This window comes from Cherax quadricarinatus, chromosome 16 (assembly GCF_038502225.1).
Source record: "Cherax quadricarinatus isolate ZL_2023a chromosome 16, ASM3850222v1, whole genome shotgun sequence".
In the NCBI taxonomy this organism is placed as follows: domain Eukaryota; kingdom Metazoa; phylum Arthropoda; class Malacostraca; order Decapoda; family Parastacidae; genus Cherax; species Cherax quadricarinatus.
In genome coordinates, this window is record NC_091307.1 from 49,493,070 (window position 1) to 49,637,248 (window position 144,179).

Sequence of the window (144,179 nt, forward strand, 5' to 3'; positions counted from 1 at the left end):
GCTTGTGGAAGTTACCAGAGACTTGGGTTGTGGTGGTTGGTGGGATTACAAGAGTGAACGACGTGCTCCTTCACCACACCTTCCGCAACACCATCCATGCTCTCTACTTTGTCCACACTAGCACTCTACATAGATACAGTTTTCAAGCACTACCTCGACACCGCTACTCAAGCATGGACAAAAAATTCACTCCGAAAGGTAAGAGTCTACCTTGATCATTATAACTATGTGGGTTTAGTGACCTCTATGAGATAATGGTCACCTGCTGCCAAAGAAGGAAAACGCTAAAAAAAATTCCTGAACAGGTCACATTTACTGGTCATTATTAATCTTCTCAGTAACTAGGATGTGAAACCCTTAAAGGACTTTTTGGTGCAGTAACTAAGGTAACAGGTTAGGATTCTCTGACTTTCACTGTCCAAACTTTTTGCTACTCTCATCAAGTTAATATTTTTATTTGTTCTCTTTTATTTCCATCTCCTCCAGTTACTTTTGCAAAACCACTTCCGATTCAGCCAAAGCAATGTACCGTCAACAAGTAGCAGCAATGAGAACTTCTTCACATCAAACACAATATCTTCTAAGCCCGACCCTCTTCTTCTCAACGTTCCAGTGTTCACTTCTACATCCTCATTGAAAATATATAAAAAAATAACTTTACTCACTCTACACAACCATGTCTAAATCCTAATTTCATTGGAACATTGCTCTCTCCTCTAATTACTTTAATATTCTATTTAATATCCTCCTGCTTTACCCGCTTTCCGTCTATCAACTTCCTGACGCAATTTCTCCACGCTCTCTTCGATCTTTTGTCCTTCAGAATTCTACCGTCTCCTGCAAAGTGTGAAAATGCCGTCTCCTATTTTTGTTGAATTAGCATTTAGCAATTAGAAATAGTCACCCTCCTCTTGCTAGTAACTCCACTTTCCTACACATCATCTTCCCTTTTCGTTCTTAAGTTCTTAGTCCAACTCATTAATCTCTTCCTTAAATTCTGTTATACTTTTGTTTCCTCTTTTGCTCTCCCTACCATATTTAATCTTTCCTTTTCTCTATACAATCTGCCTCCCGTATATCATTTTTACGTAGTAAAATCCTCCTTACTTACCACCCTCTTCACCATATCATTCCTCTAGTCATTCCTCTTCCCAACCACACCTGCCTTCTTATATCTACAAAAGATTAAAGAACGCTCTAGCACAGAATAGTTAAATTTACCCTAATCATTTCTGACGACGTCTTCGTTATCTTTTCGTTTTCATTAGTTGATTATACATGTTACTTATCATCAATATTTCGTTAAATTTATATTTCTCATGCCAAGTGATGTTATTTTCTATGGAATCCTTTTGCATGTTATTCATACTGCAGGTACCACTAAAACATGATCTAACAATTCAAAGGATTCTCCTAAAAACCTGTTCCTCTGGAAATTAATCTATGAATATTTAATCTCCCAATTCACTGTCTAAGAATCAGTTGTTATTGTGCCTATAGTCACACCTTCTTTACTTACCTTTCTTCACTTTTAATAAAGGCTACCTGTTTCAAAACCTCTTCGTATCTGTAATTCAACTTAAGACCATTAATCATTTGTTCATGACTCTCCAAAGGTACTTACAATTACCTCTCCTGCTTTCACACACACACACACACACACACACACACACACACACACACACACACACACACACACACACACACACACACACACACACACACAAACACACACACACACACACACAAACACACACACACACACACACACACACACACACACGTGGCGAGATGTCAGAGTGGGCACCTGTGACCAGCGGGGTCCCACAGGGGTCAGTCCCAGGACCAGTGCTGTTTCTGGTATTTGTGAACGACATGACGGAAGGAATAGACTCTGAGGTGTCCCTGTTTGCAGATGACGTGAAGTTGATGAGAAGAATTCACTCGATCGAAGACCAGGCAGAACTACAAAGGGATCTGGACAGGCTGCAGACCTGGTCCAGCAATTGGCTCCTGGAGTTCAATCCCACCAAGTGCAAAGTCATGAAGATTGGGGAAGGGCAAAGAAGATCGCAGACGGAGTACAGTCTAGGGGGCCAGAGACTACAAACCTCACTCAAGGAAAAAGATCTTGGGGTGAGTATAACACCAGGCACATCTCCTGAAGCGCACATCAACCAAATAACTGCTGCAGCATATGGGCGCCTAGCAAACCTCAGAACAGCATTCCGACATCTTAATGAGGAATCGTTCAGGACCCTGTACACCGTGTACGTTAGGCCCATATTGGAGTATGCGGCACCAGTTTGGAAACCACACCTAGCCAAGCACGTAAAGAAACTAGAGAAAGTGCAAAGGTTTGCAACAAGACTAGTCCCAGAGCTAAGAGGTATGTCCTACGAGGAGAGGTTAAGGGAAATCAACCTGACGACACTGGAGGACAGGAGAGATAGGGGGGAAATGATAACGACATACAAAATACTGAGAGGAATTGACAAGGTGGACAAAGACAAGATGTTCCAGAGATTGGACACAGTAACAAGGGGACACAGTTGGAAGTTGAAGACACAGATGAATCACAGGGGTGTTAGGAAGTATTTCTTCAGCCACAGAGTAGTCAGTAAGTGGAATAGTTTGGGAAGCGATGTAGTGGAGGCAGGATCCATACATAGCTTTAAGCAGAGGTATGATAAAGCTCACGGTTCAGGGAGAGTGACCTTGTAGCGATCAGTGAAGAGGCGGGGCCAGGAGCTCGGACTCGACCCCAGCAACCTCAACTAGGTGAGAACTAGGTGAGTACACACACACACACACACACACACACACACACACACACACACACACACACACACACACACACGCACACAAATTTGTGTACAGCGAAAGTATCCATTAGACTTGAAAGTTCACAGAATCAAAAAACCCAGGAGCATTCAAATTAAAAAATAGTTTGTTTAATCCATTTGTATAGATAATAGTCATACAAACTGAAAAGTATGTATTATACGAGATAAAGCAACTTTAAAAATAAAACACAAAATTAACAAAATAATGAAATGAAAAAAACTGCTAAAATATAAAAAATAGTAACAGACAAATTTAATAAAAAATCTCATTAATAAACTAAAGAATTCCACTGAAAACATTTCACTTCAGGTTTTGGAGAAATGACATTCTTTCATTTTTGATACATCATCAAAATTTGGGCTTTTTGATGTCAGAGAAATTTGGATACTGTCTTCGGGGTTCAGCTGATTTCTGGACTTTGTTTTCAAGTTAATGAGAGTGGAAAATCCATGTTCGCAAAGATAGGTAGTTGCAAATGGCAACAGTATTTTTATTACTTCGTGTACAATATTACATTGTACACTCCTAATTGCGATGAAAAATCACAAAACACTACCATTCTTGGTCATTGAAAGTCTTAAACCTACTAACATAAACAATGAACTTCTATCGTCTGCAAGCAGAGACAGTTATTGACAGCGAGATAGGACACTAGGCCAAAAGTTAGGTGATGGTGTGTCAACAATGGGAGGTGCGGCTGTCGTGCCGGATCCCGAGTCACTGCTGACTCTCGCGGTGTTGCCACCCGCTGCAGTCCTTACCCATTTTACATCGTTGCCAACTTAAGAACTGGTCCCTGCAAATTAGACTTAATTTTATTAAGAAACTAAATATCATTTGTTTGAAAAATATGACTTTCATAATTTGCATCGTTTATTAAATAATATTTTCTTTTTAAATACAATATAAATGTTTACTGGGCCTTCATTAACCCTCAGATTTTCATTTTTACCAACATTTTGGGTAATTTACCCCAGTTTCCCGTCTCGACTACCCAGGCCTCTAACAGAAAAAATTGGAGGGTAATACTGTATTACATTCAGTCATAGGCACCGACTGTATTCCGACTGCACTCCTTTGCACGGTCCAGGAACTTTGCCCCTAGATCTATTCTTACCCTCCCCCCACCAATAATCAATATCACATTGTCTATAAACTCAAATAATAAACAACAGTCACTGTCGGACTCGAAATTTACGAGCCGCTCTTGTGCCCCGTGTCCACCTTTCTGTTTATCCATTGATAGTTTTTTATATAACTTAATTTGAATTCATACACGAAGTGGCATTAAGGGGGGTTAGAAATGAACCATTGTTAAATCTCCTGGGCCAAGGAAAGTTCAGTTGATACCTCTGACGGAATGTAAAATTTGGTAATGCTGGAGCAGTGGTAAGACTGAATCGGAGTGTGTTGTTAGTAGGAGGTGAAGATGATATTCTTGGCGTGAAATTTGATTCCAAACTAGCTATGAAGAACCACGTTGTAAATCATGCAAACAAAGCGGCCAGGAAAGCTTATTCATATCTCATATCTGCTACATTAGAGGTTGCAAGATTCTGGACGAGGCACAAGTATGCTCACTCCTTGAACATGCTCCACTTTCTTGGACTGCCTACCTTCCATCTCATCTGCGACATCTTGCCAGAATATAGGACAGAGCAAGACGGCTCACTCTCTCCTGGATTCAGACTGGTTAGATCTGTCATTTTAGCAGAGCCTTCAACTCAGGAAGGATATTTGGTGGCCTTACTGTTATGGACGAGGCCAATATTGTCAAAGTACCACACTTGGCTCCAGTGCAAGGACAGTGAGAAGTGAGCTTCTATACAGTAAGATGGACAGGAAGCAGCGGCTACACACTGTACTCTTCCCCAGAGCATCACTTCGTCTGAGATCATTTATTTATAGGATAACTGGAGTCTGGAACATGTTCGTACAACAAAACGATATCAACTAAATAAAGTTGGTTGACCAAATGAAATTGCTAGTCTACAGATGGCTCCAACTTCATCATTTTTTTTTTTTTGGATGCCACTCAAAATAGGGAGTTTTAAAATCAGCTGATATGAGAGACATCTCTTATCCTGTAAATAGATTTAGGAATACCATATCAACCTAACTATTAAAAAAAAATGGTACAGGTGGGCTTAGAACTCACAGCAAATGAATCATGAAACTCCAGGACACAGTGTATGTACAGGCATGGAGTTTCACGACTAACCTTGAAAACCCTGTGGAAAAACAGTGGGAGAGAGAGAGAGCGAAAGAGAGAGAGAGAGAGAGAGAGAGAGAGAGAGAGAGAGAGAGAGAGAGAGAGAGAGAGAGAGAGAGAGAGAGAGAGAGAGAGAGAGAGAAAGAGAGATTAGATTTACAGACAAATATGTAATTATTCCTTTGAAAGCACCAGAGAGTGGTGGCGTCCTGACTTATCGACGGTGTCTTTTCTGCAACAATGGAGAAGCTGGGGTCCAGCGTGTGCCCAATGGAAGCTGCATCACATTTCCCCATTGTGAGGACATCCTATTGACTGGTGAGACACAATTTCATTTTTCTTGGGATATGCATTTAAAAAACGTTTTCACTCTGAACATTATTAATAAATGAATAAATGACAATTATTCTTAGTGTGTACGGAAGTAATATTACAATATGTTCAACTCTGGACTCATAATAATAATTAAATTTTCTAGACATTGCCTTATATAACTCAAATTATTATATATTGTCATTTCCGATATTTTACAAGTCTTTGTAATTTATTTCCTGATATCTCTATTAACTTTTAAAATTACTTTTACAGACGAGTTTCACAACTTCATGGGACACAAGATACAGTTTGCTATCCTACAATATTTCCCATACTCTGATTACATGGTGCAAACTGACCAGGCAGGAAGCCACATCATATTCAGAGACAGTATTGACACCAGAATGATCTTGGTTCTTTCCGCTGCGCTTAATTGTAGGTAGGAATTTTATATATATATATATATATATATATATATATATATATATATATATATATATATATATATATATATATATATATATATATATATATATATATATATATATATATATATATATATATATATATATATATAATATACATATATATAAAGTAAATATCGCAAACCAAGGGATAAAGGATGCAAAACAACCAGGATGGGAAGTAGAATGATAGCTCTAGGCCTTTCATGTTGTAATAATCCAGCTAATTAGCGTGAAGCACGTGTCATCTTCCCTTGTTCCTCTTGGCTTGAAAGGAATATTATAGAACCGGCAATTATTAAGCATGATATGCAGTCATAATACAATATCAGTGATGGGCTGTTCAAACTGGATGCATTTTTAGTTGAGGAAATAGTACACAGTTTAAAATTGGGCTTTTATACGAATGCATCAGACTGTCTTAAATGTGTCACACCGAGGAATTAGGGCCTAAAAAAATTATTATGGGTGGCTCTGTGGCCTGGTGGCTAAAGCTCCCGCTTCACACACGGAGGTCCCGGGTTCGATTCCCGACGGGTGGAAACATTCGACACGTTACCTATTGTCCTGTTCACCTAGCAGCAAATAGGTACCTGGGTGATAGTCGACTGGTGTGGGTCGCATCCTGGGGGACAAGATTAAGGACCACAATGGAAATAAGTTAGACAGTCCTCGATGACGCACTGACTTTCTTGGGTTATCCTGGGTGGCTAACCCTCCGGGGATAAAAATTCCAACGAAATCTTATCTTCTGTAATTTCTGAAGGTTGAACCAGAGTTTGCCTCAGAATTATGTGCGATATCTTTGGTCGGCTTTCCTGTTATCACAGATGTCTCCCCCGTTTAGTGAGTTCATTTTAATGAGCCCCGTTTCCTTTACATAACTTTTTAGAAGTCTTCCCTGTATATGGTAACGTTTTCCTTCTCTTGTAATTTAAAGGGACACGATGTCGAATGCGGGGAGGACGTAAGTGCCAGTGAATTCTATATCACTGACAACATATTTATATATTTATAGTCATAGATGTCATGACCCATGCCACGTTAATTTAGTTTCGTTTAGGCTATTACAATATCAATGCTTGGGGGATTTTTTCTAATACTATAATATTCATCTCTCTGGTACTGCTGGTGCCTGGTCACTCCCGGTACCCTCTCCTTTCTCCCTTCCTCACTCCGGTAAAGACGGTCCTCGGGGAACGTTATTTGCTGGACACCCTCCTCTTTTCTACAATTTTGCAAGCTCCTGATGATGTGTTGATTGCAGCACGAAAGGCCTAGAGCTATCATTCTACTCCCCCCTGTGGTTGTTTTGCATAAATGGAACAATAAGTGTATAACAATTAGCAAAAGTCAGTCAGTGATGTGGGTCTTGAGCGAACACACAGGGCCACTCCCGCCCCCCCCCATCCATGATCCCCTCCCCTCATCCCAGCCTAGGCCTACTGACTTCCTGACCAAGGGTGTTGCCGTTTAGTGCCCCACCAATTACAAGTTCCTCCGCTTGCTACTCCCCAGCCCTCATCCCCCATGCATCCATGCTGTCCTTCACCCACCACCCCACAGCTGGCGCCCTCCCACCCCAACGATATCAGCAATGTCACAAGTAGTCGCGGGTTCCCAGGAATATTCACGACAGAGCCAAAGCTGTCGTTCACGAGGCATCTGCTGGATGTGCTACAGGGAATGTGCACTCAATCCCATATCTGGCAACATCCGTGCACACAATGGATGTCTAGGCTCCAGGAGAGCTCAAAATGAGAACAACCAACGGCCTCCCCCAGCAGACAGGGCTGACAGCTACCGTGACTTCACCTCTACAGAGGGCCTCAAATCTGCAATCAAATTAACATCCACCAGGACACTGACACACATCCCCAAAGCAGCTCGCCCTCAAGCTGCTAGCAAATTCACTGACCTTCTGAAGGAAGTCAACGACGCTCATTCAAACAACAGATCCTGGCACAACTTGCTGCTTTTCGGCAATGCCTGTTTGGCTGTCCCACCAAGGAGGAACAAGTCACCAGCAACACATGTTATTAGGGCAATAAATGCATTCCCAAGGGATGACAACCTCGTCCGTCTCCCCCCTAGGGCGACAAACACCCGCCGGGCAAATGCCAACAACAGGACACCCGACGCCTCAAAAATCAGAGCCCAAATTAGCAAAAAAAAATAGAAGAGGATAATACTATTGGAGCTCTGAGGCTTATAACCAGTGAGGATACCATCGCTCCAAAGGACGTCAGCACAGCGCAAGCTCTGAAGGACAAACATCCACCCAGGGCTCCAAGTACCAACATTGACCTTCCTGACATTGCAGCAGGCGAAGAACATCTAACCTTACAGGATGCTGATGTGTATAAAGCTGCTATGTCATTTCCACAGGGCTCAGCAGTAGGTTTCACCGGTTTAAGGCCTCAACGCTTAAAATAAATGCTCACTCCAGCACTTGGTGAGGTTTCAGAGAGCCTGCTGTCTGAACTCACCAAATTTTCCAACCTGTGCCTGGCTGGCAGTGTCCCAGAGGCCATCAGACCCCTTTTCTTTGGTGTCTCATTGTGTGCCCTCCGGAAAAAGGATGGCGGAATCAGGCCCATTGCAGTGGGTAACACCTTTCGGCGACTAGTCGCCAAGGTTGCAGTAAGAAGGGTGAGTCAAGAGGCTGCTGCAATGCTGAAACCAACTCAGCTCGGTTTCGGCGTTCAACAGGGCTGTGAAGCAGCTGCCCACGCAGCACGAGTATACATCAAAAACATGTCTGATGAAAAAGCTCTGATCAAATTGGACTTTGCCAATGCTTTCAATTCAGCCAGAAGGGATGCTGCTCTCCAAGCAGTTTATAGAAACTTCCCTTCCCTTTATCCCTTCGTGTTATAGTGTGACTTCCAAACTATTGTTTGGGGACCATGAAATTGACTCATGTGAGGGCGTGCAACAGGGGGACCCTCTCGCCCCCTTTCTATTCTGTTTGGTTATCAAGGAAGTCACGGAAGCACTCTCCAGCGAGCTAAATATCTGGTTTCTGGACGACGGTACCCTAGCTGGCACAACAGAATCTCTCCTAGAAGACATCAGTAACGTTAAAGACATGGGAGAAAGCCTGGGCCTTTCTTTAAACCCCGCAAAATGTGAAATAGTTTCTACCAGTCAACAGATGATCCAGAATATTAGTGCCGTTTTACCAGGAGCACGAGCCATTGATCCAGCCAATAGCACTCTCCTTGGTGCTCCTCTTGGGTCCAATGCCATCGATCTGATCCTAGAAAAAAAAGTCTCAGACCTCCAGACGATGGAAAGCAGGATGAAAGACATTGACACACACGATGCTGCCTTCTACCTACTCACCAAGGTGCCTGTCAATCCCAAAACTTACCTACTTTCTGAGATGCTCACAAGACTTCAGCAGTCCAAAACTCAAGGAATATGGCTCTCTCCTGAAGACCATGCTAGAGAGTGTATTGAATCTTTCCCTTGACGATGGAAGTGGTTGCAAGCCTCACTTCCGGTCAGGCATGGAGGGCTAGGAGTACGCAGATCCTCCCAGATTGCTCTACCAGCTTTCCTATCCTCTTCCATAGCATCAAACGAGTTGATAAGAAAAATTCTTCCTGATACCCTCAGTGATTCAGCAGGAATAGAAGACCCTAGCTATGCCAGTGCCATCACCGATTGGGAGACTCTTGCTGCTCCAGCACCAAACCCTAGTGCAGCACTGGTTTACAAACAGTCAAGCTGGGATGGCCCGATTGCTGAAAAGGTGCATGCCAACATGCTCAGGGCTGCAACATCAGATAGGGAGATTGCCCGTCTCCAGGCTGAGAGTGCACCTCACTCCGGGGACTTCCTCCAAACAGTTCCCATTTCGGCAATTGGAAAGCGACTCGACCCTAAGACCCTCCGTATTGCAGTGGCTCTGCGCCTTGCTGCCCCAATTCACACAGAATATACGTGTATTTGCAGCGAAGTGCAAGCAGGCCAGTACGGTCTACATGGTCTTAACTGTTCCAAAACCAAGGTCTGGCATGCAAGACACAATGAGGTAAACGACATCATTAAGAGAACCCTTGCTACAGCTGGATGCCCTGCCGAGAGGGAGCCCCGATCACTAGCAGCCAACAATACCCACAACCCAGCAAACCGCCTCGACAGGATCACCAACTATCCTTGGAAGAATGGCAAGCTCTTAGCAAGGGACTATACCTGTGTGTCCACACTGGCTGACACCTATATCCATCACAGTGTGGGGCGACAGGGAGGAGCTGCTGACCACAGGGAGGAGTACAATATCAGCAAGTACAGGGACATTAGCCAACAGTATCAATTTGTCCCAGTGGGATCAGAGACCTTGGGATCATGGGGAAAAAATGCCACACGTTTCCTTGAAGATTTGGATTTCAGACTCATCGGCACCACCAGGGACCCAAGGGCAGCCACTTTCATGTTCCAGCGCCTCAGCATAGCCATCCAGAGGGAAAATGCATGCTGCATATTTGGTTCGCGTCCAGCTTCGGAGGTCCCGGAGGAAATTCATGATCTTTGATACATTGTGCCATTGTATTCATGTTTATGTTTTTTTCTGTAAATGTATTCTGTTTATTAATAAATGTTCACATAGAATATAAAATATATAGGGGTGGTAGGAGAAGAAAATATTCAAACAGCTCCGGGAAGAATCTTGAGTTTTCCCTGAGGTACGTTTATTGTCTTCTCTGAGGATGAGGGTTCCCATTCCAGCTATAGAGGTGGTACTTCCCTATATTATATATATATATATATATATACATATATATATATATATATATATATATATATATATATATATATATATATATATATATATATATATATTTTTTTTTATTTTATTATCACACTGGCCGATTCCCACCAAGGCAGGGTGGCCCGAAAAAGAAAAACTTTCACCATCATTCGCTCCATCACTGTCTTGCCAGAAGGGTGCTCTACACTACAGCTTTTAAACTGCAACATTAACACCCCTCCTATATATAGGGAGGTACTACCTCTAAAACTGGACTGGGGACCCTCATCCTCAGAGAAGACAATAAACGTACCTCAGGAAAAACTCAATGTTCTCGCCGGAGCTGTTTGAATATTTTCTTCTCCTACCACCCCCTATATATTTTATATTCTGTGTGAACATTTATTAATAAACAAAATACATTTACAGAAAAAACATAAACATGAATACAATGACACAATGTATCAAAGATCATGAATTTCCTCCGGGTCCTCCGAAGCTTGACGCGAACCAAATATGCAGCATCCATTTCCCCTTTGGATGGCCACGCTGAGGCGCTGGAACATGAAAGTGGCTGCCCTTGGGTCTCTGGTGGTGTCTATCAGTCTGGAACCCAGTTCTTTAAGGAAACGTGTGGCATGTTTTCCCCATGATTCCAAGGTCTCTGATCCCACTGGGACAAATTGATACTGTTGGATAATGTCCCTGTACTTGCTGATCTTGTACTCCTCCCTGTGGTCAGCAGCTCCTCCCTGTCGCCAGACACTGTGATGGATATAGGTGTCTGCCAGTGTGGACACACAGATATAGTCCCATGCCAAGAGCTTGCCATATTGGTCGGCTTGCGCTTCGCCACAAAATACACGTATATTCCGTGTGAATTGGGGCAGCAAGGCGCAGAGCAACAGCAGAGTCGAGGCGCGTTCTCACTGCCGATGTGGGGACTGTTTGGAGGAAGTCCCCGTAGTGATGTGCGCTCACAGCTTGGAGACGGGCAATCTCCCTGTCTGATGTTGCGGCCCTGAGCATGTTGGCATGCACCTTTTCAGCAATCGGGCCATCCCAGCTTGACTGTTTGTAAGCCAGTGCTGCACTAGGGTTTGGTGCTGGAGCGGCAAGAGTCTCCCATTCATTGATGGCACTGGCATAGTTAGGGTCCTGTATTCCTGATGAGTCGCTGAGGTTGTTAGGAAGAATTTGTCTTATCAACTCGTTTGATGCTATGGAAGAGGATAGGAAAGCTGGTAGGGCAATCTGGGAGGATCTGCGTACTCCCAGCCCCCTAAGCCTGACCGGAAGTGAGGCTTGTAACCACTGTCCATCTTCAAGGGAAAGATTCAATACACTCTCTAGCATGGTCTGAAAGAGAGAATCATATTCGATGGAAATAAATGGTATCAAATACCGACACAGTGGAAATATAAAAACATATGCAGTATAATGTGATCCTTTATTGACAACGTTTCACCCACACAGTGGGCTTTTTCAAGTCACACACAGATCTACCTGGGGTGGAAGGTACGGGAGTATTAATAGTCATGTTCAGAATGTTGAGGTCAGGTGGAGAATGCTGCATCTGATGATCTACCTGGTGGAGTTATAGAGTCTTGGGAAGCTTGGCAGGGGTATTGGACAAGTTGTGAGTAGACCTTCTGCAGTGTTCTATGTTCTTATGTGGGATAGCGATGAAGAAGTTTCTTGGCGAGTGGTTCAGCTATGTTATAGAAGCCGTTGTTCTGGTTGAGATTGTTGGTTATAGAGATAAGCGATGATTCCAGGATTCTTCGGTATTGAGTGTTGTCTTCTGTGGCGATAAGTCTTGAGTTTCTGTAGTTAATTAAATGGTTGTGTGAATTGCGATGTTGTACACAGGCATTCCTTGTATCGTCAGTCCTGCTTGCATATTGGTGTTCTGAAATACGTGTTTGGAGGTCTCTTGATGTTTCGCCCACATATAATTTGTTGCAGTCATTACAAGGGATTATGTATACCCCTGCAGAGGATGGAGGCTTATCCTGTCTACTACTGGTGATGTCCTTGATGGTCGTGGTTGTGGAAGTGGATACTTGGAATGATGTATTGGAAAAGATGTTGGAAACATGTTTGGCAATGGAGTTGGTGGGGAGGGCTATGTATCTCTTCTCGGCAGTGTCTTCTCTGGGTGTGTTGAAGATGTTTAATGCCCGCCGTCTGCAGTCTCTGATGAAGTGACGAGGATAGTGGAGTTTAGAAAACACTTGTTCAATTATAGTGCATTCTTCCTCAAGGAACTCATTGCTGCAGATTCTGAGTGCACGCAGGAAGAAGCCTATAATTACACCACGTTTGGTTTTGGTGTCGTGGTGAGAGTAGAAGTGGAGAAGATTGTTTTGGTTGGTGGGTTTTCGATAGACTTTAAAACGAAGTTCGTGGTCAGCTTTGCAGAGCAGAACATCAAGGAAAGGAAGAGTGTTGTCGACTTCTTCTTCAAGTGTGAACTGGATTGAAGGCTCGACCTGGTTGAGCTTGTCTTGGAGAGCTTGAACGTTGAAGCGTTTAGGAGTTATGAGGAGAATGTCGTCAACATAACGGAGCCAGGTGACAGACGAAGGATAATGGTGGAGAAACGTTCGGCTTCTAGATGTTCAATGTATAGGTTCGCCAGGACCGCACTAAGTGGCGAACCCATGGGTAGTCCAAAAATCTGCTGAAAGAGGTGATTTTCGAAAGAGAAACACGTAAAGCCAACACAAAGTTCAACAAGGTCGATGAAATCGCTGGCTGGAATGGGAAGATCTTCCCATTCACACAACCATTTAATTAACTACAGAAACTCAAGACTATCGCCACAGAAGACAACACTCAATACCGAAGAATCCTGGAATCATCGCTTATCTCTATAACCAACAATTTCAACCAGAACAACGGCTTCTATAACATAGCTGAACCATTCGCCAAGAAACTTCTTCATCGCTATCCCACATAAGAACATAGAACACTGCAGAAGGTCTACTCACAACTTGTCCAATACCCCTGCCAAGCTACCCAAGACTCTATAACTCCACCCGGTAGATCATCAGATGCAGCATTCTCCACCTGACCTCAACATTCTGAACATGACTATAAATACTCCCGTACCTTCCACCCCAGGTAGATCTGTGTTTGACTTGGAAAAGCCCACTGTGTGGGTGAAACGTTGTCAATAAAGGATCACATTATACTGCATATGTTTTTATATTTCGGACTGCTGAATGCTGGGGAGCATCTTAGAAAGTAGGTATGTTTTGGGATTGACAGGCACCTGGTGAGTAGGTAGAAGGCATCATGTATATTAATGTCCTTCATCCTGCCTTCCATTGTCCTGAGGTCTGAGATTTTTTTTTTTAGGATCAGATCAATGGCTGGATCAATGGCTCGTGCTCCTGGTAAAACAGCACTAATATTCTGGATCATCTGTGGACTGGTAGAAACTATTTCACATTTGGTGGGTTTAAAGAAAGGCCAAGGCTTTCTCCCATATCTATAATTTTTCTGATGTCTTCTAGGAGCGATTCTGTTCTGCCAGCTAGGGTACCGTCATCCAAGAACCAGATATTGAGCTCTCTGGAGAGTGCTTCTGTGACTTCCTTGATGACCAAACAGAATAGAAAGGGGGCGAGAGGGTCCCCCTGTTGCACACCCTCACATGAGTCAGTTTCGTGGTCCCCAAACAATAGCTTAGAGGTCACACTATAACACGATTCTATAAAGGTATAGAGGGAAGGGAAGTTTCTAGAAACTGCTTGAAGAGTAGCATCCCTTCTTACTAAGGTGAAAACGTTGGTAAAGTCCAATTTGATCAGAGCTTTTTCATCGGACATGTTGTTGATGTATGCTCGTGCAGCGTGGGCAGCTGCTTCACAGCCTTGTTGAACACCAAAATCGAGCTGAGTTGGTTTCAACATTGCAGCAGCCTCTTGACTCACCCTTCTTACTGCAGACTTGGCGACTAGTCGCCGAAGGGTGTTGCCCACTGCAATGGGCCTGATTCCTCCATCCTTTCTCCGGAGGGCACACAATGAGGCACCTAAGAAAATGGGTCTAATGGCCTCTGGGACACTGCCAGCCAGGCACAGGTTGGAAAATTTGGTGAGTTCAGACAGCAGCCTCTCCGAAGCATCACCAAGTGCTGGATTGAGCATTTGTTTTAAGTGTTGAGGCCTTAAACCTGTGAAACCTCCTGCTGAGCCCTGTGGAAATGACATAGCAGCTTTATACACATCAGCATCCTGTAAGGTTAGATGATCTTCGCCTGCTGCAATGTCAGGGAGGTCAATGTTGGTACTGGCAGCCCTGGGTGGGTGTTTGTCCTTCAGAGCTTGCGCCGTACTGACGTCCATAGGAGCGATGGCATCCTCACTGGTTATAAACCTCAGAGCTCAAATAGTATTACCCTCTTCTATTTTTTTGCTAATTTGGGCTCTGATTTTTGAGGCGTCGGGTGTCCTGTTGTTGGCATTTGCCCGACGGGTGTTTGTCGTCCTAGGAGGGAGAAGGACGAGGTTGTCATCCCTAATAACATGTGTTGCTAGTGACTTGTCCCTCCTTGGTGGGACAGCCAAACAGGCATTGCCAAAAAGCAGCAGGTTGTGCCAGGATCTGATGTTTGAAGGAGCGTCGTTGACTTTCTTCAGGAGGTCAGTGAATTTGCTAGAAACTTGAGGGCGAGCTGCTTTGGGGATGTATGTCAGAGTCCTGGTGGATGTAATTTGATTGCAGATTTGAGGTCCTCTGTGGAGGTGAAGTCACGGTAGTTGTCAGCCCTGTCTGCTGGGAGGAGCTGTTGGTTGTTCCCATTTGGAGCTCTCCTGGAGCCTAGACATCCATTATGTGCACGGATGTTGCCAGTTGTGGGATTAAGTGCACATTCCCTGTGGCACACCTGGCAGATACCTCGTGAACGAGGTATCTGCCTTACTAGAGATTTGAACAATGCAAGGAATTCGCGAGAGCAGGCGAAATATACACAAACACTGATCTCTGGCTGAAGGAGACTCGAGCCTACGAACCTTAGGACAAGGTGCGCAGTGCTTTACCAATCTACCCACACTGGACAATACCTTGGCGTGTAGTTTTCTGCCTTGGATCAAACGTGTAGCGCAAACTACACGCCAAGGTATTGTCCAGTATTGGTAGATTGGTAAAGCACTGCGCACCTTGTCCTAAGGTTCGTAGGTTCGAGTCTCCTTCAGCCAGAGATCAGTGTTTGTGTATATTTCGCCTGCTCTCTGTTCAAATCTCTAGTAAGGCTGATGCATGCAGGGGATGAGATGAAAAAGCTGTAAGCCTTCTCCCTGAAAGCTGGCTGCCTTGGATCAAACGTGTAGCGCAAACTACACGCCAAGGTATTGTCCAGTGTGGGTAGATTGGTAAAGCACTGCGTACCTTGTCCTAAGGTTCGTAGGTTAAGATAAGATAAGATAAGATAAGATTTCGTTCGGATTTTTAACCCCGGAGGGTTAGCCACCCAGGATAACCCAAGAAAGTCAGTGCGTCATCGAGGACTGTCTAACTTATTTCCATTGGGGTCCTTAATCTTGTCCCCCAGGATGCGACCCACACCAGTCGACTAACACCCAGGTACCTATTTGCTGCTAGGTGAACAGGACAACAGGTGTAAGGAAACGTGTCGAAATGTTTCCACCCGCCGGGAATCGAACCCGGGCCCTCCGTGTGTGAAGCGGGAGCTTTAGCCACCAGGCCACCGGGCCACAGGTTCGAGTCTCCTTCAGCCAGAGATCAGTGTTTGTGTATATTTCGCCTGCTCTCGCGAATTCCTTGCATTGTTCAAATCTCTAGTAAGGCTGATGCATGCAGGGGATGAGATGAAAAAGCTGTAAGCCTTCTCCCTGAAAGCTGGCTGCCTTGGATCAAACGTGTAGCGCAAACTACACGCCAAGGTATTGTCCAGTGTGGGTAGATTGGTAAAGCACTGCGTACCTTGTCCTAAGGTTCGTAGGTTCGAGTCTCCTTCAGCCAGAGATCAGTGTTTATATATATATATATATATATATATATATATATATATATATATATATATATATATATATATATATATATATATATATGCATATTTTATTGTGACCACGAGTGAGTGGTACTGAATCAATACCAACATTGCGACTAGCCCCAAATCAATATTCAGAATTAGTTGAACCCAATTGATAACAAAAAGGAGCTTACGAATCAAATTATCCCTATCACTTTTAATATATTTTTGTTTCTCTCATTCGTGAAAGACTAATAATTTGCTCCACCATCTGCCCAGCATCGAGGTTCAGGAAAATCCTGAACGTTCTTGTTGCTCTGCAAACAGTAACAAAATTAATGGAATGCTGGAGAGGTTCGCTGGAGAGGAGATTGACATCGGTGGACCTTTTGGATCAAGAGAAGAAAGACTGAAGACCATTGACTTTGTTGGAATTCACCAGGTTGATGTGATTAGTTTAGTGTCTTTGAAGCCCACGCCTCTGCAACAACACCTCTCAATAATAAAACCATTTACTGGTGAGTTTCATTTAGTTTCTCTTTACACAAGTACCGCACACATAGAAGAGGGGAGCTTACGACGACGTTTCGGTCCAACTTGGACCATTTACAAAGCCACACAGTGTGACTTTGTAAATGGTCCAAGTCGGACCGAAACATCTCCGTAAGCTCCTCTCGTCTATGCGGGTTATTTGTGCATCGTTCCAGTCAAGGTATTGTGTCTTATTTAGTTAGTCAGTTTCTCTTTAATTTGGACTACAGAATAATAGAAACTTCTCGAAATAAATGAAAGAAGCCTGAGACATTTTTTTTTAAATATGTATTTTTATATGGTTGCCTTTGATCTTGACTTAATATAACTATAAAGCATTCCGTAGTGTCGAACACCAGATGCAATAGATTAATATTGAAAGCCTTGTTCCAATAACCAGTACAAATTAAAAAAAAAATGTATTCAGAATTTCATATTTTGTCTTATGTCGATTAGTAATGTGAACGGTCACAGCAAAAAAAAAAATAATAATTAGTTTCAGTAGCTGTGGGATCCAAGAAAAAGTAGCCAGTACAGTGTGCCTCAATGTAGGCAAAAAAAAAGGTGCAGCACGGGTTTTCTAAGGAATTTATGAATCAGTAGTGAAGATTCGAAGGTGATCTGAGAAGGCATTAAGAGGTTATTCAATGAAAACTTATAATCCAAATATCTTAATTAATGGCAAGGTGGCACCAATATAGCCCAAAAGCAACCTGGTCTTTGCAGTAAGATTCACCATCTTTAAAAGTATAAAGTTTAGAGAAGAGGTATTTTTCAGTTGACTCAAAGTAATCAGTATCCCAATATATTTAATATAACTGGCAAATTAGGACTTGTACATCTCAGTAACAATGTAAATCATAAGCGGAACAACATTCACTAGTCCTTGAAATAAGCAGTCGCACAAAAACTCAAATTTTTAATAAAAATGACAAATTGGAAGTGAGACAGCTCAACTGAGTTCCTTTTAGCTTTAATCTGACCACAAGAGGCAGCCTCTGTTTTCTGTACAAAAACTGCATGTTTAATAAAATTAGTAAATTAAAGCCGCTGAAGGACATTATTAATGTAAATCCTCCTCTGAACAAAACCTGACATCACCGCAGCATTTAATCCGATCAGATAAGATATTCCACAGTAATTATATGGAGTCCATCTATTTACAGTTCATTAACTATATTAATAACTAAACATCTAGAAAAGGCATAAAATTGTGTTTTCAACCTCAACAGTAAAATTTATGGAATGTATGTATATTCTTAGGTATTACACCTAAAGCATCAACATATTTGTACCATTTAGCTCTACTGTGAAGGCTTCTGTTAAGCAATCTTTATTCAAAGTATTTCTACATAGAGATTGTTAAGGATAGGTGAGAGAGGATTTCCCATTGCCATACCATACTTTTGTGTGTAAAACTCTCTATTAAACCACAGAGTTGTTATTGGTCAATACCAGTCGTTCGTGGTTACAATAATCAAGAAGATTGTCCCCGAACGCTTGAGAGATGTGGTAGGAGCTCAAGACCCCATGTTTACTGAAGCAGCGATGCGTTGGGGCACCCTTGCAGACTCCTCCCGTAGACCAGCTCCTCCCAAAGAACACAAACAGTCCCACTGGGACAAACCGATCATGGAAAAAATCGCCAACACAATGCTCTCCAATGCTTCAGGAAAGGACAAAGCTCGTCTCCTGGCAGTGAAGGCACCACACTCAGGAGATTTCCTGTTAGCTGTTCCCAATTCCTCCCTGGGCACCCGTCTCGACCCACAGGCCATTCGGATTGGTATCGCTCTTAGCCTAGCTGTCTCCATCCTCACCGAACGTAGGTGTATTTGCGGCAGGGCGACAGCTGATCAATTCGGATTTCATGGTCTCGTGTGTCACACAGCAGAAGGGAAGTATGCCAAACATGAAAAAAGTCAATGACATCATAAAGAGACGCCTCGCCAGAGCCCGTTGCCCAGCTCAACGGGAACCCCAAGTGCAGAGGTCTGACGGAAGTCAAAAGCGTCCTGATGGAGCCACTATGCTACCCTGGAAGGATGGAAAGCAGATTGCCTGGGACTACACCTGTGCCGCCACATTGGCAGACACCTACTTGCCATACTCTGTAGTGGAAGGGGGTGGAGCTGCCAGCCACAGGGAGATACAGAAGATCCGCAGATATGAAGACCTTCCCCCTTGCTGTAACTTCATCCCAATAGGGTAGGAGACCCTTGGAGCATGGGGGAAGTGTGCTCTGAAGTTCCTCAAAGAGCTTGGTGAAAAGCTCATCATAGAAACCAAGGACCACAGGACGACCAGCTTCCTCTTTCAGAGACTCAGTGTTGCGATCCTAGTTTTTGTGTATCTGTTAACGTTTTTAGAGACGGATTCCGAGACTATTTGTGTATGCAATGCTCTTACACAACACTAAACTAAATCTGTAGCTCAGTTACAACATAAACTTTCTGTTGAGCATGAAACAACTGTTCTAAAAGTTTGAAGATGGTTATAAGAGGGATTCTTCATTTATGCCACATAATCTTATATCATCAATTATTATCCAACTAATTTAGCATATTTGCAAATTTACAAATATATGGCCTAAATGCTTCAGCCATTACCTGTTAAAGACGCTCAAATAAGGAATTGCTAACCTATGTTATTAGCGAGTATACCATATACCAAACACATGTATATCATTCAAGTAAATATATATTATAAGCAAGAACCTCATATAATATAAGCAAGCATATAATAAATTACAAATAAATATATTAAGTATTTAAAGCACTTACACTCCAAACACAATATTTTTTTTTGTGGTTAGTATACCTAAGTATTGAAGGAATGAAGGAGATTACCTGGAGTATACCTGGAGAGGGTTTCAGGGGTCAACGCCCCCGCGGCCCGGTCTGTGACTAGAAGAGATTTTCTTAATTAACCCCACGGAAATGAAAACCGGGAATGGTCACCAGCACATATTAATTTTAACATAAATCCTTGCCTTATTATGTGGGATATCCCCCTGTTAAAATTCTGAAGATAAATGCATGAGAGGTTCTCAGGAAATAAATGTTTACTGTAATGGAAGAAACAGAGAGAAATCGGATCAACCGCCTGAATATGTGCCGTCGATGATATCTAAATGAGGAGGAAATGTATGAGACATGTTGAAGGAAGAATTGTTTTAATGGTAGGTGTAAAAAAATATTTTCCCATGACCATAAAGTACATTAACCAATGATAAAACATTTGTCCCATGAACACAGAATAACAATAACAAAAAAAGGCACAATACCGTGACTGGAACAATACACAAATAACCCGCATACAGAAGAGAGGAGCATACGACAACGCTTCGGTCTGGCTTGCACCCTTTACAAAGTCACACTAACAAAAAGGAGAAAAGGAGGGAGTATATATAGGCCAGCAGACATTGACGGGACGAGAGATGTAGTGGGGGAGGAGGTAGTACTAGTAGTGGAGTTAGTCAAACACTAAGAAAGAGGGGCGGGGCAGATGGCAAACCAGAGGCCTAGCTTCTCCCTACGAGCCCCGTGAGGGCGGGGACTGTGGCTAGGCCTGGGGACACTTGGTCCCAAAGATGAGTGGGTACTTGTACCTCCTCCCATGGGAGACTTAGGTCTCGAGATACTCCCAGATAGGGAGCCAAGGCCGGGTCACCACTACTTGGAAAAGACCCGTGCCGGGAGAGTACCGGCGAATAAGAAAAAAAGCTAAGAAAGAGAAGCACTGCAAGGGAGCTAGAGACCCACAGAGGGTAGGAACAAGAACACAGAAGGATGGGGGGAAATAATAAAGGACAAATACCTAAGGCAGCAGAAAGAAACGCAAAAGAGAAAGAGGAGAGAGGAAAGGGAAGAGGGAGAAGGGGAAAAAAGAGTTCTTGAAATTTAGTATGGTCTTATCTGCGTTAGAAAATCTAACTTAATAAAACTGATCATTAGATGATTACTTCAAAAACAAATGACAATCATTTTTCACAATTTCCAGGTAGGCTTTGGTTGGCATTAATGGTGAGCGTTTGGGTAGTGAGTGGGAGCCTGTGGCTGCTGCTCGGTGCGTGGAGGAAGTTGACAGAACTGACAGGGGTAAAGCTGAACACCGTCCTTTTATATAGCTGGGGGACACTCCTCAACCAGTCATCCAGCGACCTCTCATTCAGTGACTCAGGAAGAGTATGTCATCTCTCTACGTACTAAAAAGTCTAGAGATTTTGAATAATTAATTTATATTTATGTTCCAAATTGCATTCACTTAATACTGAAGAGTGCACATGTTTATTTTTCTTATTAGTAAACTCAGGTGGACGTGTGTCATTCATTGTGAGATCCTATACAACCAGACCCTGTATATGTGTATATATAAATAGAGTTCCTTTAAGTCTAACGTTGTTTATGTTTTCATTGTATATATGCATGAATAAATATTTATTCACTGTTAGTCTGAAATATTTCAGGCAACTTAATAAATAAATACTTGTGTGTTACTTATATCCTTCACATTTGTATTTTCAAAATAACCATATTTGATTTTCAATAGAGAAGCAGACTGGACCCGTTTAGAAGTTAGAGGAGATGGAGCAAACATGTCCAGGTTTGTCTACTGTCACAATATTTTATGTATATGATTTACCAAAACCTTTTTTAGATATAAAGAGCTCATACTTTTATATGACATTACTCTATGATGGTTTTGTGTAACTCTTTCTTGGTCTTCAAGGAGAAACTTCCTCTACTAAGCGTCTGAAGCATCTGAAGCGTAAGTGCGTAATCAACAATTTGTACTCATCTGTTTACTGTTGCAGGGGGCGACTCAGCTCCTGGTCCCGCCTTTTCGCTGATCGCTACTACGTCCACTCTCTTCCTGCTGTAAGAGGTTTATCGCACCTCTTTAAGTTATGTTTGTAATCTTGCTCTGCTGCTTCACTCTGCAGATTGTTCCACTGCCTAACAATTCTTTGAATAAATGCTTAATAACATTCTTGTGACTCCTCAGAGTTTTCAACTTCCATGTTGTGACCCCTTGTTGCTGTGTCCCATCTTTGAAACATTCTGTCTATTGATACGGGGTATTTAAAAGTACATGTCTGGTGTTCTGTGTGGTTATGACAACACACTGAGGTTCAGAATTCACTGTTCACAGGTGCTGGTAGGCGTGTGGCTGGTGTTCTGTCTGGTCATAACCACAGGATACAGTTCCTCACTGATAGCTCACTTGACTGTACAGGGAAAGACCAAACCTCCGGAAACATTAGAGGATCTGGTGGATCGGCAAGACTGGAGGTGGGGCATCGAATCATGGATGATGAATGGAGCTCCTCAACAATACTTCACCAACAATACCAATCCTGTGGTGAACCAGATAAAGAAGAAATTAGAAGTGAGCATTACTAGTATATAGAAGAATCGATAAATAATAATATATCTCTAAAATCACTTTAACTCTATGTAACATAAGAGAAATACTTCGACAAATTTAGTCCAGGTTGAGCATGTTCTTTGTAAAAGAACTTGTCAGCTCGTAATTACTTAGCTGGTAAAAAAATTCCTTTTGCTAACATTACAAGGTATACACCAGCTGCAGAGGTAATAATCTATGACCCTAAGTTATATATTATTTCATATTCCCATTATTATTATCATAATTATTGTTATTATTATTATTATTATTATTATTATTATTATTATTATTATTATTATTATTATCATTATTATTATCATAATTATTATTATTATTATTATTATTATTATTATTATTATTATTATTATTATTATAATTATTATTATAATTATTATTATTATTATTATTATTATTATTATTATTATTATTATTATTATTATTATTATTATTATCATAATTATTGTTATTATTATTATTATTATTATTATTATTATTATTATTATTATTATTATTATTATTATTATTATCATAATTATTGTTATTATTATTATTATTATTATTATTATTATTATTATCATAATTATTGTTATTATTATTATTATTGTTATTATTGTTATTATTATTATTATTATTATTATTATTATTATTATTATTATTATTATCATAATTATTGTTATTATTGTTATTATTGTTATTATTATTATTATTATTATTATTATTATTATTATTATTATTATTATTATTATTATTATTATTATTATTATTATTAGGTATCCACGAACTGGTATATTTAAGTAGTTGCTTCTTCTAATTAGCAGTAATTTTTACTTTATTTGGCTACCTTAGATTAAAAGAAGTTTAATGTTCTTTTTATGTTTGTAACATCTGTTTGTTCTCAGATTTATAAAGTTTCGCATGTTATGCACACTGATCTTACATATAATTTATGTAATTTCTCTCTTTCTCAACAGCTGGTAAATTTCACCTAGAGAAATCGTTGCAATAATTTTTGATTGAATTGGTCCCAGCTGGCTTTTCTGGATTAAATTTAAAAAAAAAATAATAACTGTTTTTCTTATGATAATCTCTGAATGCCACATCTGATCGGCTTCAAACTTTCCATGTTCATAACGTTATAATGAAACTTGTGAGCGGTTTCAAGCTTAATGTGCCTCTTTATTTGAGGAAACTGTTCTCTATTTTCTTTTTGAGAAGTTTGAATTAAATTTTGACTGTACATGAACTAATACACATATATGACCCTTGTGGGTTTAACCCCTGGTTATGATTGTATTAATAATGAACTAATATAAAGATCTGGACATCGGATTCCATATAATAACTTATGAATGCCCTTTTTTGATTCCTTTCAAATCTTCAGCACTGCTATTTAACATCGTTATTAATTTTGAACTGTTCTAATAACGTGCATCAAAGTGCTGAAATACAGGGATATCTTCCTTATATTGCCCAACCTAAAGAAACAGGGACTGTAGAGTACAGGGATACCTTCCTCATATTGCCCAACCTAAAGAAACAGGGACACCTTCCTCATATTGCCCAGCCTAAAGGAACAGGGACTGTAGAGTACAGGGATACCTTCCTCATATTGCCCAACCTAAAGGAACAGGGACTGTAGAGTACAGGGATACCTTCCTCATATTGCCCAACCTAAAGAAACAGGGACACCTTCCTCATATTGCCCAGCCTAAAGGAACAGGGACTGTAGAGTACAGGGATACCTTCCTCATATTGCCCAACCTAAAGGAACAGGGACTGTAGAGTTTAGGGATACCTTTCTCATATTGCCCAGCCTAAAGGAACAGGGACTGTAGAGTTTAGGGATACCTTCCTCATATTGCCCAACCTAAAGGAACAGGGACTGTAGAGTTTAGGGATACCTTTCTCATATTGCCCAGCCTAAAGGAACAGGGACTGTAGAGTTCAGGGATACCTTTCTCATACTGCCCAGCCTAAAGGAACAGGGACTGTAGAGTTCAGGGATACCTTTCTCGAATCACGCTGCCACTGAAATTAATCTAGTCATTATGAATGTTTATTAGCAAATTAAATAAGATGTATTGATTTAAGAATATACTCTGTTGAGAATATATAATGTCTTCAGCTAACAGATTCAAAATAGACAATAGAAAAATACTAAAGTATGCGTACATGACACTGCAGATTAATTATAAATTAATTAACACATCGGACGTCTCCCAACAAGATAGGGTGGCCTGAAAAAGAAAAACTTTCACCATCATTCAATCCATCACTGTCTTGCCAGAGGCGCGCTTAGACTACAGTTATAAAACTGTAACATTAACACACCACCTTCAGAGTGCAGGCTCTGTACTTCGCATCTCCAGGACTCGAGTCCGGCCTGCCGGTTTCCCTGAATCCCTTCATATATGTTACCTTGCTCACACTCCAACAGCACGTCAAGTTCTAAAAACCATTTGCCTCCATTAGCTTCTATCTAACACTCTCACGCATGCTTGCGGGAAGTCCAAGCCCCTCTAACACAAAACCTCCTTTACCCCCTCCCTCCAACTTTTCCTAGGCCGACCCATCCCCCGCCTTCCCTCCACTACAGATTTATACCCTCTGGAAGCCATTCTATTTCGCTCCACCCTCTCTACACATCTGAATTACCTCAACACCCCCTCCTCAGCACTCTGGATAATAGTTTTGGTAATCCTGCACCTCCTCTTACTTTCCAAATTATCTAGTCTCTTTACTGTATTCGCACCATACATTGCCCTCAGACATGACATCCCCAATGCCTCAACTTTCTCCTTGATGCAACATTCACCACCCATGCTTCACACCCATTTGAGGGCGTTGGAATAACTATACTCTCATACATTCCCGTCTTTGCTTCCACGGACAAAGTTCATTGTCTCCACAGACTCCTTAGTGCACCACTCATCTTTTTCCCCTCATCAATTTTAAGATTCACCTCATCTTTCATAGACCCATCTACTGACACATCCTTTCCTAAATATCTGAATACATTCACCTCCTCCATACTCTCTCCCTCCAGTCTGATATCCAACCTTTCGTTACCTATTTTTTTTATTATCCTCATCACCTTACTCTTTCCTATATTCACTTTTAATTTTCTTCTTTTTCTTACCCTACAAAACTCACCCATCAACCTCTGCAACTTCTCTTCAGAATCTCCCAAACGCACAGTGTCATCAGCAAAGAGCAACTGTGACAACACCCACTTTGTGTTAAATTCCTTATCCTTTAACCCCACATCTCTTGCCAACACCCGAACATTCACTTCTCTGACAGCCCCATCTATGAATATATTGAACAACCATGGTAATATTACACATACTTGTATGTGGCCTACTATAACTGGGAAATAATCTCCCTCTCTCATACATAGTCTAATCTGAGCCTCACTATCCTTGTAAAAACTCTTCACTGCTTTCAGTAACCTACCTTCTATTCCATACATTTGCAGCATCTGCCACATTGCCCCCCTGTCCACCCTGTCATACACCATATCCATATCCAAAAATGTCACAAAACCCTCTTCCCCTTTATCTAAAAACTCTTCTCCTATATGTGTCTCTGTTTAACACTTGGTCTACACACTCCCTACCTTTCCTAATTCCTCCTTCCTCATCTGTTATCCTATTCTCCGACTTACACTTAATTCTTTCAATAATAACTCTACGTTACACATTACCAGGTATACTCAACAGACTTATTCCCCAATAATTTATGCAATATCTTTTGTCCCATTCTACTTTATACAAATGAACTATACATGCTCTCTGCCAATCCCTAGGCACCTTACCTTCTTCCATACATTTATTAAATAATAGCACCAACCACTCCAAAACTATACCCCCACCTGCTTTTAACATTTCTATCTTTATCCCATCAATCCAAACTGCCTTACCCCCTTTCATTCTACCTACTGCCTCACGAACTTCCCCCACACTCACAACTGGCTCTTCCTCACTCCTACAAGATGTTATTCCTCCTTGCCCTATACACGAAATCAAAGCTTCCCTATCCTCATCAACATTTAACAATTCATCAAAATATTCCCTCCATCTTCCCGATACCATTTAATAACACTTCTCCTGTCTTTAACTATCAAATCCATTCTTTCCCTTGACTTCCTCAACTTATTACTCTCACTGTAAAACTTTTTCTTATTTTCAACAAAATTTGTTGATAAAATCCCACTTTCTCATTCGTTCTCGTTTTACATTCCTTCACCACTCTCTTATCCTATCTTTTTCTTCCATATACTCCTCAATCATGCATCACTTCTCTGTAAAAACCTCTCATATGCTAAAAAAAAAATATGTGATATAACAATATATGATATATTGGGCAGGGACAAAGAATGTTAATATATATCATCTTCATGTAATTATCTCATTCCTTGTACATGCACATCAGATTGTTACTGCACATGATCCACTCTCAATGGTAAAGAAAGGGAGTTACACTCTATTTTCGCCCAAGTTCTACATCAAGGTCGTCATCGACTCCTTTTATACAGACAACTACGGTCAAACACCATACTACATCACCAATGATGGAATTCAAATAGTAGCAGAAATTGGATGGGGATTTAGGCAAGTATATTGTTTTTATTGGAATTTATATAGATGTTCGTTATCTGTTCATGGAAAAACGGTCAATAAGTTGATGTTATCCGTCTTGAGTTTAAGTAATAAAAATTAATGTTTTTGAAAACTTGGAGTCTAATAATAGAACGAATATATTTTTGGTCTTTTAATGTTATTTTTATTCTTCTATTATAGTAGCCAATATTTGTTACATTATATAATTCGCTTAAATATTCACCATAAGAAGATCTGAAGTGCATAAAATTTAACAGCGCTTTAGTCAGTCAGTTGTGAACACTTGTAATATGATTGAATCTTTATAAGACTTGCCTCTTAATATACTTTGGTCAAAATTGTTCTTCAGAATATATATTATATTTTCTCCACTTTAGGAAAGGCTCCCCATTTTATGCTCGTTTTAAGCAGTTGTTGCTCCAGTTAAAAGAATCTGGCATTACGGACCAATGGAGTAGTGAAGTGATAGCCAGACGAGTGAAGGAGAACAGAGGAGGTGCGCAACTTCACCCTCAGGAATCCCCAGGAAATATACACAACGTAAGTATCTTATGATACATGTTTGGGAAAATTATCGACATAAAAAAATCTTAATACATTCATGTTCATGGTTACGCTCATCTGTTTCTTCTATGTTGAACATCGGTTAAAAAGTAAATTTCCTTATATAAGTCGGAAAAAAACGAAGTTATTAAAAGAATGTAGCAAATGATATATGTAAAATATGGTTCCATAATACTAATTATTGTTTTTTTTCAAAAGTTGAGCAGTACAACAAATATTTTTATGTTTTTATGAAAAGCTGCGTATAAAAAAGGTACGAATATTGTGGACATGTTTTCACATGAACAGAATGTGTATCAAACCTGTATAACTTATTCGCCTCTACCTCTTTCAGTGTTTCTTTAACAGATTGATAAATATATTTTTTCATTGAATATTGTGTAAATATTGTATTTTTTTTTTTTTTGAGCTTTTTGGACTTAATTTAAAATGAGTTTTAGGTAAACGGCCAAGTTTACCTATTCGGCACTATATTTATATGCAAATATATATATATATATATATATATATATATATATATATATATATATATATATATATATATATATATATATATATATATATATATATATATATATATATATGTATATAAAGGTGGCATATACGGTACATGTTGTTACGTGTGTATCACTGATTATAGGGCGAAAATCTCATCCAGCTCCTCAGAGCTGGGGCGTGTGCCCAAAATGCAGCAGGCATTACCCCTTTGAACAGCCGCACTTAAGCCGTACTTAGTAAGCTTAACTTGCCGAATAGGAATAACTCCCTTAACAATTAAATTTACAAAATAGCTAATTATATTTTCGTTGACACTGATGTAATTTTTTTTTTTTTCATTTCACAGGTCGGCGAGACAGAGGTGCTGCACCTACATCATCTTCAGGGAGCCTTCTACATATTGTTTCTGGGTTATGGCGTCGCCTTTTTTGTGTTACTTGGAGAAAAACTTTCAAACTGCCTTACAACATATTAGTTTAGATATTAATTTTTTTCCTTGTTCTGCCCTGTTTGGAAGAGAATGTCTTAATTAAGGAAGTAAAAACTGCTCTCTTTTTCTTAAATTGATTACGATTACCTGCTATTGCCCTTGAGTTGTAATTCGTTTTCATTAAAATAACAATTACCTAATTCTCAAAAAAAGTACTTATTGGTGTTAATGAAGATTTCCTTCTGATAAGAATTTCTTCCTCGGGAAATACAATACCATTACTTCGATCGTGAAGTTGGTCCAACAACCACCAGAAACGCAAATCTTCCCAGATTGCATTTGCCCTACCAGCTTTCCTATCCTCTTACATAGCATCAAACGACTTAATAAAACAAATTCTTCCGGACAACCTCAGTGACTAAGTAGGAATACAGGACCCTAGCTACGTCAGTGCTATCACTGAATATGTATGTTGACATTACTGTGTTTGCTTCGTGTGATTCGGTCAGCAAATATTATAACCTACCTGTATCTCTTATTTCATGAGTATATGCTATACACATATATGGGGTTGGACAAAAATAATATGAACACCTGCTGATTGAACTATCGAGTTATCGGATTGAACTATCGAGTTATCGAATGAGTGAACAATCAAATTGTGTTACATGTCTCATTTTGGGCTAACTTCCAAGGCGAAAATGCACCATTTCACACTACTAGAGTTCAGAATTGGCAGGAAGAACTTGAGAGTAAAGTCGAAATTTAAAAAGTTTTTAACTTAGAAAAAAAAATAAATTTCTCATAGTGGTTAGCACTGAATCCGAAACTGAGTTAAAACCTTTTTCTCGAATACAGAGCTTTCCTTACAAAGCAACATATTTTTCCCATTTAATTCAGACTAGGGCTGTTCCCTGGCCACTGGATAACAGTGATTTTGTTATCTTTCAATCATATCTTGATCTATTTTGACTTGTGGCGTAAAACTCTTTAAAGTCTCTAAACTTACACCATCAGTACTTATACTGCTGGAACATTTATAATATTCAGTCCACTCGTTACACTAGTCACGTCTCTGCCTTCTTCTATTAATTTAATGTTGCTAGAATTCTTTAGCAATGTGACAATAAAAAGCATAGTCTGCGCTACCCAACATTAGGTGCAGAGTCGATACATGTACAAAAATGTACGTTAATATATTCTTATACAGAATAATACATGCATCTACTCGTATATACAAAGATACACATACACATTCTAAAGTGTATATACCTGCTTGAATACATACTCACAAACATTCGCCAACACCCATGTACGTGCCCACACACCCACATGCATTCCCACACATCCCAATGCATGCTCACATACCCACATACATGCCAACGCACCCACATACATTCCCACACACCCACATATATGCCCAAACACAAACATACATGCCCACATGCCCATATACATGCCCACACACACACATATATGCCAACACACCCACATACATGCCCACACATCCACATACATGCCCACATGCCCACACATCCACATTCATAACCACACACCCACATCCATGCCCACTCACCCACATACAAACTCACACACCCACATACATGCCCACACACCCACATACATGCCCACACACGTACATACATGCCCACACATCCACATACATGCGCAAACACACCCACGTACATGCCCACAGACCCACATACATGCCCACATGCCCACACACCCATATACATGCCCACATATCCATATACATGCCCACACACCCACGTACATGCTCACACACCCATATACATGCCCACATGCCCACACACTCACATGCCCACATGCCCACACACCCACATACATGTCCACATGCCCACACTCCCACATACATGCCCACATGCCCACACACCCACATACATGCCCACACACCCACGTACATGCCCACACACCCACATACATGCCCACACACCCACGTACATGCCCACACACCCACATACATGCCCACATGCCCACACACCCACATACTTGCCCACACACCCACATACATGCCCACACACACACACACACAGTGTAGTGGGTCACAAGCGCAAGGCTCCGAGAATCTTAGTGCTTTTAGGGCGTGTTTTAGCAGCTAGAAGCAACCAGTGTTAGTGATAACGTCAGTGAACAACCCTACAAGTGATAACCAGTGTATTAGCAAACATAAATAAAGTGAAGGCGAGAGAAAGCCTGAAATTATACAACAAAATTTCAAAGCGCCAGTCGTTGAGGCCTAGTTGGCACCTGTTGCCACATTGTTACACATATACAAAGTACAAATCGAGTGACTAAAGAGAAAAGACCAAATAGAATTAAGAGAGGCATAAAGTGATAACCAGTGTATTAGCAAACATAAATAAAGTGAAGGCGAGAGAAAGCCTGAAATTATACAACAAAATTTCAAAGCGCCAGTCGTTGAGGCCTAGTTGGCACCTGTTGCCACATTGTTACACATATACAAAGTACAAATCGAGTGACTAAAGAGAAAAGACCAAATAGAATTAAGAGAGGTTGGTAACGACAAAATGTGATGTAGCACACAGAGTGAACAAGCTAGCCAGAAAGGGGATATATATATATATACATACATATACATAAATATATATAAGCAGAGGTGGTGGCAGCAGTAGGCCTGAGGGAGTAGCGCCGCCATAACAGGCTGGGTGTCATCACAAATAAGTAGTGTACTTACCCAAAGTGAAGTGTAAATTATAAAAGTAGCAGTATACAAGTGATAAGTGTGGTAAATGAGGACTCAAAAGGGCAACGAGATAAGCATAGCGAAGAAGCCAGCGGCAGAAGGGCGAGGTGCACGAGTCATCGTACAGCAAGCATCGTACAGCGAGCATCGTACATCAGGCATCTGGATGGACGTCCCCTCTGACCAGTAACGTACAAATCACCTGTTTTGTGGTTGGCGGGGAGTCTGAGTGATAGAGCCGGCCCAGCAGTCACTGGTAACTCGATATCTAAACCCTGCTCCAGAGCGATTATCATACACACAACACCTAGCAGTAGTAGGAAGATAAACTTTGTAGGAGTAAGGATTAAGCAGGAGGATTAAGTCGTGGCTAATGGGACTACAGCCCTGACAACAGTTTCGAGAGATAATGGTCTAGGACACAAAGACAGTACAATCTGAGAAGCAAGTACTGGGTACACATGTAGTAACTAGGTGAAAGAATGACTTGTTAACACACGCTAGTATTATAATTATTAGAACTACTTTCAGTGTTAATGGTATCTCATTAGTATTACGGATACACAGAAGTGAATTGTATTTCTGGGACATATAAACAACTGACGTGCTCACACACACACACACGCGCGCACACACATACACACTCGGGGCCAGGAGATGGGTCTCGACCCCTTAAACCACAACTAGGTGAGTACACACAGCTGATCCTTGGAATTTGACCGCCTCCCCCACAGACCTCTTACCTTTCCCCTCCCTCGCGTTTCTCCCTCTCAATACCCTCTTTCCCTCCTTTCTCCCTCTCTCTTTCTCTCCCTCTCCCTCTCTTTCTCCCTCTCTCTACCCTTTCTCTCCCCCTCACATTTCTCTCTCTCCCCCTTGGTCTTATCCCTCACCCCCATACTCTCTCCTCTCTCTCCCTCTTTCTACCCTTTCTCTCTCCTCTCTCTCCCTCTTTCTACCCTTTCTCTCTCCTCTCTCTCCCTCTTTCTACCCTTTCTCTCTCTCCCCCACACCCTCTCCCTCCTCTACACATGTAGTAAAAGGTAGAACATAACTGGGTGAAAGAATGACTTGTTAACACACGCTAGTATTATAATTAGAACTACTCTCAGTGTTAGTGGTATCTCATTAGTATTACGGATACACAGAAGTGAATTGTATTTCTGGGACATACAAACAACTGACGTGCTCACACACACACACACGCACGCACACACATACACACTCGGGGCCAGGAGCTGGGTCTCGACCCCGAAACCACAACTAGGTGAGTACACACAGCTGATCCTTGGAATTTGACTGCCTCCCCCACAGACCTCTTACCTTTTCCCTCCCTCGCGTTTCTCTCTCTCATAGCCTTCTTCCCTCCTTTCTCCCTCTCTCTCTCTTTCTCTCCCTCTCCCTCTCCCTCTCTTTCTCCCTCTCTCTACCCTTTCTCTTCCCCCTCACATTTCTCTCCCTCCCCCTTGGTCTTATCCCTCACCCCCATACTCTCTCCTCTCTCTCCCTCTTTCTACCCTTTCTCTCTCCTCTCTCTCCCCCTTTCTACCCTCTCTCTCTCTCCCCCACACCCTCTCCCTCCTCTAGCCTTCTGTCTGTGGTAAAAAAAAAAAAAAAAAAAAAAAAAAAAAAAAAAAAAATGGTTGGCCTTAGAGGACGGAAACCCAGAGATCTGGTGGACGAACCAGGGAGGAAAGACTGGGAGCTAGAGCTCCAAAAAAGGGAGGAAGAGTGGGGAAGGAAGATAGTAGAGCTTGGTAAGAAAATGGAGGAGCAGATAGCTGAAGAGTGCAGGAAGTGGGAAGTACAGGTCTTAGCAGCAGAAGCTAGGATACAGTGCTTAGAAGAGAAACTGCAAAGCCTGAAACAGATTAGAGAGACAAATGACAATTCAGGTGTGACATCAGGAAATTCAAAGTCAGGCGCAGACAAGGGGATGGTAAGCAACAACGGAGACATGCCGAACATGAAGGCCCTATCAGACCCACGTGGGGCCAGGGAAAAGACGACGAGCACACTAAGATCAAACGACAGGTCCGAAGACAATGAAGGTATGCTATATGCAGAGATTCTAACAGCCAACTGCAGTAGCAAGGGACAGCTGGTCAGGAAAGACAGTCCACTGAGAATAGAAGTTTCAGATATGACAGGGACTGAAGGCAAGAACATGTCAATGGAAGGAAATAAAATGCCTCAGAGGACGCAGATGGAGACTCAGTGGGAGGAGGAAAGGGCGAGGTCAGTTTTTGTGTACGGGCTCCAAGAAGCCAAGGGGGCCAACTTTGAAGAAATAAAACAGGAGGAGAAAAAAATGATTGAAGGCATCATGAAAACAATAGGGGAGGGCAATATGACCCAGGTGACAAATTTTCAGAGAAGTGGGTGGTTTGCGAGTGGAAGGATACGGCCTGTCAGAGTAACTTTCAAGGAAGAATCAGTTCGAACCAGGATTCTGCAAGAGAAAGCAAGACTGAGGGACAAAGAGGGGTACCAGAGAGTATACCTCGACCGCGACAGAACACAAGAAGAAAGGACTACACTGAAAGAGAGGGTACAGAGACGCAAGGAGGAACGAGAAGCAATGAAAATGAGCAGGACCCAGACACAGGAGGAAGGGCAAACACACCCCACAGAATCTCCCACCAAAAGACTCCACCTGCGACATTCCCAACGCAACTGAGCAACCTATACTACAACCCACTCACTGTTCCCTCTGCCACCAATCCCCATATCACAAACCTCACCCCAACAGCTGTCCCTTATGGGCATTCTGACCCCACCCCCATCAACACAAACCCCACCTACACCACAGCCCCATATAGGCCCCCACCAAGGCTCTCGCTCCCCAACCCCAATATTCTTGCATGACCACAATGATAGAAAAGAAACTAAAGGTTTGGTACACAAACGCGGATGGAATAATGAATAAACATGAGGAGTGGAATGAAAGAATCAGTGAAAAATCCCAAGACATCATAGCAGTCACAGAAACAAAACTCGCTGAGACAATAACAGACACAATCTTCCCAACAGGATATCAGATCCTGAGGAAAGATAGAAGGAGTAGAGGGGGAGGAGGGGTTGCACTGCTCATAAAACACCGATGGGGATTTGAGGAAATGGAAGGCATGGACATGATTGGAGAAAGAGACTACATTGTAGGTACAATTCAGTCCGGAGAACATAAAGTAGTCATTGGAGTGATGTATAACCCACCACAGAACTGCAGGAGGCCAAGAGAGGAGTACGAAGAAAACAACAGGGTGATGGTGGACACACTGGCTGAGGTGGCAAGAAGAGCTCACTCGAGCAGAGCAAAGTTACTGGTAATGGGCGATTTCAACCACAGGGAGATCGACTGGGAAAACCTGGAGCCACATGGGGGTCCCGAAACATGGAGAGCCAAGATGATGGATGTGGTACTTGGAAACCTCATGCATCAACATGTCAGGGACACAACCAGAGAGAGAGGGGAGGATGAGCCAGCAAGACTGGATCTTGTGTTCACCCTGAGCAGTTCAGACATTGAGGACATCACTTATGAGAGGCCCCTTGGAGCTAGCGATCATGTGGTTCTGAGTTTTGACACTATAGTAGAGTTACAAATGGAGAAGGTAACAGGAACTGAAGGGGACAGGCCAAACTATAAAAGGGGGGACTACACAGGTATGAGAAACTTCCTGCAGGAGGTTCAGTGGGACAGAGAAATGGTAGGAAAATCAGTAAACGAGATGATGGAATATGTGGCAACAAAGTGCAAGGAGGCAGAGGAAAGTTTTGTTCCCAAGGGAAACGGAAATAATAGGAAGACCAAAACGAGTCCTTGGTTTACCCGAAGGTGTAGGGAGGCAAAAACTAAGTGCAACAGAGAATGGAAAAGGTACAGGAGGCATAGGACCCAGGAAAACAAGGAGATTAGTAGAAGAGCCAGAAACGAGTATGCACAGATAAGGAGGGAGGCCCAGCGACAGTATGAAAACGACATAGCATCGAAAGTCAAATCTGACCCGAAACTGATGTATAGCCACATTAGGAGGAAGACAACAGTCAAGGACCAGGTGATAAGGCTGAGGAAAGAAGGTGGAGAACTCACAAGAAACGATCAAGAGGTATGTGAGGAGCTAAACAAGAGATTTAAGGAAGTATTTACAGTAGAGACAGGAAGGACTCTGGGGGGACAGACCAGACGGGGACACCAGCAAGGAATACACCAACAAGTGTTGGGCGACATACATACAGATGAGGAGGAGGTGAAGAAACTTCTAAGGGACATCGATACCTCAAAGGCAATGGGACCAGACAACATCTCCCCGTGGGTCCTTAGGGAGGGAGCAGATATGTTGTGCGTGCCACTTACCACAATCTTCAACACATCCCTGGAAACTGGGCAACTACCTGAGGTATGGAAGACGGCAAATGTAGTTCCCATTTTTAAAAAAGGAGACAGAAAAGAGGCACTAAACTATAGACCTGTGTCATTGACGTGTATAGTATGCAAAATTATGGAGAAGATTATCAGGAGGAGAGTGGTGGAGCACCTGGAACGGAACAGGAATATAAATGCCAACCAGCACGGATTCACGGAAAGCAAATCCTGTGTCACAAACCTTCTGGAGTTTTATGATAAAATAACAGAAGTAAGACAAGAGAGAGAGGGGTGGGTTGATTGCATCTTCTTGGACTGCAAGAAGGCCTTTGACACAGTTCCTCACAAGAGATTAGTGCAGAAGCTAGAGCATCAGGCGCATATAACAGGAAGGGCACTGCAATGGATCAGAGAATACCTGACAGGGAGGCAACAACGAGTCATGGACCGTAATGATGTATCACAGTGGGCACCTGTGACGAGCGGGGTCCCACAGGGGTCGGTCCTAGGACCAGTGCTATTTTTGGTATATGTGAACGACATGACGGAAGGGTTAGACTCAGAAGTGTCCCTGTTTGCAGATGATGTGAAGTTAATGAGGAGAATTAAATCTGATGAGGACCAGGCAGGACTTCAAAGAGACCTGGACAGACTGGACACCTGGTCCAGCAAATGGCTTCTCGAATTTAATCCTGCCAAATGCAAAGTCATGAAGATGGGGGAGGGGCACAGAAGACCACAGACAGAGTATAGGCTAGGTGGCCAAAGACTGCAAACCTCACTCAAGGAGAAAGATCTTGGGGTGAGTATAACACCGAGCATGTCTCCGGAAGCACACATCAATCAGATAACTGCTGCAGCATATGGGCGCCTGGCAAACCTGAGAACAGCATTCCGATACCTTAGTAAGGAATCATTCAAGACACTGTACACCGTGTATGTCAGGCCCATACTGGAGTATGCAGCACCTGTTTGGAACCCGCACTTGATAAAGCACGTCAAGAAACTAGAGAAAGTACAAAGGTTTGCGACAAGGTTAGTTCCAGAGCTAAGGGGAATGTCCTATGAGGAAAGATTAAGGGAAATCGGCCTGACCACACTGGAGGACAGGAGGGTCAGGGGAGACATGATAACGACATATAAAATACTGCGTGGAATAGACAAGGTGGACAAAGACAGGATGTTCCAGGGAGGGGACACAGAAACAAGAGGCCACAATTGGAAGTTGAAGACACAAATGAGTCAGAGAGATAGTAGGAAGTATTTCTTCAGTCATAGAGTTGTAAGGCAGTGGAATAGCCTAGAAAATGACGTAGTGGAGGCAGGAACCATACACAGTTTTAAGACGAGGTTTGATAAAGCTCATGGAGCGGGGAGAGAGAGGGCCTAGTAGCAACCGGTGAAGAGGCGGGGCCAGGAGCTAGGACTCGACCCCTGCAACCACAAATAGGTGAGTACAAATAGGTGAGTACATGCCCACATACATGTCCACATGCCCACACACCCATATACATACCCAAAATTTTAGGATTTCAGAGAAATAGGATTTTTTTCTGAACATCGAGAGTTGTTCGTGCTGGTGGTGCTGGTGGTGCTGGTGGTGCTGGTGGTGCTGGTGCTGGTGCTGGTGGTGCTGCTGGTGCTGCTGGTGCTGCTGGTGCTGCTGGCGATGGTGCTGGTGCTGGTACTGGTGCTGGTGCTGGTGCTGGTGCTGCTGGTGCTGCTGGCGCTGGTGCTGGTGCTGGTACTGGTGCTGGTGCTGGTGCTGGAGTTGGTGCTGGTGCTGGTACTGGTGCTGCTGGTGCTGGAGTTGGTGCTGGTGCTGGTGCTGTTGCTGGTGCTGCTCGTGCTGGTGATGCTGGTGGTGCTGCTGGCGGTGGTGTTGCTCATGCTGGTGGTGCTGGTGGTGCTGGTGCTGGTGGTGCTGGTGGTGCTGGTGCTGGTGCTGGTGCTGCTCGTGCTGCTTGTGCTGGTGTTGCTGATGCTGGAGTTGGTGCTGCTCGCGCTTCTTGTGCTGGTGGTGCTGCTGGTGCTGGTGTTGCTGGTGCTGGTGGTGCCAGTGCTGCTGGTGCTGCTGGTGCTGGTGCTGCTGGTGCTGCCGGTGCTGGTGTTGCTGGTGCTGGTGTTGCTGGTGCTGGTGTTGCTGGTGCTGCTGGTGCTGGTGTTGCTGGTGTTGCTGGTGTTGGTGCTGCTGGTGCTGCTGGTGCTGGAGTTGGTGCTGCTGGTGCTGTTGGTGCTGGTGTTGCTGGTATTGCTGGTGCTGGAGTTGGTGCTGCGCTGCTAGTGTTGCTGGTGCTGCTGGTGCTGGTGTTGCTTGTGCTAGTGTTGCTGGTGCTGCTGGTGCTGGTGCTGCTCGTGTTGCTGGTGCTGGAGTTGGTGCTGCTGGTGCTGTTGGTGCTGGATTTGGTGCTGGTGCTGCTGGTGCTGCTGGTGCTGCTGGTGCTGGAGTTGGTGCTGGTGCTGGTGCTGGTGCTACTCGTGCTGCTTGTGCTGGTGGTGCTGGTGGTGGTGATGTTGCTGGTGCTGGTGGTGCTGCTGGTGCTGGTGGTACTGGTGGTGCTGATGCTGCTCGTGCTGTTTGTGCTGGTGGTGGTGCTGGTGCTGCTCGTGCTGATTGTGCTGGTGTTGCTGGTGCTGGAGTTGGTGCTGCTCGTGCTGCTTGTGCTGGTGGTGCTGCTGGTGCTGGTGTTGCTGGTGCTAGTGGTGCCGGTGGTGCTGCTGGTGCTGCTGGTGCTGGTGCTGGTGTTGTTGGTGCTGGTGTTGGTGCTGTTCGAGCTGCTGGTTCTGGTGCTGCTGGTGCTGGTGTTAGTGCTGCTGGTGCTGTTGGTGCTTGTGCTGGTGCTGCTAGTACTACTGGTGCTGGTGCTGGTGTTGCTGGTGCTGGCGTTGCTGGTGATGCTGGTGCTGGTGTTGCTGGTGCTGGTGTTGCTGGTGCTGGTGCTGCTGGTGCTGCTGGTGCTGCTGGTGCTGGAGTTGGTGCTGCTGGTGCTGTTGGTGCTGGTGTTGCTGGCGTTGCTTGTGCTGGAGTTGGTGCTGCTGCTGCTGGTGCTACTGGTGCTGCTGGTGCTGGTGTTGCTGGTGCTGGTATTGCTGGTGCTGGTGCTGCTGGTGCTGGAGTTGGTGCTGCTGGTGCTGTTGGTGCTGGTGCTGCTGGTGTTGCTGGTGCTGGAGTTGGTGCTGCTGGTGCTGGTGCTGCTGGTGTTGCTGGTGCTGGTGTTGCTGGTGCTGGTGTTGCTGTTGCTGGTGGTGCCGGTGGTGCTGCTGGTGCTGGCGTTGCTAGTGATGGAGTTATTGCTACTAGTGTTGCTGGTGCTGGTGATGGTGCTGCTGGTGCTTCTGGTGCTGGTGTTACTGGTGCTGGTGCTGGTATTGGTGTTAGTGCTGATGTTGGTGGTCATTCTGCTGTTGCTGCTGATGCTGCTGGTGCTGTTGTTCGTACTTTTGATGTTGCTGGTGCTGCTGCTGCTGGTGCAGTTGTTACTGCTGATGCTGCTGGAGCTGGTGCTGGTGGTGCTGCTGCTGCTGTTGCTGCTGCTGGTGTTGGTGCTGGTGCTGCTGCTGGTGCTTCTGGTGCTGGTATTAGTGCTGGTGCTGGTGCTGCTGGTGCTGGTGTTGGTGCTGGTGCTGTTGCTGGTACTGCTGCTGCTGGTGCTGCTGGTGCTGGTGTTGGTGCTGGTGCTGTTGCTGTACTGCTAGTGCTGAGGATGATGCTGGTGCTGGTGCTGCTGGTGCTGGTGCTGTTGCTGGTACTGCTGCTGCTGCTGCTGCTGCTGCTGCTGCTGCTGCTGCTGCTGCTGCTGCTGCTGCTGCTGCTGGTGTTGGTGCTGGTGCTGTTGCTGGTACTGCTGGTGGTGGTGCTGCTGTTGGTGCTGATGCTGCAGGTGCTGTTGCTGCTAGAGCTGGTGCTGTTGGTGCTGCTGGTGCTGGTGCTGCTGGTGCTGCTGCTGCTGCTGCTGCTTCTGCTGCTGGTGTTGGTGCTGGTGCTGGTGGTGCTGGTGGTGCTGGTGCTACTGGCGAAACTGGTGCTACTGGTGCGAATGATGCTGTTGTTGAAGCTGCAAGTGCTGGTGTTGGTGCTGGTGATGTTGCTTGTGCTGCTGGTGCTGATGTTGGTGCTGGTGCTGCCATTGGTGCTGTTGCTGATGCTGCTTGTGCTGGTGTTCGTGCTAGTGTTGTTGCTGCTGGTGTTGCTGGTGCTGTTGCTGGTGCTTGTGCTGCTGGTGCTGCTTGTGCTGCTGCTACTGGTGTTGGTGCTTCTGGTGTTGGTGCTGCTGCTGCTGCTGCTGCTGATAGTGATGGTGTTAGTGCTGCTGCTGCTGCTGCTGCTGCTGCTGCTGCTGCTGCTGCTGCTGTTGCTGCTGCTGCTGCTGCTGCTGCTGCTGCTGTTGCTGCTGCTGCTGCTGCTGCTGCTGCTGCTGCTGCTGCTGCTGTTGCTGCTGCTGCTGCTGCTGCTGCTGCTGCTGCTGCTGCTTCGGCGTTGGCAGAGGCGGCCAACGCTCCTCGTGTATAAATACATCAGACTGAGAGTAGCGGGGAACACTTGCTTGGAGTCGCTACCACGGGAAGTGAACCACTGTGTGAGGAACCTGCTCAAGGTATTGTGACTCTTATCTCGGAGTTTTCTATCTTTGTCGTGATATGGTAGATATTTTTGAACCTTAATTCATTTTCAATGTTCATTTTCCCCCTGAAAAAAATTTGATTTTCACGAAAGTCTTAACAAAAGTTGATAATTTTAATTTAGTAACGAGTGCTTGATAATTTTAATTTAGTAACGAGTGCTTGATAATTTTAATTTAGTAACGAGTGCTTGATAATTTTAATTTAGTAACGAGTGCTTGATAATTTTAATTTAGTAACGAGTGCTTGATAATTTTAATTTAGTAACGAGTGCTTGATAATTTTAATTTAGTAACGAGTGCTTGATAATTTTAATTTAGTAACGAGTGCTTGATAATTTTAATTTAGTAACGAGTGCTTGATAATTTTAATTTAGTAACGAGTGCTTGATAATTTTAATTTAGTAACGAGTGCTTGATAATTTTAATTTAGTAACGAGTGCTTGATAATTTTAATTTAGTAACGAGTGCTTGATAATTTTAATTTAGTAACGAGTGCTTGATAATTTTAATTTAGTAACGAGTGCTTGATAATTTTAATTTAGTAACGAGTGCTTGATAATTTTAATTTAGTAACGAGTGCTTGATAATTTTAATTTAGTAACGAGTGCTAGAACGTCTATGAAATCTATACAACTTATATGTATTCATATTACATTAGAACAGAAAAGTGAATGTTATTCATTGCCATAATTTCGGACATTATTAGTACTTACTAATGTCTCCTCAAATAATGGCTTTGCTAAATAAATGTCTTAACTCAGAAAATGATAAAGGTTTAAGAAGATGTTGGGTTTTTGCTAGATGAGGTTTAAAACTTAATTTTTATTTTAGGTTTATGTAAACCTTTAAGAATTGTGACCCAGTGATACTGCAGGCAACGGAATGTTTGCCTGGATCAGTAGTGCAATATGAGTAGTTGATGGGGAAGAAATCATGGTGGAAAAAACTGGAGGTAGAAAACTGCGACCTGGAACCAAATGTAATTATCTCTAAATACATGTGGGCTCCAATTAAATAAATAATTGATATTTTCCAACGTATGTCAAAATATGAATACACGTGTTTGTGTTTATGCAATAAACCTGTTAAACTTAATCTGAACTAAAGGAAATATATATATACTGTTGATTTTAAGTAATATTAAATATATTTAAATTAACGAACGTTAGATATGTTTCTAAATTGAGTTTCACCCCATAAATAAAAATATATACATGAATTTCAATGAAAAGTCTAAATCTATAAACCTACGTTTGAATATTCAAAAAAATCCATTGTAATAATATAGGATGGGGTGGTAGGGGAAGTGGAATATGCAAACTGCTTCAGGAAGAAATCCAAATATTCTTCCTTGAAGCCTTTTTATCCACTTCTCCGAGGCTGTGGGTTCCACCCCTCACGGAAGGTTCCTTGATATTGGTGAGGGGCTCTTGATTTAGGGAATTAGATCTGTGCTCCAGTTCCCCGAATTAAGCCTGAATGCCTTAAACATTCCCCCTCCCCCAGGCGCTTTATAATCCTACGGGTTCAGCGGTTCCCCTTGATTATAATAATAATTGAACATTAAAATGGTATAAAATACCGACAGGTTGTTAGGTAAGACACATATGCAACAGTTAGGTATCTTTATTTCGAAACGTTTCGCCTACACAGTAGGCTTCTTCAGTCGAGTACAGAAAAGTTGATAGAAGCAGAAGATACTTGAAGACGATGTAATCAGTCCATCACCCTTAAAGTTTTGAGGTGGTCAGTCCCTCAGTCTGGAGAAGAGCATTGTTCCGTTGTCTGAAACAATATGAAGTTGAAGTGACAGAATGGGGCCTTATATAGGAACAGGAGGTGAGACGTAGGTTGCTTTGGGAGGGCAGGTCCCTCTCAAACCCAGCCGTTCTCACTAGTAGAGGTTGTCAAGTTGATAGTCTGTACCAAGATACCCTTGTGTTGCAGTGTCTGACAGAATGAACATTAAAATGGTATAAAATACCGACAGGTTGTTAGGTAAGACACATATGCAACAGTTAGGTATCTTTATTTCGAAACGTTTCGCCTACACAGTAGGCTTCTTCAGTCGAGTACAGAAAAGTTGATAGAAGCAGAAGATACTTGAAGACGATGTAATCAGTCCATCACCCTTAAAGTTTTGAGGTGGTCAGTCCCTCAGTCTGGAGAAGAGCATTGTTCCGTTGTCTGAAACAATATGAAGTTGAAGTGACAGAATGGGGCCTTATATAGGACCAGGAGGTGAGACGTAGGTTGCTTTGGGAGGGCAGGTCCCTCTCAAACCCAGCCGTTCTCACTAGTAGAGGTTGTCAAGTTGATAGTCTGTACCAAGATACCCTTGTGTTGCAGTGTCTGACAGAATGAACATTAAAATGGTATAAAATACCGACAGGTTGTTAGGTAAGACACATATGCAACAGTTAGGTATCTTTATTTCGAAACGTTTCGCCTACACAGTAGGCTTCTTCAGTCGAGTACAGAAAAGTTGATAGAAGCAGAAGATACTTGAAGACGATGTAATCAGTCCATCACCCTTAAAGTTTTGAGGTGGTCAGTCCCTCAGTCTGGAGAAGAGCATTGTTCCGTTGTCTGAAACAATATGAAGTTGAAGTGACAGAATGGGGCCTTATATAGGACCAGGAGGTGAGACGTAGGTTGCTTTGGGAGGGCAGGTCCCTCTCAAACCCAGCCGTTCTCACTAGTAGAGGTTGTCAAGTTGATAGTCTGTACCAAGATACCCTTGTGTTGCAGTGTCTGACAGAATGAACATTAAAATGGTATAAAATACCGACAGGTTGTTAGGTAAGACACATATGCAACAGTTAGGTATCTTTATTTCGAAACGTTTCGCCTACACAGTAGGCTTCTTCAGTCGAGTACAGAAAAGTTGATAGAAGCAGAAGATACTTGAAGACGATGTAATCAGTCCATCACCCTTAAAGTTTTGAGGTGGTCAGTCCCTCAGTCTGGAGAAGAGCATTGTTCCGTTGTCTGAAACAATATGAAGTTGAAGTGACAGAATGGGGCCTTATATAGGACCAGGAGGTGAGACGTAGGTTGCTTTGGGAGGGCAGGTCCCTCTCAAACCCAGCCGTTCTCACTAGTAGAGGTTGTCAAGTTGATAGTCTGTACCAAGATACCCTTGTGTTGCAGTGTCTGACAGAATGAACATTAAAATGGTATAAAATACCGACAGGTTGTTAGGTAAGACACATATGCAACAGTTAGGTATCTTTATTTCGAAACGTTTCGCCTACACAGTAGGCTTCTTCAGTCGAGTACAGAAAAGTTGATAGAAGCAGAAGATACTTGAAGACGATGTAATCAGTCCATCACCCTTAAAGTTTTGAGGTGGTCAGTCCCTCAGTCTGGAGAAGAGCATTGTTCCGTTGTCTGAAACAATATGAAGTTGAAGTGACAGAATGGGGCCTTATATAGGGCCAGGAGGTGAGACGTAGGTTGCTTTGGGAGGGCAGGTCCCTCTCAAACCCAGCCGTTCTCACTAGTAGAGGTTGTCAAGTTGATAGTCTGTACCAAGATACCCTTGTGTTGCAGTGTCTGACAGAATGAACATTAAAATGGTATAAAATACCGACAGGTTGTTAGGTAAGACACATATGCAACAGTTAGGTATCTTTATTTCGAAACGTTTCGCCTACACAGTAGGCTTCTTCAGTCGAGTACAGAAAAGTTGATAGAAGCAGAAGATACTTGAAGACGATGTAATCAGTCCATCACCCTTAAAGTTTTGAGGTGGTCAGTCCCTCAGTCTGGAGAAGAGCATTGTTCCGTTGTCTGAAACAATATGAAGTTGAAGTGACAGAATGGGGCCTTATATAGGACCAGGAGGTGAGACGTAGGTTGCTTTGGGAGGGCAGGTCCCTCTCAAACCCAGCCGTTCTCACTAGTAGAGGTTGTCAAGTTGATAGTCTGTACCAAGATACCCTTGTGTTGCAGTGTCTGACAGAATGAACATTAAAATGGTATAAAATACCGACAGGTTGTTAGGTAAGACACATATGCAACAGTTAGGTATCTTTATTTCGAAACGTTTCGCCTACACAGTAGGCTTCTTCAGTCGAGTACAGAAAAGTTGATAGAAGCAGAAGATACTTGAAGACGATGTAATCAGTCCATCACCCTTAAAGTTTTGAGGTGGTCAGTCCCTCAGTCTGGAGAAGAGCATTGTTCCGTTGTCTGAAACAATATGAAGTTGAAGTGACAGAATGGGGCCTTATATAGGGCCAGGAGGTGAGACGTAGGTTGCTTTGGGAGGGCAGGTCCCTCTCAAACCCAGCCGTTCTCACTAGTAGAGGTTGTCAAGTTGATAGTCTGTACCAAGATACCCTTGTGTTGCAGTGTCTGACAGAATGAACATTAAAATGGTATAAAATACCGACAGGTTGTTAGGTAAGACACATATGCAACAGTTAGGTATCTTTATTTCGAAACGTTTCGCCTACACAGTAGGCTTCTTCAGTCGAGTACAGAAAAGTTGATAGAAGCAGAAGATACTTGAAGACGATGTAATCAGTCCATCACCCTTAAAGTTTTGAGGTGGTCAGTCCCTCAGTCTGGAGAAGAGCATTGTTCCGTTGTCTGAAACAATATGAAGTTGAAGTGACAGAATGGGGCCTTATATAGGGCCAGGAGGTGAGACGTAGGTTGCTTTGGGAGGGCAGGTCCCTCTCAAACCCAGCCGTTCTCACTAGTAGAGGTTGTCAAGTTGATAGTCTGTACCAAGATACCCTTGTGTTGCAGTGTCTGACAGAATGAACATTAAAATGGTATAAAATACCGACAGGTTGTTAGGTAAGACACATATGCAACAGTTAGGTATCTTTATTTCGAAACGTTTCGCCTACACAGTAGGCTTCTTCAGTCGAGTACAGAAAAGTTGATAGAAGCAGAAGATACTTGAAGACGATGTAATCAGTCCATCACCCTTAAAGTTTTGAGGTGGTCAGTCCCTCAGTCTGGAGAAGAGCATTGTTCCGTTGTCTGAAACAATATGAAGTTGAAGTGACAGAATGGGGCCTTATATAGGGCCAGGAGGTGAGACGTAGGTTGCTTTGGGAGGGCAGGTCCCTCTCAAACCCAGCCGTTCTCACTAGTAGAGGTTGTCAAGTTGATAGTCTGTACCAAGATACCCTTGTGTTGCAGTGTCTGACAGAATGAACATTAAAATGGTATAAAATACCGACAGGTTGTTAGGTAAGACACATATGCAACAGTTAGGTATCTTTATTTCGAAACGTTTCGCCTACACAGTAGGCTTCTTCAGTCGAGTACAGAAAAGTTGATAGAAGCAGAAGATACTTGAAGACGATGTAATCAGTCCATCACCCTTAAAGTTTTGAGGTGGTCAGTCCCTCAGTCTGGAGAAGAGCATTGTTCCGTTGTCTGAAACAATATGAAGTTGAAGTGACAGAATGGGGCCTTATATAGGGCCAGGAGGTGAGACGTAGGTTGCTTTGGGAGGGCAGGTCCCTCTCAAACCCAGCCGTTCTCACTAGTAGAGGTTGTCAAGTTGATAGTCTGTACCAAGATACCCTTGTGTTGCAGTGTCTGACAGAATGAACATTAAAATGGTATAAAATACCGACAGGTTGTTAGGTAAGACACATATGCAACAGTTAGGTATCTTTATTTCGAAACGTTTCGCCTACACAGTAGGCTTCTTCAGTCGAGTACAGAAAAGTACTTACCTAACAACCTGTCGGTATTTTATACCATTTTAATGTTCATTCTGTCAGACACTGCAACACAAGGGTATCTTGGTACAGACTATCAACTTGACAACCTCTACTAGTGAGAACGGCTGGGTTTGAGAGGGACCTGCCCTCCCAAAGCAACCTACGTCTCACCTCCTGGTCCTATATAAGGCCCCATTCTGTCACTTCAACTTCATATTGTTTCAGACAACGGAACAATGCTCTTCTCCAGACTGAGGGACTGACCACCTCAAAACTTTAAGGGTGATGGACTGATTACATCGTCTTCAAGTATCTTCTGCTTCTATCAACTTTTCTGTACTCGACTGAAGAAGCCTACTGTGTAGGCGAAACGTTTCGAAATAAAGATACCTAACTGTTGCATATGTGTCTTACCTAACAACCTGTCGGTATTTTATACCATTTTAATGTTCATTCTGTCAGACACTGCAACACAAGGGTATCTTGGTACAGACTATCAACTTGACAACCTCTACTAGTGAGAACGGCTGGGTTTGAGAGGGACCTGCCCTCCCAAAGCAACCTACGTCTCACCTCCTGGCCCTATATAAGGCCCCATTCTGTCACTTCAACTTCATATTGTTTCAGACAACGGAACAATGCTCTTCTCCAGACTGAGGGACTGACCACCTCAAAACTTTAAGGGTGATGGACTGATTACATCGTCTTCAAGTATCTTCTGCTTCTATCAACTTTTCTGTACTCGACTGAAGAAGCCTACTGTGTAGGCGAAACGTTTCGAAATAAAGATACCTAACTGTTGCATATGTGTCTTACCTAACAACCTGTCGGTATTTTATACCATTTTAATGTTCATTCTGTCAGACACTGCAACACAAGGGTATCTTGGTACAGACTATCAACTTGACAACCTCTACTAGTGAGAACGGCTGGGTTTGAGAGGGACCTGCCCTCCCAAAGCAACCTACGTCTCACCTCCTGGCCCTATATAAGGCCCCATTCTGTCACTTCAACTTCATATTGTTTCAGACAACGGAACAATGCTCTTCTCCAGACTGAGGGACTGACCACCTCAAAACTTTAAGGGTGATGGACTGATTACATCGTCTTCAAGTATCTTCTGCTTCTATCAACTTTTCTGTACTCGACTGAAGAAGCCTACTGTGTAGGCGAAACGTTTCGAAATAAAGATACCTAACTGTTGCATATGTGTCTTACCTAACAACCTGTCGGTATTTTATACCATTTTAATGTTCATTCTGTCAGACACTGCAACACAAGGGTATCTTGGTACAGACTATCAACTTGACAACCTCTACTAGTGAGAACGGCTGGGTTTGAGAGGGACCTGCCCTCCCAAAGCAACCTACGTCTCACCTCCTGGCCCTATATAAGGCCCCATTCTGTCACTTCAACTTCATATTGTTTCAGACAACGGAACAATGCTCTTCTCCAGACTGAGGGACTGACCACCTCAAAACTTTAAGGGTGATGGACTGATTACATCGTCTTCAAGTATCTTCTGCTTCTATCAACTTTTCTGTACTCGACTGAAGAAGCCTACTGTGTAGGCGAAACGTTTCGAAATAAAGATACCTAACTGTTGCATATGTGTCTTACCTAACAACCTGTCGGTATTTTATACCATTTTAATGTTCATTCTGTCAGACACTGCAACACAAGGGTATCTTGGTACAGACTATCAACTTGACAACCTCTACTAGTGAGAACGGCTGGGTTTGAGAGGGACCTGCCCTCCCAAAGCAACCTACGTCTCACCTCCTGGTCCTATATAAGGCCCCATTCTGTCACTTCAACTTCATATTGTTTCAGACAACGGAACAATGCTCTTCTCCAGACTGAGGGACTGACCACCTCAAAACTTTAAGGGTGATGGACTGATTACATCGTCTTCAAGTATCTTCTGCTTCTATCAACTTTTCTGTACTCGACTGAAGAAGCCTACTGTGTAGGCGAAACGTTTCGAAATAAAGATACCTAACTGTTGCATATGTGTCTTACCTAACAACCTGTCGGTATTTTATACCATTTTAATGTTCATTCTGTCAGACACTGCAACACAAGGGTATCTTGGTACAGACTATCAACTTGACAACCTCTACTAGTGAGAACGGCTGGGTTTGAGAGGGACCTGCCCTCCCAAAGCAACCTACGTCTCACCTCCTGGTCCTATATAAGGCCCCATTCTGTCACTTCAACTTCATATTGTTTCAGACAACGGAACAATGCTCTTCTCCAGACTGAGGGACTGACCACCTCAAAACTTTAAGGGTGATGGACTGATTACATCGTCTTCAAGTATCTTCTGCTTCTATCAACTTTTCTGTACTCGACTGAAGAAGCCTACTGTGTAGGCGAAACGTTTCGAAATAAAGATACCTAACTGTTGCATATGTGTCTTACCTAACAAACACACACACACACACACACACACACATACACACACACACACATATACACACACACACACACATACACACATACACACACACACACACACACACTCACACACACACACACACACACACACACACACACACACACACACACACACACACACACACACACACACACACACACACAGCTGTTGTACAGCCACATCGGGAGGAAAACAATAGTCAACGATGAGGTAATCAGACTGAGGAAGGAAGGAGGAGAGGTCACAAGAAACGACCGTGGATTATATTAGGAGCTCAACATGAGATTCAAAGAAGTGTTCACAGAGGAGACAGAAGGGACTCCAGAAAGACGGAGAGGTTGGGTATATCATCAAGTGTTGGACACAATAAATACAACCGAGGAAGAAGTGAAGAGGCTGCTAAGCGAGCTAGATACTTCAAAGACGATGTAGCCGGATAACATCTCTCCATGGGTCCTGAGAGAGGGAGCAGAGGCGCTATGTGTACCACTAACAACAATCTACAACACATCTCTCGAAACATGAAAACTACCTGAGGTGAGGAAGACAGCAAACATAGTCCCAATTTTTAAAAGAGCAGACAGATACGAAGCATTAAAGGTCAGGCCAGTGTCACTGACATGTATAGTATGCAAAGTCAAGGAGATGATTATCAGAAGGAGAGTGGTGGAGCACCTAGAAAGGTACAAGCTCATGAACGACAACAAGCACGGATTCAGGAAAGGCAAATCCTGTGTTACAAACCTACTAAAGTTTTATGACAAGGTAACGGAAGTAAGACACGAGAGAGAGAGGGGTAGGTATATTGCATTTTCTTGGACTGCAAGAAGACCTTCGACACAGTTCCTCACAAAAGACTAGTGCAAAAGCTAGAAGATCAGGCATGTATAACAAGAAGGGCACTGCAATGGTGGATCAGAGTATACCTGACAGAGAGGAAAGAACGAGTCATGGTAGGTGACGAGGTATCAGAGTGGGCGCCTGTGACGAGCGTGGTTCCACAGGGGTTAGACCTAGGACCAGTGCTATTTTTGGTATATGTGAAGTGTCTTTGTTTGCGGATGATGTGAAGTTAATGAGGAGAATTAAATCGGATGAGGATCAGGCAGGACTACAAACAGACCTAGAAAAGCTGGAAGCTTGTCTAGCAACTGGTTCCTAGAATTTAACCCCACCAAATGCAAAGTAATGAAGATTGGGGAAGGGCAAAGAAGATTGCAGACAGAGCACAGGCTAAGTGACCAAAGACTGCAAACCTCACTCAAGGAAAAGAATCTTGGAGTGTGTATAATATCGAGCACATCTCCTGAGGCACACAACAACAGATAACTGATCCATCACATGGACGCCTGGCAAACCTGAGAATAGTGTTCCGATACCTCAGTAAGGAATCGTTCAAGACTCTGTACACTGTGTACGTCAGGCCCATGCTGGAGCATGCAGCACCAAATTGGAACTCACAACTGGTCAAGCACGTCAAGAAATTAGAGAAAATGCTAAGGTTTGAATGAAGGCTAGTTCCAGACCTAAGTGAAATGTCCTACGAAGTTTAAGGGAAATCGGAATGACGATACTGGAGGACAGGAGGGTTGGGGGAGACATGATAAAGACATACAAAATACTGCGAGGAATTGGCAAGGTGGACAGAAACAGGATGTTCCAGAGATGGGACACAGAAACAAGGGGTCACAATATGAGGATGAGGGCTCAGATGAGTCAAAGAGATGTTAGGAAGGATTTCCTCATTCACAGAATTGTCAGGAAGTGGATTAGTCTGGCAAGTAATGTAGTGGAGAGAGGAACCATACATGGTTTTAAGATGAGGAATGATAAAACTCATGGAATAGGAGAAAGGAGAACCTAGCAGCAATCAGTGAAGTGGCGAGGCCAGGAGCTATGTATCGACCACTACAACCTCAATTATGTGAGTACACACAAATATACACAAACATACACACACATTCACACACACACATTCACACACACATGCACATACACACACACACACATACACACACACACACACTCACACACACACACACACACACACACAAACACACACACACACACACACACACACACACACACACACACACACACCCACACACACACACACACACACACAAACGTACACACACACACACACACACAAGAAGGCCTTCGACACAGTTCCTCACAGTAGGTAATCAAGCTGAGGAAGGATGGAGGAGAGGCAACAAGAGACGATCGCGAAGTATGTGAGGAATTCAACATGAGATTCAAAGAAGTGTTCACAGAGGAGACAGAAGGGACTCCAGAAAGACAGAGAGGTGGAGTACACCACCAAGTACTAGACACAATATATACAACCAAGGAAGAAGTGAAGAGGCTTCTGAGTGAGCTAGACACCTCAAAGGCGATGGGGCCAGATAACATCTCTCCATGGGTCCTGAGAGAGGGAGCAGAGGTGCTATGTGTACCCCTAGCAACAATATTCAACATATCCATCGAAACAGGGAGATTAATTGAGGTATGGAAGACAGCAAATGTAGTCTCAATTTTTAGAAAAAGAGACAGACATGAGGCATTAAACTACAGACCAGCATCACTGACATGTATAGTATGCAAAGTCATGGAGAAGATTATCAGTAGAAGAGTGGTAGAACACCTAGAAAGGAATGAACAACATCCAACATGGTTTCAGGGACGGGAAATCCTGTGTCACAAACCTACTGGAGTTCTATGACAGGGTGACAGCAGTAAGACAAGAGATAGAGAGGGGTGGCTAGATTGCATTTTCTTGGACTGTAAGAAGGCGTTTAACACAGTTCCACACAAGAGATTAGTGCAAAAACTGGAGGACCAAGCAGGGATAACAGGGAAGGCACTACAACGGATTAGGGAATACTTATCAGGAAGACAGCAGTGAGTCACGTTACGTGGCGAGGTGTCAGAGCGGGCGCCTGTGACGAGTGGGGTTCCACAGGCGTCAGTCCTAGGACCAGTGCTATTTCTGGTATTTGTGAACGACATGATGGAAGGATTAGACTCCAAAGTGTCCCTGTTTGCAGATGATGTGAAGTTGATGAGAAGAATTCAATGGAACGAGGACCAAGAAGAACTACAAAGGGATCTGGATAGGCTGCAGGCCGGGTCCAGCAATTGGCTCATGGAGTTCAACCCCACCAAGTGCAACGTCATGAAGATTGGGGAAGGGTAAAGAAAACCGCACACGGAGTACAGTCTAGGGGGCCACAGACTACAAACCTCACTCAAGGAAAAAGATCTTGGCGCAAATCAACTAAATAACTGCTGCAGCAAATGGGCGCCTAGCAAACCTAAGAACAGCATTCCGACATCTTAATAAGGAATCGTTCAGGACCCTGTAAACCGTGTACGTTAGGCCCACATTGGAGTATGCAGCGCCAGTTTGGAACCCACTCCTAGCCTAGAACGTAAAGAAACTAGAGAAAGTGTAAAGGTTTGCAACAAGACTAGTCCCAGAGCTAAGGGGTACGTCCTACGAGGAGAGGTTAAAGAATATCGACTTGACGACACTGGAGGACAGGAGAGATAGGGGGGACATGATAACGACATATAAAATACTGAGAGGAATTGACAAGGTGGACAGAGACAGAATGCTCCAGAGATTGGACACAGCAACAAGGTGACACAGTAGAAATTTGAAGACTCAGGTGAGTCACAGAGATATTAGGAAGTATTTCTTCAGTCACAGAGTAGTCATGAAGTGGAATAGTTTTGGAAGCGATGTAGTGGAGGCAGGAACCATACATAGCTTTAAAAAGAGGTATGATAAACATCATGGTGCAGGGAGAGTGACCCAATAGCGGCCAGTGAAGAGGCGGGGCGAGGAGCTATGAATCGACCCCTGCAACCACAACTAGGTGAGTACACACACACACACACAAACACACATACACACGCACGTACGCATATACAACAGGCCTAGTGTCTAATAGACATGTGCCTAGGATAAAATGGTAACTAACACACACATACATAGGCAAAGCCAGGAGTTGTGACTTAACCCCTGCAATTACATATAGGTGAATAGATGAGTACTTACCCACACATAGTAGTGAACGTTTAGTATGAATGTCTAGCGGCAAAGCGGTTAGCTTCATGACTCATGAAAGGGGTTAGGCAGAACGGCTAGCTAGCGGTTGTTGCAGAGATGATAATAGCAGAGCGGCTTATGGCAGAGCGGCTGGCTCCAATTCCTAGAATGTTTCCAAAACTTCTGTGGATGATTATTATTATTATAATCAAGGGGGAAGCGCTAAACCCGGAGGATTATACAGCGCCTGGGGGGGGGATGTGGAAGGCATTCAGGCTTAATTCGGGGAACTGGAGCACAGATCCAATTCCCTAAATCAAGAGCCCCTCACTAACATCAAGGAACCTTCCTTGAGGGGTTCTGTGGATGAACTTTCTGTTTCAATTCCCCAAGAATTTATCTTCACTTTATTTCCTTAATCAAACTTTGTTTTTTCGACGTTTCTTGAAAATGTAAAAATTCGATTTATTTTTAATATTTTCGTAGAATAAATGTGACATTGAAAAATGGACACTGTTTTCCTAAGAGTTTCATACCATCCCCTATTCTACACCTGATTCCATTTGGGTATAAGAAGCATATTGCTATGTTCTCAACCACATTTCCTCGTACTCATAACCACATAGGGGTTAGTCTGTAATCCATTCTCACATAAGGTTCATTCAGCCAAGTGTATAGTCAATGTACACCTGACCACTAATGTGCATCTTAAGGTGTAGTTCCTTGACTGTTATTTTCCTCCGGATGTGGCTATACAACAGCTTTGGGTCAGACTTGACTTTCGATGCCATTTTTGCTGAGCCTCCCTTCTTATCTGTGCATATTCGTTTCTGGCTCTTCGGATAATCTCATTATTTTCCTGGGTCCTATGTGTTCTGTACTTTTTTTATTCTCTAATGCACTTAGTTTTTGCCTCCCTACACTTTTGGGTGAACAAAGGACTCGTTCTAGTCCTCCCATTATTTCTGTTGCCCATGAGAACAAACCTCTCCTCTGCCTCCTTGCATTTTGTTGTCACGTAGTCCATTGTTTCTTTTACAGGATTTCCTGCCAATTCTCTTTCTCAGTGAACGTCTTACAGGAAGTTCCTCATGCCTGTGTAATCCCCTCTTTTGTAGTTTGGCTTCTCCCATCCTATTCCTTCTATTCTCTCCCCTTGTAGCACATCTATGTATTCAAAGCTCAGAACCACATGGTCACTAGCTCCAAGGGGCCTTTCATACGTGATATCCTCGATGTCCGAACAACTCAAGGTGAATACTAGGTCCAGTCTTGCTGGTTCATCTTCACCTCTCACTCTGGTAGTGTCCCTGACATGTTGATGCATGAGGTTTTCCGGTACCATATCCATCATCTTGGCTCTCCATGTTTTGGGACCCCCATGGGGCTCCAGGTTTTCCCAGTTAATCTGCTTGTGATTGAAATCACATGTGAGCTCTTCTGGCCGCCTCGGCTAATGTGCCTATCATTGTTCTGTGGCGGGTTGTACATCACTGCAATTACTACCTTAGGGCCCCCAGACTGGATTGTTCCTACTTTGTAGTCCTTCATGCCCATTCCATCCATTCTTCCCATTTCTTCAAATCCCCACTGGTTTTTTATAAGCAGTGCAACTCCTCCTCTCCCACTGCTCTCTATCTTTCCTCAGAATCTGAAATATGGATGGAAAGATTGCATCTGTTATCATCCTGGCGAGTTTCGTTTTTGTGAGTGCTATTATATCTGGGGATGTTTCTTTGAGTCTTTCGTGCCACTCCTCACATTTATTTGTTATTCTGTCCATTTGTATACCATTTGTATGTTGGGGTTGGGGAAGCAGGAGGCCTGACAAAAAACTATGGAGTGTTACTGTGAAGGTGGAGTTTGTAGTGAGTTCGGTAGGTGCATTGGGTATGGCATGTGGGTTTTTGGTTAGAATGTTTGGTTGCACTAGGGTTGTCCAGGATGGAGGGCTTCTGTAGGTCGTCTTGAGGGAGGTTGTATTTGATCTTCCTCTTGAGTCTGGGCTCTCCTATTCATCTCCATCTTAGCCTCTCTTTTCTCCTTTTGTCTTTGTCCCCTCTCTTTCAGTTTCTGCCTTTCATTTTGTGTTCTATGGCAGTCGAGATACACCCTCCAATACGCCAATGTGTCCCTTAGTCGTGCTTTATCGTGCAAGATCCAGTTTCGAGCCGATTCTGCCTTCAAAATTACTTTGACTAGCCGGTTTCCTCCTCTTGCAAACCACTCTATTCTCAAAAAATTTGCCAGCTAGATTATGTCATCTTCTCCTATTGCTTTCATGATGCTTTCAATCACTTTTTTCTCCGCCTGTCTTCTTGCTTTGTAAGTTTCCCCTTCAACTTCCTGGAGCCAATAAACAAAGACTGATATCTCCCTTTGATTCTCTGCATATTCCTATGTATCACCTGATTAGATTTAGTTGCCACCATTGCAGCATTCCTTTCTTCAATCTCTTCACTCTCTGTCTTCCCTGAGCCCACTGTCTGTCATTTTCCCTTCTCAGCTTTCTCTGGGCACAACAGTGGTCTGTTAAGGCCTCTATATATAGCTCATCTTTTTCATTCTCTACAGTCCCTTCGATTGTTCCTGATGTGTTCCTCTTTTTTCTCGGGCTCCACAATTGTCTGATAAGGCCTCTGCATACAGTTTTACTCCTTCGGTCCCTACAGTCCCCTAGTTTATGACTGAGGTAACAGTTTCTGATGTCATGCCCACATTGCTGCTTAGTTCATTAGGCTGTTTCAGATTGTTTTAGTTCCTCTTCTAATCTCTGTATCTTATCCTCTGCTGCAATGACTTGCATCTCCCTCTTCATACTCTCTGCAGCTATTCACTCGTCTGTTTTTATGCTAAGCTCTTCTAGCTTCCTTCCCAACTCACATTCCCTTTTCATGAGCTCTGCTAACCAGTCTTCCTTCTCAGACTCATCCTCCAGTACCCTGGTTTACTGTCCTTCTCTCTGGCAACCCATTTTTTTTTCTAGCTACCACAGAATGAAAAACCATTTGTGTGTGGTTGTTTGTAATGTGCGTTTCTCTGAGAGTGTGTGCATGTGTGTGTGTGTGAGTGTGTGTGTACTCACCTATTTGTACTCACCTAGTGGTGGTTGCAGAGGTCCATTCACAGCTCCTGGCCCTGCCTCTTCACTGTCCGCTACTAGGTCACGCTTCCTGCTCCATGAGCTTTATCATACCTATCATGCCTCCACTATTTCACTTCCCAGACAACTTCCTGACAACTCTGGAGACTAAAGCAATACTTCCTAAAATCCCTCTGATGCATCTGAGTCTTCAACTTCCAACCGTGTCCCACCTCTGGAACATCCTGTCTCTATCCACCTTCTCAATTCCTCTCATTATTTTATATGTCGTTATCACATAACCCCCCCATCTTTTCTCTCTCCTGTCCTCCAGTGCCGTCAGGACGATTTACCTTCACCTCTCCTCTTAGGACATTTTCCTTAGCTGCGGGACTAGTCTTGTTGCAAACCTTTTCACTTTCTCTAAATTCCAAACATGTTTGGCTAGGTGTGGGTTCCAAACTGGTGCTGCATATTGAAAAAAGGCCTAACTTACGCGGTGTACAGGGTCCTGAACGATTCCTTATTGAGGTGTTGGGATGCTATTCTTAGGTTTGCTGCAGTTATTTGGTTCATGTGCGCCTCAGGAGATGTGCCCAATGTTATACTCAACCCTAGATCCTTTCCTTGAATGAGGTTTGTAGTCTCTGGCCCCCCTAGACAGTACTCCGTCTGCGGTCTTCTTTGCCCTTCCCCAATCTTCATGACTTTATCAATACTGGCGGTAAAAAAAAACTTGGTCACTCTCTCTCGTAGGAACAGGGCACAGAACACGTCTGAACAGATACTGCAACACAGGAGACATCGCTGCGGTTGAGCTGTGACGTAACGGGGTACGGTCTCCTCTAGATCGGTGAAGCAGTCATCGTAGGAGTCACTGCAGGTTTCACTCAACCTGGGGCACGACATGCTGGTGTCGAGTGAGGCATCGTCAGTACTCGGCAACTGGGCAGGAGTTCTGGCAAGCGACTCAGGAGGACATTTCTCGACTGTTACTGTCGCTGGGCTGTCACTGCCGGCGAGCAGCGTGAAGTGAGTCGAAACATCTGGGAGTTGTAACATCATACACCAGACTGCAGTGAGCGAACTAGCAGTCAAAGTGACATCATCTTTGTGCAGGAGCTCACTGAAGCTGTGACACGAGGCTGACACAGCACCTGCCGACAGGGCTTAAATTGCTGCTTCACGAGTGTCATTCTCTCGGCAGTTGGAGTTATAGCAGAGGTTAGTCTAAGCGTCCCTAGACTTGTTTCTCTTCATATAACCGAACTCTGAACGTCTGGAGGTGAAGTGAAACAAATCTCGATGGGAATCGTAGCAGGTACGATTCTGCAGAACATCTATGAGAGACGAGCATAAGAGCTTTCTGTACAAGGGGCTCAGATGCTTGGGGCTGACTAATATGAGCTGTCAAACGCGCTGGTCACACTGGGTGACAGTAACACAGTGGTGCTACTCTGGGGTCTGGGCTCAAGACCACACTGGACACACGGAAAACTTTACACACACCCGCGGTACATGCCGTACAACATGATGCCTGACAACACATGATGCCACACTCGATGTGGCATCATGTGTTGTCAGGCGTGATGTCGCGGTGACGTCAGCAGCATGGTGACGTCAGCAGACGTCTCGAGGTGACGTCATGCAGACATCGTGAAGTCATGAAGTTGGGCAGCAGCAGACCACAGCATGTGGCCTGGGACGTCTGGCTCGGTAACTCATGTGGCTCGTAGATCCACGTGGCTTCGTCCACACCTCACATGGCATCACAATCCACGTGGCGTCGTGATCTACGTGGCATGATGATCCACGTAGCTTCGAGTGGCCTCGGGCACTCGGATACACAGCTCTGGCAATGAATTCACACGGAAAACAGCAGAAGACACAGCAGAGGGAGTGAGCACATAGTGGTGGAGTGTGGTGGTAGGCGGGTGAGGTGTGAGTGAGGCAGGAACCCACCGCTTCCTCCTCTCCTCCCACAAACACAGAGACACGCACACTGGAGGCAGAAATCACCACAAAAACTCACCTCTGACTTGCTGAAATAGCTTTGCTGAGCTGAATAACAACAGCAGAACATACAAGTGACGCTGAACACATGACTTGAGAAACAGCGTGGGACGCTGTCGAGTGGAGTCCCTGGGACGCCACTTACAATTCTCGAAGAAATTTGGCAAATTTCGGCTAGATCCTACTTGTACCTGTGTCTGGGTGCTGAAACGTGCAGACACGACATCAGGATAACTCGTTGAGAGACGGATGTGTCTAGTCTGGTAGGGTGATGAAGTGAAGATGACTTCATCCTATTTCCTTCTCTCTCCGGGCAAACACAACTGCTGCGACCACTGCTGCTACCAATGTGAACAGCTTTATTGGTGTGATGCAGTGGCGTGGAGTCAATTATAGGACTGCAGAGGGTTCTTGCTTTGCAAAGTCGTATTGGGTTCACAGGCTTGTGTGTTTGTGCCCATGGCCCGGGAGGGCCTTGCCCACGAGGGGGAGAGAGGGAGTAGGACTGTTGTCTGAGTCTAGGCCGCTGAGAGAGTGAGCGCGAGGGGGACCAGCGTCCCACTGACCTGGGAAGGGGTAGAGAGGGCAGTACCTGAGTGCCGCAAAATATGAACTACGCTGGCAGACAGCATAGGCTGTCTGTGCAGACAGTACAGGCTGTCTACACTCTCTCTCCAGGCTCCATGAGCTTTATCAAGCCTCGTTTTAAAATATATTCCTAGCTCCACTACGTCACTTTCTAGCCTATTCCACTTCCTGACAACTCTATGACTTAAGCAATACTTACTAACATCCCTTTGACTCATAGGAATCTTCATCTTCCAATTCTGGCCCCTTTTTTCTGTGTCCCATCTTTGGAACATCCTGTCATTCTCCACCTTGTCAATTCCTTGCATTATTTTGTATATCGTTATCATGTCTCCACTGACCCCCCTGTCTTCCAGTGTCGTCAGCCAAATTTATCTTAACCTTTCTTTGTTGCCAACCTTTGCACTTTCTCTAATTTCTTGACGTGCTTGACAAGGTGTGGATTCCAAACTGGTGCTGCATACTCCAATATGGGTCTGACGTATATGGTGTACAGAGTCTTGAACGCAATTCTTAGATTTGCCAGGCGCCCATATGCTGCAGCAGTTATGTGATTGATATGAGCCTCAGGAGATGTGCTCGGTATTATACTCACTCCAAGATCTTTTTCCTTGAGTGAGGTTTGCAGTCTCTGGCCACCTAGACTATTTTCTGTCTGCGGTCTTCTTTGCCCTTCTCCGATCTTCATGACTTTGCATTTGGCAGGGTTAAATGCAAGGAGCCAGTTGCTGAACCAGGCTTGTAGCCTGTCCAGGTCTCTTTGTAGTCCTGCCTGATCCTCGACCGATTTAATTCTCCTCATCAACATTACATCATCTGTAAACAGGGACATTTCTGAGTCCATCCTTTCCGTTATGTCATTCACATGTACCAAAAATAACACAGGTCCTAGGACTGACCCCTGTGGAACCACACACACACACACACACACACACACACACACCTGTGTGTGTGTGTGTGTGTGTGTGTTTGTGTCCGTGAGAATACATTTTTAATATTTTCTCCACAGAATCAGTGGCATGGAGATAGGTATATCAAGAAAGTGGGCAGCATCAAGTGACCAGGCGCTGGTTGTTGAGCTCTGGATGAAGGGCATGTCAGAGAAGGAAATATCTGATAAACACAAAATTAGCGTCTCCACTGTGTACAGGTGGATACAAAAGTAGAAGCAGAAAGACAATGTGCAGAGAACAATTTGTAGGAAATTATTCCTGAGTTTACAATCCTTGAATTCATCAGTAATATTATCCACTCAACTTTACACTTTAATAAATATTGCAGAACTCACACAAAATCCTCTGTACCTTTATGAGCCTCAATCATTACAGCATTACCATTGATGCTGAATTTTGGCACATAGTGAAAATTATATAAGAATGACTGGCAAAATGGATGAATCCATTATAAATATGTGACACAAGAAACAAGTGACATTTTTTTTCATTCTTGAGAACAACTTAGCACGAATTAATGAGTCAGAAAAAGATAACCTTTCATCTCCTGGCATATGCAAAGGAAACCTGGAAAAAACAATGGGTAACCAAACAAAAGTTTATATTCATGTTTCTGCTATTAAATATAGACTCAAACAAGTTGTCGGTGTTGAAATTTCTAGCTGAAAGTCACAAAATATATCTGTGGGTTAATATTAATAAAATTTAAAGCTAAATAATTTTCTCTTTTTCATTCCTCTGGTCCCTCGTCCCGGGTTCACAAACACTTGTTATAAACCTCCCATTGGAATTCTCTCATTAGATTTATTTCTCATAATGCTAAAGCAACCGGCTTAATTTCTTTCATATTATTATTAATCAACTCAATATTTTCTTGTACCTTACACACACACGCTTCCAAACAACCCAGTTATTTATTTGTTTTTTTAATATTCATTTTGGTTTATGATGCTTGATAAATAACTCCTGATTTCAGGTATTTTAGGGGAATTAATAAGAACTATTTAGTCCCAAGCTTTTTCAATGGCTTCCATTGTTAGTGTGGAAGATCCGTTGTTAGACACTTGTCAACTTGCCCCGAAAATCTTGCATTATCATAGAAAGGTAGTTAACCTTCATCTAATTTTTGTAACTTGACTAATTCAGTCATAGCATTTCTAATTATTTTGTTTACAAATTGCAACATCATAATTGCTTCACATAGAAAACCGTCATTTAATACCTAAGACTCAAATTATCAAAATTTTCTTCCATAATTGACAAAAGGTTTATTAAAAGGTCGTACTATATATGTTTATGTTCTGACCACTTTACATCAAAAATTAATTATTTTCTTTAAATTATTTATAACTGTAAATTGATTGAAAATGTGTTCAGAAATATTCTTAGGAGCAAATTTGTACAAATCTGATATCGTATTCAGATTTACAATACATTAAGGTTCATACAAAAGCTTTTAAGCTTTTACCTTCCTAATGACCTACATTGTATTTTTAGGTGTTCTTTCCTACAGATTTACTACCAATAACAGTTACCAAATAATATTATCCGGGTACTAGATTATATAGTGGATTCTCGACCTTGCGATATGAGGTATGGAGTTGTCCCTTTGTTTAAAATAATATACGTAACTGTATAATCGTAATGAATCTCTCTCACTCTCTCTCTCACTCTCTCTCTCTCTCTCTCTCTCTCTCTCTCTCTCTCTCTCTCTCTCTCTATCTCTCTCTCTCTCTCTCTCTCTCTCTCTCTCTCTCTCTCTCTCTCTCTCTCTCTCTCTCTCTCTCTCTCTCTCTCTCTCTCTCTCTCTCTCTCTCTCTCTCTCTCTCTCTCTCTCTCTCTTTCTATCTATCTATCTATCTATCTATCTATCTATCTCTCATTTTACACAGAGCTTTACAAGATTAGGTTTAGGGTACTTAACGTTACTTACAAACTAAGTGCTGTTACCTACATAAGCTCATTTGCGAGCCTTTATTGTTAGTGTTTGTACAGATAGGGAATAAGATGAAGTTGGAGCCATCTGTGGTCTAGTGATTTTATTTGGTCATGCGAACTTATATCGTCGATGTCGTTATACTGTACGAACATGTGCCAGACACGATTTATCTTAGAAATAAACGATCTCAGATGAAGAGATGTTCTGGATAAGGGTGCAGTCAGAGTGTAGTTGCTGTTTGCTGCCCGTCTTGTTGTGGAGAAGTTAATTCTCGCTGTCCTCGGAGTGGAGCCAAGAGTCATACTTTGACAATATTGGCCTTGTAATTTACTCTTTAGTTGTCTACTGCATGTGGCAAGATTCAATGAAATAACTTCCAAAACGAGCTTGGTGCCCGGAGGTATGGGGCAACATCGTTTATCTTCGGCTAAGTGCCCATACTTATCCTGGGTCTAGCTCATTGGTAAAGTACTGTGGACTCTGATACAGAGTTACCAGGTTCGAGTCCTGCTGTGGACGTAGACACAATGTTTGTATATATATATATATATATATATATATATATATATATATATATATATATATATATATAATATATATATATATATATATATATATATATATATATATATATATATATATATATATATATATATATATATACATATATATATATATATACATATATATATATATATATATATATATATATATATATATATATATATACATATATATATATATATATATATATATATATATATATATATATATATATATATATATATATATATATATATATATATATATGAATTTGGTAGAGAATGCAAAAGAAGAAAATTAAAATTGAATACAGGAAAGAGTAAGGTTATGAGGATAACAAAAAGATTAGGTGATGAAAGACTGGATATCAGATTGGAGGGAGAGAGTATGGATGAGGTGAATGTATTCAGATATTTGGGAGTGGACGTGTCAGCGGATGGGTCTATGAAAGATGAGGTGAATCATAGAATTGATGAGGAAAAAAGGGTGAGTGGTGCACTTAGGAGTCTGTGGAAACAAAGAACTTTGTCCTTGGAGGCAAAGAGAGGAATGTATGAGAGTATAGTTTTACCAACGCTCTTATATGGGTGTGAAGCATGGGTGATGAATGTTGCAGCGAGGAGAAGGCTGGAGGCAGTGGAGATGTCATGTCTGAGGGCAATGTGTTGTGTGAATATAATGCAGAGAATTCGTAGTTCGGAAGTTAGGAGGAGGTGCGGGATTACCCAAACTGTTGTCCAGAGGGCTAAGGAAGGGTTGTTGAGGTGGTTCGGACATGTAGAGAGAATGGAGCGAAAATGAATGACTTCAAGAGTGTATCAGTCTGTAGTGGAAGGAAGGCGGGATAGGGGTCGGCCTAGGAAAGGTTGGAGGGAGGGGGTAAAGGAGGTTTTGTGTGCGAGGGGCTTGGACTTCCAGCAGGCATGCGTGAGCGTGTTTGATAGGAGTGAATGGAGACAAATGGTTTTTAATACTTGACGCGCTGTTGGAGTGTGAGCAAAGTAACATTTATGAAGGGGTTCAGGGAAACCGGCAGGCCGGACTTGAGTCCTGGAGATGGGAAGTACAGTGCCTGCACTCTGAAGGAGGGGTGTTAATGTTGCAGTTTAAAAACTGTAGTGTAGAGCACCCTTCTGGCAAGACAGTGATGGAGTGAATGATGGTGAAAGTTTTTCTTTTTCGGGCCACCCTGCCTTGGTGGGAATCGGCCAATGTGATAATAAATATATATATTTATATATATATATATATATATATATATATATATATATATATATATATATATATATATATATATATATATATATATATATATATATATATGTATATATATATATATATACATATATATATATATATATATATATATATATATATATATATATAAAATATATATATATATATAATATATATATATATATAAAAGAGAAGAAGAAAAACTTTATTAAACTGGGTTGCTTAAATGTGCGTGGATGTAATGCGGATGACAAGAAACAGATGATTGCTGATGTTATGAATGAAAAGAAGTTGGATGTCCTGGCCCTAAGCGAAACAAAGCTGAAGGGGGTAGGAGAGTTTCAGTGGGGGGAAATAAATGGGATTAAATCTGGAGTATCTGAGAGAGTTAGAGCAAAGGAAGGGGTAGCAGTAATGTTAAATGATCAGTTATGGAAGGAGAAAAGAGAATATGAATGTGTAAATTCAAGAATTATGTGGATTAAAGTAAAGGTTGGATGCGAGAAGTGGGTCATAATAAGCGTGTATGCACCTGGAGAAGAGAGGAATGCAGAGGAGAGAGAGAGATTTTGGGAGATGTTAAGTGAATGTATAGGAGCCTTTGAACCAAGTGAGAGAGTAATTGTGGTAGGGGACTTGAATGCTAAAGTAGGAGAAACTTTTAGAGAGGGTGTGGTAGGTAAGTTTGGGGTGCCAGGTGTAAATGATAATGGAAGCCCTTTGATTGAACTTTGTATAGAAAGGGGTTTAGTTATAGGTAATACATACTTTAAGAAAAAGAGGATAAATAAGTATACACGATATGATGTAGGGCGAAATGACAGTAGTTTGTTGGATTATGTATTGGTAGATAAAAGACTGTTGAGTAGACTTCAGGATGTACATGTTTATAGAGGGGCCACAGATATATCAGATCACTTTCTAGTTGTAGCTACACTGAGAGTAAAAGGTAGATGGGATACAAGGAGAATAGAAGCATTAGGGAAGAGAGAGGTGAAGGTTTATAAACTAAAAGAGGAGGCAGTTAGGGTAAGATATAAACAGCTACTGGAGGATAGATGGGCTAATGAGAGCATAGGCAATGGGGTCGAAGAGGTATGGGGTAGGTTTAAAAATGTAGTGTTAGAGTGTTCAGCAGAAGTTTGTGGTTACAGGAAAGTGGGTGCAGGAGGGAAGAGGAGCGATTGGTGGAATGATGATGTAAAGAGAGTAGTAAGGGAGAAAAAGTTAGCATATGAGAAGTTTTTACAAAGTAGAAGTGATGCAAGGAGGGAAGAGTATATGGAGAAAAAGAGAGAAGTTAAGAGAGTGGTGAAGCAATCTAAAAAGAGAGCAAATGAGAGAGTGGGTGAGATGTTATCAACAAATTTTGTTGAAAATAAGAAAAAGTTTTGGAGTGAGATTAACAAGTTAAGAAAGCCTAGAGAACAAATGGATTTGTCAGTTAAAAATAGGAGAGGAGAGTTATTAAATGGAGAGTTAGAGGTATTGGGAAGATGGAAGGAATATTTTGAGGAATTGTTAAATGTTGATGAAGATAGGGAAGCTGTGATTTCGTGTATAGGGCAAGGAGGAATAACATCTTGTAGGAGTGAGGAAGAGCCAGTTGTGAGTGTGGGGGAAGTTCGTGAGGCAGTAGGTAAAATGAAAGGGGGTAAGGCAGCCGGGATTGATGGGATAAAGATAGAAATGTTAAAAGCAGGTGGGGATATAGTTTTGGAGTGGTTGGTGCAATTATTTAATAAATGTATGGAAGAGGGTAAGGTACCTAGGGATTGGCAGAGAGCATGCATAGTTCCTTTGTATAAAGGCAAAGGGGATAAAAGAGAGTGCAAAAATTATAGGGGGATAAGTCTGTTGAGTGTACCTGGTAAAGTGTATGGTAGAGTTATAATTGAAAGAATTAAGAGTAAGACGGAGAATAGGATAGCAGATGAACAAGGAGGCTTTAGGAAAGGTAGGGGGTGTGTGGACCAGGTGTTTACAGTGAAACATATAAGTGAACAGTATTTAGATAAGGCTAAAGAGGTCTTTGTGGCATTTATGGATTTGGAAAAGGCGTATGACAGGGTGGATAGGGGGGCAATGTGGCAGATATTGCAAGTGTATGGTGTAGGAGGTAGGTTACTGAAAGCAGTGAAGAGTTTTTACGAGGATAGTGAGGCTCAAGTTAGAGTATGTAGGAAAGAGGGAAATTTTTTCCCAGTAAAAGTAGGCCTTAGACAAGGATGTGTGATGTCACCGTGGTTGTTTAATATATTTATAGATGGGGTTGTAAGAGAAGTAAATGCGAGGGTCTTGGCAAGAGGCGTGGAGTTAAAAGATAAAGAATCACACACAAAGTGGGAGTTGTCACAGCTGCTCTTTGCTGATGACACTGTGCTCTTGGGAGATTCTGAAGAGAAGTTGCAGAGATTGGTGGATGAATTTGGTAGGGTGTGCGAAAGAAGAAAATTAAAGGTGAATACAGGAAAGAGTAAGGTTATGAGGATAACAAAAAGATTAGGTGATGAAAGATTGAATATCAGATTGGAGGGAGAGAGTATGGAGGAGGTGAACGTATTCAGATATTTGGGAGTGGACGTGTCAGCGGATGGGTCTATGAAAGATGAGGTGAATCATAGAATTGATGAGGGAAAAAGAGTGAGTGGTGCACTTAGGAGTCTGTGGAGACAAAGAACTTTGTCCTTGGAGGCAAAGAGGGGAATGTATGAGAGTATAGTTTTACCAACGCTCTTATATGGGTGTGAAGCGTGGGTGATGAATGTTGCAGCGAGGAGAAGGCTGGAGGCAGTGGAGATGTCATGTCTGAGGGCAATGTGTGGTGTGAATATAATGCAGAGAATTCGTAGTTTGGAAGTTAGGAGGAGGTGCGGGATTACCAAAACTGTTGTCCAGAGGGCTGAGGAAGGGTTGTTGAGGTGGTTCGGACATGTAGAGAGAATGGAGCGAAACAGAATGACTTCAAGAGTGTATCAGTCTGTAGTGGAAGGAAGGCGGGGTAGGGGTCGGCCTAGGAAGGGTTGGAGGGAGGGGGTAAAGGAGGTTTTGTGTGCGAGGGGCTTGGACTTCCAGCAGGCATGCGTGAGCGTGTTTGATAGGAGTGAATGGAGACAAATGGTTTTTAATACTTGACGTGCTGTTGGAGTGTGAGCAAAGTAACATTTATGAAGGGATTCAGGGAAACCGGCAGGCCGGACTTGAGTCCTGGAGATGGGAAGTACAGTGCCTGCACTCTGAAGGAGGGGTGTTAATGTTGCAGTTTAAAAATTGTAGTGTAAAGCACCCTTCTGGCAAGACAGTGATGGAGTGAATGATGGTGAAAGTTTTTCTTTTTCGGGCCACCCTGCCTTGGTGGGAATCGGCCGGTGTGATAATAAAAAAAAAAAAAAAAAAAATATATATATATATATATACATGTGTGTGTGTGTGTCTGTGTGTCTGTGTACTCACCTATTTGTACTCACCTATTTGTGGTTGCAGGGGTCGAGTCCTAGCTCCTGGCCCCGCCTCTTCACCGGTTGCTACTGGGCCCTCTCTCTCCCCGCTCCATGAGCTTTATCAAACCTCGTCTTAAAACTGTGTATGGTTCCTGCCTCCACTACGTCATTTTCTAGGCTATTCCACTGCCTTACAACTCTATGACTGAAGAAATACTTCCTACTATCTCTCTGACTCATTTGTGTCTTCAACTTCCAATTGTGGCCTCTTGTTTCTGTGTCCCCTCCCTGGAACATCCTGTCTTTGTCCACCTTGTCTAATCCACGCAGTATTTTATATGTCGTTATCATGTCTCCCCTGACCCTCCTGTCCTCCAGTGTCGTCAGGCCGATTTCCCTTAATCTTTCTTCATAGGACATTCCCCTTAGCTCTGGAACTAACCTTGTCGCAAACCTTTGTACTTTCTCTAGTTTCTTGACGTGCTTTATCAAGTGCGGGTTCCAAACAGGTGCTGCATACTCCAGTATGGGCCTGACATACACGGTGTACAGTGTCTTGAATGATTCCTTACTAAGGTATCGGAATGCTGTTCTCAGGTTTGCCAGGCGCCCATATGCTGCAGCAGTTATCTGATTGATGTGTGCTTCCGGAGACATGCTCGGTGTTATACTCACCCCAAGATCTTTCTCCTTGAGTGAGGTTTGCAGTCTTTGGCCACCTAGCCTATACTCTGTCTGTGGTCTTCTGTGCCCTTCCCCTATCTTCATGACTTTGCATTTGGCAGGATTAAATTCGAGAAGCCATTTGCTGGACCAGGTGTCCAGTCTATCCAGGTCTCTTTGAAGTCCTGCCTGGTCTTTATCAGATTTAATTCTCCTCATTAACTTCACATCATCTGCAAACAGGGACACTTCTGAATCCAACCCTTCCGTCATGTCGTTCATGTCGTGTATGTCTGTGTGTGTGTATGTGTGTGTGTGTGTGTGTGTGTGTGTGTGTGTGTGTGTGTGTGTGTGTGTGTGTGTGTCCTACAATAAGATAACCAGGTGCTGCACAAGGATCTAATTCATCTTGTTGAACATTACATGAACTAACAGAAGAAATTAGCGGAGCACCAAGATTTATGAAGCTTAACGTAGAAATATAAATTTGTATTGGAATTAGACCAAAGGAAATCTACCATGCACTTCATTAATGGGAATTTGTAACCTAGTTGAACAGTTTGTTATGATAAACCATTCAACAAAACTGGGGATTTAGCCAGTGGTTCAAAGAGGTGAGGATAGTTGTGGGACATTCTGGGACGTTCTCCCATGTAACTTACCTACCTGGAGTCTACCTGAAGGGCAGTACTTGACTAAACCTCCCGGTGGATCAAGGCCTGAGCAGCCAGGCTGTTACTGATGGCCAAATGTAGACCAACGTACGAACCTCAGCTCCTTCTTGAAGGCAGCCAGGGGTCTATTGGTAATTTCCCTTATACATGGTGGGAGGTTACTGAACAGTCTTGGCCCCCGGACACTTACTGTGTTTTCTCTTAGTGTATTTAGTGTATTAATGGCGCCTCTACCTCTCATCTCGGGTATATTGAACAATCTGCCCAACCTTTTGCTTTCGTAGGGAGTGATTTCTATGTGCAGATTTGGGACCAGCCCCTCTAGGAATTTCTATGCGTAGATTATGATATATCTTTCTCATCTAATCCCCAGTGAGTACAAGTCGAGTGATTTCAAGCGTTCCCAGTAATTAAGGTGTTTGACGGAACTTATATGGGCAGTAAAGGTTCTCTGTACATTCGCTAGATCTGCGATTTCCACCTCCATGAATGGAGATGTTAATGTACAGCAGTGTCAACCAGAGTTTTAAGTAATGAATCAGTGTTCTCACGTGTTTTAGTACTGTTTTTTTTTTAATAAGTTTTGTTAAACATTATTGTATGTATAGTACTGGTCGAATTATTACTTATGTTTAAAAGAAATCATAGAAATAATAATAATAATAATAATAATAATAATAATAATAATAATAATAATAATAATAATAATAATAATAATAATAATAATAATATTAATAATAATAATTAATAATAATAATTATTATTATTATTATTATTAAATTATAACAATATTGAGAAAAAAAATTACTATGCTGCGCAGAATGCTGTCACTATTAAATCACATAGTAGTGGTGACAGTAGTGGTGACAGTAGTGGTGAGAGTAGTGGTGAGTGTGCAACCTATGCTTAGTCAAGATGTGGGACAACCCGTGGAACAAGTGGAACAGGATGTGAGGTAGATGGTGGGACAGATAATGGAACAACATCCCACCGGGTGTCACCTGGTGCTTATTACTACTACACGATACTCCTACGTTACTTCCATCGTTCTCAGGTATGGGTATTGTCAACAGCTATGAAACTGTTGTATTTGATAATTAATGTCTTATGTGATGTTCCTTGTAACTAAACAGATTATTTAAGTGCACTCAAACAGTGAGACATAACTGAAATAAGTTAGGGAGTGTATCTGGAGGGGGGTTCGGGGTCAACGCCCCCGCGGCGCGGTCCGTGACCAGGCCTCGTGGTGGATCAGGGTCTGATCAACCTGGCTTGTACTGCTGGTTGCACGGATAACGACGCATGAACCATAGCCCGGCTGGTCAGGTACTGACTTTGTGCCTGTCTAGTTCATGAAGACAGCCAGGGGTCTATTGGTAATCCCCCTTATTTATGCTGGGAGGAAGTTGACACTTACTGTATTGTTTCTTAGCGTACTCGTGGTGCCGCTGCTTTTCATTGGGAGGATGTTGCATTGCCTCCGAGTCCATTCCTTTCATAGGAAGCAATTTCCGTGTACAGATTTGGGACTAGTCCCTCTTCCAAATGTATATTACCATGTATCTTTCTCGCCTGCGTTCCAGGGAGTACAAATCAAAGGACATCAACCGTTCCCAATAATTTTGGTCCTTTGTGGTACTTATACGTGTCTTGAAAGTTCTCTGCATATTCTCAATGTCTGCAGTTTCGCCTGCCATATTAGTGTACAGCAATATTCCAGCCTAGAGAGAACAAGCGATTTGAAGTGAATAATCAAGGGCTTGGCACCTCTAGTTTTGAAGGTTCTCATTATCCATCCTATAATATTCCTAGCAGATGTTGTGCATAAATTGTTGTGATCTTTGAAAGTGAGATTCTCTAACATTATCACTCCCAGGTCCTTCACATTAGTTTTTTGCTCGAGTCTGTGGTTGAAATTTGTTATATACTTCAGTCCACGTTTTATTTCCTCGAGTTTTCCCAAGCAGAGTAATTGAAATTTGTCTTCAATAAGCTTCACATTGTTTTCTGAGGCCCATTTAAAAACTTCGATGGATGACACTGTCATGCAAATTTGCATATCATCTACAAAAGAGGACACAGTGCTGTGGCTTACATCTCTGTTTATGTCAGATATGAGGATGAGAAAAACGACGGGAGCGAGTACTTTACCTTGTGGAACAGAGCTTTTGACTTTAGCCTTCTCTGACTTTACTCTGTTTACTATTACTCTTTGTATTGTGCTCTGTTTATTAGAAAGTTATAGATCTATCCTTCCTGTTTTATTGTTATTCCTTTAATACGCATTTTGTGAGCTGTTACCCCATGATCACACTGTCGAAGAATTTCGCAAAGTCTGAATATACTAAATCTTCATTTTGTTTGTCCTCCAGAGCATCTAAGACCATGGCATAGTGGTCTAGTAGTTGTGTGAGGCAGGAGCGACCTGCTCTAAACCCATCAGTTGCACACCCATACTTTCCTGGGTGTGCAACTGGTGGGCATCTAAGCGGTTGGCGATCTTGCTTCTTAGAACCCTTTCAATGATTTTTATGATGTGGGACATTAGTGCTATTGGTCTGCAATACTTTGCAGTTGTTTACTGCTACCTTTATGAAGTGGGGCTCTGTCTGTTGTTTTTAGTGGCTGTGGGATGACCCTTGTCTCTATGTTCTATTCATAGAATATTTAAGGGACGTGAAAGGATTTTTTTGTAGTTCTTGATGAACACGGTGTTCCACGAGTTTGCTGAGCCTGGGGAAGAGTGCATGGGAAAGTCATTTATCGCTTTTTCAAAGTCCTCTGGTGTTAGAATTATATCAGAAATTCTTGAATAAACCAAATTATGAGTCTTTATCATTATTGGCTCACTAAACGTAGAGTTATAATGGGGTTTTATATTAAAACTACTTACGCATTACTTGGTATATGAATAAGACACATGCGCAACACATGGCTTTATCAGTCACATTCTGGAGAATGTGAAAGATGTGACGAAACATTTTGTGGTGCTCTGTCCCTCAGCTTCGAAAGTAGTTATTTTTTTTAGTCATTCAGCTTTAAGGAATCTAAAGCATATGGAGAGAATGGTTTAGAGGAAAAATGTTATCTCATAGATGAGAAATAGATATCATAGATAGTGACGAAATCGGAATACGGACCGATCACAAGTGGCATCCTAAAAGGATTAGATTAATTCCCCATTTTTTTTATAATTTGCATAAATAACCTTGCTTTTGGAATAAATAATGACATTAGTAAATGCACTGACGATACAAAAATAAGCCGGATTTCAGCAACTTCACCTCTCTCCAGTCTCCACGTGCATCTTCTTAAGATACATTAAACCTGAGGGGCTGAACACCTCGCATTACGTCTTCCCATCTTCTTTTCACTCAAGTTACAATCTAATCAACTTTTTAAAAGTGTAGTCTGGCCACTGCCTCATTACCTACACACAGTTCTTCATTGTGAGTAAAGACTTTCAGCTTGTTGACATGTATTATTCTTTGTTCATGGTCATCAAATATACCTTTATCAGTATAATTCACTGGTCATATCTTTTCGTGACTCGGTTTAGATGTTTCCATCTGGGACCTTATGAGACGCTATGTTGTCACACTGAAGCCACATTAATCTCTTCAAGGATGATACCTTAATTAAGGTTATGATGGATATAACTGGCTTGTGCTTTATTAGAAGAGATAGCGCCTACTCTCCAGGGAGCTGCCATTCTGGACAGGACATCTAAGCGTCAAGTCTCTCCATACAACACTGATGTTTGTTTAACTAACCTTGAGGGAAAATGGCTTCTTTTGCCCAGGAATAAAATGTTTGGCTGAATAACGATTGATGTATTAACAGCCATAATTAATGCTTGAATGATAGGTGCATCCCTGGAGTGCGTTCAGTCAAGCTAACTAATGCATTTCTAATTGTCTGGTTTGTTAAATCGCCATCTTGTTTTTTTGTATATGATAGGCTATGGTTGCTCTCAGCGGAGGTAGGAATGTCCCTATACTCCCGTTTTTATGGAGACACCAGGTTATGAAGCACATAATTGCATATTTAAGCTTGAAAAGACGTTGGCCAAAATAACCAAAAATTATTACTGGCCAGAAATGGCAGTTAGTGTGGCTGTTTGTCAGGACGTGGGCCTCTTGCCTAACATATAACCTGAGGATCCCATTAAGTCAGCTTCTTTATACTTTTCACCAGCATAATGGTAAACCTTTCTCTATTTGGTCTTTTTCTTGTATTGGACCTTCGCCTGAGTAAGACATTCCGAAGCATACAGTTATGTTGAATACCAGCGAGATCCTCAGCAAGAGCTCTGGGAGATTATTTTTATGTAAGTAAAGGGTGTGCAAAAGATCCACTCGGACTAAAGTTAAAACTACACATTCCTATGCTAAACAGAACGTAGTTCCAGACACAGAAGTCAGTGAGACTATCTCTCTTTCATACCTTCAACAATTACCACTTTCAGGTAGTAAAATATAATTTAGGACATATTGATCTTTGAAATCCTCTTTGCTTTCCTTAACATTTTTCATTTGTTTACAACACAATCGGCCAGGAAATTTTCCCTTGTGTTTTCTCAATAAGAAGAGCGATAATTTAATATCAGATCTCTTACTCTTGGAGACAGGAACATTTAAAAAAAATATATATTATATATACATGTACTTATATTTTGGAATTCATCATAAGTTGCAATGTGATTGAGCGTTTTAAAACTGTTTTTCGTGTTGCAGATTGCTTTTTAGGGCGCTTTTCTGTACTTTATATTTTCACTTTGGTACATAATTCGGCTAGAGATTTCGATACACTAACTTCTTCAGGATGTCAAACTTTGGATGACTTCGAAGTATCTTAAAAGGGACCTTTGAAAGCTCTCAGGGTATGATGTCTGCAAGGCCATAATGTAAACAAATTACCTTGACATTGCACTTCTTCTAATTAGTAACAATATGTACATTTTAAGTCACTAAAGTGTTTACAAAGTGTATGAGTAACTCTGAGCTATATTACAACCTAAATGTTTAGAATAGGTTGTTTGCATATTTGTAAATGCCCAAATATTTTATCAATTTCCTTCCTTAGTGTTATAATGGAAATACAAAAACATTTTTTGACCTGTCATTACTTTCGGTGAATCTCAAAAATCACTCTTAAACACAGAAATATAACTGTTCACTCTACATCCTATTGAATGATGTATTTCTTGATTAAAACTGATTATTGTAGTAAATTAAATATCTTGGACAAGGTGTGCGAAAGGAATAGATGAACAGTAGCAGTTTGCTCTCATGTGGATGGCAGAAACTGTGCAGCACAACGTCTCCTTCACAGATACAAAGAAATATCCAAATTATGGAACAATATTCACTTCCTCAGACGCCTGAATGAGGGTGTTGAGGCCGGCGTGGTGGTGGAGGCAGAGTCAGTGTTTTCACAAGACCAGGTAGCACAGAAGAACCTCCTCCAGAATTTATGGAGTCATACCACAACAACCTGTACGACACTCATTCTTGATCTCACCTCAGTAAACATCACCAACCTCGTGTTCAGGTAATGTTTGTTTAGAACTTAGTCCATCTCATTAATTACTACTGAAAATAATCGATCAACAATTTTTAATATACTTTTTTTATTTCCAAAAATTATGTAAGTTTATATAGTAATATCTCATCAGACCTTTTTTTCTGTGCTGCAGAGATAAAAATTTATGTCAGGAGTTACACAGTTTTTTATTTTTCATTGTTATTTTTCGGTGATTTATGTATGGCGTAACAGAGGAAGCAGGTCAGAAAAGACTTGTCCCAGAGCACAGCACACATATGCCATATTTTAAGGTTATTAATGCTCGTATTGAAAAGAAAAAGAAAAAATGACATGATAAGGAAACCTGAGACCTTCGTAGGACAAAATAATTTGTTCACTTATAATTAACCTCCCTTCAAATAAGTAAACAAGGAAATAAATTCAGCAAGAAATTAACTAATTGTTACTTACGCTTAGTATGAATATCATTTAAAGTTTTTACATTTGTCTTGAGAGTGCACATGTTATATAGGTATATGGTTTAGAAAGACACGTAAGCAAACACTATGACATATTTATTAGAAAACGTTTCGGTCCTGGGACCTTGATCACTTCTAACATACAGAGGTAGAAAGACATTATATATATAGGCGGAGAGTGAGATGTGACGCCTATATATATAATGTCTTTCTACCTCTGTATGTTAGAAGTGATCAAGGTCCCAGGACCGAAACGTTTTCTAATAAATATGTCATAGTGTTTGCTTACGTGTCTTTCTAAACCAACTTGTCGGTATTTATAACCAAGGTTTATACCATATAGGTACATACAACTTCCATTATGTAGATTTAACTTTGCGAAATATAATTAAATTCAGCACTGTAAATTTATTTCTTATAAAAAGGGGCATTATACAGTTTTTCCAGGATAAATAATTCCTATAATAAAAATGGAATATTAAAATTTATACGACCTAAAATCAAGGAGAAACTTCGCTTGAGAGTTTGAACGCGATCAAATGACGCATTCTAGAGTAAGAGCACAGAATTAACAAAACGTAATGTTAGAGCAAGACTAGAAAACATTTCACCCATCAAATATTGGAGTAAATACTGAAGTCGTTCAAAAAGATTCTCATATAATCAGAAGGAAGCGCTAAACTCCTAGGAGTCATATATAGGCTGGAGAATGGGTGGTTTTTAGACACTATCCAATAAAGGGGAGGATAAACCCCGTTCCTTGAATCAAGAGCCCCTCGCCAGCATCAAAGGTATACTCCATTTATGGAATGCAAAAATTAAAAACCATTTTGACATTAAAAGTGGCGGAAGTATTTGTATACACTCCACTAAAACCTTCATCTAAGGTAAATACACCAGTGTTGAAATTTTGAAACCGGGAAAATGGAGGTTCATAATGTTATTGCAAGGAAACCAGATTGGGAAATGATCTATGTGAAACTGATCAGAGGTCACCTCAGTTGTTCCACCATCATTTATCTAGAGGTTAAAGGTTTGAAAAAATGAAGATAATCAGACAATGTAGTTGCAAGGTAACATTTATGAATTGATTCAGAGAAGCGGGTTAGCCGAACTTGAGTCCTGGAAGTGAGAAGTACAGTGGCTCCACTCTGAAGGAAGAGTAGGGGAAAACTGCAGTTATGAACTGTTGAAATGGCGAGCTTGTGGCAAGACAGTGATGGAGTAAGTATGGAGAAAGTTTTTTTTATTTTCTAATCACCCATCTTCTGTGATGGATGGTTAGTTTGTAGAGATGAAAAAAACGTTTGGAGACCAACAAATAAAGTGCTGGATATTAACAAATAAAGTGTTTCTTTTTCAGAATCGTAGAAGCATCAGGGTTATGGAAGCTACCACAGACTCGGGTTATGATTGTGGGAGGAAGAGCAGGAGTGAAGGAGGTTCTCTTACACCACAGCCTCCGCAACACCATCCACGCCATCTACTTGGCAGTCCACACCAGCGCTCTACTTAACTTAAGTTTCCGTGCATTACAACGGCACCGCTACTCATACCTCCAGGAAAAGGTCACTTGGGAAGGTGAGAGTCTGTCTTTAGGATTTTCTAGGTGTATATTATCATGTATCTCTCCCATCTGCGTTCCAGGGAATGTAAATCAAAGGACTTCAACCGTTCCCAGTAATTTAGGCGCTTTATCGTACTTATGTGTGCCGTGAAAGTTCTTCGTACACTCTCCAGGTCAGCAACATCGTCTGCCTTGAAGAGGGCAGTTAGTGTACAGCAGTATTCCAGCCTAGACAGAACAAGCCATCTGAAGAGAATCAACATAGGCTTGGCATCCTTACTTTTGAAGGCTCTCATTATCCATCCTATCATTTTTCTAGCAGATGTGGTAGATACATTGTGGTGGCTTTGAAAGTCCTTCACATTAGTTGCAATTTGTTTTATATTCTGATACAGTTTTAATTTCCTCAAGTTTTCCATATCGTAGTAATTGAAACTTCTCTTCACTGAACTTTATATTGTTTTCTGCTGCCCATTTGAAGATTTGGTTGTTGTCGCTTGGAGTCTTGCGGTGTCTTCGATGGAGGTCACTGTCATGAAAATTCGGGTGCCATCCGCAAAGGAAGACACGGTGCTGTAGCTTACATCCCTGTCTATGTCAGATATGAGGATAAGCAACAGAATGGGGGAGAGTACTTTGCCTTGTGGAACAGAGCTTTTCACTGCAGCTGCCTCAGACTTAACTCTGTTTAATATTGCCCTTTGTGTTCTGTTTATTAGGAAGTTATAGGTCCATCAATCAACTTTTCCTGTTATTCCTTTATCACGCATTTTGAGTGCTATCACACCATGGTCACACTTGTCGAAGGCTTTCGCAAACTCTTTGTATACTTCATTTGCATTTTGCTTGTCTTCTAGTGCATCAAAGACCTTGTCATAGTGGTCCAGTTGTTGGGACAGGCAGGAACGACCTGCTCTTTATAAACCCATGTTGCCTTGGGTTATGTAACTGATGGATTTGTAGGTGGTTAGCAATCTTGCTTCTTAGAACCCTTTCAATTTTTTTTATGATATCGAACGTTAGTGCTAAGGTCTGTAATTCTTTGCAATTGCTTTACTGCCACCTTTGTGGGGTGGGCTATGTCTGTTATTGTTAGAGACTGGGATGACTGCTTTGTCCATGCTCCCTCTCCATAGAATGTTGAAGGCACGTGAAAGGGGCTTCTTGCAGTTCTTGATGAACACGGAGTTCCATGAGCCTGGGCCTGGGGCTGAGTACATGGGCATGTCATATATTGTTTTTTCGAAGTTTTGTGGTGTTAGGATATTATCGGAGATTTTTTAATGGTTCACTAAACACTGAGTCACACTGGGAAACTTTAGTAGCTCACTCATTTCTTTCCTTTCATCCTTCCTTTGTAATCTGAGTGTATTGTCCTTGATACAGTTATATTTCGTATCAGATCATCATTGTTAGTGAAGATAAGGTCCTGTGTATTTTCTACTCTTTCAGAGTCTGTTATTTGTTGGTTTAAGGTGACTTATTTATTATTAGATTATTGTAAACTTAGCTAAAATATATTTAGTTGAATTAAGCAAAATTAAATTCCGCTTGTTATTATGTATATATATTTAATGTTTCTTTTAAAAGTACCAACCTGCTGTGAAGTGCTCGTTTACCGACGATGTCTCTTCTGCAACAACGGGGAAGCTGGGATCAAGGTAATAAACAAAGTGAACTTCTCCATGATGTCCCACCTGGAAGACACCCAATTTATTGGTGAGATTTATTCGTGTTTCTTCGTTGAAAACAGTTGTTTGACAGTTTTTCCCCTCTCATTATTAATAATAGGTAAACAACGTATTATTCATGTTTATTATGTTTAAGTTTACAGATTGTTTTCTATTTTGTGATTCTGCATTTGAAATGTAATTAGCTCAATGCATTTTTGCAGTCACCATCCTCAGTGATTCTGTTTATAATAAGTGGTGAATGACAAGCCATTTCCATCTCTTTGTTCATTTCGTTATGATGATCTGTTACTGAAAATGAGTCATTACAATGAGCTGGAACATGATGGAAGTTTGATTTTGATGTTTATACTCAGGATGTACGAATGAAGAATCCAGTAAAATATCTTAATTGCTGTTAGACATTGATCACGTGACCAAAGTGGGAAATAATCTCCGTTCTTAGCTGATTATGGGAAAGGTTATCAATGACACTTGATAAATCATTTATTTAATTAGCTGACTATGATTTAGTTATCTATTACATTCATCAGTTAGTATTTTCAGTAGTTGTTTTCTAAATAGATGGAAGTATTTCCAGGGAATTCAAGATAGTGGGGCATAAATGTCTGTTCTCATTTTGCATGTAGCAATGTTAATGATAATGATATTCACGTGGTTCACTCGGACAGAGGCTGTGCTGACATAGACTTCCTAGAATCTAAATGAGAGAATGTTATTAAACAATGTCACACTGCCCCCCCCACCCCCCAGCAATTAGGGGGAGGTCACAGGCGTCGGAGTTCATCTTTCTAGATCAATGCCTGATTTATGGTGAAGAATGTGTCAATGACCTACAATTTTTATATGTAGTAACGTAACAGGAAAGGCAAGACCACTGCATGCATACACAAAAATGATGACTGGGCAAGAAATGTGGAACTTAGTATCTGTTACTTTATTAGGATAAGTTCAGAGAAATACAAGTAGCATATCAAGCAAGCAATAAATAGGTTATTATGCCCTCAACTATTACACTGAAAGTGTGTGGAAACTATTCCACTGTATTACATGTGAATTTTATATTTTGATGGCTAGCTGACAAAAATGTATTTCCAGTCTGACTAATTATTTTCGGTAACTAAATACTATCATGAATGATGCAGTAATGGGAAGAATGTGGAGACACTGGTGCTTAAGGTCAAGGCTGAAGCTGAGGCTGCATTTCATTCTCGTTATTATAACCTAAACGACTTGCCAGCAGCATAAGTCCCCACTTCTTGTTATTGTCTCTCACCACAAAATTATAAAGTGAAGGGAAATAGCGTTAAGTTTCATTAGCAAAATTTAAATTTAGCAAATCAAACAACCAATGGTCTTGTACTCAAGTTGCGCCATTAGTCAAAGAATTTTTGTTTGATAAAGATTACTGTGAACACTGTTTTCTTACTACCTATTACGAGGTGTTGCGATTTCACAATTGTGCTGCCAAATTTGTCAGCGAGAATAGCTATAACATTCATGAAGTTATGGGCTTAATGACTATGATGGATCTATTGTACATGCTCAAAAGTCGTCGTGAGACTCATGCCATGGCAATCCAGTTAGAATAATATCCTGCAGGAGTCAGTGAATTTTGTTTCAGAGTTAGGGGTAATGACGCTAGCTATTCCTCGTCTAAGTGATTCAGTTTCAGGCTTTCTATTTTTGGGCAATCAGTCGGTTCCTCTGAAGCATTATACCGGTCCTAAAAATGTAATCCCAGCAACTGTTGTGTATACACCATAACCAATAATGGAGTGGTCTATGCTAAGAAGATGACTTTTGTATGTGTTCAAATCAAAGATGATGAGTAATTTAATATTCTGATGTCTAAGTAATGCACTTTTATAGGGGGATCTGTGTACCTCCAAATTCCCGATCATGAAAATGTTTGGCCTATTGACGCCGCAAACTCACACCCAGATGCACTGTCCTCGCTATTCTGACATACTTCAAACAGTCTTTTGATAATCTCGTGATGTCCCCTATAAACGTCCCAGCCAGCAGGCGGCTATGTATGGTGCCCATGCAATTAAATAAACACAAATCATTGGACATCTGCCGTTCACAGACCAAGTGAAATGCATACGCTTAAGACATTTCCTGGATGCTTCGGTAACAGATAAAGAGAGGACATTCTAGTTGGCGTTGCGTACTGTGCAATGAAGTCTCGTAAATGGCAAGTTGTGGGTACAAGTACAAGCATTTTACATATGGGTACAAGTACAAGCATTTTACTTGTGAGTACAAGTACAAGCATTTAAATTATTTCAGCAACCCTCCTGTGTGATTTCCTGAAAGATGGGGAGAAACTGTAAAGGAAATTGCTATGTACGCAGAGTAAGGGAATGAACATCACAAAGCTTATAGCTCACCACTTGTTGTGTCTTGAAAGAGAAGGTAACTGATTTCGTCAGTAGATTTCGTCTGCAGATGGCACCTTTTCCAGATGTGCCACCTTTCATCAGTAAGTGCCAACATTTACTGCAACAATGACGGGTAATGAATTTCAGTTCGGCGATCAATTTTTAGAATAAACATATTAAGAAGGGTTCAAGGGATAACCTGATCGCCTGATCAGGTGGCTATCTTGATTATTTTCTATCATGATTGCAAAAGGTGAAGCACAAGGAGGAGGAGGGAAGAAGCAGGAAAAGCTAAAGTCAGGCGTTGTCAAAACACTCATACCCACTCTGCTCTACTGGCACTGATTTCTACCAAGTTGTGAAAGTGAACAAGAAGTTAGCAAATATATCATTGGCAGTAATGCTGTAGAGAAAGGTTGATATTGATAGATGTCTTGCGTGATTCTTTGTATTATGGTGTTCTCCTTCAACTCCCTCATATAGTGAAAACAGTGAAATTCATGAAGTATTTGATTAGGGTTGGTCAGAGAAAGACAGTTTATGACATGGGCACCATCTTATTCTTTTACTAGTTGTCGGAGAGCAGCACTGGTTTCCATTTTCATTATTATTCCAGTTTAAGTTATATGTAGTCCTGCCCTATCGACGAATACATTGTTAAAGGAAGACAAACATGAATGGGCTAGTCAACACAGACTGGGTGAGCTGTGACGTCAGTCTGTAGATCCTGACATGATCGTAACTGCCATGCAGCTTTTGTACCATGTGGTCTGGCCATGTGGGATTATTCTAATTCCGGTCAGGCTACCAGAACACATAAAGCCCTATGCTGTTACAATACAGAGACCCTTTATGATGCCATCATGAAAAAAAAATGGTTAGTTCTGTCACTGGTCCGTTGCTCCGACAGTCTAAGGCAGGGGTCTCCCCAAACTCCAAACTGCTGTTGCATGTGTGGTAATGACTACTGCAGTCCACTACTAATGTAAGATGAAAAGGGAAATAAAGTGACAGAGGAGTCAGGAAAGGAGCAAAATGGGCAGTGTTTACTCTTCACGTGTACAGATATGTACTATATCCCATTTTTAATTTTATCTCATTTATTTCATGATTAATAAACTTCTTTTACGGCAGTTATTGTATATTGAAGGTTAATTCTGTTGGAAGCAGAAATATTACTACTAATATGAATAATATCTTGTTATTTTCTCCTTTCAACCTCATTCATAATATATTTTTAACACCTGACCAGTGTCTGACGAGTTTTAAATCACTACCATTGGATTCTACCCTGAAGCCTGAACATAGACACCGAGATCATTGTATATATGCCAGTCAAAAATTATGACGAATTCTATGTTTCAGTCACAATTGTGAACACTTTTGAGTTATTGCTGGGAAACACTTACACTGCCATCCAGTAGATCTCTTATAGGGAATCCCTGAGAATTGCAAATTTGCCAAAAAAATAAAATAATAATGAGCTGCTCACAGTTTCTTCTTTTAGTATTGGATATAAAGGAATGGCAAATGGACTAGAAGGATCTTAATGTAATTAACGTTAATTGACACTGAATTAAGAAACTCTTTTTTCTAATGATGGAATAATACACTTGAGTATTTGCAGTTTGCAAGGCGAAATCACTACTTAACTTTAAAACAACATTTTCAGATGAATCTCACAATTTCATGGGTCACAGGATGAGATTTGCAGTCATTCGATATTTCCCATACTCGGACTACACACCGTTGACTGAGGAGGCAGGAAGCCTAGTCCTGTTCCGAGACTGTGTTGATGCAAGACTGGTGATGGTTCTGTCCTCTCTGCTCAATGTCAGGTAGAACTTAAAAATAATTTTGTTCCTAAAATTCTTACTTAATGCACTGAAAGTATTTACAAATAAAAATGCTGATTGGTCTAATTCATGAACAATTCGGACTAAATAATGTCTTTGGATGTTGTAAAATGAATGAGGTGAAAGAATTTCTTGTTATATTTCATAATCTTCGTAAATTGCATATCCTCGTGGGGAGTTTTAATGAGTTTTGATGGGTTTTATAAGTTTTAATGAGTTTTATAAGTTTTAATAAGTTTTGAGTTTTAATGAGTTTTATGAGAACAAAGGGCAAGGAAAATAATAGACATGTGCAACATCTGGGTATCTTTGATGTAGATGTTTCGCCAACCAGAGGCTTTATCAATACAAATTCAAGGGCATAATTAGTATTACATCCCAGGATTCCAAATGGCCTGTTATCCCGGGTGTAATGGGAGCAAAATAAACACAGTAGAAAAAGTTTAGACTTATATTATCCTTCACCAATTTAGAACAGCAATATGTGCACTATGTACAGAGATAAGTATAGTGCACTCCACGGTAAGCAAAGCAGAAATAGAAGCCACAAGATAGCAGACCGTGCTTCAACCAGCTCTAGAATGGGAATGACAAGGGCAGACAGGAGAGCGGTACCCACATAACCTCTGCGATTGCCAAAACCATCTTCTTATTGGCTAGAACCTGGTCACTAGTTGAACGACGGGGCCCCATCATCAACTCTTAGCAACCTGGTTCGCTGGTTGGGGGAGATAGCCTGTAAATGAGGGTGTGTACATGCGCCGAATAAAGGTTACGTACTCTTTGCATGCCACAATTAGTAAACAGTAGAACCATATACAAAAGATGAGGTAATTGATCCTTCAGGCTGAGGAACTCATTACCTCATATTTTGTACATAGTTCTTCTGTTTTCCAATTTGTATTGATAAAGCCACCAGTTGGGAAAACGTCTACTTTAAAGATACCCAGATGTTGCACATGTGTCTAATTTTCATCTTGTCGGTACTGTATATCATACAGGGACAGTGAACCCAGAGGAAGGACAATGGAAGGCAAACAACGTTTATGGAAATGGGATTAATATATCGCCAATATTATCATTTCATCTACGTCTCTAAATTAAATATTTAGCGGTTAAATGAGTGATATTGCTTAATGAATAGCCTGATTCATGAATATTAATTATATAATGGTGAATGGGGAAGGTTATAATGTAATATGTTGTGCTGGCGTTGGTTAAGTCTGTTAGTTAAGTCATCTAGACCGTCCTCGTGAGATACTTTTGCTTCTCCTTAAATGCCACAGGATCTTCGTTCACAGGCAGGTTGGAGCAACAATAATGAAAATAATAAGAATGGAAACTTCAGTGGAAAATAAGATGGAGGCTGCGTACAACGAAGAATTCAATGATTTCGGCTAAGTTTAGTCTTATATTAAATCTTTGGAGACATCGAAAGATGTTGTAATTCTTAGGAGAAAAAATTCTCTATATAAACAAAACCTTGGAAGTCAAGAACTCTCGTCTGAGTTATTTGATTATTATTGTATGAGAGGTAAACTAAAGAACGTTGAACCAGACTGTGCTTCATACCTTGTTTTTGGTATTTGTGTCTCTGGTTGCCACGTCGCTGACTATGAAAATGTAACTTGTCAGGATCAGGAAGAGGCAGTTATCATCGATGGAGAAATAGACGTGGAAAGTGTTTTCAATATTTTTCAAGGACGAATGAGCTAATTTGTTCATACTCAAGAACTTTGTATAAAAGACTGTCTCATTTATCTAGAGGTAGTAATTTTTCTCTACAACAATTAAAAAAAATATCTTTTTTTTTCAAACCAGAGGTCAACTTTTGTTGCAAAATTCCTCCAAGACAAAGGTATTTCTGTGTGATTTCCAAATGCGACAAGAGGAAATTCACAAAGTTGATCAAGGTAGTTCTGTAAGGATCTGTGCAAGTCAACAGTGCTGTCAGGGCCGGATTTAGGGAAGGGGTCCCGGGCCCTCCACCAGAAGGGGCACAACACCAATTAATGAAAAATATTATGTCACATATTACACTGAGAACAGAATAGATAACAAAAACAGAAAATGTATGCAAGAGTTTGAATTGTGGTGGGATTGTCATGTTGAGTCATCTGATCGCTGGTGTAACTTCATTGGTGCAAGAGCGTCATCATCTGCATGACACGAGGATGACTCACACCACATCATCATCCTGGGTGTGCAGGGCGCTGCAATGTGAATGACTGCTTGATCATGGTCAGTATGAGAACAACAGTGTGGTAGAGAGAACCAGCTACGAATGAGCATGAAGCAAGGGCGGCTCATTGGATTTCGATGGAGTCATCAGAGATTTTTCCATCACAAGAGCATGGAATGTACCTGGCTTATAATATTTTATCTGATTAAAGATAACTTCTCATAAGTCTGTACATTACTTTTGAGTTCCACTTGCAAATGAACTGAAAGAGTGCTAAATTTTTATTTTTTTATTAACACTTAAGCCGTTTCCCACAAAGGCAGGGTGGCCAGAAAAAGAAAGACTTGCATCATCATTTACTCCCTCATTGTCTTGCCAGAGGGGCACGTACACTAAGTTATAAAACTGCAACAATAACATCTCTCCTTCAGAGTGCAGATACTGTACTTCCCATCTCCAGGACTCAAGTCAGGCCTGCTGGTTTCCCTGAATCCCTTCATAAATGTTTCCTTGCTTACACTCCAACAGCACGTCAATTCCTAAATCCATTTGTCTCCATTTGCTCCTATCTAACACACTCATGCAAGCTTGCTGGAAGTCCAAGCCCCTCACACACATTACTTTCTATACCCTCTCCCTCCAACATTTCCTAGGCTGACCCTTACCCAGCCTTCCCTGCGCTACAGATTTATACACTCTTATTCTCTCCATATACTCCTCCCTCCTTGCATCACTTCTACTTTGTAAAAACCTCTCATATGCTAACTTTTTCTCTCTTACTACTCTCTTTACATCATCATCCCACCAATTGCTTCTCTCCACTCCCGCACCCACTTTCCTGTAACCACAAAATTCTGTTGAACACTCTAACACTATATTCTTAAACTTACCCCATACATCTTCTACCCCGTTGCCTATACTCTCACTCCAACAGTTGTTTATATCTTAACCTAGCTGCCTCCTCCTTTAGTTTATAAACCTTCACATCTCTCCTACTTCCTGCTTCCATTTTCCTTGTATCCCATCTATTTTTTTATTCTCACTGTAGCTACAACTAAAAAGTGATCTGGTATATTTGTGGCCCCTCTATAAACATGTATATCTTGAACTCTACCCAACAGTCTTTTATCTACCAATACGTAGTCCGACAAACTACTGTCATTACGCCCTATATCATATCTTGTATATTTATTTATCCTCTTTTTCTTAAAATATGTATTACCTATAACCAAACCCTTTTCTATACAAACCCGTGTCGTACTGGCCAGCCATTGTGAGCGTTCGTGGTTCGTGGTTACAATAATATATAAATGCTGCTCGTCGGCTAGTACACCAAACACGGATGAGAATGAAATTAGCCTGAAAGCTCCAACACCTCCCTATGTCCTCTGGCCAAGGTAAAACACATAGCTCTGTGCTGTGTGCTTGGTTCTTGTAGGATCGGGTGGTCCTGTGGTCTAAGGCGTCATGTAGTTCTCGCTCACAATGGCTGGCCAGTACGACATGGATTCGGATCCTCGGCTAGCGCAGGGTTGTTATTGATATATATATATATATATATATATATATATATATATATATATATATATATATATATATATATATATATATATATATATATATATATATATATGTATATATATATATATCACCGAATGAGAGAATCTTGCTGCTCCAGCGCCAAACCCTAGTGCAGCACTGGCTTACAAACAGTCAATCTGGGATAGCCCGATTGCTGGAAAGGTGCTTGCCAACATGCTCAGGGCTGCAACATCAGATAGGGAGATTGCCCGTCTCCAGGCTGTGAGTGCACCTCACTCCGGGGACTTCCTCCAAACAGTTCCCATATCGGCAATGGGAACGCGACTCGACCCTAAGACCCTCCGTATTGCAGTGGCTCTGCGCCTTTCTGCCCCAATTCACACAGAATATACGTGTATTTGCGGCGAAGTGCAAGCAGACCAATACGGTCTACATGGTCTTAGCTGTTCCAAAAGAAAGGGCTGTCATGCAAGACACAAAGAGGTCAACGACATCATTAAGAGAACCCTTGCTACAGCTGGATGTCCTTCCGATAGGGAGCCACGATCACTTGCAGCAAACAATACCCCCAACCCAGCAAACCGCCCCAACGGAATCATCATATATCCTTGGAAGAATGGCAAGCTCTTAGCATGGGACTATACCTGTGTGTCCACACTGGCTGACACCTATATCCATCACAGTGTGGGGCGACAGGGAGGAGCTGCTGACCACAGGGAGGAGTACAAGATCAGCAAGTACAGGGACATTAGCCAACAGTATCAATTAGTCCCAGTGGGATCAGAGACCTTGGGATCATGGGGAAAAATGCCACACGTTTCCTTAAAGAATTGGGTTCCAGACTCATCGACACCACAAGGGACCCAAGGGCAGCCACTTTCAAGTTCTAGCGCCTCAGCGTCGCCATCCAGAGGGGAAATGCTTGCTGCATACTTGGCTCGCATCCAGCCTCGGAGGAGCTGGAGGAAATTCATGATCTTTCATACATTGTGCCATTGCATTCATGTTCATGTTTTTTTCTGTAAATGTATTTTGTTTATTAATAAATGTTCACATAGAATATAAAAAATATAGGGGGTGGTAGGAGAAGAAAATATTCAAACAGCTCCGGGGAGAACCTTGAGTTTTCCCTGAGGTACGTTTATTGTCTTCTCTGAGGATGAGGGTCCCCATATATATATATATATATTTATATATATATATATATATATATATATATATATATATATATATATATATATATATATATATATATATATATATTATATATATATATTTATATATATACATATATATATATATATATATATATATATATATATATATATATATATATATATATATATATATATATATATATATATATATATATATGTATACATATATATATATATATATATATATATATATATATATATATATATATTATATATATATATATATAAATATATATATATATATATATATATATATATATATATATATATATATATATATATATATATATATATATATATATATATATATATATATATATATATATAAATATATATATATATATGTATATATATATATATATATAAATATATATATATATATATATATATATATATATATATATATATATATATACTGGGAACGCTTGGAAGCACTTGACTTGTACTCGCTGGAACGCAGGAGGGAGAGATATATCATAATCTACACTTGGAAAATCTTGGAAGGAATGGTCCCAAATCTGCACACAGAAATCACCCCCTACGAAAGTAAAAGACTGGGCAGGTGATGCAAAATGCCCCCAATAAAAAGTAGGGGCGCCATTGGTACACTAAGAGAAAACACCATAAGTGTCCGGGGCCCAAAACTGTTCAACAGCCTCCCATCAAGCATTAGGGGAATTGCCAATAAACCCCTGGCTGCCTTCAAGAGAGAGCTGGACAGATACCTAAAGTCAGTGCCGGATCAGCCGGGCTGTGGCTCGTACGTTGGACTGCGTGCTGCCAGCAGTAACAGCATATATATATATATATATATATATATATATATATATATATATATATATATATATATATATATATATATATATATATATATATATATATATATATATATATATATATATATATATATATATATATATATATATATATATATATATATATATATATATATATATATATATATATATAACAAGGGCGTATATCAACAACCTGCCTGAGGACAATGCAGTGATAAAATTAGATTTCAAGAATGCGTTCAATCTCCTGAAAAGAGACGTGGTATTAGCAGCAGTACAAGAACATTTCCCTTGTCTCTTCCCTTTTGTTTCAGCTGGGTATAGCAAGGAATCAATGCTTCTCTTTGGAGAGCATGAAATCACATCATCGGAGAGTGTCCAACAAGGAGATCCTCTTGCACCATTTCTCTTCTGTATAGCAGTTAGGGAAATCACAGTCAGACTGACCAGCGAGCTAAACATCTGGTTCCTAGATGATGGCACACTAGCATGTACAAAGGAGTCCCTCCTACATGACCTTACACAGGTAATGACACGGAGACAGGAAATGGATCTCATCCTGAATCCATCCAAATGTGAAATCATCTTAGTCAGTCAACAAGTGATAAATGCAGTGAGATCAAAACTACCAGGAGCAGCAGTCATTGCCCCCACAAATAGTGTCTTGCTAGGAGCACCTCTGGGAAGCAGTGCCATTGGCACAATTCTCAGGAAGAAATTGGAAGAGTTAAGGAGAATGGAACAACGAATAGGCAATCTGGACACCCACGATGCCTTTACCTTCTCACAAAGTGCTCGAGTCTGCCCAGGTTGACATATTTCCTAAGATATGCACCTTCATATCATAACCCTATACTGCACGAATATGACAGTATTCTGAGGCAGATTTTTACGAAAGTACTTAACGTTACTCTAGGAGGCATTGGTGTCCGCAAGTCATCACAGATTGCATTACCTGCTTTTCTGTCCTCGTGTATTGCATCCAGAGAGCTTGTAGCAGCGATTCTCCCTGAACATCTTAGGGACAAGATTGGAGTCCAGGATCAAAAATTCATTGACGGAGCAATGATCTGGGATAATCTAACGGGCTCTGAAACCAGACCTGCCTCCCCCCCAACAACTACAAACAATCGCACTGGGATGGTCCAATAGTGAAAAATATAGCTTCAACAATGCTTCAGAGTGTGTCAGGGAAGGATAGAGCCCGCCACCTGGCAGTGAGAGCCCCTCATGCTGGGGACTTTGTGTTGGCTGTTCCCAACTCCAGCCTTGGCACACGCCTCGACCCACAGACCATCCGCATCGGTGTTGCCCTTCGACTTGCCGCCCCTATTCTCGCCGAACACAGGTGTATTTGTGGCAGTGAAGCAGCAGACCGATTCGGGTACCATGGTCTTGTGTGCTGTAAATCCGAGGGAAAGATTGCAAGACATGAGGAGGTTAATAACATTATCAAGAGGAGCCTCACAACAGCTGGATGCCCAGGAGTAAGGGAGCCGCCCCAACTATGCAGATCTGATGGCAGACAGAAGCGTCCAGATGGTATCACCCTTCAAGCCTGGACAGATGGGAAGCAGGTGGTGTGGGACTATACATGTGCATCTACCTTGGCTGATACCTATCTCCAATACACCAGGGAGGAAGGAGGGGCAGCTGCCAGCTTCAGGGAGTCCCAAAAGTCTAGAAAATATGGAGAACTTGCCCATCATTATATGTTTGTTCCCATAGGCTCAGAGACCCTTGGCTCGTGGGGAAAGAGTGCATCTAAATTCCTTAAGGAGCTGGGAAAAAGACTCATCAGGGTAACTAGGGATCCCAGGCAGCTAGTTTTCTGTTCCAGCGGCTCAGTGCGGCTGTTCAAAGGGGTAATGTCTGCTGCCTTTTGGGCACACGCCCCAGCTCTGAGGAGCTGGATGAGATTTTCGCCTTGTAATCGGTGATACACACGTAACAACATGTACCTTATATGCCACCTTTATATCAACAATGTGTCTCTTAAATCTTCTGTACCATATTATGTAATAAAATATTCCTATTGGTAAAAAAAATATATATATTAAAAGATGGGGTGGTAGGGGAAGTGGAATATTCAAACGGCTTCAGGAAGAAATCCAAATATTCTTCCTTGAAGCTTTTTTATCCACTTCTCCGAGGCTATGAGTCCCAAAATTTACACCAGTGGTGGACCCCATCCTATATACATATATATATATATATATATATATATATATATATATATATATATATATATATATATATATATATATATATATATATATATATATATATGTATATATATATATATATATATATATATATATATATATATATATATATATATATATATATATATATATATTGCCAGATTAAGTCTCATAAACATACTTGGTTCTTTCATTGGCAGTCAAGTACATTTTTAATGGTTCACTCTATCACATTTAACAGTATGGAGATTCGTGAGGTTCCTGAACGTTCGTGGGGCACTGAAAACAACGGCATATTTAATGGAATGTTGGGATACTTCCAGCAGGAGGAGATCGACATTGGTGGACCTCTTGGATCAACAGAAGAGAGAATGAAAGTTGTGGAGTTTGCTGGTGCATACCAAGCTGATGTGATAAGCTTAGTGTCTTTACAGCCAACACCCCTGCCACAACACATGTCAATAATAAGACCTTTTACTGGTGGGTCTCGTACACATTTTTTATTCGTCGAAGGTAGCAGTTTTTTTATACTGTCATTTTAAAACTGTATCATTTTACAATTGCAAATTCACTATTATTTTGCAATTATAAAACTGTATCATTTTATAATTGCAAATTAATAGTGAATTTGCATAAATGTCTAAGATAATTTGTAATATTTCTGAGAGAAACGAAAATTTACTTGCTAATATGAACTTTCAGATTTTTTTTACTTATGTCTGTAGTGTACACAGACCTATGCACCGTATCCTGAAAACTGTCCTTAGTGCTTTTCTTTGCTTCCTGTCAGTAGGGACATAGTGTACATATCGTACCATCTAAAATATTTTGAACCTTTGATCCAATAATTTAAATAATATTATTTAATTAATTAATACAGCTTCATAAATTTCTTGAAATACTCACGTTTTTATAGGGTCAATTAGTAGAGAGGAAGACGATAAAAAAAAGAAAAAAAAAGTAAAAGTTGCTTCCGGTTCCTTTTTTTATGTGTAATAAAAAGAATAAAATAGAGTGTGAAATGAATTTCTATTGCAGTTAAATTTTATAGGTAAAGATTTCAAATTGATCAGAAAAGATATTTAAAAATATATCGTATCTTAACCAGTATCTCAATTTTTATAGAGAAAATGGCTAATTCTTCAAAATCGGTTCAAATCATTCACTATGCAAGATACACCAGCTTACAATATTCAAAGACAGTCAGAAGATACATTTGTTAGTGAAAAATGAATGCACAGAAATCAATATTTTGATATGCTTATTGAAACAGGGAAATTAGGACTTTCGTAGCCCAAAATTAATAAAAACATCATCAAGACAACGGTAATATGACAACAGATGGATAGTGTTTCACGTATTACTGGGCTTATTAAAGTACTTAGCAGTACTTTTGTACACGCTGAAAGAAACGATATCTAAAATCATTCATTATTAAATTGACCATCAATATCATTATTATTTTAATTATTATTATTATTATTATTATTATTATTATTATTATTATTATTATTATTATTATTATTATTATTATTATTATTATTATCATTACTCTCCAGTGCACAGAGCTACTATCAACTCATATTCCTCAAGCGACATCATTTCCCTGGGATTATGTAGTTCTCTTGTCTCTCGTGTCTGTTATGTGCGTTAAAAATCTTGAACAAATGAAGGGCCCCATTGCATTGTCTTTTTTCAATAATAAAATCTTTATTCGAGGAAAATGCACAAGTATTTGAAGTTTGAAGCCAGTCAGAAGTTGCATTCTCAAGTCATGAAACGAGAAAACAATGCTCAACGTGTTTTTAAATGAAACTGATGTAATGACATCTACTGAGACCACAAAAAATGCAACGATATCTCTGAGATACACCGGAATTTTTTGGTTTAATGCCAATAGTCATTCTGCTTGTATTGCAGACACATAAATTTCTTAAAGAAACAAACACTTTGGAAAAGGAACGTAAATCATTCTATGAGTAAATCCAAAGATCAGTAAAAGAATAGATCAATCAGAACGGCAATATCAAACGTCTGCACGGAATACAATAATGTTAAGTTCCTTAAAGTCTTTACATTATATAATTCATATGATTATTAAATAACAAATGCGATTCTTCGATCATAATCATAAGATTTAAATAAACTTTACGGGATCAGCGTATCAAACACGATAAAAAAAATATGTCGAATAGAGTAATTAGAAGATTTATTCTAGAGAAACTTGATAGCATATTAATTTACCTCTATTTCCAGGTAGTCTGTGGTTGGCATTACTGGTGAGCATGGTGGCACTGAGCGTGATCCTGTGGCTCCTTCATGGTGCACGCAGGAAGGTGACAGGAATGCGTGGAGTGAAGCTTGACACCATTCTTTTGTACAGCTGGGGTGCGCTTATCAACCAGTCACCTAACAACCGATCCCTCAGCAAATCAGGAAGAGTAAGTCTTCCATCTTCAATACTAAAAAGATTTAAAGATCGTATTATTTAATATAAGTTTGTTCTTAATGAAGTGTGGCATGTCTATTTTTTCTCAAGTGTAATGTAAACAATACGAGCAACGGTCATGACGCAATCCGAGAAAGATATCACTTTAACTGATAAGAACAGCTCCTCTCCTTGACCAATGTGCGCAAAAGGAAGATTAGAGGGTGATTATAAAATTATTATAGAAAATAATATGTGTGTGAATATATATGTGTGGGTATGTATGCTCATGTATGTAGGTAAGCATGCTATTTGCGTATGAAGGAGTCGAGACTCAGTTCCTGGTAAGATAAGATAAGATTTTGTTCAGATTTTTAACCCTGGAGGCTTAACCACCCAGGATAAGTAAAGAAAGTCAACGCGTCATCGAGGGACTGTCTGTCTTATTTCCATCGGGGTCTTTCATTCTTGTCCCCGCAGGATGCGACCCACACCAGTCGACTAACACCCAGGTACTTACTTGCTGGGTGAACAGTTCCACATAAGTCAGCCATGTGCTTTTCTGACATAAGTGAATGATATGACGGAAGGGAAAGATTCAGCCGTGTCCCTGTTTGCAGACGAGGTGAAGCTAATAAGAACAGTTCAACAGGATGAGGATCAGGCATGATTTCAAAGGGACCTGGACAGTCTGCAAGCCTGGTCCAGCAACTGGCTCCTGGTGTTTAACCCCACCAAGTTCACAGTCATGAAGACAGGGCAAGGGCAAAGAAGATCGCAGACACAGTACAGGATAGAGGACCAGAGACTACAAACCTCACTCAGGGAAAAGGATCATGGGGTGAGTATAACACTGAGCACATCTCCTGAGGCGCACACCAACCAAATAATAACAAAGCAGCATACGAGCGCCTGGCAAATCTAAGAATAGCGTTTCGACACCTCAGTAAGGAATTGTTCAAGACTCTGTACACCGTGTACGTGAGGCCCATATAGGAGTAAACGGCACCAGTTTGGAACCCACACCTGGTCAAGCATTCCAAGAAACAAGAGAAAGTGGCAAGGTTTGCAACAAGACTAATCCCGGAGCTAAGAAATATGTCCAACGCGGAAATGTTAATGGAAATCGACCTGACGACACTGGAGGACAGGAGAGATAAGGAAGACATGATAACGACCTATAAATTACTGAGAGGAATTGAGACGGTGGAAAGGGACAGGATGTTTTAGAGATGGGACACAGCAACAAGGGGCCACAGTTGAAGCTGAAGACTCAGATGAGTCACAGGGAGGTTAGGAAATATTTCTTCAGTCACAGAGTTGTCAGGAAGTAGAACAGTCTGGAGAGTGATGTAGTGGAGGAAAGATCCATACATAGCTTTAAGAAGAGGTATGATAAAACTCATAGACCATGGGGAAAGAGGGAACCTAATAGCGACCAGTGAAGAGGAAAACTACAATTAGGTGAGTACAATTAGGTGAGTACACACACACACCTACAACTACATATAGGTGAGTACTTACCATACACACACTCACATACACACAAAAGGAGGCATTTACGGCACACTTCTGGCCCCTCTTGTCATCGTGAAGAAAGCAGCGCCGTTCTGGAATCAACATCTGGTGAATTATGTAAACTTTTATATAATTCAAAGGTTAGCAAAGAAACCAGTCCCAGAGGTGAGGAGTATGACCCATGAGGAGAGGCTAGAGGAGATAAACCTAACGACGCTAGAAGAAAGAAGGACAAAATTTGATGTGATTATAACGGACTCTGTCTTTGAGGTGTGGCTGATGATACTAAAGGAGGCGGAGAGAATAATAATTGATGTTTAAAAGAGAAAATGACAACAAATTCAGCAAGTTTAAGGAAGAGGTAAAGAAAGGAAAAAGAAAAAAAATTGAGGAACTTAAATGGATGTTAATTGTGAAAGGAAACAGAAACATTAAAGAAGGTATTTTATATAGAACAAAAAGGCACAATACCGTGACTGGAGCAATACACAAGTAACTTGCACAAAGGAGAATGAAACTTATGAAGACGTTTCGGTCCGACTTAGACCATGAACTAGTCCAATTCAGATAGAACGTCACCATAAGTGTCATTCTCCTATGGGTGGGATGCTTGTGTCATGCTTTTTATGGCAATATTCAAGTGGCTGGGAAAGACACGTTCCAGGAAAACTTCCAACACTCAACGTGAACTTCCATCCCACAACCCCTACAATTGAAGTACGAAAACAGCATAAACACTAAATAGTAAAACAATCAGAGTGTTGTACACAAATGTAGATAATCACCAACAAGTGTGAGGATAGGAAAGAGAGTGACGAGGAAGAAAATGCTGATATGCTACACATTTCAGAGATGATACATTCAGAGGTAATAATAAATGAAATACTCTCAGAGAAGTATCAACAGTAATAAAGGAAAAGGGAAGGAGGAGCAATGATGGTCTCTCGTCAATGAATACTTGGGCATAGAGGAAACTGGGAAACAGGAGAGCACAAAGACTATTCAGCAGGTACTGTAATGTACAGGGAGACAAAAATAATAGTTACAGTGACATACTCTGTCACCAAACATTGGAAGACCAAGAGAGGAATATGGTCACTATAACAGTAAAATGATTCACAAGTTGAAACAGTGGTTGAGAGTGCTAGGGGATTATTGCCACACAAGTGTGAGGGGACGAGTATGAGTCAACGAGACTTGCAATGGTTTTCTCACAAAATGAATACGAGACAGCAGAAATTAGTTTTTGGGAACCAAGAAGGTGAAGCCATTATGCGGTACTAAACACTGAGTACTTAGTGGAACGAGGATTAAATAATGAAAGAGAGTAACAGAAAATAGGTCTACAGAAAAGTTATCTATAGTGTCATGAGAAATTTTCTGGAATGATGGAGGTAACTCAAAGTGCCAAATAGCCATGAAGAAAAAAAGGAAAAAAACAAAGATAGCTCAGCATGGTTTAATTATGCATTTAGAAAGTTCAAGACGAGGAGGGGCATTGAAGGCTTGGATAAAATACAGAGAAAGTAAAAGTAGGAAAGATAGAAAGGAATGTGGAAGAGTAAGAAGGGAAGTAGGTAGATAGGTAGAAAATGACATAGAATCAATTAGAAAAGCTGTAACAAAGTTGTTTCACAGCCATATAACAAAACATGACTGAATAATCAAGTATAAATTCTGAAGTAGGAAAGGACACTCACGAAGAATAACAAAAACAAAAATAAGGGATAACATTAGCAAAAATATTCAATGAGATGTTCACAAAAGAAAATTAAATACTACAGGATGGTCCTGTAGTCTCAACCTATCCACGGGTTTCAGAAACTATCAAAACAAAAAAGTAAAGAGATGTGATTACTGCAGGAGCTGGACGTAACAAAAGCAACACGATTAGACAACATATCTCCAGTGATGCTGAGAGAAAGTGCAAACCTATTGTGACCATATGGTAGATGTGTTCATCCAGTCTTTCCACTGAGGACACATGTCTTGAATTACAGACCAGTATCACTAATATGCATACAGTATAAAGTTCTGGAAAAGATAGTAAGGAACAGGAAACTGGGACACTCAGTGAGGACAAAAATTCTTTACAGACCAACTTAATGGATTTAGGGAAAGAAAATCCTGTTTAAGGAACAGAGTTAGAAAGACAAAACAAGGAAGACAATATTTGACGAGTTGCATTTTCTAGGAGCCTAGAAAACATCTGATAAAGTACACCACACCAGAGTTAAGTACATAAAACAAAGGAACTAACAGTGTTAAAGGCAGAGTTCTCCAGATGGACAAGGAGGACCTTAATGACTGAAGGCAGACAGTAAGCAAAAAGGAAGAGACATTAGAATGAGCGTAACGAGTGTGATGCCACGTGAATCACTTACCGTAGGGGAGTGATTTCTGAATATAACTGTTTGCAGGCGATGTAAAATTAGGGCAATAATAAGCTCTGTGGCATGCAAAGAGTACGTAACCTTTATTCGGCGCATGGACACACCCTCATTTACAGGCTATCTCCCCCAACCAGCGAACCAGGTTGCTAAGAGTTGGTGATGGGGCCCCGTCGTTCAACTAGTGACCAGGTTCTAGCCAATAAGAAGGTGGGATTGGCAATCGCAGAGGTTATGTGGATACCGCTCTCCTGTCTGCCCTTGTCATTCTCATTCTAGAGCTGGTTGAGCACGGTCTGCTATCTTGTGGCTTCTATTTCTGCCTTGCTTACCGTGACGTGCACTATACTTATTACTGTACATAGTGTACATATTGCTGTTCTAAATTGGTGAAGGATAATATAAGTCTAAACTTTTTCTGCTGTGTTTCTTTTGCTCCCATTACACCTGGGATAACAGGCCTTTGAAATCCTAGGTTGTAATAAGCTCCAAGGAGACCTTAACAGACTACAAATGAGAGTCATACGAGTAAACTCCTTGAGTTCAAGGTTATGAGTTTTGCATAAGGTGAAGGCATAGCAGGCACTGCGTACAGAAAGGAAGGTATAAGGTTAAAATAACGTAATACATATCTCTAGAATTGCATGAAATCTTCATAACTGCAGTGACATGTGTAAGAACATCACATCTAAGAACAGCATTTAGAAATATGGGCAAAGAGTCTTTCATTTCTCTATATGCGACCTATATTATGCCACCCAATGATTACGCAGCTCCAGCATTCATCCCACGCCAGGTTCATCTTAGGCAGAGCCTTGAAAATGTCCAGAGATTCCCAACCAGACTAGCACCAGAACTGAAGGAAATGCACTATAAGGAAAAGCTGAAGTAACTAAAACTAATGATCATGACGGGGAGAAGAACCAGGGCGAACATAATTACGAAAACTAATGATCATGACGGGGAGAAGAACCAGGGCGAACATAATTACGAAAACTAATGATCATGACGGGGAGAAGAACCAGGGCGAACATAATTACGAAAACTAATGATCATGACGGGGAGAAGAACCAGGGCGAACATAATTACTAAAACTAATGATCATGACGGGGAGAAGAACCAGGGCGAACATAATTACGACTAACAAAGCCCTAAGAGGAGTTGATATCACAGCTTGGGATAGACTTATCTTATGAAGGCGACAGTCAAGGGAGCGAAAGTGGAAGTTGAAAACACAAATGGGCCAAAATGATGTAAAGAAACATTTCTTTAGTTTTAAGGGCGGTTAAGAAGGTGAAAGATTTGGACTAGAAAGAGGTGTAGGCAAGTACAGTATACAGCTTCAAGACTGAATATAAGAAGGTCCTAGAGGCCAGAAAACAGCAATGCTGATCAAAATGGTCTAGGAGGAGGGCCAGGAGCTGAGTCTCAACCCCTGAAAACAGTAACTGATGTGAGCATGCTGGGACACTTTTACAATTTGCTTCGTCTCAATTTTATGACCGTCCAGCTATTTTCCTTTTGTGTGCACTGAAGTATCACATCAGCCTTTTAATAACATTCATTTTTCTGGTGCTGAGACAGTCAAATGTGTGACTGTTCACTTGCCTTAGGCAGTGATTATCTGTCTTTATATTTTCCAGTGCATTCGTTGGCTTATCATTTTCAGTTCACGATACAAAATATTTTCTCAGCTATATGTACTTGATTCTTATAACTGGTTAATTATTTAAAAATTAAATAACCATAAATAGCTCTGAAGGGTGTTAATATTGCAATTATATAACTGTAGTGTAAGCGCACCTCTGGCAAGACAGTGATGGAGTGAATGATGGTGATAGTTTTTCTTTTTTTGGCCCCCCTGCCTTGGTGGGAGACGGTCGATGTGTTATAGAAATAAAATAAAAATAACTCAATATACTGAATAAGAAGAAATGGGGAAAATTCTATGAGACGAATCCACTGATGAATTTTCCCCATCAGTGATATATTGACTGTTCATGAATAGTCGGAATACCAATTGTTTCTTAATATAATGAGTTAGAATTAGAAGGATTTATGTTTATTGGATATCATGGGTACCTTTCATGGATCATGGATTGTCTAGTTGTATAATGAGATTTACTGGGAAGATCGAACTCAGTTTGGGCTTTGTAGGTGCATATTGCTCATTGTTAGTGAAGAAATTTGGATATTAGTTTCCCTGTTACAACATAATGTTACATCCTCTGAGTTGCTTCAAGTCTTTAGCACCAATAGTTAGCTGTTTTAGAAGCATTCTGTTGTGTTTCGTTTGTCTGCATTCAGAATTAAGTGGTTTCTGTGATATAACGATATCTCTCTACGATATCACTCTACGGTAGCACGACGAAGCAAACAATCCTTGTCAATCTGCGTAATTATTGGAGTTATGTATAGTAATGGAGTATTACGTGGACGAATAATTTTCACATTTATTTATGCACATTTCCTTCATTTACATTCAGTATATATGCACATCCGCCTAATATCAGCGTGCATTATATTCAATGTTTACAGGTGTTGCTAGGTATTTGGCTGGTGTTCTATCTGGTCATAACCACATGCTACACTTCCTCATTAATCGCACACCTGACAGTCCGTGGAAAGACCAAACCTCCGGAGACATTAGAGGACCTGGTGGCTCGTGACGGCTGGAGGTGGGGCATCGCGTCATGGGTGATGAAGGGATCCCCGAACCAATATTTCGCCTCACGTAATGATCCTGTGGCGAAAGAGATAAAGAAGAAGCTAGAGGTGAATATTTTAAGTATGCTATAAAGAGAGATTACCAACAAATTTTGTTAAAAATGAGAAAAAAATTTGGAGTGAGATGAATAAGCTGAGGAAGCCTAGGGAATGAATTATTTGATATTTTAAAATAGGAGAGGAGAGTTATTAAATGGAGAGTTAGAGGTATTGGGAAGATGGAGGAAATATTTTGAGGAATTCTTAAATGTTGATGAAGATAGGGAAGCTGTGATTTCGTGTATAGAGCAAGGAGGAATAACATCTTGTAGTAGTGAGGAAGAGCCAGTTGTGAGTGTGGGGGAAGTTCGCGAGGCAGTGGGTAGAATGATGGGACAAAGATAGAAATGTTAAATGCAGGTGGAGATACAGTTTTGAAGTGGTTGGTGTTTTTATTTAATAAATGTATGGAAGAGGGTAAGGTACCTAGGGAATGGCAGAGAGCATGCATAGTTTCTTTGTATAAAGGCAAAAGGGACAAAAGAGAGTGCAAAAATTATAGGGGAATAAGTCTGTTGAGTATACCTGATAAAGTGTATGGTAGAGTTATTATTGAAAAAAATTAAGATTAAGACGGTGAGTTGGATAGCAGACGAACAAGGAGGATTTCGGAAAGGTAGGGGATGGGTAAACCAAGTGTTTACATTGAAACATATAAGTGAACAGTATTTAGATAAGGGTAAAGACGTTTTCGTTCCAGTTATGTATTTGGAAAAGGCGTATGACAAGGTGGATAGGGAGGGCAATGTAGCATATGTTGCATATATATGGAATAGAAGGTAGGTTGTTGAAAGCAGTGAAGAGTTTTTATGAGGATAGTGAGACTCAAGTTAGAGTATGTAGGAAAGAGGGAGATTATTTCCCAGTAAAAGTAGGCCTTAGACAAGAATGTGTGATGTCACTGTGGTTGTTTAATATATTTATAGATGGGGTTGTAAGAGAAATGAATGATCGGTTGTTGGCAAGAGGTGTGGGGTTAAAAGATAAAGAATCTAACACAAAGTTGGAGATGTCACAGTTGCTATTTGCTGATGACACTGTGCTTTTGGGAGATTCTGAAGAGAAGGTGCAGAGGTTGGTGGATTAATTTGGAAGGGTATATAAAAGAAGACAATTAAAAGTGAATATAGGAAAGAGTAAGGTTATGAGGATAACAAAAAGATTAGGTGGCGAAATTATGGATATCAGATGAAGGGAGTATGAAGGAGGTGAATATATTCAGATATTTAGGAATGGATGTGTCAGCAGATGGATCTATGAAAGATGAGGTGAATTATAGAATTGACGAGGGGAAAAAGGTGAGTGGTGCAGTGAGTAGTCTGTGGAGACAAAGAACTTTGTCCATGGAAGCAAAGAGGGGAATATTAGAGAGCGTAGTTGTACCAATGCTCTTATATGGGTGTGAAGCATGGGTTGTGAATGATGCAACAAGGAGAAGACTGGAGGCAGTGAAGATGTCATTTCTGAAGACAATGTGTGGTGTGACTATAATGCTGAGAATTCGTATTGGACATTAGGAGGAGGTGTGGAATTATGAAAATTATTATTCAGATGGCTGAGGAGAGGTTGTTGAGGAGGTTCTGACCTGTAGAGAGGATACAAGGAAATAGAATGACTTTGAGAGTGTATATATCTGTAGTGGACGGAAAGTGGGGTAGGGGTCGGCCTAGGAAAGGTTGGAGGGAGGGGGTAAAGGAGGTTTTGTGTGATAGGAGCAAATGGAGGCAAATGGGTTTTAGGACTTGACGTGCTGTTGGAGTGTGAGCAAGGTAACATTTATGAAGGAATTCAAAGAAACTGGGAGGCTGGACTTGAGTCCTGGAGATGGGAAGTACAGTGTCTGCACTCTAAAGGAGGGGTGTTAATGTTGCAGTTTTATAACTGTAGTGTAAGCATGCCTCTGGCAAGACAGTGCCATAGGCACTGCGAAACGGCCGATGTGTTATTAAATAAATAAAATAAAGTAATTCTAAAATATTAGTATCTCTCGAAAATTATTTAAAAATATGTAACAAAAAATGAAATTTAAAAAAAAAAAAAAGGGCTATGATTTACTGTCGGATGAGACATTCCCAAGTTAAAACGGAAGATTAGAGAGAAAAAATATTCAGACAAGCAATTAATAATTCCCCTTTACGGATTACGAGAAAAATATCTTTAGCTGTACTTAAACGTCTGTATCTACAGCTTGTCTGTAATACCATACAGTTTTATGAAAAGATAAGCCTCTCATGGGATCAGCTCAGTGAGGTTTGTAGTGATGGTGCTCCTGCAATATCTAGCTCATGATCGGGATACCAGCGTTGTAAGTACTGACTCCTTGATTTATCGTGAGGCATTTGCTTGGAAGACTATTCCTCAAGACTTGTGCATGGTAATTATGATTGTAAACTACACCCATGGTAGTGCTCTGAACACATGACTGTTAAAAAACTGGGACAGGATCATGATCCAGTTCATCAGAAATTCTTGTTTCATACGCAAAATAACTGGTTATCCGTAGGTAACATGACTGCACATTTTCTAGAATTACCGGAAGAACTTAGCACAATCAAGGAAGCTAGAACGAAAGTTGATTTTCAAGCTTACATAATGATGAAAATATTGCTTATAAGCTTCACGCTCTGAATGAATGAAGACAATAAATAACCACATTGATTGCGAAACTTCAACTCAATAGGAGAAAAGCAGATACTGAACATTATTTCTATATTCCACAATCTCACCGAAATTCTCGGTGATAAACCAGTTGAAGACACTGCGTAACAATATCTAGGAGCATCTCGCAATATTTCTCTGAAACAGAAGTTGATACTGTAGCCATGTTCCATACAAGAAATCCTGTCAGATGGCAGGTATATGCCTGACTAGATACAGGAAGAGGTCTTGGACCTAGTCTCTGACAGCACTATTGAGAACACGTTTACAAAAGAACTTGGCAAATACTGAATGAAGACAAGCAAAGTTTATTGCAAGCTGGCTGTCTTGCCTTGAAATCTCTGACGTCAAGTATTTTTTTTCGTATATCTGGCTGCCTCAGAAACAAGTGCCGTGTCGCACACTGTTCTTATGGCGCTGGTTGATATGATATTAGTTGGTGTTATGGGCTGGCGGGGAATACCTCTCAGGATCAGTGAAATACAGAACGGGACATCTTTCACGGCCTGCCCAGTGACCTGTGACTTGGTGGCAAAAGCTCTCACTTCACACGGTGAGGGCCCGGGTTCGATTCCAGGCGAGGGTTGAAACATTGGGAGTGTTTCCTTACGCCTGTTGTCTATGTTCAGCCATCAGTAAAATATGTACTTGGGTGTTAGTAGACTGGTGTGGGTCGCATTCCGGGACAAAACTGACCTAATTTGCCCGAAATACTCTGTAAAGCAAGCGGCTTTCTACATAGTAGTGTCTTTGATGTCAGCTACCCCTGCAGAGGATGGAAGCTTGTCTTGTCTATCACTGGTAATGTCCTTGATGGTCGTGGTTGTGGAGGTAGATGCTTGAAATGAGGTATTGGAAAAGATGTTGGAAACATCTCGCGTACCTTCCACCCAGCTAGATCTGTTTGTGACTTGAAAAAGCCCACTGTGTGGGCGAAACGTTGTCAATAAAGGATTACATTATACTGCACATGTGTTTATATTTCCATTGTGTCGGTATTTTATACCATTTATTTCCAATCTTCTACCATATTCGTTCACATCAGATTGTGACTGAAGATGAGGCTCTCACAATGGTAAAAGAGGGAAGTTACACTCTATTGTCACCCAAGTACTACATCAAGGTTGTTATTGAGTCTTTCTTCACGGACAACTACGGTCAAACACTATACTACATCACCAATGATGGAATTCATGTCGTAGCCGACTTTGGATGGGGATTTAGGCAAGTATATTCTGATTATGTTGATGGTTGTCATTTCTTATGGAGTGTTCTATGTACCGGGTTCTTAATAATCCTGGGAAAAACTTATATAAAAGAATATTATTATTTTTGAGAGAAATTTTTTACAGTAGTCATGGATCCTTCATAACAGGGTTATCAAGGGATTTTTTACTGGTCCTGTGAGTAATATATATTCTTTGATACTTGTAATATAGTTATCAGTATGATATAATTTGTTTAAATTTTCACCATCTATGGGTTTTATAATTATAAGGTTTAACAATACTTGTTCAGACAGTTGTAACACTGGAAAAGTGACTGTATGAAAGATTTCCCCTCTGCAACATTAATATTATATTTTCTGTTCCGTAGGAAAGGCGCTCCATTTTACGGGCATTTTAGGAAGTTGATGCTTCACTTAAAAGAGGCTGGTATTGTTGATCAATGGACTAATGAGGTGATAGCCAGGCGAGTAAGAAAAAACAGAGGAGGTACATGGCTCAGCCCTCGGGAGTCCCCTGGAAGTGTACAGAAAGTAAGTATCTAATGCCATATATTGGGGAACAATTGCTTAAAAAACCTTCATATCTTCAAGTTCATACGGAAGGAACACCATTGTAAACTAAAATCCATAGACCTGTGTGATGTAGTTAACTCTAACCCACGGGACCAAACATTCCTACAAAAATCACGCACCCAGCTGAGCAAGGTGTTGCACCGTGATCCGAGGACATACGATGGCGTGGGTACCTCAGAGCTAATTTCATTCTATCTCCCGTTTGGTGTACTAGCCTCTACAAGCAGTATATATCGTATTGTAAACACGAACGAGTGACATTTAATCAATAACAACACCGTGACTATCTGAGGGATGTTTTAGCCCGCATCATGGTGAGCAAAAATTCCACGACTCTCTAACCCACGGAACTATACAATGCTACAAGAATCACGCAGATGAATGGTTCAGAGAACCGACACGCTGATAAATTAGACACCTGTGCAACTCTTGGGTATCTTTATTGAGGAAACGTTTCGGCACACAGTGGCTTCATCAGTCCATACAGAGGAGAATCTTGAAGAACAGGAGAAGAATGAGGTAATCAGTCCATCAACCTTGAGTCGATGTGGTCAGTCCATCAATTTTGAATAGAATACGGCATATGTGCAGAGAAGCAGCTTACAAACCGTAGGCAGGAGAGGTGCAGCAGTCGTAGGTGGTGTCACATTTGTTCAATGTGGAAGTAGGTCGTGCCCAAGGGTGAGGCAAGTTAGGTTCTTTGAACCATTCATCTACAATCCTGTCAGACACTGCAACTTCTTGGGATCTTAATACTTGAGAATTCTTCGCTTGTCTAACCCTTGGGCACGACCTACTTCCACACTGAGCAAATGTGACACCACCTACGTCTGCTGCACCTCTCCTGCCTACGGTATATAAGCTACTTCTCTGCACATATGCTGTATTCTATTCAAGATTGATGGACTGACCACATCGACTCAAGGCTGAGGGACTGATTACCTCATTCTCCTCCAGTTCTTCACGATTCTCCTTCGTATGGACTGATGAAGCCACTGTGTGGCGAAACGTTTCCTCAATAAAGATACCGAAGAGTTGCACATGTTTCTAATTTATCAAGAATCACGCACCCAGCAGAACAAGTACCTTTTCAGCGATGGGATCATCCCAAATTGACAGTTTGTAGGCCAGTGCTGCACTTGGTTTTGGTGCTGGAGCAGCAGGAGTCTTCCATTCAGTGATGGCACTGGCATAGCTAGGGTTCTGTATTCCCACTGAGTCACTGAGGTTGTCCGGAAGAATTTATTTTGTTATTAACTCGTTTAATGTTATGGAAGAGGATAGGAAAGCTGGTAGGGCGATCTGCAAGGATTTGTGTACTCCCAGGCCCACAAGCCTGACTAGAAGTGAGGCTTGCAACCACTGTCCATCTTCAAGGAAAAGATTAAATACATTCTCTAGCATGATCTTAAGGGAGCATCTCAGGAAGCGGGTACGTTTTGGAATTCACAGGCACCTGGTGAGTAGGTAGAAGGCACCATGTGTATCAATGTCTTTCATCCTGCCTTCCATCGTCCTGAGGTCGAAGATTTTCTTTTCTAGGATCAGATCAATGGCACTGGGCCCAATGGGAACACCAAGAAGAGTGCTGTTGACTGGATCAAGGGCTCCAGCTACTGGTAAAACAGCACAAATACTCTGGATCATCTGTCGACTGGTAGAAACTATTTCACATTTGATTGGGTTTAAAGATAGGCCCAGGCTTTCTCTCATGACTTTAATTTTTCAGATATCCTCTAGGAGAGACTCTTTAGTCTAAGCCAGTTAGGGTACCATCATCCAAGAAACAGATACAGAGCTCACCTCCTTGATGAGCAGACAGAATAGAAAGGGGGCGAGAGGGTCTCCCTGTTGCACACCCTCTCACGAGTCAGTTTCATGGTCTCCAAACAACAGTTTAGAAGTCACACTGTAACACGATTGTATGAAGCGCTGGAAGGAAGGGAAGTGTCTAGAAACTGCTTGGAGAGTAGTATTCCTTCTGATACTGCTCTCCAAGCAGTGTCAGGTGATAAAGGTTTTCTCATCTGACGTGTAGTTGATGTATACTCGTGCTGCGTGGGCAGCTGCTTCACAGCCTTGTTGAACACCAAAACCGAGCTGAGCTGGTTTCAACATTGCAGCAGCCTCTTGACTCACTCTTCTTACTGCAGCCTTGGCGACTAGGCGCCGAAGGATGTTGCCCACTGCAATGGGCCTGATTCCTCTATCCTTTTTCCGGATGACACAGGGTGACGCAAAAAAGAAGAGGGATCTAATGGCCTCTGGGACACTTCCAGCCAGGCACACATTAGAAAATTTAGCGAGTTCAGACAGCAACCTCTCTGAAACCTCACCAAGTGCTGGATTAAGCATTTGTTTTAAGTGTTGTGGCCTTAAACCGGTGAAACCTCCTGCTGAGCCATGTGGAAACAACATAGCAGCTTTATACACATCAGCGTCCTGTAGGATTAATTGTTCTTCACCTGCTGCAATGTTAGGGAGGCCAGTGTTGGTACTGGGAACCCTGGATGGATGTTTGTCCTTCAGGGCTTGTACTGTAATGACTTCCTTAGGAACAATGGTATCCTCACTGGTTATAAGCCTCATTGCTCCAATAGCATTGCCCTCTTCAATTTTTTTTTTAAATTGGGCTCTGATTTTTGAGGGGTGAGGTGTCATCTCTAGGGAATGCATTTATTGCCCTAATGACACATGTTGCTAGTGCTTTATCTCTCCTTGGTTGGACAGCCAGACAGGCATTGCCAAATAGCAGTGGGTTGTGCCAGGATTCGTTGTCTACAGGGGCATCGCTGGCTTTCTTCAAGAGGTCAGCGAATTTGCTAGCAGATTGAGGACGAGCTGCTTTGGGGATGTGTGTCAGCGTCCTGGTGGATGTTAATTTGATTGCAGATTTTAGGGCCTCTGTAGAGGTGAAGTCACGGTAGCTGTCAACTCTGTCTGCTGGGAGGGGGTGTTGCTCATTACTTTTTGGAGCCTAGACATCCATTGTGAGCAAAGATGTTGCCATTTGACGAACTGAGTGCACATTCCATGTGGCACACCTGGCAGATGCCTAGTGAACGGATTCCACAGTGTTGGCTTTGTCGTGGAGATTCCTGGAAACCCGGCACATCTTATGACATTGCTGACATCGCGGGTGTGGGAGGGCACCAGCTGTGAAATAACGGGTGAAGGACAGAATGGATGCATTTATATATATATATATATATATATATATATATATATATATATATATATATATATATGTATGTATATATATGCAAAACAACCATTGTGAAAGAATAAAGAAATTCCAAGCGCTTTCGTGACTACTCACATTATCAAGGAACAATGAAAGTAATGCATCAAAGGAAGGCATATAAAGGGTCTAGACCACACCTCACTATCACATCCCACAACAAAGCAACACCTGACGCGCGACTCATCAGAAAGAGAACACTGCAGCAGGCCCGCTGGCCAAATTAGACAGGTCCTTCACGCAACCCACAAACAAACTATTCTACCCAAGAATTAAGAATTTTAAAATTAATTATTTGTCCATTGTACTATTAAATTCTTCCCAAATTCTATTAATTATAAATGGATCTAATTTATATAAACCAAAGAAAATATTCAAATTTGGTTTATATATATATATATATCTTCTTCTTTCAACAAACCGGCCGTATCCCACCGAGGCAGGGTGGCCCAAAAAGAAAAACGAAAGTTTCTCTTTATAAATTTAGTAATTTATACAGGAGAAAGGGTTTCTAGCCCCTTGCACCCGGCATTTTAGTCGCCTCTTATAACACGCATGGCTTACGGAGGAAGAATTCTCTTCCACTTCCCCATGGAGATAACAGTAAATAAACAGGAACAAGAACTAGAAAGAAAATAGAAGAAAACCCAGAAGTGTGTGTGTATATATATGCTTGTACATGTATGTGTAGTGTGACCTAAGTGTAAGTAGAAGTAGCAAGACGTACCTGAAATCTTGCATGTTTATGAGACAGAAAAAAGACACCAGCAATCCTACCAGGACGGTAATACTTCCCTGGGCGGTTGCTGTCTACCAATCTACTACCTATATAAATATATATATATATATATATATATATATATATATATATATATATATATATATATATATATATATATATATATATATATATGTGTGTGTGTGTATGTGTAATGACTTAGTTGAGGTTGCAGGGGTCGAGTCCAAGCTCCTGGCCCCGCCTCTTCACTGGTCGCTACTAGGTGTGTGTGTGTGTGTGTGTGTGTGTGTGTGTGTGTGTGTGTGTGTGTGTGTGTGTGTGTGTGTGTGTGTGTGTGTGTGTGTGTGTGTGTGTGTTTGAGTGTGTGTCTATGTGTGTGTGTGTGTGTGTGTGTGTGTCTATGTGTTTGAGTGTGTGTCTATGTGTGTGTGTGTGTGTGTGTGTCTATGTATTTGAGTGTGTGTGTGTGTGTGTGTGTGTGTGTGTGTGTGTGTGTGTGTGTGTGTGTGTGTGTGTGTGTGTGTGTGTGTGTGTATGTGTGTGTGTGTGTGCATGTGTGTATGTGTGTGTGTATGTGTGTATGTATGTGTGTATGCTTTTGTTTTCTTATGCTCACCTGTCTAGTCCTAGGCTGTCTCACCTCTATGCAATTTTACAAATGTTAAAGATGGTCTGAATTTCTCCTGGTATCATATTTGAATTTGAATTTTTTCTTATTTATTTAACTGAGTATTTTATTACGATAAGAATACATAACTTCATTATATTTTTATTTTCTTCACACATCCCATGTTCATAGGTGACTCAAATTTTTACTAAAGTGACCTTGAGAATTGCAGAGATTTCAATTTAAAAAAAAAATTAGGTCTGTCATTAAAGAAAACTCATTAAATAATACAAGGAGACGATTGATTCTAATGAAATAAAATTTAAAATTTAAGAGCATTTGAGAACGTGTTGAAGACACGAAACTGAGGTGAATCTAATACTATTTGTTTCCTTTGACAGGTGGATAAGATGGAGGTGTTGCGTCTATATCACCTGCAAGGTGCCTTCTATTTATTATTTCTGGGTTATGTCATTGCTTCTGTTGCGCTGCTGGGAGAAAATGTTTACAAATGCCTTACACCATTTTAGAGGTATTTTTTTATTTTTTTCTGCCCTGCAAAGCAGTACTTGATCAAAAGAATTAAAATTACTCTCTTTCCCTTGAATCAAACTTGATTACTCGCTGTTCCTGATGTTCTCCGCGGCACCTGATGGTCTAATGCAGCCCCATGAATAAATTTTTCTTGTTCTGATTAGCTATTACTGATTTCACTGTTGCTTTATGTCGATTTTATTAGAATTCTGACAGCAGCTATTTCCTGACACCAACATTCATTTTTTTTTACTGCCGAACAAGACGGTGCAGCTGATGCAGCTGATCCATCAACAGTGTTTGTTTTAGGGTGATTTGGTCAGGAAACATTACCAGGCACCTGTTTATCTTTCTGTTTCATGTGTTTATATGTAAGAATAAATGAAATATATATAAACTTTCTGAAGAGAGAAGCACAGTTGATTCTACTTACTACAAACTATTTCCACTTGTGACTTTGGCTCTTTTGTTTTTAATGCAGTGAAGAGGATTTCATTGAATAAAGCAGTTTGGTAGGTGATTCCAGTAGTAAACAACTCATAAGTTAAATTAGTACGTTGTTATTTTTCCTTAATATGGATTTATGTAAGTTAAAACATTTACTGTATGTATGTCTGTTATGTAATACAAATCTTGCTTTTAAAAGGCCATATAATATATTATGTTTAATAACGTAAACAAAATCAATCAAACAATCGTGTTTTCTTTTACTTTTCCATTTTTATCATGCATATTACCATGATATTTCCATGATTACTTAGTTGGGAATTTCTGTCTCCTTGCTAAGTGGATTTATGTTAAGAAAGGCAACACATCCGCACAAAAATTTAATTTCACAAGCAGAGAATAACATTACGTCACTTAATATAAATTCAACAGGGAAAATATGAATGAGAAATGGCAAACTGGAAAGATAAATACGCCTAAACTCGAAGGTATAATAAATAAGAGAAAACGTTTAATGATAGTAAGAATACAGGAGAAGAGAATAAAATATCACAAATTAATCGTTCACCGTCAGTAATTTGGAACTAATAAAGAGAGAACAAGATCTCAGAAATATAAAGAAGAGAAGCAATTTCTCTTCTCAACAAGAAATTGTAACTTACTGGTAAAAAGTAGAATCACAGTTACATGTACACATAAATAAATAATGCACTAAAGAAAATTAATGATTATGTAAAGGGAGTTGATTCTCGCCTGTGAAGGCAAAGAGAATTATTCACAAGGAGTAAAATGTAAGAGTAGCAACGACAAAAATTGTTAAAAATAAAAGATTCACACTTACAGACTAGACAAGTCAAATGCCAGGGAATGTTACATAAACACAGTGAAGCTTACTTTCTGTGCTTATAGGGAAGATTATTATTGGCTTGAGAACTTTGACTACTGACGAGCAATATCCAGTAATGAATTGAGCCACAGAGCTCACACCATTTCAATTATATCACAAACTGCAGGAATCAAGCGGAACTCTGTTAATTCATGATAATTCACTTCATAAAAGTCCTGAAAAGAATGACAATAAACACAAAACACCAGGAAATAAATTAATATAGAGCAAAATCCTGCGTGTTAATGCAGTCATGTCACTGACTGAGTACCTTAACACTGAGAGGCTACACACAGACCTTGCACAAGACACTAACAGGATCCTGGTTCTTACGATCTTGTTATTGCTGCTAATACAACAACAGCTGCATCTCCTGCTATTTTTCTTCTTCTGCTGCTGCTGCTCCTGCTATTGCCGTTGCCGCTGCCGCTGCCGCTGCCGCTGTACCGCTGCTGCTGCCACCGCTGCTGCCACCGCCACCGCCGCCGTCACGACGCTCCTCGCATATAAATACTCCAGACAGACAGTAGCGGGGAGATCAGTCATAGACCTTAGAACGCGATACGGAGGTTTTGGAGTGTTCAGAGTGGATCGCTCAGTGTTCAGAGTGACTCCTTCTCGCCGACCTGTGTTAGTTTACGCACGGTTCGCGCCTTCGTACGTGGACCACGCATTCGTGAGAGCACGCACGAATGCTGGGATGTTCCCTGTGAGGTCCATGTTAGTTTACGCATGGTTTCTCACAGGAAATTTCGTGACTAAGTGCTTTTCTTTCAAGACATTCTGCAGTGAGTCTGGCGTGTTCTGTGTTAGTTTACGCACAGCCACGCCAGTCATACGTGTGCTACCGTGGCAACATAATTCGTGGGCGTTCGTGCGTGCTGCGCAGCGCCATCGCTACGCACGGGAACGTTCGTGACTAAGTGCTTTTCTTTCAAGACATTCTGCAGTGAGTTTTGTGTTAGTTTACGCACAATTGCGAATCTGTCGTGCATTCGTGTGTTTCGTACGTGTGCTGTGGCGTGGCGCTGACCAGCCAGTGTGCTTCGTGCACTGGTACAGCTCGCCAGGTGCCTGGTGCTGTGTTAGTTTACGCATTGCACCTGATTGCCCGCGCCATTCGTGCAATTGTGAGTCATATGTGTGTGCTCAGTGCTTTGGGAAAATATCCATTTGTAACCTAGGTCTTCACAATACGATACCAGTGAGTGACGTGATACTCGCTTGTGAACCACTGTGAACCCACTGCGTTGTTAATAGGTCTTGGGAACTGTGGCACACAGCTACGAGCCTTGTTGGGGCGGCTGTACGGCCATGTCATCTCAGGAACCAAGAGGCAAACGGCCCATGTCATCATGCGACGACGACTGTCAGGGCGACGTGGAGGAAGTGGAAGGGCCAGCGAAGAAACCCAAGGACAACCTGCATTGCAGGGGCGATGCCACAGAAGCGCCTCAGCTGATCCCAGCTGCTTCCCCAGATGGCCAGGGGACGATGAGGACAGCCGAGGCCAACCCAAGCCCGGCCCAGCAGGTGGACACCCCCCAACATATGGGGACCATGGAAGTGACCCAGGACCCTCCTCCTCAGCAGATGGCACCAGGAACAACCAACCCAGACGAAGCCTCACAGGCAACAGAGGAGAACGAGATGGAACAGGGGGGCTCAAGACCTCAGAACCGTGCTGCAAGGCAACCAACTGTGGCCTTCAACAAGTTCATTATCCCTCACTACGACATGGTGAAGAACCTGGAGGCGACCGTGCCTTCCATCAAGCTCAGCTGCGACATCACACTCAGGGGAGAGATCGTGGCGAAGCCGCGCGACGAGGACACGTACGATCGATTGAAGGCAATGGCTGCAGAGAATCCGAGGATAAGGGAGCTCCTGGCTCAAGAAAAGATGCACAAGGGGGTTGTGCTCCACGTCCCTGTACCCATACCAGCAGAGCGATTCCTCGATGCAATCAACATTGTCAAGGCAGAGAGGCTGACCACCGGGACCAACAAGATTCCAACACGGAATATGTTGATCCACCACCGAGGGCCCCTACCATCCCACATCGCACTGGGGGTGTGGGGGCGGTTCAAGGTTCGGCCATATGTAGAGGGCCCACTACAATGCTACAACTGCCAGGGTTTCAACCATATCGCGGCTACCTGCCAACATGTGAAGAAGTGTGGAGTCTGCAGCAAGCAGCACGACTCCAAGGATTGCATTGCATTGCTCAAGCAGCCCGCCCCCGAGACCCCACGCCCCGAACCCAAGTGCGCCAACTGCGGCAAGAAACACCATGCATGGAACCAGGGCTGTCCTGTCATGGTACAGCGGTGGCAACAGGTGCGACAGCAGATGGCCCCTGCGGCGACAGCCCAGCCCAACTCGGTAAACACCCAACAGCAACAGGTGGGGACATCGACCAATGCCCCCTCTCCACGCCCCAACCCATGGAACTATCATCACCGGCCAATCGCGGCAGCCAGTACAGGCCCCTCTGCGGCGGCCACATCCTACAGCAGAGAGTTCCCAGCACTGGGGGAGCAACAGAGGAGACCAGTTGCACCGCAAGGGGAACAACGGCATGGGCAAGTCTCGAAGCCTCAGCAGAAACGGAACAAAGGAACACAACAAGCCCGGCTCAGGGACGCTGCTCAAGGAGCTGCGGCTACTCAGCACCAGACAGGACACCAGCAAGGGACTTCCCGTCCGAGTCAGTCCCCACCCGAGTGCAGCAGGAAACAGGCCGCGGCACCCAGTCAGATGGCACAGAGAACCACGGAGACCTGCGCGACCTGCGGGTCAGCAGCAGCAACAATCGCGGGAGTGGGCCAACAACCTCAGGCCGCAGCCAAGGAAGCCCTGTCCCCCCAGAGGGAGGGCACCTCGCAGGTTCACATTGTCACCGTAATCAAGCTTGTGGTAGAGGTGCTATCCATGCTACTCCCATCAATGAAGGACAGGCAGGTCTGCAAGGAGCTCCTGACTACCGTGTACAGCATGGCTCTCCTGGAGAGGGTCGACTCAGCAGCCCTGAAAGATCACCTCACCCAGGTCTTCACGCCCGAGGAAATGGTAGAACACGCACGGGTGTTCCGGAGGACCATGGCCGAACAGGAGGAGATGGAGTCCGACGGGTCGCCCGGCAGTCCCTAAAAATTCTCCAGTGGAACATCTGTGGTCTGAGGCAGAAACTCCACCTAGCTATCCAGGCGGCAGTCCGGGATGAGATAGATGTGTTTCTGTTCCAAGAAACCCTTGTCAAGCCCCCACCTGCCCCACAGCCACGCATCCCTGGGTTCTCTGCATACCTGCAGCGTGGTGGGCCCCCCGCCAGGGGCACCGCAATCTATGTGCGGAATTGCATCCCCCACTCGATCGTCACTGACCCTATCAACTGCGGTGAAGGGGTGGAGGTGCAAGCTGTCGCGCTGCAACTGCCATCTGGACCACTGACTATTTACAATGTGTACCGGAGCACACGGTTTACTCTCGACCTCTCGGAGGTTGCAGCTCTGTCCATATCTCGCCTCGAGGGCGTGCTCGTGGCGGGGGACATCAACGCCCATCATGAGCTTCTCCACTCTGTCTCCCATACCAATGAGACGGGCAGGCACTTGGCGGCTGTGCTCGATGATGTTCCTGACGTCGTCCTCCTCAACAATGGGGAGCCGACACACCACGGCGGCAACCGACTGGATGTCACTCTCCTCTCTCGGAGACTGCAGCCTGGAGTGAGGTGGGAACTCCACCCACTTCTCACCAGCGACCACTTCGCGATAGTCACCACGCTGGCGCTCACCCAGCACATCCCATACACACCGCCTCCACGGTGGAATTTCAAGAAGGCGGACTGGCAGTGCTTCCAGGATGTCATACAGCAATGGTGGGAGACGACCTCCCTCTCTGACAATCCTGATGCGGCTGCCCAGAACCTCCAAACTGCCGTCACCCATGCGGCTGAGGTGGCCATCCCACTTACCAAGGCTGGAGGTACCATCAAGCGGGACTGGTGGTTCTACGACGAGACAGTCAAGGAGCAGAACCACCGTGTCAACTGTGCCCGCAGGCTCCACAGACGCAACCCTACTGCTGACACCCTTCGGCTGCTGAGAGAGGTGGTGCGGCACGCTCGCCACATCTCCCACAGAGTCCGCCTGGCAAAGTGGTTTGAATGGTGTGCCTCCTTCGGCCATGCCACTACCCTGTCTGAGATCTGGGCGAAAATAGGTATAGCTACAGGAAAACGCAGAGGAACAGCGCGTGCTCACCATGACCCGGCTGGTGAAGCAGAGAGGCTGGTCGACCTCTTCACTTCCAGGGCAGCAACAGCACGCCTGCCACAAGATGTGCAGAACCTCCAGGCTGTCCTCCTCCCAGACAGGACTGCCAGGCTACAGGCTGCATGCTGCGAACACGACGACACCGATGTAGACTTCAGCGACCGGGAGCTGAAGGCAGCCCTCAGGACATCACACGACACCACCCCCGGCCAGGATGGCATCACCTACAGTATGATCGCAAGGGCGGGCCCCTCTGGACATGATGCACTCTTGGAGGTCATCAACTGCTCCTGGAGGGCTGGACAACTCCCCACTGCGTGGAAGGAGGCCATCATCCTGCCCATCCCCAAGCCCAGGGACCCGGGAAGCATGAGGCCCATCTCTCTCACCAGCTGTCTGTCCAAGACGGCTGAGAGGATGATCCTTGAGCGACTACGGTGGAAGCTTGGCCCGGAACACCGTCACATATACGGCTTCACACGAGGAGTGGGCACAGCAGAGAGCATCACCACCCTCCTTGCAGGCATTGGGTCAAACAAGAGACCCAAAATTGTTGTCTTCCTGGATCTCGAGAAAGCCTTTGAGCTTGCCAGCACACCAGCCATCCTTGACCTCCTAGCAGGCAGGGGCGTGAAGGGAAGGCTCCTTGCCTGGATCTCTTCATACCTGCAGGGCAGGTGTGCACGAGTGCGTTTCCAGGGACAAGTGTCCACCCTCAGGCCCCTTGAAAACGGCACCCCGCAGGGAGGGGTCCTCAGCCCCGCTCTCTTCAATGTCCTGATGCATGAGCTGGTGCAGCTGCCATTCTCTTTAGGCACCCAGCTGCTCAGCTACGCTGATGATCTTGCCCTCATCATCACCGAGAGATGTGGTTTGATGCATAGAGCCCAACGTGACCTTAACCTCCTCTCCACCGCCTGCCGTCGTCTCGGCCTCAAGGTCTCAGCAGAAAAATCCAAGGCCATGATCCTGCATGCCAATGTGCCGGAGGGGAGACTGCAGATGTCAGGAGTCAATCTCGACTGGGTCAGTAGCTACCTGTACCTGGGAGTGCACATCGACAATCGGCTCTCCTTTCGGAATCAGGCGGAGTACGTCAGAGAGCGGACCATGCAACGGGTCACCGCCATGCGGGCCCTCGCCAGCCCTAGGTCAGGGGCCAGCCGTGACATTCTCCGATTATTCTATGTGCAGGCGGTGCGCTCTCTCATCGACTATGGGGCACTTACCCTTGTCCATGCCCGCCCAACGCACCTTCAAAGACTCAACGTCGTCCAAAATACTGCAGCTCGGATCATGTTGGGGGCGCCGAGGTGGACGAACACTGTGCCCCTGAATCATGAGGCTCAATTGCAGCCGCTACGCGACAGAATCGCCCTTGTGGCAGCCAGGAGGGTGGCCAAGTACGTACAACTCCCCGGTGGAGAGGGACTGCTGCAACACCTCCTTGAACGGCAACAGGGAGACCTCAGGGAGTCTCCTGGCCGGCTGTGGGTGTGGTCAGCGGCTGATGTAGCAAGCAAACTCCTCCCCATGGCGCTTATAGTCGACAAGGGCTGTGACCGGCCTGTGGCGGGGTACTCTGTACTCCCGCCCTGGGCACCAGAAGCAGTTGTGATCCACATCCAAGACCTCCCAGTTAGCAAGCGTCACTGTCCACAACACGTGCTGCAGCAATGGGCTGCAGTGAGTATTGCAGCAGCGGAGCACCCTGGGTGCGCCGTATATTACACCGATGGCTCCCGGGATCCAGAGGCTGGCCGCACAGGTGCCGGGGTGCACCATGCCACTCTGACGGCTGGATGGCGTCTCCAAGATCACTGCACAATTCTCCAGGCAGAACTCCATGCCATCCAGAGGGCCCTGCAACACGCACTCCTGGATCATCGGCGACCCCCAGTCATTCATGTGGACTCCAGAGCGGCGATCCAGGCCGTCATGCACAGGGAGCCCAGGGACAACATCCGGCTAATTACTGCCATCAGGAAGGACCTGCAGACACTTAAGGAGCAGGGACAGCAAGCAACAATCAACTGGATACCGAGCCACATCGACCTCGCTGGGAATGATGCGGCAGATCGAGCGGCGAAGTCGGCAACCCTTGAGGCCCAGCCAGTGACCACCATTGCTATCAGCCGAAGGCAGGTGGATCTGTGGGCAGCTGATGCAGCCAGGCGCCCGCTACCAGGGCCAGGCACATCGCGGAGCCGGATCTGGTATGACAGGGCGACCCGTGGGGAGCCCCCGCCGAGCATGCGGAGGCTAGACAGGAAGTTGCAGGTTGGGGTCCACCGGCTGCGACTTGGCTACCCTACTGCCAGAAGACTCATTGACCGCGTGCGAGAGGAGCGCTGCTGCCATTGCAACCAGATGGTCCCAGGTCCACTAGTGCACTACCTCCTTGACTGTCCAGCGACGGAGCCACTCCGACGAAGGCACTTCCCAGTGGCGCCTGGGGACCCGAACCGAGAAGACACCGCAGCCCGGCTGGTGTACCTCGCTACCCAAGACCTGGGAACTCTCATCCCCATCCTGGCTGCCCACCCACCACCTCGATGACGCCGCCACATACAACTACGAGTCGCCACTACGCTCCATCTATCACCTCTCCTACTCTTCCTTCTTTCACTCCCCTACCTCCTCTCCCCCCCGCCTATAAAAAAAAAAAAAAAAAAAAAAAAAAAAAAAAAAAAAAAAAAAAAAAAAAAAAAAAAAAAAATCCAATGGAGCCTGTACCGCTTTCTAGGTAAAAGTCTGAATCACCTAGAACCATGCCACACTACCAACATTTGACGGGGCTACAAGTGCCTGAAGACCCTTGACCTTGCGATGCCTGCCGACGAGAAAGAAAGAAGACACTCCCCACTTGGGGAGTCAGTGCAAGATAGAAGAAGAAGTTACCCTCCAACCGGAGGGCCCAAGAGAGAAGATAGAAGAATGAAGAAGACGATCGACACCCCCGCCCCGGGGGCCACCGCCGGGTCACCATCTGGAGAAGACCCGGGCCGGAAGTACCGGCAAATCTTTAATGAATGAATGAATGAAGTAGCGGGGAACACTTGCGTGGAGTCACCACGGGCAGTGAACTACAGTGTCAGGAACCAGCTCAAGGTATTGTCTTAGTCGAGTAAATTTAAGAGCTTTGGTATATATTTTTTAACCCTTACACCACCGGTCATTTTTATATTTGTCACTTCACATGTTTCCGCGGTTACACGCCTTTTGTAAATATATATCGACTTTTCAGATTATAACTTGTGCTACGTGTGATATCTTTATGCCTAGAAATTATGTATGGAAAATACAATAAGTTGTATTCATTACCATAATTTCAAGGATGTTAAGTGCATTTTGATGTATTCTCAAATAATGGCTTTTCTAAGCGAATTTAAAAAAAAATGTTTTTGGGAGGGAATATTAATATCTTTTCAGATCATACTGAAAGATTTTCATATTTTACACATAAGTTAGCTAAGAAATAATGAGTCCTGGTTTATTCTGAAGATAATGGAATAATGTTTTTTTGGTTAGCATTTGAATATGTTTTGATGCTAATGAATTAATTTTGATCCAAATCTGATCAATAACTGTCAAACAAAATAACGAGTTGTTATTTGGTGGTGATAATATTTATGTTGATATTATGGTGGATGTGATGGTAGTTGTGATCGTAGTAGTGGTAGTGGTGGTGGTAGTGGTGGTAGTGGTGGTGGTAGTGGTGGTAGTGGTGGTGGTAGTGGTGGTGGTAGTAGTGGTAGTGAAAATGGTGGTGGTAGGAGTGGAGATGGTAGTCGTGTTGGTGGTGGTGTTGCTGGGGTGAGGTGATACTGTAGCCAGAGCTGGTGGTGGTGTTGCTGGGGTGAAGTGATACTGTAACCAGTATTGGTGGTGGTGTTGCTGGGGTAAGGGGATACTATAACCAGTGTTGGTGGTGGTGTTGCTGGGGTAAGGGGATACTATAACCAGTGTTGGTGGTGGTGTTGCTGGGGTAAGGGGATACTATAACCAGTGTTGGTGGTGGGGTTGCTGGGGTGAGGTGATACTGTAGCCAGAGCTGGTGGTGGTGTTGCTGGGGTGAGGTGATACGGTAACCAGTGTTGGTGGTGCTGTTGCTGGGGTGAGGGGATACTGTAGCCAGAGTTGGTTGTGGTGTTGCTGGGGTGAAGTGATACTGTAACCAGTGGTAGTGATGGTGTTGCTGGGGTGAGGTGATATAGTAGCCTGTGATGGTGGTAGTGTTGCTGGGGTGAGGTGATACTGTAGCCTGTGGTGGTGGTGGTGTTGCTGGGGTGAGATAATACTGTAGCCTGTGGTGGTGGTAGTGCTGCTGGGGTGAGGTGATACTGTAGAATGTGGTGGTGGTGGTGGTGGTGTTGCTGGGGTGAGGTGATACTGTAACCAATGTTGATGGTGGTGTTGCTGGGTTGAGATGTTCCTGTAGCCTTTGGTGGTGGTAGTGTTGCTTGGGTGAGATGATATTGTAGCCTGTGGTGGTGGTAGTGTTGTTGGGGTGAAGTGATACTGTAGCCTGTGGTGGTGGTGGTGTTGCTGGGTTGAGGTGATACTGTAGCCTGTTGTGGTGGTAGTGTTGCTAGGTTGAGGTGATACTGTAGCATGTGGTGGTGGTAGTGTTGCTGGGGTGAGGTGATACTGTAGCCTGTGGTGGTGGTAGTGTTGCTAGGGTGAGGTGATACTGGAGCCTATGGTGGTGGTAGTGTTGCTAGGGTGAGGTGATACTGTAGCCTGTGGTGGTGGTAGTGTTGCTGGGGTGAGATGATGCTGTAGCCTGTAGTGGTGGTAGTGTTGCTGGGGTGAGGTGATACTGTAGCCTGTGGTGGTGGTAGTGTTGCTGGGGTGAGATGATACTGTAGCCTGTGGTGGTGGTAGTGTTGCTGGGGTGAGATGATACTGTAGCCTGTGGTGGTGGTAGTGTTGCTGGGGTGAGGTGATACTGTAATCAGTGTTGGTGGTGTTGTTGCTGGGGTGAAGTGATAGTGTAGCTAGAGTTGGTGTTGGTGTTGCTGTGGTGAGATTATACTGAAGCCAGAGTTGGTGGTGGTGTTGCTGGGGTGAGGTGATACTGTAGCCTGTGGTGGTGGTGGTGTTGCTGGGGTGAGGTGATACTGTAGCCTGTGGTAGTGGTAGTGTTGCTGGGGTGAGATGATACTGTAGCCTGTGGTGGTGGTAGTGTTGCTGGGGTGAGGTGATACTGTAGCCTGTGGTGGTGGTAGTGTTGCTAGGGTGAGGTGATACTGTAGCATGTGGTGGTGGTAGTGTTGCTGGGGTGAGGTGATACTGTAGCCTATGGTGGTGGTAGTGTTGCTGCGGTGAGATGATACTGTAGCCTGTGGTGGTGGTAGTGTTGTTGGGGTGAGATGATACTGTAGCCTGTGGTGGTGGTAGTGTTGTTGGGGTGAGGTGATACTGTAGCTTGTGGTGGTGGTAGTGTTGTTGGGGTGAGATGATACTGTAGCCTGTGGTGATGGTGGTGTTGCTGGGGTGACGTGATAATGTATCCTGTGGTGGTGGTAATGTTGCTGGGGTGAGGTGATACTGTAGCCTGTGGTGGTGGTAGTGTTGCTGGGGTGAGATGATACTGTAGCCTGTGGTGGTGGTAGTGTTGCTGGGGTGAGGTGATACTGTAGCCTGTGGTGGTGGTGGTGGTAGTGTTGCTGGGGTGAGGTGATACTGTAGCTTGTGGTGATGGTGTTGCTGGGGTGAGGTGATACTGTAGCCTGTGGTGGTTGTAGCGTTGTTGGGGTGAAGTGATACTGTAGCCTGTGGTGGTGGTAGTGTTGCTGGGGTGAGATGATACTGTAGCCTGTGGTGGTTGTAGCGTTGTTGGGGTGAAGTGATACTGTAGCCTGTGGTGGTGGTAGTGTTGCTGGGGTGAGATGATACTGTAGCCTGTGGTAGCGGTAGTGTTGCTGGGGTGAGGTGATACTGTACCCTATGGTGGTTGTAGCGTTGTTGGGGTGAGGTGATACTGTAGCCTGTGGTGGTGGTAGTGTTGCTGGGGTGAGGTGATACTGTAGCCTGTGGTGGTGGTAGTGTTGCTGGGGTGAGATGATACTGTAGCCTGTGGTGGTGGTAGTGTTGCTGGGGTGAGGTGATACTGTAGCCTGTGGTGGTGGAAGTGTTGCTGGGGTGAGATGATACTGTAGCCTGTGGTGGTGGTAGTGTTCCTAGGTTGAGGTGATACTGTAGCCTGTGGTGGTTGTAGTGTTGTTGGGGTGAGGTGATACTGTAGCCTGTGGTGGTGGTGTTGCTGGGGTAAGGTGATACTGTAGCCTGTGGTGGTGGTAGCGTTGCTGGGGTGAGATGATACTGTAGCCTGTGGTGGTGGTAGTGTTGCTGGGGTGAGATGATACTGTAGCCTGTGGTGGTGGTAGTGTTGCTGGGGTGAGATGATACTGTAGCCTGTGGTGGTGGTAGTGTTGCTGGGGTCAGGTGATACTGTAGCCTGTTGTGATGGTAGTGTTGCTAGGGTGAGGTGATACAGTAGCATGTGGTGGTGGTAGTGTTGCTGGGGTGAGGTGATACTGTAGCCTGTGGTGGTGGTAGTGTTGCTAGGGTGAGGTGATACTGTAGCCTGTGGTGGTGGTAGTGTTGCTAGGGTGAGGTGATACTGTAGCCTGTGGTGGTGGTAGTATTGCTGGGGTAAGGTGATACTGTAGCCTGTATTGGTGGTGGTATTGCTGGGGTGAGGTGGTACTGTAGCCTGTGGTGTTGGAAGTGTTGCTGGGGTGAGATGATGCTGTAGCCTGTGGTGGTGGTAGTGTTGCTGGGGTGAGATGATACTGTAGCCAGTGGTGGTGGTAGTGTTGCTGGGGTGAGGTGATACTGTAACCAGTGTTGGTGGTGTTGTTGCTGGGGTGAAGTGATACTGTAGCTAGAGTTGGTGTTGGTGTTGCTGTGGTGAGGTGATACTGTAGCCAGAGTTGGTGGTGGTGTTGCTGGGGTGAGGTGATACTGTAGCCTGTGGTGGTGGTGGTGTTGCTGGGGTGAGGTGATACTGTAGCCTGTGGTGGTGGTAGTGTTGCTAGGGTGAGGTGATACTATAACCAGTGTTGGTGGTGGGGTTGCTGGGGTAAGGGGATACTATAACCAGTGTTGGTGGTGGGGTTGCTGGGGTGAGGTGATACTGTAGCCAGAGCTGGTGGTGGTGTTGCTGGGGTGAGGTGATACTGTAACCAGTGTTGGTGGTGCTGTTGCTGGGGTGAGGGGATACTGTAGCCAGAGTTGGTTGTGGTGTTGCTGGGGTGAAGTGATACTGTAACCAGTGGTAGTGATGGTGTTGCTGGGGTGAGGTGATATAGTAGCCTGTGATGGTGGTAGTGTTGCTGGGGTGAGGTGATACTGTAGCCTGTGGTGGTGGTGGTGTTGCTGGGGTGAGATAATACTGTAGCCTGTGGTGGTGGTAGTGTTGCTGGGGTGAGGTGATACTGTAGCCTGTGGTGGTGGTGGTGGTGGTGTTGCTGGGGTGAGGTGATACTGTAACCAATGTTGATGGTGGTGTTGCTGGGTTGAGATGTTACTGTAGCCTTTGGTGGTGGTAGTGTTGCTGGGGTGAGATGATACTGTAGCCTGTGGTAGTGGTAGTGTTGCTTGGGTGAGATGATATTGTAGCCTGTGGTGGTGGTAGTGTTGTTGGGGTGAAGTGATACTGTAGCCTGTGGTGGTGGTGGTGTTGCTGGGTTGAGGTGATACTGTAGCCTGTGGTGGTGGTAGTGTTGCTAGGGTGAGGTGATACTGTAGCCTGTGGTGGTTGTAGTGTTGCTGGGGTGAGGTGATACTGTAGCCTGTGGTGGTGTTAGTGTTGCTGGGGTGAGGTGATACTGTAGCCTGTTGTGGTGGTAGTGTTGCTATGGTGAGGTGATACTGTAGCATGTGGTGGTGGTAGTGTTGCTGGGGTGAGGTGATACTGTAGCCTGTGGTGGTGGTAGTGTTGCTAGGGTGAGGTGATACTGTAGCCTATGGTGGTGGTAGTGTTGCTAGGGTGAGGTGATACTGTAGCCTGTGGTGGTGGTAGTGTTGCTGGGTTGAGATGATGCTGTAGCCTGTGGTGGTGGTAGTGTTGCTGGGGTGAGGTGATACTGTAGCCTGTGGTGGTGGTAGTGTTGCTGGGGTGAGATGATACTGTAGCCTGTGGTGGTGGTAGTGTTGCTGGGGTGAGATGATACTGTAGCCTGTGGTGGTGGTAGTGTTTCTGGGGTGAGGTGATACTGTAACCAGTGTTGGTGGTGTTGTTGCTGGGGTGAAGTGATACTGTAGCTAGAGTTGGTGTTGGTGTTGCTGTGGTGAGATGATACTGAAGCCAGAGTTGGTGGTGGTGTTGCTGGGGTGAGGTGATACTGTAGCCTGTGGTGGTGGTGGTGTTGCTGGTGTGAGGTGATACTGTAGCCTGTGGTGGTGGTGGTGTTGCTGGGGTGAGATGATACTGTAGCCTGTGGTAGTGGTAGTGTTGCTGGGGTGAGATGATACTGTAGCCTGTGGTGGTGGTAGTGTTGCTGGGGTGAGGTGATACTGTAGCCTGTGGTGGTGGTAGTGTTGCTGCGGTGAGATGATACTGTAGCCTGTGGTGGTGGTAGTGTTGTTGGGGTGAGATGATACTGTAGCCTGTGGTGGTGGTAGTGTTTTTGGGGTGAGGTGATACTGTAGCTTGTGTTGGTGGTAGTGTTGTTGGGGTGAGATGATACTGTAGCCTGTGGTGGTGGTGGTGTTGCTGGGGTGAGGTGATAATGTATCCTGTGGTGGTGGTAATGTTGCTGGGGTGAGGTGATACTGTAGCCTGTGGTGGTGGTAGTGTTGCTGGGGTGAGATGATACTGTAGCCTGTGGTGGTGGTAGTGTTGCTGGGGTGAGGTGATACTGTAGCCTGTGGTGGTGGTGGTAGTGTTGCTGGGGTGAGGTGATACTGTAGCTTGTGGTGGTGGTGTTGCTGGGGTGAGGTGATACTGCAGCCTGTGGTGGTTGTAGCGTTGTTGGGGTGAAGTGATACTGTAGCCTGTGGTGGTGGTAGTGTTGCTGGAGTGAGATGATACTGTAGCCTGTGGTGGTTGTAGCGTTGTTGGGGTGAGGTGATACTGTAGCCTGTGGTGGTGGTAGTGTTGCTGGGGTGAGGTGATACTGTACCCTATGGTGGTTGTAGCGTTGTTGGGGTGAGGTGATACTGTAGCCTGTGGTGGTGGTAGTGTTGCTGGGGTGAGGTGATACTGTAGCCTGTGGTGGTGGTAGTGTTGCTGGGGTGAGATGATACAGTAGCATGTGGTGGTGGTAGTGTTGCTGGGGTGAGGTGATACTGTAGCCTGTGGTGGTGGAAGTGTTGCTGGGGTGAGATGATACTGTAGCCTGTGGTGGTGGTAGTATTCCTAGGGTGAGGTGATACTGTAGCCTGTGGTGGTTGTAGTGTTGTTGGGGTGAGGTGATACTGTAGCCTGTGGTGGTGGTGTTGCTGGGGTAAGGTGATACTGTAGCCTGTGGTGGAGGTAGCGTTGCTGGGGTGAGATGATACTGTAGCCTGTGGTGGTGGTAGTGTTGCTGGGGTGAGATGATACTGTAGCCTGTGGTGGTGGTAGTGTTGCTGGGGTGAGATGATACTGTAGCCTGTGGTGGTGGTAGTGTTGCTGGGGTCAGGTGATACTGTAGCCTGTTGTGATGGTAGTGTTGCTAGGGTGAGGTGATACAGTAGCATGTGGTGGTGGTAGTGTTGCTAGGGTGAGGTGATACTGTAGCCTGTGGTGGTGGTAGTGTTGCTAGGTTGAGGTGATAATGTATCCTGTGGTGGTGGTAGTGTTGCTTGGGTGAGGTGATACTGTAGCCTGTGGTGGTGGTAGTGTTGCTAGGGTGAGGTGATACTGTAGCCTGTGGTGGTGGTAGTATTGCTGGGGTGAAGTGATACTGTAGCCTGTGTTGGTGGTGGTATTGCTGGGGTGAGGTGGTACTGTAGCCTGTGGTGGTGGAAGTGTTGCTGGGGTGAGATGATACTGTAGCCTGCGGTGGTGGTAGTGTTGCTGGGGTGAGATGATACTGTAGCCAGTGGTGGTGGTAGTGTTGCTGGGGTGAGGTGATACTGTAACCAGTATTGGTGGTGTTGTTGCTGGGGTGAAGTGATACTGTAGCTACAGTTGGTGTTGGTGTTGCTGTCGTGAGGTGATACTGTAGCCAGAGTTGGTGGTGGTGTTGCTGGGGTGAGGTGATACTGTAGCCTGTGGTGGTGGTGGTGTTGCTGGGGTGAGGTGATACTGTAGCCTGTGGTGGTGGTAGTGTTGCTGGGGTGAGATGATACTGTAGCCTGTGGTGGTGGTAGTGTTGCTGTGGTGAGATGATACTGTAGCCTGTGGTAGTGGTAGTGTTGCTGGGGTGAGGTGATACTGTAGCCTGTGGTGGTGGTAGTGTTGCTGCGGTGAGATTATACAGTAGCCTGTGGTGGTGGTGTTGCTGGGGTGAGGTGATACTGTAGCCTGTGGTGGTGGTAGTGTTGTTGGGAGGAGATGATACTGTAGCCTGTGGTGGTGGTTGTGTTGCTGGGGTGAGGTGATAATGTAGCTTGTGGTGGTGGTAATGTTGCTGGGGTGAGATGATACTGTAGCCTGTGGTGGTGGTAGTGTTGCTGGGGTGAGGTGATACTGTAGCCTGTGGTGGTGGTGGTGTTGCTGGGGTGAGGTGATACTGTAGCCTGTGGTGGTGGTGGTGTTGCTGGGGTGAGGTGATACTGTACCCTGAGGTGGTTCTGTTGTTACCCGGGTGAGGTGATACTGTAGCCTGTGGTGGTTGTAGTGTTGTTTGGGTGAAGTGATACTGTAGCCTGTGGTGGTGGTGGTGTTGCTGGGTTGAGATGATACTGTAGCCTTTGGTGGTGGTAGTGTTGCTGGGGTGAGGTGATACTGTAGCCTGTGGTGGTGGTGGTGTTGCTGGGGTGAGGTGATACTGTAGCCTGTGGTGGCGGTAGTGTTGCTGGGTTGAGATGGTACTGTAGCCTGTGTTGGTGGTGGTGTTGCTGGGGTGAAGTGATACTGTAGCCTGTGGTGGTGGTGGTGTTGCTGGGTTGAGATGATACTGTAGCCTGTGGTGGTGGTAGTGTTGCTGGGGTGAGGTGATACTGTAGCCTGTGGTGGTGGTGTTGCTGGGGTGAGATGATACTGTAGCCTGTGGTGGTGGTAGTGTTGCTGGGGTGAGATGATACTGTAGCCTGTGGTGGTGGTAGTGTTGCTGGGATGAGGTGATACTGTAGCCTGTGGTGGTGGTAGTGTTGCTGGGGTGAGATTATGCTGTAGCCTGTGGTGGTGGAAGTGTTGCTGGGGTGAGATGATACTGTAGCCTGTGGTGGTGGTAGTGTTGCTAGGGTGAGGTGATACTGTAGCCTGTGGTGGTTGTAGTGTTGTTGGGGTGAGGTGATACTGTAGCCTGTGGTGGTGGTGTTGCTGGGGTGAGGTGATACTGTAACCTGTGGTGGAGGTAGTGTTGCTGGGCTGAGATGATACTGTAGCCTGTGGTGGTGGTAGTGTTGCTGGGGTGAGATGATACTATAGCCTGTGGTGGTGGTAGTGTTGCTGGGGTGAGATTATACTGTAGCCTGTGGTGGTGGTAGTGTTGCTGGGGTGAGGTGATACTGTAGCCTGTGGTGGTGGTAGTGTTGCTGGGGTGAGGTGATACTGTAGCCTGTGGTGGTGGTAGTGTTGCTGGGGTGAGATGATACTGTAGCCTGTGGTGGTGGTGGTGTTGCTGGTGTGAGGCGATACTGTAGCCTGTGGTGGTGGTAGTGTTGCTGGGGTGAGATGATACTGTAGCCTGTGGTGGTGGTAGTGTTGTTGGGGTGAGATGATACTGTAGCCTGTGGTTGTGGTAGTGTTGCTGGGGTGAGGTGATACTGTAGCCTGTGGTTGTGGTAGTGTTGTTGGGGTGAGATGATACTGTACCCTGTGGTTGTGGTAGTGTTGCTGGGGTGAGATGATACTGTAGCCTGTGGTGGTGGTGGTGGTGGTGTTGCTGGGGTGAGATGATACTGTAGCCTGTGGTGGTGGTAGTGTTGTTGGGGTGAGATGATACTGTAGCCTGTGGTAGTGGTAGTGTTGCTGGGGTGAGGTGATACTGTAGCCTGTGGTGGTGGTAGTGTTGCTGGGGTGAGGTGATTCTGTAGCCTGTGGTGGTGGTAGTGTTGCTGGGGTGAGATGATACTGTAGCCTGTTGTTGTGGTAGTGTTGCTGGGGTGAGATGATACTGTAGCCTGTGGTTGTGGTAGTGTTGTTGGGGTGAGATGATACTGTAGCCTGTGGTGGTGGTAGTGTTGCTCGGGTGAGGTGATACTGTAGCCTGTGGTAGTGGTAGTGTTGCTGGGGTGAGATGATTCTGTAGCCTGTGGTGGTGGTAGTGTTGCTGGGGTGAGATGATACTGTAGCCTGTGGTTGTGGTAGTGTTGCTGGGGTGAGATGATACTGTAGCCTGTGGTTGTGGTAGTGTTGTTGGGGTGAGATGATACTGTAGCCTGTGGTTGTGGTAGTGTTGCTGGGGTGAGGTGATACTGTAGCCTGTTGTGGTGGTAGTGTTGCTGGGGTGAGGTGATACTGTAGCCTGTGGTGGTGGTAGTGTTGCTGGGGTGAGATGATACTGTAGCCTGTTGTTGTGGTAGTGTTGCTGGGGTGAGGTGATACTGTAGCCTGTGGTGCTGGTAGTGTTGCTGGGGTGAGGTGATGCTGTAGCCTGTGGTGGTGGTAGTGTTGCTGGGGTGAGGTGATACTGTAGCCTGTGGTGGTGGTAGTGTTGCTGCGGTGAGGTGATACTGTAGCCTGTGGTGGTGGTAGTGTTGCTGGGGTGAGGTGATACTGTAGCCTGTGGTGGTGGTAGTGTTGCTCGGGTGAGGTGATACTGTAGCCTGTGGTGGTGGTAGTGTTGCTGGGGTGAGGTGATACTCTAACCAGTGTTGCTGGTGTGCTGCTGGTGGTGTTGCTGGTGGTGTTGCTGGTGGTGTTGCTGGTGGTGTTGCTGGTGGTGTTGCTGGTGGTGTTGCTGGTGGTGTTGCTGGTGGTGTTGCTGGTGGTGCTGCTGGTGGGTTTGCTGGTGGTGTTGCTGGTGGTGTTGCTGGTGGTGTTGCTGGTGGTGCTGCTGGTGGGTTTGCTGGTGGTGTTGCTGGTGGTGCTGCTGGTGGTGTTGCTGGTGGTGTTGCTGGTGGTGTTGCTGGTGGTGTTGCTGGTGGTGTTGCTGGTGGTGTGTAGTTAGGAAGTAATTATTGGACTAATATTTACATTACAAAGTAATTTTTCATATAAAAAACATTACTCTAGTTAAATTTACGTTAGTTGAGGTTTTTGAGTAAGATTTGCACTCAAATAATAACAAAATTAATATTACTGTAAATGAAAAATATTTCTACCAATATGTGTGCACAAGAAACATTGTGAAGACACTGTAACGGTCCTTGATAATGTAAGAAATGACGATTGTGCTTGTAATTCATCTAATATATATATATATATATATATATATATATATATATATATATATATATATATATATATATATATATATATATATATATATATATATATATATATATATATATGCAAAACAACCACTCTGAAAGAATAGAGAAATTCCAAGCGCTTTCGTGTCTACTCACATTATCAAGGAACTATGAAAGTGAAGCATCCAAGGAAGTAGCAGCGCTGTATAGTCCTTGTGGCTTAGCGCTTCTTTTTGATTATAATAATAATAATAATCATTGCTTAGTTAATCTTAAGTTAATTTTAAGCCAGCCCGTAATGCTATGCATAGTATAAGTGGCTTTGGCATACTGCTCTTATCTGTATTTTTTTTGTACCTCTGTATGTGTGCACAAATTGGAAATAAATAAATAAATAAATAAATAAATAAATAAATAAATAAGCTATATAAGGGGTCGGCCAGCACCTCACTATCAGATCCCACAACGGTTAAACACGTGACGCGCGGCGAGCCAACTTGGACAGGTCCTTTGCAAAACTCACCCCCAAGCTATTTATTTGTCCAGTGTATTATTAAATTCTTCCCAAATTCTATTAATTATAAATGGATCTAATTTATATAAACCAAAGGAAATATTCATATTATTGTCAAAACTGCTTTTTATGAAACAAGATTCAATTATATTCCTGTCGACCATGGACTTGCTTGATACTACTTTCTCAACTTTTTGAAAATCAATTGGATGGTTAAAATCTCTTACATGAATAAATAGAGCATTGGAATCTTGTCCAGTTCTAATGCTATATTTATGTTGTTTTAATCTTAGTTCGAGATTTTTACCAGTTTGACCGTAATAAACTTTATCGCAAATTTTACAAGGAATCTTATAGACACATCCATCAGCATTTTGGGGGGAATTCTTAATCAAAAGTTTTTTTACTGTATCAAGATTTTTGAATACAACTTTAATATTAAAAGTCTTAAGAAGAGAAGGCATATCAACCAAGTTTTCATGGTAAGGGAGAACCAACATATTTTTAGTTGAATAAGGCTGGTTGTCCCTTTATGGATTATAAAAAGTGTTCCTAGCAACTTTACTGTTTACTGTGATCTTATTGCATATATATATTTATATATATATATATATATATATATATATATATATATATATATATATATATATATATATATATATATATATGTAATCATACTAAATATGAGTCAACGAGTCTGGAATCTAGTCCTTTGAGGATATGTATGACATTCTTTCCCCGTGATCCTATGGTCACCGATACCAGTAGCACAAAGTGATACTGATGGCTGATGTCTCTGTACGAGCTAATCTTGTACTTCTTCCTGTCTTCTGTGGCACCTCTTTTTACCCAACACTGTGACGGATGTAGGTGTCAGCAAACGTTGACACACAGATATAGTACCATGCTAAAAATTTTGCCATTCTTCCCATGATAGATGGTGTCCCCGTCGGGGCGGACTGCGAGATTGTGAGTATTACTGGATGCTAATAATTGAGGCTCTCTCTCAGTCAGGCAGCCAGGTGAAGCAAGGCTCATTTTCATGACATTTTTGACTTCAATGTGTTTCGTGAGCAATCCTTGGTTTTGGAGAAGTTTTGACCGTGTAGGCTATATTAGTTGGCATTTGCGTTGCTACAAATAATCGTATATTCATTGTGAATTGGAGCAGTGAGACAGATAGCCAATGCAATGCGGAGGGTCTGTGTTTTGAGGAGTGTTCCTGTTGCCAAAATTGAAGCTGTCAGCGGGGACTCTCCGGAGAGTTGTGAGCTCACAGTTTGGAGACGGGTAAACTCCCTATTGGATATTGCAGCCTTGAGTATGTTGTTAAGCATCTTTTCAGTAATGGCGCCATCCCATCTGGACCGTTTATAGAACAGTGCTTCACTGAGTTTTGGTGTTGGAGCAGAGAGAGTCTCCCATTCGGCAATGGCACTTGTGCAGCTTGTGTCCTGTATTCCTGCTAAGTCTCCGAGGTTGTCTGGAAGAATTTGCTTTATTAGCTCGTCCTATGTAGTGGAGGAAGACAAAAAATTGATAGTGCAGTCTTGGAAGATTTACATACTTCCAGCCTCCTCCCCCAAGCCTGACTGTAAGAGAGGCTTGCAACCACTGTCCATCTTCAAGGAAAGATGCAGTAAATTTCCTTTCATGGTCTTTAGTAGGAAGTCATATTTCTTGAGTTTTGGAGAGTCGAAAGACTGGGAAGCACCTCAAGAAGTGAGTTTTGGGCGAGACAGGCATCTGGTGAGTAAGCAAAAGGTATCATCCTGCCTTGCATAATCCTGAGGTACGAAATGTTTCTTCTAGAATCAGGTCAGTAACACTGGACCCAAGAGGAGCCTCAAAGAGAGTGCTACTGGCTGAGTCAATGACTCACGCTACTGGCAAAACAGCACTAGTATCATCAATGATCTGTAGGCAGTTCTCATTGGGAGGGGTTTAAAGGTAGGTCCCAGCTCTCTCCCATGTCATTCATTTTTCTAATGTCCTCCAGGAAAGACTCAGTTGTGTCTGCCAGGATGCCATCATCCAAGAACCAGATATTGAGCGCATTAGATAGTGCTTCTATGACTTCGTTGATGACCAGACAAAAGAGAAAAGAGGCGACTGGGTCCCGCTTTTACACCTCTTCACGTGAGACAAGTTTATGTTCCCCAATATTACAACCCAGGAATTCAAAGGCCTGTTATCCTGGATGTAAAGGGAGCAAAATAAACACAGCAGAAAAACTTTTGACTTATATTATCCTTCAAGTAAGAACAGAAGTATGTACACTATATACACTATGTACAACAATAGGTATTAGTGCACTCCACGGTAAGCAAGGCAGAATAGAAGCCACTAGAGAGCAGACCGTGCTTCAACAATCTCTAGAATGGGAATGACAAGGGCAGACAGGTGTGTGGTACCCACAACACCTCTGCGATTGCCCAAACCATCTTCTCATTGGTTTTAACTGGGTACTGATCGAACGACGGGTCCCCATCATTCGACCCTAGTACTGGTTTGCTGGTTGGGGGAGATAGCCTTTCACTGAGGGTGTGTACATGCTCCGAATAAAGGTTACGTACTGTTTGCATGCCACACCCAAACAGGAAATCAGAAATATCACTATAACACAATTGTATGAAAAGACAGCTGGAGGGGAAATGTCTATAAACTGCGTCTAGTACATATTGTTAGGTGTTTGACACTGATTATAATGGGAAAATCTCAACCAGCTCCTCAGAGCTGGGGCGCGAGCCCAAGATACAGCAGGCATTACACCTCTGAACAGCAGTGCTGAGTCGCTGGAATAGAAAACTAGCTGCTCATGGATCCCTAGTTACCCTGATGAGTCTTTTGACTAGCTCCTTAAGGAACCTAGATGCACTCCTTCCCCATGAGCCAAAGTTCTCCGAGCCTATGGAAAAAAACATAATGATGGGCAAGTTCTCGATATTCTCCAGACTTTTTTGGACTCCGACTCCGTGAAGCTGGCAGCTGCCCCTCCCTCGTGTATTGGAGACAGGTATCAGCCAAGGTAGATGCACATGTGTAGTCCCAGACCACCTGCTTGGTGTCTGTTCATGTTTTAAGGATGATGTTATTAACCTCTCCACATCTTTCAATCTTTCCCTCGGTTTACGGCACACAGGACCACGGTACCCGAATCGGTCTGCTGCTTCACTGCCACAAATACACCTGTGTTCGGCGAGAATAGGGGCGGCAAGTCGAAGGGCAAGAGAAATGCGGATGGTCTGTGGTTCGAGGCGTGTACCAAGGCTAGAGTTGGGAACAGCCAACAGAAAATACCTGCATGAGGAGCTCTTACTGCCAGGAGGCGGGCTCTATCCTTTCCCAACACTCAGAAGCACTGCTGATGCTATGTTCTCCATTGTTACGTCAAGGGCCATGTCTATAGGCCTGTTTTGGCCCCTTTCTGTAACAATATGTCGAATCAGGCTCTGGTCTAGTTGTCCTTAGACAAATGTCATTTTAATACGGGGATTATCATTAGGAGACTGATCCGACTAAGTAAAATGAGATTTTTATTATAATAGAATTCATATAAATTAGTATATGATACAAAGTTCTCTCTTGTAGTGTTATACATAAAAGTAAACTTTGTCTGGGACTAAGTAATAATCTACAGCGGGGAAATGTATTAAAGGCTGAGTGTCTGAATCTGCCCAGAAGAGTGTGTGAAGGTACTCTGAGCGAGTGTTGTGAACCTACTCAGAGTGTGTGAAGGTACTCTGAGCGAGTGTTGTGAACCTACTCAGAGAGTGTGTGAAGGTACTCTGAGCGAGTGTTGTGAACCGACTCAGAGAGTGTGTGAAGGTACTCTGGGCGAGGGTTGTGAACCTACTCAGAGAGTGTGTGAAGGTACTCTGGGCGAGTGTTGTGAACCTACTCAGAGAGTGTGTGAAGGTACTCTGAGCGAGTGTTGTGAACCTACTCAGAGAGTGTGTGAAGGTACTCTGAGCGAGTGTTGTGAACCTACTCAGAGAGTGTGTGAAGGTACTCTGAGCGAGTGTTGTGAACCTACTCAGAGAGTGTGTGAAGGTACTCTGAGCGAGTGTTGTGAACCTACTCAGAGAGTGTGTGAAGGTACTCTGAGCGAGTGTTGTGAACCTACTCAGAGAGTGTGTGAAGGTACTCTGAGCGAGTGTTGTGAACCTACTCAGAGAGTGTGTGAAGGTACTCTGAGCGAGTGTTGTGAACCTACTCAGAGAGTGTGTGAAGGTACTCTGAGCGAGTGTTGTGAACCTACTCAGAGAGTGTGTGAAGGTACTCTGAGCGAGTGTTGTGAACCTACTCAGAGAGTGTGTGAAGGTACTCTGAGCGAGTGTTGTGAACCTACTCAGAGAGTGTGTGAAGGTACTCAGAGTGAGCACTGTCAACCTACTGACTGTACCAGTGAGCGGTAAGCTGACGCCAGGTTGGATCACGTGACTTGGCTGGAGTCAGGCCAGTACCTGAACTAGTAACTGGTGCTCCAACTAGTAGTTTCCCACTACATGAAATAGCGTTATTATGACCGCCTAACAATATAATATAACAATATTAGCAAATATCATAGTATAAAATATGTCAAGTATGGACATACCCGTAACATCCCTATACATATATATATATATATATATATATATATATATATATATATATATATATATATATATATATATATATATATATGTCGTGCCGAATAGGCAGAACTTGCCATCTTGGCTTAAATAGCAACGCTCATCTTGCCATATAGGACAAGTGAAAATTTGTGTATGCAATAATTTCGCCAGAATCATTCTGAACCTAACGAAAAAAATATATTTCACTGTGTTTGTTTAGTATTAAATTATTGTAAACAAATCTAAAACATATTTAGTTGGGTTAGGCTAAAATAAATTGTTCTTGTTATAATAAGGTTAGGTAAGTTTTCTAAGATTCTTTTGGTGTAAAATTATAAATTTTTACATTAACATTAATGAAAAAAATATATCTTTAAACATACAAGAGAAAATTTCAGAAAGGACTTAATTTTAAATTAGTTCTTGCTAATTGACCAGTTTTTTTTTTTTTTTTTTTTTTTTATATTTTATTTAAAAAACACAATACACATTATACATGTATGCTATACATACGTCACATAACCAAAGACATGTTAACCATTAAATACTAAAAAACAAAACAAATCCACGTTCCCTATCCCAGCACTAAACTTATACATAAGAAACACACGTTCAACTTTAAATGTTTGATACCCCCCAAAAAATGCCAAACATACATGTAACTACACTAAGGACAAACCACACCTGAACATACAGGTGGGTTTATTATATCCATAAATACAACCAGTATCTTATAACACAAAAGGCTATATAATCCAAAGAATGTCACACTTATTTACATTGTACATGGAAGTTTATATACAAAGACATTCTCATATAATCCAGTTCATTGCCCACTCATTTACTTACAACAAATACAAGGATGTATAAGAGTTTAATAAAAGAAGAACTATACTGGATATTAACAAAATCCTCTATCACACAATCCCATTACTTAAAATAACACTATAGCTGAAGCCATATTACCACCAGTTACACATCCAACAACATGTCCTACAAAACCCCTCCTCTTACAATAATTAATAATGCCAGTGCAGACAAAAATATTTACATGCACCGTTCTAAGAAATACCTTAAGTATCCTAACAATTAGGGTTATACCCTTACCTCATTAAACCTTAATGAGAATTTACCAGAAGTTGGTGATGCCTGAACAAAACAAAACACAAAAATATATAAATACATAGGAAAACAGATATGGACATTACATTGCTATACACACACACCTGTATAAGCGGAAGAATATACACCCACAATATTTATTATCAATAATAATAAAGCATCAACCACGAACTTCAAACTGTCATTACATTGTATAACATGGAGGTTACACGTAAAATATAAGAGAATACATTACATGCTGCCTCAGTTTAAAAACTAGCTTATGTAAATATTTAATATAATCCAAGACTAGAATTATCATATTGAAACACTCCTCTACAACTAACTAAATCCTAGCTTAAGATCAAACTTGCCAATGACTGGACTTAAAATCCTAATCTCCCTATCTGAAACACAAATTAAACATCCTTGACATTGTAAATTCACTACATGAATGTGTGAAAAGTATTACAATCCTTCTTCTATATAGGAGTACAGCTTTAAAGGAAAGTACTTTTTTTTTATTATTAAAATCAAAAGAAACGCTAAGCCACAAGGGCTATAAGGAAAGTACTTGCAGCTACGTGTTTAAAACTACAAATATACAAGCATCATCCGATACTAACGTACTCTTGACTTACAGTGTTTCCTTGTTTTATTTTAATTTTTTAACACATCTCATATCAATAAAGAGGCAGTACTGGCAGTACCATTTTTGTACATGTTCAGTACTGCATGACATAAAACACCATAACAGCTGCGTAAGCCACCTATCCTTGACAGTGAGTGCAATAATATACCCAAACCAAAATATGTAAATGTATGACGTTCCAGGTGTTACTGAATGAAACCATGGTACTGAACGCAAATATAAAATAACTCTCCAGGAACATAACCAGTTCACGAATGTACGCTCTCACTAGCTCTCTCTCTCATCACCTTCCACACTACTAGCACAACCTTACACCGCCCCCCTCACATTAAAGGAGACCCGTCCCTTGCCCCCTCCCTGTACCCTGAGAAGTTGTGCTTCAGTGAGATTACGATAACCTACCGAAAAACTTGATTCCCATCTTCCCCCATATATTAATCGATTCCTACACCTTGTCCTAAAGAACCTTGCTGCTAACGCTTTTATCCTCAACTGCCCTTTAATCTGCCTCATACCCCAAGAAACATGCAAATAATCTGCCATAACATACATCAAAGCCCTCCCCACTTCACTTGCAACCCCACTAACATCCATCGACAAAGATCTAAGAAAAGACCAACTCCCCCCCCCCAACAACCTAATAACCCCCGCCATCCAGACTCTCACCACGCCCAAAGATGAACAAAAATATACCACATGATAGGCAGTTTCCTCCTCCCCACAGAATAAACATGTTGCCTCTCTCACCAACCCCATCTTATGCAACATGTGCTTAGATGCAACCACACCCATGAGAAAACGGTATACCATCTCCCTAACCCTTGCTGGTATCCTAAGCTTCCTGAACTCCCCCCATATGACCCTCCAGTTATACATGGGGTATACTGCGACCCCCTGCAATACACCCCTTCCCCACACCACACCCACCACAGTGTTTACCTTCAAACTTTTAACCTGCCCCACTGTCAACATGAATCTTATTACATCTTCACACTTTCTCAAATCCCTACCACACCACCAGTTTCTAGCATCCCTCATCACCCTATCCACCCTAACACCCCTCTCCCCCCCCACTCTTAGATACCTCTGCTTAATATATAATGCCATTACCCTAGGCCCTAAGGCCAACAATCCTAGTCCCCCCCGTTTCACCTCCGTCATGACCACATCCTTGGACAACCAGGCCCTCCCAAACCCCCACACAAACCTCAACACCCTCCTCTGTATTTCCTGTATATCCTGCACCCTCAAAGGGAACACCTCCGCCACACCCCAGACCTTACTATACACCACCGAGTTAATTACCAACGCCCTCTGCTGTAACGCCACTTCACTGACCCTCAAACCTTTTAACTTGCCTATAACCCTACTCGTGACTGTTTCTGAGTTAATCCTCCTACATTCCTGCAACTGCTTCATATACCATATCCCACACACCCTAATTCTGTCACAAACCATCCATCCCATCTCCTCCCCCAATCTCCCCCCAACCCATGTTCCTACTTCCAATAACCTAGACTTTGCTAAATTAACTACCATTCCTGAAAGCTTCCCAAAACTCCTTATCACCTCTCCCACCCTTCTTAAAGCCTCCCCACTCGTAACTAACACAGTTGTGTCATCTACATAACCTACTATTCCCCCCATTCTTCCCCCCCCTACCCCCTGCAATTCCTCCTCCACAGCCTCAAAGAAAGGATGTTGCACACATGCAAAGAGCAACTGCGACAACGGGCAACCCTGCCTTAATCCCTGTTCCATCATCACCGCCCCCCCCAGCTTTCCATTAACCTGCACCCTCATGACAGCCCCCTCATATAGAGTGCGCACCCACCTCACTACCCCCCCTCCAAAACCCAATTCCTCCAAACAGCCCCACAAAAAGTCCCTCTTCACACAGTCATAGGCCTGAGCCCAATCCAATCCAAGGACGCCCCCTCCCTGGCAGTTCTCTATAAAATCCCTTATCACACTGTGCCCATTCTTCATAGTCCGTCCCGGTATCCCATACTGCCCCTCATGTACGCTACTCCCAATTACCTTCTTTAACCTGTTACCCAATACCTTCGCAAAAATTTTGTAATCCGTACACATTAACGACAACGGACGATAATCTCCCAAACCCTTCTCCTCTCCCCCCTTCTTTGGCACCAAAACAACAACCCCAGTTCTCTGTGTTTGCGCCATTCTACCACGTTTCATCATATAATTCAGAACCGCCACTAGGCACTCCCTGAGATCCTCCCAATGTGCTCTGTAAAAATCATTAGATAACCCATCTATTCCCGGTGCCTTCCCCTGACTCAACCCATTCACCACCTCCCCCACCTCTGCCCCCGTAATGCCTCCCTCCAACAAATCCCGATCCCCCTGCCCCATACCCTGCTGAACCCCTATAGCTCTAAATGTTTCTAACCCAACCACCCCTCCCCTTCTCTTCCATTTCTCCGTAAACCAATAATCAGCATACCTACTGATAGAATCTGTGTCAGAGAGACCCTGTCCCTGCACATAACCCTCCCCTCCCTCCACGACAATATGTGCCACTGTATTCCTCAACTGTCTGTCCTTGAATTTTCGGAGTACATACCCGGTTGGCCTATCACCTTTTAGTACATCCTCCAATCCTGCCCTGACCCTGAGTGCATCAAAACGTTCATTATGCATCTCCACTAAACGACTTCTAAGTTCCCCCATAACTCCTCCCACACCCACACCCTCCCTACCCCCCCCATAACAATCATTCAACTGGCCCTCTAAATAATTCTGCAATCCAAACCTCCAGCGTGCCCGTTCCCTGCCCCTCTTCTTAAAAAATCCTGCAATCTGCACCTTTGCCTGCAACTCCCACCAATCTAGCAAATCCACCTCCTCATCCCTAGCCTCCCAAAACCCTTTCCACCATGTCTGAAAGGACCAACCTTGATCTTCCTCCTGTAAAAGCCTCACATTTAATTTCCAATAACTCTGATATATTCTCGGAATACCATCCACCCGAAGGTCAGCCAACACTGCTCTGTGGTCAGATAAACCCACGTCTACTGTTCTAACCCTCTCCACTCCTATCCCCTGCCTCACATAAATCCTATCCAACCTTGCCTCATAACTCCCCTGTACATAGGTGTGCTCGACCTGATACCCCCCCCTGCCGACCACATCTACGACCCCGACATCACGCAATGCATCCCGTAAGACACCCAACACGCACCCCGCCCCCCTAGGTATGACGTCTGCATGCCTAATCACACAATTCCAATCACCTCCAATTATCGCGATAGCAGGTAAAGCCCTGAGATAGTATAACAATACATCCCGAACAAAGTCTGTTTTTATCCTCACGTTACCAATCGCGGGCATATAAACTCCCACAAAACATACCCTGCTCTCCCCCCACCACCCATCCACCCGAACAACCCTCCCCCCTCCCCCCTCCTCCCACCCCATGACTCGCAATGGACTGGTCTCCTTTACTAAAACAGCCACTCCTCCCTTTAAAAGCATTGCCATGCTTACAAACAACTTATATCCTCTCAATCGCAACTCACTACCTGACTTATGGTTATGCTCCTGTAGGAAACAAACATCCACGTCATACCTTTTGAGGAACCACTCCAACCATACCCTTTTTACTTCAGTCTTTAGGCCATTAGCATTTAACGTTACACACCTGAATGGTCAAGGAAAGGCGGCTTACCTTTGTGCCGCTGTGGCTTGCTCACACTTCCCTTCAAGCTGCTCACACTTTCCTTATTACTCTTTTTAATAAGACCCCCTACCCCCCCTTGTCTCTCCCCCCCCGATTTTTCCTGTACTCCCCCCCCTGTAGGGGATTTGCGAACCACCTCTGCCCATGCCTTCTTGCCTGGTCTTTGCCCAGGTGTTAAAACATCATCTAATTCAGTCAACCCCGCTGGCCGCTTCCTAGAGCTGCCTCCCACAGCCATCTCTTCCTCAGGTACATCCTCCCTGTGTACCTCTGCCACTACAAGTGTATCCTTTCTAGTATTCCCTGCTACTTCCGTCTTCTCACTCTGCTCTTGCAATTGCTGCTTTTCACTGGTCCGTCCATCCATGTCCTCTCCTACCAAAGCCTCCTCCAAGAATTCCTGGAGCACTGACTCCAAGGACACCTCCTGTGTCGACTCCACCACTTCCGCCACCACCACAGGCGTTGGAGTAGGATCTCCATCCTCCACCGGGAGAGTGACACACGTCCCCATCTGTTCACCCTCCTTCTCCACCTCCTCACTCCATAGAGGAGTCCCAGTCTTCGCCGCCTCCACCACACTCGCTTGCTGGACCTCCTCTACCGGGGCTGACACCCCTGGGGCAACTCTACGTGTACATTGCGCCGCTATATGATCATAAGAGCCGCAAAGACGACACGTTCTCCTTTGCCCCACATACGACACATATACCTGATTTCTGGTGCCTGTCAACATGACATACGAAGGTATAGGCGTCTTTAAGGTCATCTTGATGTTGTATGACCCTTCCGGGAGGCCCTCATATGGTCCATCCCGCCATACCCCTCCTCTAGCTTCATGAATGACTCCATACTTTCTAAAAACTTCCACTATACCAAACTTAGTTGCCTCAAAGGGTACATTCCTCACTCGTACCCACGTGTAGTAAGTAGACACGTCATGCATGCATACATCCATCGTCGAGTTGAGGCACATTCGGCGTTCCTGGTACTCCTCCACCACACTGCTGTAATAGCTAGTCCTCAGGAACTTCACAAAAACTCGTTTCATCCCATTAAGGGCCACGCCATACAGCTCCTCATTAGGGATTCCATATAAATCCCTAATAATCGCAGGAAGAAGGACGTTCGTCGTAGCAGGGCTCAGAGAACCCTTCAACAGCTCAATGCAGACTGTATTAATCCTCCTGCCGGTGTACTCCGCCATGTCTGAACAGTGAAAATGCGCAGAAACCAGGTGTAGTGGGAGCTACTGCGCAGTGCGTCCGCACGGCCCAACAGCGATGCGAACAATGCTTTGACCAGTTTTACATATTCGGCACGACATATATATATATATATATATATATATATATATATATATATATATATATATATATATATATATATATATATATATATATATATATATATATGTATATATATATATATATATATATATATATATATATATATATATATATATATATATATATATATATATATATATATATATATATATATGCAAATAAGATCACAGTAAACAGGTAATATCACAAAATGCAGAACATCCACTGCGGAAAAATAGTAGAATTCCAAGCGCATTTCATTTCTCACATTATGAACGAGCAGTTCCTTGATAATGTGAGAAATCACGAAAGCGAAAGACAAGCCACGAGGGGTGGAAACCTTAAGCTCAAATACTTTCACACTTCTCAATGCGTCATCAGGAGCTGTGCAACATTGCAAAGGCAGCAACATGAGAAAATATGCGGAAGTTTTTTCAGAGTATGGTAGCGTGGGCTGCACCCGCGAGGATCTCACTCTGAAAGCTTATGAGCAGCTTGTTAGGAACCCCACTGACCAGATCAATAGCCATTCCAATAAACGTCTTTAAATGCTATTGAATGGAAATGATGAATTAATTAAATACCCGTCAGTGAGGTCTGCACCTCTACCGTATCTCTATATGAGTTAATCAAGACCCATAAACCTGGGAACCTAGTTCGTCCTTTTATAAGTTTAGTAAGCTCGGCCGCATATAACCTATTTAAATGGTTAGTTAAAATTTTAACTCCCATGGTTGGTAGGATCTCGGATGCGCATATTAAAAATGATGTTGACCTTACTGAAAGGTTCCAGAAATTAAATGTTTCACACGACTTTACCCTTGTGAGTTTTGATGTCACTGCGCTGTTTATCAGAGTCCCTCTCCCTGATTTGCAAACGTTCCTTGGCGAGAAACGAGAAAACTTCTCCTTGCCCTACCCTACAAATATAATTATTGAAATGATTAAACTTGGATTGCATGTTTGTGTGTGAAGGCAAGTATTATGGTCAAAAACAGGGAATGACTATTGGAAATCCCTTCAGCCTCCTACTCAGCAACCTGTATATGGAGATCAGTGAGACTAGACAACTTAAAGATATTCTTCCAAATAATGGCAAATGGTTCAGATACGTAGATCATGTTCTTTGTCTTTGGCCTAGAGATCACATCATTTATGAGTTCCTACCTAGAATCAGTGGTCTGGTACCTTCCATTAAGTTCACAATAGAGCATGAAATAGATATCACTTTACCCTCATAAATGTTTTAATCCCTCACGTCGACAGACGATTTAAATTTACAGTTTACAGGAAGACCGCCAGTGTGTTGTCATACAGTCATTAACGAATCTGCAAAGCTCTCAGAAACATTGCAAGGAAGATGATGTCAACAAGATATTTAACATAGCCACAAAACTGAGAAACCCCAGGAATTCTGTTGAGAAGTCCCTTCTGTTAGCTAGGAAGACTTTGTTCAGAACTGAACCTAAGGAAACGTCTGCCAGGAAAAATGTATTGGCTTTGCCATACAATGATAATTTGTTCTTCCTGTGGGAGGCTATAAAAAAGTTCATTATAAACCTTAATTTCAAAAACACTGAAACAGTGAAAAAGAGATTGGTTAAAAACACACCACGTAATAATGTAGGTTTTGTCTGCAAGGTCCCATGCACCCTTTCCCCACTCTCATACATTGGTCAGACAGGTAAACCTCTAGAAACCAGATTATCACAGCACCAGTACTCAGAACAGACCAGGTGGCGAATGCAATCTTTAACCATGCAGTCACTCACCGGGGTGGGCTGTCGCCCAGGTAATTGTACCCAACCATTCCATCATGGAAAGAAACGTAATTAAGTTCACTCTCATGAAACATGACAGGAATGCCATATATAACTCAAATTATGGTCTGTACAAACTCGATAGCTATTTAGTGGAGTTTGCTGTGCCCAACTTTAAACAACAATATTATACAAAAGCGCAGGACTGCTCATTATGGCAGGGGGTCTAGTAATGTTCTGGTTATGGTCGACCAGAGTCTGCAAACTGAACATCATAGTATGCCCGTCGTGAACGTCAATATAATACATAACATCCTGCTAAGTCAGCCGCGAATGTCGTTATATAAAATGTTAGGTCTGCCGTGACCGGCAACACAATGTATAACCCACCCAACTTCTTCTGCGTACAAATAACGTAATGTCACAGGTGTTCTAGGTGGTTTACTGCAACAAAGAATGCAAACTGAGTGACGTAACATCAGTAGTAAGGAAGTAATCATGGGGGTTCATTTAGGTATTGGTGAACATCGAAAGAAATGCAGAGTGACCTATTGAGATCCTAACTCATCTAGGTACAGCAGTACAAGGTACACATAGTAGATTGCAACATGGTGATTGCAGCTAGTTAATTGGTTTTCTGAATTAGGTAGTTAGTAATATAATAATGATAATAATGAAAATAATGGCGTTAAAAAGAAAAAAAATTAGGGATTGCCTAGTTATTATAAAAAAAGAAAGCCTGAATAGGAGAGATCATTGAAGCATATTGACCCCTGAGAGTATTTCCTGAATATTATAGAAATTTCGGGGACATCGGGTATTACCTGCTGACAAAATGAGCTACATTCTGTATGTGGATGATTCACTATTGTAATTTAACTTTTTACCTGTTCCCAACGGTTAGAAGCTTAGGGTTGCCTATTAACTATCTCCTAATTACTCTGTCTTATGCTCTCTGCAAACTGTGGGACCTACCCTACCCGACCAAACATGGGGGAGGGGACTGGGGTCACCAGTAGTTTGCAGTTTGTTGGGCCTCCCGTCCTTCACTCCGAGTTAGATCCTCGCGGGTGCTACCCTGCGCTACCATACTCTGAAAAACTTCCTCTCATTTTCTCCTGTTGCTACCCTTAAAACATTGCACAGTTCCTGATGACGCACTGACAAGTGTGAGAGTACTTGAGCTTAATAAAATATATATGTCGTACCATATATTTTATTATTATTATTATCACACTGGCCTATTCCCACCAAGGCAGGGTGGCCCGAAAAAGAAAAACTTTCACCATCATTCACTCCATCACTGTCTTGCCAGAAGGGTTCTTTACACTACAGTTATAAAACTGCAACATTAACACCCCTCTGGGCAGACTCAAGCACTTTGTGAGAAGGTACAAGGCATCGTGGGTGTCCAGATTGCCTATTCGTTGTTCCATTCTCCTTAACTCTTCCAATTTCTTCCTGAGAATTGTGTCAATGGCATTGCTTCCCAGAGGTGCTCCTAGCAAGACACTATTTGTGGGGGCAATGACTGCTGCTCCTGGTAGTTTTGATCTCACTGCATTTAACACTTGTTGACTGACTGAGATGATTTCACACACACACACACATATATATATATATATATATATATATATATATATATATATATATATATATATATATATATAATGTGTGTGTGTGTAACTTATTACCGCTTACTTTACAGAACCGATCGTATGGAGATAGGAATATCAAGAAAGTTGGCAGCAGCACATGAACAAGCTCTGGTCTTAGCGCTCTGGTTGAACGGCAAGTCAGCGAGGGAAATTTCTGATGAACATAAGATTAGTGTTTCCACTGTCTATAGGTGGATACAAAAATGGAAGCGAAAAAAGAAAGTCGAGCGACAATTCAGGAGAAAATTTTTCATTAACCTATGTAAACTTAATACGTCTGTAGTGTTACTCAGAAACCTCTTCACTTTAATGAATCCTGCAGGACATCTTCCTAATCCTGCAGGACATCTTCCTAATCCTGCAGGACATCCTCCTAATCCTCTGCTCTTCGACCAACCTCAGCCATCACAGCATCAACATCAAGACAGTGTCTTTAAATAATTATCTTATTCTTTTTATTTTTGACACAGTATAAAAAAATTTTTTTCGTAAACCAGGCAATGTCTGTCCAGAATATCATTATTGAAGAATGATTTGGAAAAAGCAACTTTTCATTGTATAGTTTATTACCAATTCACAAGAGCGAATAATATCCTTTAACTTACTAGTTTAACTACATAATGTACTTGTTAAGTCTTTTGAAGATGAGTACATTCATAAATTTTCCTGTGTACAAAATTATAGCAGTAAGTTATTTTAACAAAATGATTATTTAAATGTTTCTTTGCATAAACTTTAATTTTTCTTTAATAAAACTTAAAGAAATATGAGTCTCGGATCTCTCTAGCACTTCCATCTTAAACATTTATTATTACGCACTTGTCACATCCAGCTTCTTTTCTCTTCATTATAATTCTCGTCTTTAAACACCTAGACTCTATCTTTTCATTCCACAATACATTATTAAATATCATGTCGACTCCCATGGTTATGGTTCTCATAATTTCAGATACACCTGACTTAATCCCATTTGCTTCCACTGTTTTCGCTGTTTCGCTTAGTGCTATGACATCCAGCATGTTTTCAATCATAATATTATTAATCATTTCTCCTATATATGGAATACAGTTAAGCAGGTTAAAGCTCCCAACCGTAAAACAGCTTTATAAGTAAAGTCTTTGGCAAATGACATTGAATATTTAACCAACCGTCGATCCTCGATATTTAAGTAAACATATAGCAGCTTCCTCGCTCCATCGTCAATGAATACATTATTTTAAACTATGAAGAAATATTGTTAGACAACTGTCCTCATGACCTCAAATATTTGCATTAACTGAGAAATTTAGAAGAATTTTTTATACGTTTCGAAGTAGATTTGTAATAAATATTACCTAAAACAAATTAACATGAAGTTAACATGTGATACTGAAGAACACTGAACAATGGCATGCCAAAATACTTTAATTTCAAATAGTAATGATTATAGAACAGCAACGTTTAATGTTAATCATGCTAGAAGACGCATTAATAGTGATTATGATGAAAATTAAGACACATGTGCAACATCTGGGTATCTTTATTGTAGACGTTTCGCCATCCAGTGGTTTTATCAATACAAATTCTCGGACATAATTTGAAGACAGTAGAACTGTATACAAAAGATGAGGTAATCAGTCCCTCGGCCTTAGAGTTAGTGTGGAGATCACCGTAGTTGTTCTCTCCACACTAACTCCAAGGCTGAGGGACTGATTACCTCATCTGTATACCTCATATTGTATACCATTCATGTACAGGATTATGATGGATTTCCAGTTAGGTTTTGCATCGTATCAATATTAAATACTTAACTATTTTTAGTAATCACGTCTAATACCGAGAGTGTTTTAAATTACAAATTTGTATTTTCACTAGTAACTTACACACACCATAAGGACTCTACAAGATATTAAACTAACCTTAGTTTAATATCTCCAGGAGCTTTATCAAGCCCTGGAGAGCGAAA

General features: G+C 42.7%; 1 protein-coding gene across 1 annotated transcript; it reads left to right on the forward strand.

The window, feature by feature from the left end:
• The first annotated feature begins 40,291 nt into the window (after positions 1-40,291).
• Positions 40,292-102,434, forward strand: LOC128688817 (ionotropic receptor 21a-like). Its single transcript, XM_070085680.1, has 10 exons — positions 40,292-40,347; positions 73,078-73,251; positions 75,067-75,284; positions 76,861-76,989; positions 81,021-81,186; positions 89,388-89,626; positions 91,403-91,587; positions 98,021-98,257; positions 101,952-102,130; positions 102,425-102,434. Exons 3-10 carry the CDS (start codon positions 75,113-75,115, stop codon positions 102,432-102,434), a joined length of 1,317 nt encoding a protein of 438 aa, XP_069941781.1. The 5' UTR covers positions 40,292-40,347; positions 73,078-73,251; positions 75,067-75,112.
• Positions 102,435-144,179: the final 41,745 nt, after the last annotated feature.

Bases quoted from the DNA above. Each gene is read 5' to 3' on its own strand.
- LOC128688817 (XM_070085680.1), top strand. From the start codon at position 75,113: ATGATTGTGGGAGGAAGAGCAGGAGTGAAGGAGGTTCTCTTACACCAC. The intron at 76,990-81,020 runs GTGAGATTTATT...CAACATTTTCAG, and splicing joins GGAAGACACCCAATTTATTG to ATGAATCTCACAATTTCATG. The intron at 91,588-98,020 runs GTAAGTCTTCCA...CAATGTTTACAG, and splicing joins CCCTCAGCAAATCAGGAAGA to GTGTTGCTAGGTATTTGGCT.